At 46.0% G+C, this 123,034-nt stretch overlaps 1 protein-coding gene across 3 annotated transcripts; it reads left to right on the top strand.

Annotated features, from left to right (window-relative positions):
• The first annotated feature begins 19,120 nt into the window (after window positions 1-19,120).
• On the top strand, window positions 19,121-120,169 carry LOC135391198 (Krueppel-like factor 1). 3 transcript variants are annotated; one of them, XM_064621349.1, is made up of 4 exons: window positions 19,121-19,218; window positions 32,367-32,476; window positions 32,783-33,976; window positions 117,776-120,169. In XM_064621349.1, the coding sequence occupies exons 3-4, from the start codon at window positions 33,851-33,853 to the stop codon at window positions 118,904-118,906; spliced, it is 1,257 nt and encodes a 418-aa protein (XP_064477419.1). In that variant the 5' UTR covers window positions 19,121-19,218; window positions 32,367-32,476; window positions 32,783-33,850; the 3' UTR covers window positions 118,907-120,169. The 3 variants fall into 3 exon arrangements, 2 of the variants coding, with proteins under 2 accessions (XP_064477419.1, XP_064477420.1); XM_064621350.1 differs by lacking the exons at window positions 19,121-19,218; window positions 32,367-32,476; window positions 32,783-33,976 and adding an exon at window positions 46,637-46,751; XR_010421889.1 differs by lacking the exons at window positions 19,121-19,218; window positions 32,367-32,476; window positions 32,783-33,976 and adding an exon at window positions 67,618-67,727 and having other exon boundaries at window positions 117,776-117,864.
• Window positions 120,170-123,034: the final 2,865 nt, after the last annotated feature.

Here is a 123,034-nt window from a genome sequence, read left to right as displayed (position 1 = left end):
GACGTCCCCACCGTCGTGGCCCACCAGCTCACACTGGAGGATCTCGCCTCAACATACAGACTAAGTCGCCATATAGTCGCCTATACACTGATGGCTCAGTAACACATGATAGATCGAGCGTGGCTTTCTACATCCTGGATGAAGACCTGGGTGGGGCATGGTTTTAAACTCCCCTATGCAGTGTCCTCGACAGAAACCGAGCTGTTCGGTATCCTGTCAGCACTGGAGCATATTATCGGATCAGGGCACGAAACGTGGGTCATTCTTACCGACAGCAAGGCATCATTCGATATATTGTCGTCATCCCGCCGCAGCATAATAAGCGATTTGCACACCATGACGCTTCAGAAATTCAATCAACTTTTAGCCAATGGTACAACATCACGTTTCAATGGGTCCCTAGCCACATAGGCCTGTATGGAAATACCCGAGCAAACTCAGTAGCGAGACGCGCTGGGTCTGATGTCACTTCGGCCCTCGCACCTCTGCACCTCAGTATTGTCAGCAGCACCTTCACCCTCCGTTGCCGTGTGCTCCAGATTGGCAGTAACGAGTTCTCGTTGGGCGCTCTCCTTGGCCCCTTCCTGCACCCCAACCCCAACCACTGGGCTGTCACTGCCGCTCTCAGGACTCGTTTACAGCATGTGTCGTTGTTCTACAGTGTCTCTTTTCTTCTTTCTTTCCTTCTCTTTCTTTTCCGTTTTTTCTTTTTCAATTTTTTTGAATAGCAAGCCGGCTCTTTGCCTGGCTAACCTTTCCTTTCTTTTTTTCTTAATAAACATATACCCCCCCCCCATTTTGCTATGCAAATGAACCAGAACCAAGCGCATCAAAAGCCCAGCAAGGACACGACCTTCTACATTGATGGCTTATCTGGTCAGCAAAGGTGATTTATCTGGCCAACAGATCAGTGCCAACTCCAATCCATCAGTCCAAAGTACGTGGCTCGCCGTCGTGGAATGGGCGTTGTGCTTTTATGCTTTTACCTCATCTGTGCTCCTTTGCCTAGAATAGCTGTAGGAACTAAATCGTTTTGGGACAGAGGCGTCAGGCCTCTGCTCCGACACACCTTTCAGGAATACTCCACCATTTGAAGGAGCCTTGTAAGAGAACAAGGGACGGAGGAGGGTACGTCGTGAAGTCAGCCATCCCCCTGGCAGGACGGATCACGTGAGCGGAGACTTCCGTCAGCGCAGGGAGAGCCGCTGGCGCGACGTGAGCGGATTTCGTCTGAGGCTGCTTTCTCTGAGCGTTTTTGAATTTGATTACGCAGTGACGAGCACAGCGAAGATAGTTTGCATTGTGACACCTGATGGACAGCTTGACGAATGGAACAAGGGACTAGAGTCATATTAAATGCCCCTTCATTACTTCTTCAAGGATATACAGTGTTTTCCTTATCATTGCAGTTTTTTTTTATATATAAAAAAGCTATGTGAACAGCATAGATGTCGTTTTTCTGCCAAATGCGGCGTCGTAGAGAACATTGAGCACGTCCTAACCGAATGTGAGCTCTACGAAACGGAGAGGCGGCAACTCTGTGCTGAGTTGATTACTGCTGGCCGACAGACGTTCAACCTGGCTGCAATTCTTGGCCCATATCAGAGCCACGTGCAACACCGTCGATGTCTTCTGATGTTCTTGGAGTTCTTCTTGTCTACGGGTTTGCTCCAGACGCTGTAGAGTTCTACTCTCAGGGATGGGCAGTATTTAAATACATTATTTAAAATACGTATTTAAATACAGGCAAGAAAATTATTTATATCTATGTTGCAGATTAAGTACGCAGCAGGTAAGGAAAAGCCGAGGGCACGTCCACACTCTATCTCGTGATGGCTTGGAATGTTCCGAGCTTCACGCTCGTCATAAGCCAAACTTTATTTTCCTCTGGACCGCAGACAAGAGAGACGAAGACGTACAGGTTTAACGCGCGAATAATAATTCATATTAACACACTCCCACTCGCGTTAAATACGTAGTTCTTACTGTATGCTTAAACCACATCTATTCGCACAAAACAAGTTCTTCCCTCTTGGGACTGGTTTCGTTAGCCCATCTGCAATCATGTCCTGTGTTGGTAAATATTCCACAACAAAATCTCCGTTCTCAACCTGGTTCCTAATGTACAGGTATTTGAGGTTGATATGTTTAGACCGTTGGTGTTGGACCGGATTTTCAATCATCTTGATTGCCGACTGATTGTCACATCTCATGGTCATAGCCCCAGCACGGTAACTTTCGAAACCAAGTTCCTCCAAAAAGGTCTTTAGCCACTTTCCTTCTTTCATGGCTTCAGTTAGAGCGACATATTCTGCCTCGCTGGTGGAAAGCGCTACCGTTGGTTGTTTCACTGACTTCCAGCTAATCGCTCCTTTGGACATTGTGAAAACATAAGCACTTCTTGATCTTCCTGAGTTACCGTCGTTCCAGCTCGCATCTGAATATCCGATGATAGGTTCTTGACAAGCAGTGTATGTGATTGCAGCATCTTGCGTACCTTGTAAATAACGTAAGACTCGTTTAGCCATCTTCCAGTGCTGTATCGTGAAATCTTTGTTAAACTGGCTTAAGTAATTTACAGCAAATGCAATATCAGGACGAGTTCCTTGCACGAGGTACATAAGACTGCCTATGCGGCTCTGGTAGGGTAGATTATCTCGACTTATGGTCTCTTCTTCTCGTGAAACTTCATTTCCGTTGACATGACCATGCTCCATTGGCGTCGAAACTGACTTACAGTTGTCCATGTTGAAACGTTTAAGAATGTCTCCAAGATATTTCTTCTGGCTGATAGAAATACTTCGACCTTCCTTCTCTTGGCTTACTTCTATTCCTAGGATATACTTTGGCTCTCCAGGGTCCTTCAACTCAACTTTCTTCCCAAGAGCGTCGATTGCGTTCTTCAGTGCTCGTTGACTGGTTCCCAACATCAACATATCGTCAACGTAAACTCCTAGAATTACTTTGTCATTTCCGGTTTTAAGTACGAACACACACCTGTCAGTCTCTAGACGTCTGTATCCTTGTTCTTGTAGAATAGCATCGAGTGTTCTGTACCACGTCCTTCCAGACTGCTTCAGGCCATATATCGCTTTGTTTAGCTTGCATACGTGTTCTTCCTTTCTACAGAAACCTGGTGGCTGCTCCATATAGACTTCCTCTTCTAGTTTCCCGTGAAGGTATGCCGTCTTCTACGATTAGGATTGACGGTCATCTATTTTATGCTTGCCGTAGCAGAGCTGATACCTGGGCCCATAACCTTTGTTGCAGATTAAGTACGCAGCAGGTAAGGAAAAGCCGAGGGCATGTCCACACTCTATCTCGTGATGGCTTGGAATGTTCCGAGCTTCACGCTCGTCATAAGCCAAACTTTATTTTCCTCTGGACACGTAAAAGCGCAGACAAGAAAGACGAAGACGTACAGGTTTAACGCGCGAATAATAATTCATATTAACAATCTAAATACCGTTTTAGGCGTATTTATATTTAAAATACACTTAAATACACATATCTCATCCTGCCGTGTTTAAAAGTAGGACCGAAGGTCGCGTCCCTTTCAGGGACCATCGCAATCCCCTCAAGACAGTGGTTTTCGGGCGCGACGTTGTTAGCCTCTAGCTTCGAGCGTAGTTCAGCTCTACCAAATTTGCGGCGCTGTCGAACACTATGATGTCATTTGTTTACAAACAGGGAGAGGTCTATTCGGTACGTTTCTGCAAAAGCGAGACAGCAGAATGGGAGACGATCCTCGTTGTTAGCCATTTTATCATTTAGAAATCCTGAAATATGCCCGTGCCATGAAATACCCATCGCCGAATTTCGCTATGCAAATGAGCCGAAACCAGAACCGCGCGCCTCAGGAGCGAATGGCTTTTGACGACGGAGGCCAATCTGGGCCGCAATGCGGTTGATCTGGCGAAGCAGATGAGCACCGACTCCAATCATATCTCCATCTCTCCATCACTCCAAAGCACGTGGCACTTTGACGTGGAATGAGCACTGCCTTCCCTGCACTCCCAGATCGGCGTGTTTTTGGTATCTGCTCATTTGCGTAGCAAAATTCGGCGATGGATATTTTAACGCACGTTTCAGGATTTTAAAAGATGGAATGGATTTTATTTAAGGGTTTGTCCCATTCTGCTATCTCGCTTTTGCCTGAAATATTCCCCAGTGAAAGGTTAATTAATGAAACTGGGCCGAAACATTAAATTATCGAGCGTAGTTTCCGAAGTACGTTGAGACGAAAGCAGTCCATACTGGCAGCGATTCTGAGGTTGCGCGATTTCTTCTCGGAAACACTCTGCTAGAGGCCAGAAACAAGAGGGGCACACACGGACAAGGTCTCAACGAGGAACACGATCCCCACGCGGGACATCGAATTTTTCCCAAAGTGAGCAGAGAAGGAGGAGGAAAAGTGTACTACAGCAAAAGCGCTATTCTACGTTAAAATCAACCATGCGCAGAGCGGCGGGATCTTGGAGGTCTCTGCACTGCTCGCCATCCGGTCTGCTGCCGTGACGTAAGAAGCCCAGCGTGACGTAGCAGCAGCAGCAGCAGCAGCATAGCGACCAGCCATGAGCTCACATTTTCCACTGATCCGTCTGCACACATTCGTCTGCTATGACCACAGCGACAGCGCACGACAAACCTAGAAGCAAAGCCTGTTCGCTTAGACAACGTGAAGTTTAAGAGTCTGCCAATCACAACAGTGCTCCGGCGGCCGTATAGCTATGGAGACGGGCCGCCATCAGCCGCGTGGGAAGCCACTGGCAGCCACAGAAAGCCTGTGTTTGAAATGGTCTGCGGCGACTGTCTGAAGCAGACGACATCCTGACTGATATGTCCACGTTCCGTTCCGAATATCACAGTTTTACTCCTCGTTCGCCGCGAATATCTGAATAACGCCGAAAATCCGACGCGAATTAATGAAGTGGTTTCTGTGTAATTTGATCTAGTGCATAGCAAGACCGGACGCCGAATTTTGACAGTATGTCGAGGTTCCCTTTCTGGAAATCGGAGACAACGTCACAGGGACAAGCCCTATCAGGGAGACGCACCAGCGGGCTGACGTCTACAAGTCGAGCGAAGAGTCTGTGAGCGGAATGTCTGTGACCATGTCTTGGAATGTCACTTCTGGGTTAGCGCCGGATGTGTGCACAGCCAGGAACGTAGCGCCGTTCGTGCGCCCTGCCTACGTCATTATGATGTTATCATCGCTGGGACTTCCTTAGCAGCAAAAGCAGTGCGAATCTTTAAAACTCTTCTATTTAATACCTAAGCTGTTTTCGGAAGAGAAAATTTTGGTCAGGTGGACCGCGGAGCGACGCCAAACATCACCGCATCGGTCTCATACACATGTTTCCGGATGCGATAGTCCCTGAAAGCAGGCTTTGCTTGATCTCGGTTGCGCTGGCACGACGCACTCCCATCGTTTACCTCGCTCTTTCTCTTACGGGATCCCGTGTTGCGTCTAGAAGGTGTACAGATCACGCACCTCTTTCGTGTGTTACTGGTCATTCAGGTCACTAGTGGTGGATCATTGTTTCCGTGCAAGAACGCATGTTGTTTGTCATGCCGTCCATCCACAGTTGTAGAAACGCTGCATGCTGTTAGTTTTGGGCGTTTTTCGACAGCATCGCTTGCCGCTGAGGAAAGCCCGGCGTACTGCCACTCGAAAAACGCCTCATGCGGTTGGCCCTTGCCAGCGTGCGGCAGTATCTTATATGTTATCTCTCAGAAGCACCTGTGTGTGAGACTTTTCACTGGTAATAAAAGTGTTTATCATGTCATGTGGAGTTTATTTCCTTGAGAGAGTACGGAAATGTTCGCATGGGACGCCGTTGTGAAACACTGAATGCGGTTAGCATTGGGCGCTTTTCGACAGCGTCGCTTTAGCTTGCCGCTGAGAAAAGCTCGGCGTTTTGCCGCTCGAAAAACGCTGCATGCGGTTGGGCCTTGACGGCGTGCGGCAGTATCTTGTATGTTATCTCTCAAAAGCACCTGTGTGAGAGACTTTTTCACTTGTAATAAAAGTGTTTATCATGTCATGTGGAGTTTATTTCCTTGAGAGAGTACGGAAATGTTCGCATGGGACGCCGTTGTGAAACACTGAATGCGGTTAGCATTGGGCGTTTTTCGACAGCGTCGCTTTAGCTTGCCGCTGAGAAAAGCTCGGCGTTTTGCCGCTCGAAAAACGCTGCATGCGGTTGGGCCTTGACGGCGTGCCGCAGTATCTTATATGTTATCTCTCAGAAGCACCTGTGTGTGAGACTTTTCACTGGTAATAAAAGTGTTTATCATGTCATGTGGAGTTTATTTCATTGAGAGAGTACGGAAATGTTCGCATGGGACGCCGTTGTGAAACATTTAATGCGGTTAGCTTTGGGCGTTTTTCGACAGCGTCGCTTTAGCTTGCCGCTGAGAAAAGCTCGTCGTTTTGCCGCTCGAAAAACGCTGCATGCGGTTGGGCCTTGACGGCGTGCGGCAGTATCTTGTATGTTATCTCTCAAAAGCACCTGTGTGAGAGACTTTTTCACTTGTAATAAAAGTGTTTATCATGTCATGTGGAGTTTATTTCCTTGAGTGAGTACGGAAATGTTCGCATGGGACGCCGTTGTGAAACACTGAATGCGGTTAGCATTGGGCGTTTTTCGACAGCGTCGCTTTAGCTTGCCGCTGAGAAAAGCTCGGCGTTTTGCCGCACGAAAAACGCTGCATGCGGTTGGGCCTTGACGGCGTGCGGCAGTATCTTGTATGTTATCTCTCAAAAGCACCTGCGTGTGAGACTTTTTCACTTGTAATAAAAGTGTTTATCAGGTCATGTGGAGTTTATTTCCTTGAAACAGTACAGAAGCGTTCGCATAGGACGCCGTCCATTCACAGCTGTAGAAACGCCGCATGCTGTTAGCTTTGGGCGTTTTTCGACAGCATCGCTTGCCGCTGAGGGAAGCTCGGCGTTCTGCCACTCGAAAAACGCCTCATGCGGTTGGGCCATGCAGGACCAAAACCGGTCTTGGACGACGAGTTCGCGCGGTGTCCCCGCTGGTCCACACTCCTGTCGTCCCCACCAGCGCCATCTATTGAACACGCATATAACCTCCTCCGGCGCACTCAAGGTATGAGGTCATTGGCGACGCAGCGCATGCGCATACGCGGTTGTGGAGAAGGTCCATTCGTTCCTTTCTGCCCTGCAAGGGAAAAGTTAGTTTCCATGACAGCCCAGTTCAACAGTCAAGGTTCATTCACAGAGGCGAACCGAAGATGGACCGAAAAACGAAATAAGCCATTATTTTATTCATTATATCAACCATTAGCCGCGGCTCGCGCGTCGTCCAACACTACAGCCTCTTCTTCTTGAATCTTCATTTATTTTCCAAATAAAACAAATGCCATAGAAACAATGTAAAAAAACACTTTGATGGAGACATTCTCATAGCGGCGGACCAGACATTTTTAAGTAGGTCTTAGCATTTGATAGCATTACATTTATTAAGTTACACAGAATTGAAAGCTACTATAGTATTTTTGTTGAAAAAGTCATAGTACAAAAAGTGGACTCACTTCGGACAGTGTATCGGGAATTTTTGTTCACAGGGCTCTCGTAAACCTCGCCAAATTTCTATACGAAACAGGTACAGGCGTGTTCCTCTCGAGTTTGTCTCGGGAATGACATACTTTTGAACGCCTGAAGCGATCCAATGATTTCTGGCGAATGAAAGTTCGTCAAATTTTCAATACGTGGGAGTCAATGGGAGATACAACAAAATCGCTTCTCTCGGCACGCACGGCCGCGATATCTGGGCCAAAATGACGTCATTCCCTACAGTAATAGTCTAGGAATTGATTGCAATCAACAAATTCGTCAAATTTACTGCAGGTTTTGATATCCCTGCGTATGACGGAGATAGGCTTGCTATTCCAAAAAAAGGAAAAAGGGGAAGAAAAGGAAAAGAAAACGAAGAAAATGAGAAGGAAAAGAAGACAAGGAAATATAAGGGAAAAGAAAAGAAAAGAAGAATTTGATACGGTCCCTCACAATCCACTCCTTCCAATCCGAGACATGGCAAAAAATGGAGGGAGGTATGGCATGGCCCAACAGTAACAACTCCCCATAGAACCCATAGTTTGAAATAGTTCACACATCACCGGGCACAATGCAAATGAAATTGACTGGACCAATAAAAATGCGACGTTATGCATTCCAACCCGCCAATCAGGGGCCTTCCTGTTTGTCTCGCCTTTCGGCGAGTCCTGGCTACCATCGACGTCTACTGGTTTTCCGCCTGACGCCCAGTTATTTGCATTCTGAAATAACTAAAGCAACTTTTGGGTTAAAAAGTCATTTCATACATGGTATTGATTCAAATATCTATGTATACCAAGCCCACTGCGTTGCGCTTGCTATACCACACTGTAACCAAGCCCCAAGTTGCAAGACGAACACGCTATCTCACTCGTAATAACGAGCGAGTTTCATGAGTGCATACTGCTTCGTGATGAGTGCTATCCTATTTCGCTGCTTGTGGAAAGCGCGTCAAAGCCTAGGAACACAAAATGAACGGTGAATGCGATGAGGAGCGTGACGACGGTGAGTGGCATGATGTCGAAAACACCTTAGGCGAATACCTGTGTTCGTTTTATGGCTGTGCATGTTGAACATATGCCTCTAGATGTGTATCATATAATATATTTTTGTTTTGTATTTCCAAAATATGGAAGGAATTCACTGGAACCTCAAGAAGCTAGTGAATAATGTTTCCCTGGTGGGGGCATCTCTATCCTTGGATTCAAATCGTTCGCGGGAACCTACTTCGCAAGTTTCGCAACGAAGCTTATAGATGGCGTTACGAGGATCATCAAACTTCCTGGGCATGGTAAACTGTCAACGGACTGGACTTGACACTTGGTGACTGGCACTAGAAGGCAATGCGTTTGGCGTAATCCTTCAGAAGACCACATGGTTATCAGCATTCTTATTGGATGCCGCAAACGATGCTCTTGGGAAAACGATAAACCGCAACACAGCAACAGCAACCAACGTAACCATTGTAGATATGAAACGCATTGCAATGCCCTCAATCTGTACCCCCAGGAACAGTTTGCTTCAGAACAGTTCAGAACTGTTCGAGCTCAAATTTAACAGCTTCAAAGAGATCACTCAACTTTTTCTCAGGTGCCTTTATCAGACGTATCACCGCCCCACAAATCAGTGATTTATCTCCCCCCCCCCCAATGTTTGGCGACACCCCCTAACATTTTTCCCTCTGGAGCCCCTACAGGCGTGCCAGTGTTATTTCAGCCTTGTCAGCAGTGCTACATAAAGCTGTGACAACGTAATTGTAATAATGACCCCTACCCCAATATTTGCAAAAACCCCACCGTGTTTGCAATTCTGGATATAATAAATTAACGATGATGAATGGGGAAATTTGCCACTTGAGGTGTGGCCTACTACCCCAAGGCACAATGGACGGGATGAACCACTGCCAGAAATGACCAAAAGATCGCATTTGCATGGAATTTTATCAAGGTGGGGGTTGGCGTTAAAAGGCTTCTCGGGTATTTTTCTTTTTTTACGGGGTGGACTAGCGTGAGAATATAAAACTCATCGGGTGACAAGTCATGTGCTATATTTATTTTCCAACCCAATCTAACAATTTCGCCATCCGTATACAGATGGCGGAAGAGTTCAATCGGTGTTCGATAACTGGTTATGTAATTCACAAGCACTCTTCCTATTTTTATCCTCATTTGGAACTCTTTGTCCTGTGACGTACTTTCAAGATCCCTTTGCTGGTGTCATCTTTTGGAAGCCTGCCCTAGCTGAATGTGCTGTGACAGCTCGTCCGAAGGCACACTGGGCAGGTATGTATATGACGACCGTTCACTCCTATGCCGACGTCCTCTGAGGTAAGTGAGGTCACGTGCTCATAAGAGCCAAATAGAACTCGAGCTCCTTTCTACGTCATCACTCGCAGCGTCGCGACGTGCTCAGCAGTAATGGCGAGTATTCGAAGTTACAAGTACTCAAGTACTATTGTAAGAACACTTCTGGGTTCATGTACTTTACTTCAAGTACCTTTCAAACTATGAACTTTATACGAAGTAGTTTTTTTCGAGAACCTTCCCGTGAAGTACTAAGTTCCCAACTTGACATTCTCTCCTGACTTGGGTCTTTTTTCTTTCTGAAATTATACATTTTTGAATACTATTCTCAGAGAACAGTCAGAGATTGGTATTCTCTTATTCTCAGAGATTAGCACCAGAACATTGCGCTCTGAGCAGATGGATCACTCGGGATATAACTATTTTACACTAGCACAGCACATCTGATTACGTTTGTGCATGTCAGTAGAGATTACGACATTTTCTTGAGTTCATATTCACAAGTAATCAGTTACCTAGCAGGGCTTCACAACTAGCACTTGCCATAAAGACCTAACATATCAAAGCTCGAACCTGCTTGACACTCTGTGACAACTTCTGTGACACTCTGTGTTCGCGCGGTCTCTGACATTATGAACCAGTGAGTGTTTCTCGGTGCCTAACGTCTCCCCCTTCCCTTTCCCCCTTTTTCCTTTATGCCTTCTTCTGCCTCTTTCCTGTTTGTTTGTTTTTGTTTGTTCATTTTTCTGGCTCTATATAGTGTTCCACCCACAAACGCGTTTTGGAGTAGCCAGTCCTGACTGGGTCGGGACTAGCCTCTCCATATTTTCATTTCATATCCAACCCAATCCAATATCAAAGCATAATTACTTTCTCATTTTTCGCAACAACCAAACGGTGCAGCGCTGACATAAACTAAATCTTCATTGTACTTGATGCGTTCTTTAAATTACTCTGCCTGTGATGATTTGTACTTTACTCTAAGTGTATTTGCAATGTAGCGCTTTGTATTGTATTTATAGTACCAATGACGTAGGGTGCTTTGTGCTTTGCTTTAAAGGGGCACTAAAGTGCAACAATTTCCCGTCGCGGAATGAAATATGCCGTTACGTCGACACTAACACAAAAGGAACGGGGGCCTTTTGTTCGTCGTTCGTGATTTATGATCGATAGAAAAAAAAAGCTATTATACTCTTTCCTTCTTCCTCTCCTTCTCAAGAAGGCGCCGACGATGCCGAGCGCGCTCCCATTGGTCTCCTCAAGCGATTCGTCCAATCATCGCGGGTGCTCGTTTGAGGAGACCAATCAGAAGGCCCCTCCGCATTGTCTGGCTTCTTGAGAAGGAAGGGGAGAGGGAAAGCGCAAATTGCAGTTTCTTTGGTTCATAAATCACGAACAAAGCAACGGGTGAATCTCGTTCCTTTTGTATTGGTATCAATGTAACGGTACCTTTCATCACACGAGGAGAAATTTTATATTTAGTGGGCTCAGCCCGATTTCGCTCTCCACATCTCGTAGACGGATAGTCCCTTTTATTAATTACCTTTGCGTGAAGTGCGATGCGCATACAATTAATTAGCTATTAATTATGAAAGCGTCACAATCCATTGAAAGGTATGGCGTACTTCACCTCAAGTTGCCCCAGGGCGCATATTACCCCCTCCCCTGTCCGCCACTCCTTCCTGCTGTCCTCGCACCACCTGTCCACGTTTATACGCCGCTCATAGCCACAGTTGCTTCGCGGCGCTAACACGGAATTTAAAAAAAACTTTGCCCCAAGTTATGCCGGAAATCGATGTTAAAAAACGAAAACATTTATTTTCGTCGGTGTGAAGCTGCAAATGAAGCTTTACCGCAACAACAACAACATATATATTGTGATGATGAAGTGGGGAGGCTTTACCGCAAACTAGTTGATAGACCCGTAGAAAATGGGCACCGGAAGTACCGAAACTTACGGGACTGTGACGTCACGCAAGCAGCTCCGCCAATGAGTCTGTGAGGTCCCTCAGGAATAAGCCGAAGGAGAGGTCACGTGCTAATGAGGACCAATAAGAATGCTCAAAGCTGTCACTCCTCTGGCATCACAGCTTGAACGCGAGAAGCGTCTTGAAAACTGTCCATCTCGCGAACTACGGGACGTAGGATCCGCTTCTTTCATTTTTATTTTTTCTTTCAATACTCTGCTTTGAAGTACATTGACTGGCGTTTTTGAGTAGAGGACGGTAGGAAGGATTAGGAGACAGATGGGTACTATGTGTCCTGCCCCCCCCCCCCCAACTCCAGCCCAGTATTTCACTAGCACATCTCTCAGTTGCACTTACGGAGACTGCTGCCCTGGCGAGCAGTTGGTACAAGTGTACAACCAGTAGTCCTATACTCGCTACCTGTAGTAGTCCTATATCAGATTACTACGCGCGCCTTACCTGTAACTCGTTCCTTGCTCTCCAACCAGCTCCCTAGCAATTTTATTATATTTTTGTAGCATGCCTTAACAAACAATGACCACTGTGCGCTTTGCATACAAATTTCTTTTGAATATGTATGTTACGAGCGTCAAGATATAGTATGCACTCGACGCAACATGCAACAACTGTGCCAGTCAGTTACACAGTGCCAGTCCTTCCAGACTGTAAGGTCAGCTGAATGGTTAGAGAACTGCATATATTTTATGCGCCCATACTTTCAACAGGGATAGCATAAAGGAACAGCACGGAAATTTAACACGGTGTCCTTGTGCGCGTATACTACTTCCGCTAAACTTATGCTAACCAAACACATAAGTAACATACACAACTCGGCCCTAGCTGTCACCGGCGTTAGTTACGTGGAGATACATCCGTTGTATAAAAACGAGGCCCAGCTAGTACCCTGCTAGATCGCTTTCAAGCAGAGCCGCAGTCAACGTGAACGGAATATTCATGTTTAATCAGATAGGTGTTGCTGGGGCTTTGTAGCTGGCTTAGCCACGTAGCTATTAGGGTCGGCTCCAAGAAGCGCGGTAAGATTGTCCCCGGAAATTTGCATCTGACTCTCCGATTTTTTTCCTTCTATTTCGCTTGAAACGAATTATCCCTCTAGTCCGTAGGGGTGCCAGTTGCGATCCGGAGCGGATGATTTCACTGATGGATTCCAAGATATCCGTTGAATCCTAGCTGTATCGTGCGAGTGATCAAACTATGCGAAGGGAGATGGTATTCAGAACGTTCTCATACCGTGCTGAGTGATACAGTGATTTGTATTGAGACCTTGGGCGGCATCGGAGAATCTGTCAACGGCTATACGTAAAACGTTCGCTCCAAGTGAAAGTGCTCCAAGAGCACGGATAACACAATTGATGCAGCTACCTTACAAAAAAAAAAAAAAAAAATGAAGGTAAAGAAAAGAAAAAGAAAGAGAGAGACGGAAAAGAGAAAGAAAGAACAGAATGAAAACACAGTCTGCGTCAGACTTTGTACCTGGACCTTTGAGCTCTGCGCCCCGATCTTCAACTTCTCGTTATCCGCGTAACGCGCGTTAAATGCATCACACTGGCCCATGATTCGCCACGAGCTGTTGCGCGAGCCTATCAAAACGGCTTTGGAGCGCGCGAGCTTTAAATATAACGATAACGATCGCTATGTGAAAGTTGAAGATCGGGGGCCCTGCTGGTAGGTTTCGTACTACACGTCTACACCACAAAGACACGACGTGGAGAAGCCATAACGTTCTCGCGTGGTGTACATTGCGCTTGAGCTCTGCGATCGCTGTTCGGTTCAAACCGATCGGAATTTGGAGAGAGGATTTATGCAGCAACAAAGCGACAACAGTAACTTCATTTTTGTGACAATGAGCAGCAGGGTGTTTCACCGCCACAGGCAATACTGTACTCCATTGGTCGCTGTATCTTGGTGACGACATGGTGGTGAGTATACAGTGAGAACTCAAGTCCTCACTTCTCCAGAAAGGGAAGCAGCTTTTTTTTAGGGTGTGGACGAGATGGGGGTTCCTTTACATGTATCCCGATCGGCGATTATAGAATGTCCCGGAGGGTCGGACGTGCACGGAAGCTTCTCAAGCCGTGGCTTCTCTCCAAGAGAGGTTGCTGACACAACTGCTGGCTTGTGCCATGGCGCGCGGTAGTTGCGGCGCTCGCGCGTCGTCATCGTCTGCGGGCCGCCAGATCACTGCGCCCTCGGACGCGGAGCGGTGCATGCGGTTGAGGTTCGCGTCGCTACCTCGAGGTAGAGAATGAGGACGGCACGTAGATGAGGTACACAAATGGGCAATGGGCATACAGCACGGCACGGCACGGCTGGGCACACCGTATGGTATCGCAGAGTGCATGCTGCAACGTCAGTATGGGATGTACAAGTGTTCCGCGTGCGCTGCGGATTCCAGTGAAGAAGTGCGGACTCCACGGAGAGGGCGTACCGCAACCGGTACGTGAGTGGTCAGCTCGAAGTGTTGTCGCCAGGAAAGTCCCATGGCGGCTGGTGTGGGTAGACTAGGTATCACCGTGAAGCAGCCCACATCCATTGTCATCATCTATCTTGTTGTTGTTGTTGGATATGACCGTGTACTAAGCAGTTTTGACGTAGCGAAAGCGCGCTCCAGCTGATTTAAAGACAACGTAAATGGGGTCCAGAAAGGGTGTTAGTATGGGCAACGGAGAATGATATGTCCGAGATTTTCCAAGTGACCAGTGTTATGCAGCCAAATGTGCTAAGGACGGCAGAAAGATGCAGTAAACCTGCTTCTGTATGTTAAGAAGAAAAAAAAAATCTCGTTATAAGGGGCACCTTATCCCGCCGCCTCAGTGAAGGTATCTGCACTCCTGAGGAGCCACGGCTTGCATGACTAGGGTGAACACAGCATTCGCTCTGAGAGGAGGGATTAGACTGCGAGTGACTGGGGGGAGGTGGGTACGAATCCTCCCACCGGCTGCGCTATCTGATGTTGTCCCTGAGTGTTCCTGCAGACTTTCCATGGTATGACTGGTATTTTTTCTGACAGAATTTACATGTTCACTTGCATGAACATTGCTTGCTGCAGGCAACGTTTTCTTTTTCTGAGAATCATGGGAAATATGTTACTTCGCATAAACATAGGTACATTCGCTAGCGGCGTCACTACAGGTGTCGCACGAAACACATGTCACATGTTATTCACATAGGGAAATACCAGACGCTGCCAATTAACCGAACGCCGTAAGCTGCGTGCAGCAGGAGTTCGTTCTTGACAAGTTCAAGTCTCGAAGTTGACGCTATACGGGCTTGGTGTCGCTATACGCATGTTCAATATTGGTTTCAATGACGATTGAAGACTCCCCTAGTGACAGGGGTATGAGTGTACCAACTCTTCAAAATTCAGTTCCCCTTTCCGCGGCGATAGACGACGTCCAAGTATATACAGACGGCAGAAAAAGCTGCCACGGGATGGCACTTCGCTCGCACGCGAGGCGCAACTTAGGCAACAAAACAACCCTTTTGTCGGAGAAGTTAAACAGAGCGATCCACTCAAGATCCGCATGCACGGAGAATGGGTGACACAGTGCCAAGATTAAAGGCATCACGTGTCGGCAATGGACGCGTGGCTTCATAGTCTGATTAGAACGTGACAGATGCGCTCTGGTGGCCCACTGGGGCACGGGGACGCTGTTTTAGCTGCCACGATCAGGGACATTTGTATCGGCGGAAGCACAACAGATATCACGTCCATGCGCGCATGTCACTGTCTCGGCCGGGTGAACGATCACGTAAACATGGCACTGACGAAGGAAGCGACATGCACTAAATGGAATCCTGTCCATTGCGTGGCACCGCTTGGATATATAGAATGAACGTGTAACATCGTGCGATGTTGGTATATCATGTCATTGGACTAATCAAGGCGGAACACTTAACGTATGGGCAGGGGGTAGAATTTGTCTCTCTGTTGGTAGGAAGTCACTGAAGAGGTTAGCCAGCTTTTCAGTCACTTCCTACCTTCTTCATTCATTGTTCTTAGGCACTTGAGGCTTTGTGTGTTTCGTCCAGAGTTCGAGGTAACTCGTTAGTGTAACTAAGTTCCTTTTTTGGTAACTTGTAACTTAACTCGGTACTTTTGCGGCGTGTTAAGTTTCAGAGGAACTCGTTTCTTTTTCAGGTAATTTTACCAAAGTAACTTAAGCTAAGTTCCAAGTTACTTTTAATTCGCTTTTCACTTGCATCCACATATTTTCTTGCTTTCTGTCCGGTTCTTTGATGGCATTTTATGCCATAAAACGTGATATTCAATCAATGACAGTATTCTATTCAGGAAGTAAGAACCGCTGCCATTGAAATGAAGCTAAACCATTGTGCGCCCACAGGGGTAAGACGCAAAGCGTTCGAATTGTTGGACATAAACGAAAACGATGTAAGCGTGTTTCATTCATCCGCAGGCAACTGAAGGTCTAACTGAACTGCTAACGCGCGCTGCACCTGTGCAGTGCTATTTTGTGTCCCAAGTAGCTTGGAAGTAACTCGCTCTTTTTTTTAAGTAACTCCGTAACTGCGAGTTACATCACAGGCTGAAGAACTTGGTTATGAACTTAGTTACATTTTTCACACGGTAACTTAACTCGTAACGAGTTCTTTTTGACGGGTAACTTCTCGATCTATGCTTTCTTCCGTGTTCCAGCCTCAGAATATCAATTTCCATCTCTGCAGGTGTTCGCCTCAGGTGTCCGGCAGTTGCAGTATGGCCGTGTTTACGCAGCATGCTTTGGTTGATTGTTGCACCAAGGCATAGGTGGGCATTTTCCTGCGGCCTCACTCATCCTCACCTCACGAAGCACAGACTTCATTGGCCTCACTCACCCCCACCACATTTTCCTCACCAGTAACCAAACCTCAGTCGCCCTCACCCTCACTTCCATTTTAAATTTTGCCCTCACAAACCTCACCTCCGGGCATCGGGATCCCGAGAGGCCTCACCATCCTCATCCTCACATGCCTTCACCTCATGAGGCTATTCACAACCCTTATGGTCTCACGTATCTTCACCTCATGAGGGTCCTCATTCTCACGTTTCCTCACCTCATGAGGGACAATGCCTCACGACTGTCCCCGTGAGGAACGTTCAGCGTGGTCTGGCCTCACTCACCCTCACCTCATCGTCGTGAGGTGAGGGTGAGGCGTCTTCATGAGGGTCCTCATGAGTGAGGACGCCCAGCTATGCACCAAGGGCATGGTAAAGACCGGGGATGTGATGGGTTCGAAAGCTAACCAGCGACTGTGTTGCCTTAAGTTTTCAGTGCGTCTTCGTGTTGGTACAACTATAGTCTCCCCTGCAATGGGTTCGGGACGCAGAGCCCCTTCCTTCAGTTTTGCACTCTTTCCCGCTGTGATCTCCCAATCTGTCTACGGCCGTCCTCACGTCCAGAGTCGTCTGCGTGCTCTTAGCACGGAATAAAACCGAAATCTCTTCAGCGGTCGCAGTTGGTGTGAGGGAAATGTAACTGAGCATGTGTGAATAATGTCGCGGCAGACACAACGCAGAAGACACGGCCGGCCGTTATGTCTTTTCTCTCCTTGTTTGCTGTGAGTCGCTATACCCTTTCCTTTTCACCCAACCATCTGCGTTGATGCTTGAGATGCTGTCTTAACACACCTTGCCAGCATGGCCCTTCAAGATAACAAGAACGAAGGGAATGGGGTACCATCATGGGCGGATCCAGAATTTTTCTGAGGTAGGGGTCCAACATTGGGCAGCATGGTACATGCACTATAGCTTGTGTCGGTTGAAACACTATGTGACTACGACAGGGGATGGTGTCAGGACATCTGGACCGCCTCTAGGTCAGCGCATGGGTACCATAGGGGAGATCTAGAAAGTTAAAAGTGTGCCATTTCTGACATTTCGTCTCCATCAACGACTGTGTCACGTTGTCTTCATTTTCTGCCAATACAGTATTTGCAGAAACGTCACATATTTTTTGCTCCCTTGTAACCGACCCTGGTACACTAAATCCTCTGCTCCTGTTTTCCCATTTGTCGACAGGGGGTGCAAGCGACTTTTCCACATAATCCGACAAGCTGGACACATACTGCATCGCTATCACCCTTCTTTGTTTAAAGACATCCGACAGCCAAGCTCAGTCGAGGCCATACACGCTCTGTGACATTTCGAGATGACCTAACATGATACGACTGATAACAAAAGAAAGGTGAACTCTTAAACCCTTTCTTTTCATCGACCACCATTCAAACGTACACTACATAAACCACTAATAGCATTTCCGGCCCTTGACTTTACAACCGTCACAGACCATATCCTTCAAAAACCCTTAACCTTTTTTGAAGAAAAAAAAAGAAAGAAAAGAAATCACGCAGGCTCCAAAGGACCCTTGATCAACGAACGTCATCTCTTATTTCCTTTGAGCGGCGGATATTTTTATGTCACGCCGCAGAGCGCACAGCAACGGTCCATGGAGATGTTTCCGAAAAGCAGCTTTTTCACACAATGGCTCCAAGGCAGGAGCATCCTGCGCATTCTGTCAGCCGCTGCTGGTTGGCTAGCGAAGCGTGGGCCGCGAAGCACATCAAAAATCCGTGCCGTCGCCGGCGAGTTCCGATGCCGAAGCCGTTTTATCGCGAACAGCGGGACAAAGATTTCATAACAATTGCAGTCCCTCATGCAACCGACTTCGAGTCAGAGTTGGGGAAATTATCTTTTATTTTGTGATGCGTTACCATTAATCATTACACAGAAAGGTAGAACATACAGCGAACCAGTGGGGAAATGTGAGGGGAAGGGCCTCAGCACGAGGACCGCCGATATTTCGAACAGGCGTTGGAAATATGCGCTGTTGAATACCAAAATATACTGTTCGAAATATTGGCGGCTCCCGTCCTGATGCTCTTCCCTTAATAAACGATAGTGAGTAACAACATTACTCATTAGTTCTTCACGCTTAATAACAACAACAACAACAACAAATACAATGATGAAGATGAATGGGGAATTACTCGTGCCAATTGGCATGGTGTTACCCAAATGGCAACGCACACTAAATGCCTGCTCTTCTTCTTCCAGTGTGTGTACTGTCCTGTTGTCTACGGATAATATTGCCAACTTAAATGTGTCCCACCAGAGCGCTTCTCTTGACACGTGGATGCTGCAAACTGCCACAACACTACCACAACCGGATTTGTCGGGAAACTTTGCGTCTGCGCTATCTCGAGCAGTGACTCACTGCCACACCAGACCGCTATCGCCGTCGATGCCTCTGGAGCCCATACATACGCGAATTCATCAGTGTGCGATCGACTATTGGCATGGTGGTACCCAAATGGCAACGCACACTAAATGTCTGTCTTCTTCTTCCAGGTGAGAAAGAAATGCTATGGTATTGTTTGTAACAAATGTCAAATTATCATAGTGGTACCACCATGCCTAAATCCATATGCTTATAGTGTATGTGTATGTTTTGACCTCTGCGCCCTGCGTTTGCTCTCCTCTGGGGACGTGCAATCAAATCCGGGACCTAAATAACGAGGTATCCTTAAGTGAGGCAGTATGTTTATTTTGTATGAAAAACTGTGTTACCGCTGCATCTATTACCTGCCATGATTGTACGAATTGCTACCATATTAGCAAATGCTCTGGCGTCTCAGAAGCCGTAGCTGCTAGGAAATCGTTTGATAAAAACATGTGGCCTTGCTCTACCTATGTAAACGCGAAGCTAAGGTCTAAACAACCTGTTAACAAAGAGCAAGATGATGGTCTGTCTGCCATACAAAGTCATCTCTACTGTTACCACAACATCTTGCCTATTTACCAGACATAAAAACAAACGTTGACAAGCTGCTCCCCATGGTGGATACTATACATGGCACTGAGGCAGCTATGGAAATGTTATCGGCAAAATATGATGAGCTATTGCAACGTATGGCCAAGCAGGATGTAGATATCAAAGAGTTAAAGGCGCGTGTAAACGCTATTGAAGTAAAAAGTGCAAGCACAGATGATATGCAGCGTAAATTATATAACTTAGAGCAATATGGTCCTCTAAATAATCTTGAACTACATGGTATCGCGGTCACGGATCAGGAGGAACTTTATGAGAGGGTCAACCTTGTAGCCAGTGTCCTACAGGTCGCGCCACTCAACAGAGAAAACACTCAAGCAATTCACCGGCTACCAAGTAGAGCTGAGAAAACCCCAAAGGTTATTGCCAGATTTCTAAATCGTAATGACAGGGTTCTATATGGCTTATAACTCGTAACAAGCTAAAAAAAATGATGCAACCAAGGTAATCTACATTCATGATAACTTGACAGAAACTAATAGCCGATTACATTGGCTAGCACGCGCCAAAGCTCGTGAAATGTCCTACGCCTTCGTCTGGACAAAGCATGGTATAACTTTTGTTCGTAAGGCGCAAGGATGTAACGCCATCAGGATTGAGACTGTAGGAGACTTGAACAAGATGGTCTAGCGCAACTTCTTGTGTTTCTGTTTTCTTTTTTTTAATATGACCTTGATGTATCAAGAACCAGTACTGCCACGTGACCTGTATAGTATTGTAAAAAGTTCGGGATTAAACATCTTGCACGCCAATCTACAGTCTGCTGCCAACAAAATGGAGAGGCTTGAAAGTTTCCTTCAACAGTGCAAGCATTGTTTTAGTGTGCTCATGTTCACAGAAACTTGGTGCTGTAATGATTTTGACGTGATTAGATTGCCCGGGTACCAAACGTACTTCCTAAACCGGACATCAAAAAGGGGCGGCGGTGTATCAATTCTACTAAGAGATAAGTCGTGTGAAATTTTGAAAGAATACACTGTCTGTACCGCTAATTACGAAATGCTTACTGTGATGTCAGGATGTGAAGTGTACTCTGTATTATACCGTCCTCCCACTAGAAAACACTTCGTCCTTTTTCCTTTTTTTGGAAGGCTTTTTTTCGTACATCACTGATAACAATTTTACTTTGTTCTTTGGTGGTGACATAAATATTGACATGTCTGGTCGCTCAGCCCTACAGGCCACACTGAAACAGCTTCTTGAGGCCAATGGCTTTTTTAATTTTATTGAGGCTCCGACCCGTATCACGCCAACTAGCTGTACTTCAATCGATGTTATTATATCAAATTACTCCTCTTCAGACGCGACTAGTGGTACACTTAGCACTGAGCTCAGTGATCATTTGCCAATCTTTTTTAGCTGTCATTCCCGTGGAAGTAGATCTAATTTGACCTTCAAACAACAAGTTATAAATGAAGCCAATCTGCGGAAGTTTGGGGAAAGAGTACGTACCACAGATTGGAACCATGCTTTGCAGTGCCAAAACGTAGATGCAGCCTATGATATTTTCTTTAACACGATACATGACATCTGTAGGGAATGTTTCCCTTTTGTACACAACGTGAGACCTAGGTCAGCCAGGAAACCATGGATAACGCGGAACATCCTAAAATCTATGCGAAAGCGTGATAGGCTATTTAGGAAATTTCTGAAGCATAGAAATCCTGATTGTTTTAAGGCTTTCAAGGAATTGCGTAATCGTGTCAACGTGATGCTAAAAAAAGCCAAACAAAACTACTGCGTGAACAATTTCTTATCGTGTAAAGGGAATGCGTCAGCTATCTGGCGTAACATAAACAAGCTTGTTAATTACAGAAAACCCAATCAACAACGTAGACGGTGTTAGCTATCAAGGAACGGACATGGCAAACGCTTTTAATGAATACTTAGTCCATTCATCTGATCAGGATAGCTGTGCACACGACATTCATTTGGCTTGTGAGAATCTAACTCATTGTTCCTCTCCCAAACTGATGAGGTTGAAGTTGATCATAGTTTTATGCGGCTTAAGAACAGTAAAGTGTTGGATGTCTACGACATGCAAATTGGACCCTTTAAAACGATAATGGACGCTATCACACCTTGTCTAGTGCATAACTTCAATTTATGTTTGCTAACAGGATCCTTTCCTGAGGGCATGCAGTGCGCCAAGGTCCTCATGGTACATAAAAGTGGTGACGTGACCAGCCGTTCTAATTACCGACCAATATCAATATTACCTGTCTTTTCAAAGGGTTTTGAACATGTAATACACAAGAGGCTCGTGGCTTACTTTGAAAAATATAGCTTGCTGTCTGAACGCCAATTCGGCTTTCGGAAGAATAGCTCCACTGAACTCGCTCTCTTAACGCAGAAAGAAATCATCCTGAAAAACATTCAGAATCAGCTACTAACCTTAGGGGTGTTAATTGACTTTACCAAGGCCTTTGACTCGATTTCCCACGCTGTACTTCTGCAAAAACTCGCTGGCTACGGCGTTCGTGGTATCGCACTCTCGTTGTTCGCTTCCTATCTGTCTTTTCGTCATCAGAAGGTCGTTGTCAATGGCTATTCCTCCAGCCTTAGCAAAATTAAAAGTGGTGTGCCGCAAGGAAGTCTTCTGGGGCCACTCCTTTTTTCGATTTACATAAATGATATTGTCTCTATAACTAAGGAGGCTGACTTTATCATTTATGCTGATGACTCCAGTCTTCTTTTCTCCGGCTCCCACCCTGACACACTAATTGCAGTCGCTAACCATGTACTTCAAAAAATCAAGTCATGGGCCGATGTAAATCGCTTGAGAATTAATGCCAATAAGACCAAAGCCATTTTCTTTTCTGCTAAAAATAAACCTGTGACATCCACAATTAATCTATTGCTCAGTAACTCAGTCATTAGCATTGTTGATAGTGTTATAATTCTTGGGTGACCTTTACCTCGAACCTTTCTTGGTCGTTGCACATAGGTCATGTACACACCAATGCATCTCGTGCTTTTTGCTTTTTATTCAAATATCGCAGTTATATATGTCAAGGGCAACTGTCATGATGCTTTACTATGCACTTATATATGCACACTTCAATTATTGCTTTTTGGTATGGGGTACCACAACAAGTACGAATCTGGATAGGTTATTTAGTCTGCAAAAAAGATTCATAGGAATTCCGGACCGCCTCCCTTATTGCCACACAACAACTGGACGTTTCGAAAGCAACGGTTTGGTTCCCATTCACAATCTGTATTAGTACAGACTTCTGTTATTGTATATTCTAAATTGGCTGTAAGGAAATCACTGGTTGGTGTCTTATCAGTGTTCGATCTCACAGAGCTTTCACGTCACTATGCTTCCCGCGCTCATCAGCAGTGGAACATTCCCCGTTGTAGGACGAATTACGGGGAACAGCGGGTCAGTCATCGCTTGCCGCAGTTATTAAATGAATGCTCTTTCAATCCTTTAAATGTGTCCCGTACATGCATTCGTGATTTCTGTAGTTAATTGTTTTGACCAGTAGTTATCAATGATCAATAGCAGGGGTAAAGGTGTCAAGAATACGTTTTTTTTTTATGCGTACTTTTGTGTGGTGTAGAACTAACTTTATTTTGGTTTCTGTAGCTATGTTGATGTTTTATACTGACTTACATTTGTCTCTTTTTTTTGACCGGCTTATATGTTATTCAGTGATGCGAGTTTCCTTCGAATGTTGCATTGTATCACCATTGCCAATTGTATGTCGCTGGGAGCTGTAAGTCCCTCAAGTCACTATAGTGACTTTTTTTCACAGCTTCCACCACAATTTTTTTTGTGGAAATAAATTCACATTACATTACAATACTTTTATCAAGTAATGACATTACTTCGGCATTACATTTTCTCGGAAGTCTTTAAGTGCTAGGTGGTGTTACTAAGGCCAATTGCACCGTAGGAGTTGGTGTTCGAAGACTCCACTACTACTCTACCCTCCTTGGTGACATGGTCGGTGACAAAGATGTCTTGGGAAAACCAGCTTGGGGATTTTTTTTTCTTGCATGCATCAGGCACAGTTCCTAATTGCAGGGTTTAGTAAGTAATGGGTAATGTCATTACTCATTATTCATCAACATTATCGATACGCAATGGATTACTCCCCATCTCTGCTTCGAAGCTCCTTCATCAAATAGGGAAATTGGTGTCTCCTGACCGTTCGGAGTGCGGCGCTGCCAAGAACACAGAATATATTCTTATGGCACGTGTACGTGCTGCACTCTGTCGCTCGGAGTCTCCTCCTGTCCTCGCTCGCAGCAGTAGATTGTTGTCCCTTTAGTACTTTGATGGTTTTGGCCGCTTGGTCCTCACACCATAGACGGAGTGCTGTGGATGCCCTGTGATAACATTTCTTCAAGATATTGGGGCACACAATGTATATCGACTATTCCGGGGTTCTGTGCCTCTTGAGTTGTTTCTTCCTCGGGCGACTTTTTGTCAATCTTTAGCAGACAGTTCTTCTTCAGTGTCTATTTACATGTTGCTACACTTATTTCTTATTCTGTTTGTTTGTTTGTAAGGAAAAAAAAAAGAAGAAATTGAACACGTCTCCCGACTTGTTCTGTTACCCCGAACATAAATTCTCATCCCCCACCCCCAAAAGCTACTTCTCAGATGCTCTACTCGCAAGTTCGCTATTCACTATTCACATGTTCGCTATTCAGAAGTCCACTACTCACATGTTCACTAGAAGTCCACAATTATCCACTCTTCACAATTATCCCAAGATCATGCACAGAGAATCGTAGAATGTTGTATCCATCCCACAGCTCTGAACAAATTTCACAAGTGCCGCCGAGGCAGCATCCCTCGTGTTCGGTGCCGAAAGTCCCAACACCTTCACTATATCGAAGACCCTGCTGTATAGTCGAGCAAGTGTAACTTTCAGTGTATAGCTCTTTGAGACGCATATCTAGTGCAGTGCATTATAATATGCTCACAATCCTCCACCGTTGCACAAACCGAACAATTCGATGAGTCGGCTCTTCCAACTTTATGAAGCAAATGACTGCCATAAGGCACATTCAAGCGACACCGGTGTAAAAACGTCTGAACAAGAGCGGTAACGTAGACGGAACACAGAACTTCAGCTCCGGATCTATACGATGTAGCAGCGACGAATCAAAAATCAACGAATGCAATTGTACCCATCGCCGTCTGCACATTTCCTGCGACAATGACCCTAATGAAGATGTAACATCTGACTTTGAGTATATCACCTGATGCAGTGTTGAAGATAGGTGTGCTATGTCTGCTAGTTCGTCTGCTGCTTGATTCCCTCCTATACCCACATGTCCAGGAATCCACTGCAGAGCTACTTTCTGGCCGGCGACTCTACTTTGTTGTATTCATGGAGTATTTGGCGAACTGTTGGTGTCATACAGAAAGCATGGCTTGGGGTCCCGCTTTTGAATCGCGGGTATACCACCCACTCGGCAGGTGACTGTTGTGCTACTACGTACTGCATTGCCAGCTGGATGGCTACCAATTCTGCTGTTGTTGAAGTTGCTTTCTAATTCTTTTTGCTTCATAACCTATGACTAGCGTGCAGCTCGCTGCTACATAAGTTATACGGAGTGGCCGCCATTGGCTCCTACATCTCCATCCAATACAATACAACAACTGGAGAGAAAAGAGATCTCTTTCTCGCGCTGTTCGGGATTCAAATTCATGCATGGCATCAGAGGGGGGATGGGGCATCAAGGTCGAAGCGGCAGGAACCATGCTCTGTCGTACTTATGAGTGGAATGGATCACGTGGTGTTTTTTTGAGAAAAGGTTTTTCCCAATAGTCGGCATTCAAACTTAGTGTATAGAGTGCGCGATTAGAGCGCACGGTGCCTGATCCAGGGCCCACCAAGGACAAGGTTTATTTAACCAAAAGCTGCTAAGCTCTTGTTCGTCCGCCGTTACCGCCATCCACTGAAACAATTCAGTGTTACCAATCAGACCTTCTGTTCTCTATAGATCGAGTTCACCTTGAATATACTGAAATGCCAGACAGCTATAGTACTTGTAATAAACATGTGGATCTCGATGGACCTTTAATTATTGCTCAGAGTGCTTAAAACAGTCAACAGTTTCGTTCTTTCCATATGTCTCTTGCCATTTCACTAGGTAACTCTTGCACGCGCTTATTCGATGACTTTTTTCCTTGATGGCACTCAAAGATAACACCACCGCTCTCGTTGTCCCTTGTACACCAGTCTTACTTTTTTTTAGTCTATCCTTTCTTAGTCTTCAGTTTTTATCTTATTGTCATGACGGATATCTGCACTCCTATCTCGCGTTTCGAAACATGTCTCGCATGTTTTTGGCTTCCGACCTACAGCAGTTCACCTTGACGAGCAACTTGGATATAAAACGCTCTGAACCGGGAAAGGGGAAGTCCCATACACGTAATTTATCATGCGCTTCAATTCCCTTTTCAAGATCCCACTCAACCCGGATCAACGTAACGGCCAAAAAGTGCGCAACGTCGAAGCTTCTGGATGTCCTTAGCTTCGTGGAACACATAAAGGAGATCATGATCAAGGAACACACACAGAAAGCACATTGTACTACACGCCGAAGCTAACGGTGCAAGAAAATGACACGCAATCTCCGGATCACAATGGACACAGTAACGACCGCGAACATCAACGCCTCATAGGTCCACATGCGCCGGGAACATACTCTCGCGTGACAACGCCAGATTATGTTCCCGTGCATGCGAACAATTTGTGGGTGATTTGCGCGACGCCGGACACGAGCGCCAATGCAGGTATGCGGACATAGATTAGGCCTTCTGGCAAACGGAAAGGGTAGCATAATTGAAGCGTGCGTCTGTTACGTCTTGTGATGGAATGTTGCTCTTCTGTACGCAGGGAAATAAGCTAAATCTAGCCGAAACGAGGAAATGTTCAGTTTTCTGTACCTATCATTTTTGGATTAGTATTAGCACGCTATTAGTATTGAGGGACCATGGTATTAGCTTTTGACCAGCGGCATGATGACCGAGCAGGTTAAGGTTGGTAAGTCGTTGGTGGTAGCCAAGGTGGGTGGTGGTGGGTTCGAATCCTACCACCGGCTGTGCTGTCTGAGGTTTTCCCTTAGTTTTCCGAAGACTTTCCAGAGGAATGTTGGCACAGTTCACCCTGAAGTCTGCCCAGGACGCGTACTAACCCCCCTCCCCCACGCCTTCCCGCTGTCCTCTCTCCATCAGTCCACATCTGTACGCCGCTCATAGCCACAGTTGCTTCGCGGCGCTAACACGGAATTTAAAAAATATTTCTGTCTGCGCATATTTGTATCCCTTCCCTTTATATCCTTCCCTCTCCTTTTCAGGAAGCGCGACAATGCGGAGAGACCTCCGATTGGTCTCCTCATACGATCTCCCGCGATGATTCGACAGATGGTTTGCGGAGACCAATGAGAACCCGCTACGCGTTGTCGCCCTTCTTCAGAAGGAAAGAGGATGCATAAATGGCGGTTTCGTTCGCGCATAACTCATGAACGACGCAATGGCCGGATGACTTCCCCCTCCCTTTGTGTTGATGTCAAGATAACGGCATCTTTCATTCTGCGATGAGACATTTTTGCACTTTAGCGCTTCCACACCTGAATGTACAGGGTTGCAGGTTCGAACACGACCGAGGCATGGTAAAAGCTGCTTGTGCAGCTGTCACACTGGCAGTCTTCAGTAATCATTGAAACAAATGGGCATTGAAGATGCGCATAGCGCCGCTAAGCGTGGAACGTGTCAACCTGACAGGGCGCATTGAATCCAATGCTCTATGAGAAGTTGACACGCTACACGGTAGGTGGCGCTATACGCACCTTCAACGGTCATTGGTGTCTATGACCACTGAAGCCTGCCCGTGTGACGGTAGTGGACAGATCGTCGTCTTCGAGGGACGTGCACTACGTGTATAATACATACGTGCCGAAACTGAACATAACAGAAAACCGCAAAACAAAAACAAAAAAAAGAAGAAATCGTATTTTTTCGCGGAACCGGAACTGAACCGATCCAAAATATTTTTTCTCGCGTTGAACCGAACCGGGACCGAACCGGGACTGAACCGACAAAAATTTAGGCGGTTCCCGGTTCGCGAAACGGTTCAGGCGTAATGTTCGTTGTGAGAGATCCGAACTACGATTTACACAGCGTATTGAGCCGCGTTGCCAAACAAATTCGAAACCGAAACTGAACAAAACAAAACTGCAACCCAAGTGCGCGAGGTATTTCCTTCTTGCAGCTATTGCGTCCATTCAGTTGTGTTAGTTGTGAGGTAGCCGGCTCTTGTAGTGAGTGCCTATTCCTCCATTTTTTTCTTTTCTTATCAACTCAACTCAACTTAAGTTTTGAGATCCGGCGGTGCTTGATTTCACCAGCTGAACTAACACGAATCATTCATCGGGTGCTTCACTTGACACTTCCGGAATATATGTGGTCAGAAAGCACAAGAAGCATCACAGGTTGTGTTTTATTTTAAATTTTTCTCTTCCTTTTGTCAGTTGTTGGCTTCCTTACGTGATTGTTGTCGTCCAGCAACCCCAAGTTTTAATTTTTGGGCTGGGAAAATAACGAATAGTCCCTGAGAAGGTTGTAATAGGGTGTATCCGATGGGTGAACATAAAGAGTACAGTATGCCACCGTAATGTTGCATTTGAAATGCAGATCTGCAACACGCAGTGCTGCTGTGAACCATGCTGCGTCGGCAACAACAACAAAAATACGTTTATGTTATTTCCACCTCGTATTTTTTCAGACTTACCTTTTCTACACCCTCATTCACAAACTGCCCTCTACTGTCTACGCAGCGCCTCTTCCTGCCTCCAACGAGATCCTCCCTCTTCACTGAGTCACACCCACAACCTTACAAAACAGGCCAATTAAGCAAGAAGCCTCCGTATAATTATGGATGCGCAACAGCAGCAGAGAAACCTCAGATTGCACATAGACTTTCGTCTCAGTAACTTCCGTTCTAGTGTACGTTCATTGCTTTCTAAACAACGATAGGTAAACAAGAAAGGAGGACTCCGGGAGCTCGGACCTGAGAAAAATCCTTCACCTTTACACAGATTGGCGGGGAACTGTAGGACTTCGCAATGTTAAGATAGCTATATTCCAGTGTACAGCTCGCATCAGACTTAGCTTGAACGCCATTCCGGCCTTCGCACCCTGGTGGTGCTTAGTAGAAATAACGGCGGAGGGTGTTCAAGTTAACATTAACGCGAGCCGGCCGTACAAACAAGCCCGTACTGAAATATATGCTCTGATTGTTCGATGTAGATATTGCTACTCAACAGAAAGGGATGGGGGGGGGGGGGCTCCCTTTCCTTCTTTATTGTCTAGTTTTATTTTTATTTTTGTATTTTTTTGCGCTTTGAGTAATTACTCTTCGACTGCTCCTGCATGTAAACTTACGTGCGTAATAATGACGGACACAGCACCCGAACTTCGCTATGGGTTCGGACGAGAGCGTTCGAACTGTTGCGCACTTATTGTTCAAGGAACAGTTTAACATCAAGAACAACTCGTCCCTCTCTGACCAATCAGTCGCGTACCCACGCGCTATGCCCACCCTCGCAGTCCGACACTTGATTGGACCATCAATCTTGTTGCACCGAAGCCAACATCAAATTACCAGTCCTCTATTTCTCGTCCGGTGTCCCCGGGCCATATCAATAACCTTGTACACCGTCTTGTGGCTTACGACGCAATGCCGAATGCGGACACCCGCATAATGAAAGTTTCGATTTCGGAATTTCTTTTCCGATATTTAACGCTAATCTCTTTTGGCTCGCTGCCAACGTGTTCTTCAGATAATTACGTTAGCAAAAATACCAACCCTTCTTGCCAGGGCCGTCAGCTCTAGAGGTTATTACATGCTTGTCGCGAGATTCTACGGTTTGCTTCGGGGCATGATTTTCTCAGCTGATGCTGATTATCCAAATGTGAGGAGCTAACAACAAAAGAGTGCGGATGCTTGCACGATGAACAAAAGAAAAACAAAAACGAGATGAAAATACATGCTAATAATTAAATAATAACAGATGATGATACTGCATGAATGTTCTGAGCCCTGTGACACAATCATCAAACGGCTATTCTGCATGAGGGAAGATGTAATCTTCCAAACCGATAGTAGATGCCACTTATCATACTAAATAAATCACGTATGATAACGGTTTTATTGCAGGTATGGATCATTGCTGGTGCGGAATAGTTGTTTGCTGGTTTAACATATACTTGCGGTGTAAATCTCCACCAATTTATTAGATGACACTAATTTTGTTATCGAAGGAGGTCCGTTGCTGGGGTGCATTTGGCTATGCACGAAAATATTCTGTTTTGTCTCCAGATTGAACAATTGCGCTTCAGTGCAAACGTGTACATACGTTCCAGCGTATCACATATGTTTTGCAATGCGCAAACTTTGGTATCGTTTGTGTTTTCTACATGTGTACATAAAGTTTCTTCACCTGTAGATATTCGGGTTCCAAAATTGGGCCGTTTTCTACCCAGTAATTCAACGTGTCTTCTGCATGCATTTATGCATTCGAGTATTAACATATCACAGTAAGGAGTGTTCTGGTCAACATCGTATCAAGCCACAATCATATCAGACCCTAATTATACATCATAAAGGAACGCAATTGTATTACTATGCTACAATACACCTTACCTAACAACCTGAAGAAGAGAAGAACAGTCTCTGTTCAAAATATCGGCGGCTTTCGTCCTGAGGCATTTCCGTTAGCCTGACCTAACAACCTAGCAACCTAACAACCTTACCTAACCGAACCGAACCTAACAATCTGAACAACAGAAGAACAGGCTCTGTTCAAAATATCGGTGGCCTTCGTCCTGAGGCACGTCCCTTGTCATAACATAACGACCTAGATTGTTACCTAACCTAACCCAACCTAACCTAACAACCTCAAGAAGAGAACAGTCTCTGTTGAAAATATCGGTGGCCCTCGTCCAGAGGCACTTCTCTTAACATAACTTAACAACCTGGATTGTCATCTAACCTAATCTAACATTAAAATCGCATAAACAACGTACCAAATATACGCGGATAACAATACAGTAAGGCCACAACGACAAGAGCGTAGCCACCCATGGTTGCCAGGAATGATTATTGTATAAACAGACGGCTTAGGCAAATCGTATTCGCCACGGGAAAACCTGCATGCATAACTATCTCTGCGCTGGAGCATGCATGTAGATGTGTGTCCACAAACAGACATATAGTCCAACCACGATCTAACCGAATTTGCATAATCCGAATGATATGACATAACAATATCGGAACAGATAGGCACACTTCCGCTCTGGACGCTGCCATCTTTTTTTCCCTTTTTGGTGTTGCTTTGAATAGGCTTAGCGGCATATATCAAAGAGCAGAACGCGGAGCAGTGTATAAAAATGAGCAAATGAGTCTTGGCATGCGCAGGATTATATCCACTTACCGGTTATTCACTGCCTACTGTTCAGACGTGACGGCAGGGGTACACAAAAACGTCAAAACGCATATAGAAACGTAGGAGAGCAATGGCGACGTCAAAACGACAGACATTTTGTAAGCAATCGTAACTCTTTGGCACCATATCAAGGATGCAGCCAAGCTGAAAATCGGTTTCAAGAAATCCATTTCCAGTTGTGTTGTATGTCCAAAATTACTTGGTCCCTCCATGGTGAAATCTAGCCCATCAACACTCTGCCCTGAAAGCACTTCTAAAGTTTTCGGACACTGTAGACCTCCGGACCTCACTGTGAGGGGACTCAGATATCCCATTTCACCACATTGCCGCCAGCAATGGAGCAGGGTATCGCCCCTGGCGATGAAACTCCCCACACATCAACAATTAAATAAAGTTGTTGTTGTTGTTGTAGATTCGTTCGGAATTCGGTCAAACAGACTCAGTCTCATCTATAGAAAGGGTTCCTACGTCGCATCGTGATAGCCTCCTCTTCAGACCATATACGTAGAGTGCCAGAGGACACCGAGCACGTACTGTTCCGCTGCGAGCCATGTACACATCGAGTCTTGAAGTGCTACGGACTGCTTTGGACAGATATGCCGACGGACCTCTTGACATCAAGAAAGCACCCGGTGACTGGTGAGCCGTCTAACGGCCAAGCTGTACGTGTTCCACTCTCTGGCTTCCTTGCTCAGGAACCGTCCTCGGTAGCTCAGTCGGTAACGTGCTGGCTTGCTGAGCTCCAGATCGCGGGTTCGATCCCGGCCCAGGACGGTAGCAATGTGAGGGAGGTGAACATTGCTTCCAGCACCGTGTATCCGAGATTTCCGGCGCACGTTGAAAGAACCCCAGGTGGTCCAAATTATCCGCAGTCCTACCCTACGGCACGTGCAACATGTCTCCACACTGCACAGACAAACCTTACGTATAACATCACAGTACACATTACTTGCTAAGGACTCTCGTCAAAGACGTCGTTCTAAGAGTCTATAAGCGAAACCCGCCACTGTATGCATACTAAAGTAGCCTTATTTGATGTGTTACCAACTTATGATGTAGGTGTCCTTGATGCACGGCAAGTATAAGACAGCTGATTAGTTTGTGCCAGGATGTTACCAGGACGGCTTCAGAAGTCAGTCATTTGCAGTGCGAGGATTTCTTTTTTTTATCACACATTGCTGGCGTGCAGCTCTAACAGAGAAGACTGAGATGACGTCTCTTCGCAGCATGCGTTCATTCAGGTTCGTTCAACCCGTCCGTTCAACGTGTGGTACAGCACGCAGGACAGTACTCTACACTGTAAGAAAAATTTCCGTAATTTTAGTGTCCATATACTGCTATAACTCTGCTGCCGACATATGTGCAGTATCCTATATGCTGCACAAAATCCATTTGGTCTGCACGCTCCACAGTTACGGACTGGGCTTTCGCAGTTTAATATCCCTTTAATGTAAGTGATTCTCTTTTCGCTTATGGGAGCTGTGCAGTGTACACCCCAAACAAATTTTCTGCAATAACTATACTGTACGGCACATATGGCGGCAGCACAGTTTGCAGTCACTTTTGTGTAAAATTACAGATTCTTTTTTTTTTTTTTTTTTACAGTGCACCATCTCGATCATAAGCTTCGCATAATGCACATCAGTGAGTCTCCCACCGCACCCATGGATCTTTTGTACCACCAGCGTCGTGCAGTCCAGCCTCATACTAATCCCCAGAGCGCAATCAGACGTCCATATGAACAAGCAAGAATATGGATGGATCGGACGTGACAATGAACTGACAACGTAACAGCAGACATATCTAAACTTCTCAGGAGCAACAAAAGGAAAAGACGGAAGAAGGCCACATATCGACTCCAGACAAAGCGACGACATTCCCAGGAATCCTGAAGGCCATCCCGTGATCGAACAGAAGCCCCCAAAGAGCGACAGACCCATCAGCAGATCTGGAACTGATCCAGGTACGCCTAACCCACTTTAATCGCCTCCAGAACTCAGCTCTGCCACTGTGGCCTGTTCTAATCAGAAAACAAGAAGTCCCCCTTCTTCACGAAGTGGTTGTCCTTCGACTCTCAACTCTACACCCTGGCGGTCGCTAATAACAGTAATGTTTATGGCAATCACCGTCATTTACGGAAAAGGGGGGTAGGTACATTTGACTTCCGCCCAGCCTTCAATGTGGGTCGGACAGCGGCACCAACACCTCCCACTCAGAACCGATTGGGCTGATTGATCTCAACCTAACGGTCTCCCTGGCGAGAGTGGAGGATCTATCTCCCTCCGTCCTCCCCCCTTGTGCGAGGCATACTTGCCGAGGACCTCCCCTCCTGGAACGACGGAAGAAAAACGGTACACGACCAACTTTCCTCGACGTCCTCAAAATTCTGCTCGGTCAGCTGGAGGAATCGAAGCCCGTCCGTCCGTTCTAGTTTGCGTTTTCACCGCGTGGCGGCGTGAGCATCGGTGGCGCTCTTCTCACCTGTCCCGCTCTGAGGGACCACGAGTAATAGGGGCAGTGGGATCGTGCGAAGGGGACTCTACGGCGCCTCTTGTACATGTGTGCTTCTGGCACGGTGTGTGGTGCGAGCTTATGGATGTGATCGGAGCTCCAGGGTTGTGATTGGAACGGTGGATTGCCTCTGCAGCGTCATCGCCGTTGTGCTTCCTGGTGATGCTAGTGGTGGTGCCGCGTTCGATGTTGGACGGAACTGATCCGGCGTGGACTGAAGGGGGATCGGCGCTGGGACATGGAACAGGAGACGGACCGCGCGCGGCGGATATGGCTGACTTTCAAGATGTGAGTACGCTGTTTTGTGGATTACCTCATGGGATTGTCTGCAGTGGTTGGTGCTTGACAATTACCGCGATGATGGCGCGGTAGTTTATGCTTGCGCTCGTTGTAGAAGCGACAGCCTCGCTGACTAGCATTGCCGCCACGGTATTTACATTAGACATAACTCAACTGTTACTTCAGAACCTTTTCAGGTCCCCGCGATCGTTGAACACTTTGCTTCGATCGACAAAACACTTTAACCGCCTAGTGCTGCGATGACTGCACTTGCTGCTCCCGCTGCATTCTGTGCATTATAGTTCGAGCTTCTTACAAGTGACAAGCGCCGACAGAAGATTCGGTGTGTGTGTTCTTCGTAACTTTCCGGGAATGTGAGGAATGTCCCTACGCAAACATCAAACAGAAATACGGAAGAAAAGCAGGACCCAGAGCAGTATATACAGTTGGTTGTATCGCAGGTAGTGCTCCCAAGTTGAGAGGAGAGAACATTTCTAGTCACTTTACCTTAGATCATCCAGATGGATGCTAAGGAACTTTACGCGCATACGTAGCATTAAGTAGCATCGGTTTGTAACTTTCTCTACCAATCGGCGTCGTTTTGATCACGCATATAACTGGGCATACGTGTGCCGTGGTGGACACTGAGCGGTAAGTTTCATATACAGGTGTCTTCATCTGTGTTCGCTATTGCATCCAATCAATTCAAATCGTATTACATGCAGCCCTTTGTGAATAGGAATTCATTGAAAGACGTACCGTGGCGTATTCATCGAACGCGACGGGGCTAACCGAAACGTTATCTTAACATCGCATTTTGTCGGAATTGTCAGGGCCCGATTTCAAGCCAGGTTTCTGTAGTTAGCTAAGCAACACAAAATTTTGGGCCCATATTGGCTGAATATCGGCAATACCGGTCCAGTACGAGGCCAATATTGAACCAGTATTGCCGGTATCCGGCCAATATTGGACCAAGATGTTCTGCTCCTTGAGTAAATTTGGGTACTCAATGATAATAATACAAAACGGAAGGACTCCATAAATAAAGAGCGTGCTCGTACTTACGCTCATGCTATAGAGAACATATGATTGGTGTGACATACATGCATGTCCATTCTCCATACATTTTGTTGCAAGGTTTCGGATGACGAAAAAGTCGCTTTGTCACTACCGTATACTTTAAAGCTAACGGCTGCATTCTTTAGTATTGCGTATCGGTGACTCATTGTAATGCATATCTGTCAGCGAACGGCACTGTAAATGCTGCTCTTTCACCGTCGCGATGGCGCATTGTCTCCGTAGTGAAGAACTGTCATTTTCATTCAAGCCGTGCCTCTGAGTGTTAAGCGACTGCGGGACTCGCTTTCCTTTTCATTTTTGCTCAAACGGACCGAATTGGGTTATTCGTCTCGGATGCCTTGAAAGTCTTCAATACATTGGAGGCGCGAGTATATATAGGGATGTGCCAATCGAATCCTCGAATACTAGGCAAGGATTCGAGATTCGGGAATCCGAATCCCAGTGCCAAAAAACGGCGAATCGATTCTTTCGAATCCACCAACCACGTTTGTTTGTTTCTTTTTCAAATTGGTGCCTCCGGAATCCGCCGAAAGCCTCATTGACCGACGGGTGTTTTCTTGTTTGTTTGTTTACATTGCTCTAGACTCAAAGAGTTCAGGCATGAACTGTTACATTACAAGTTTAAAAGTAACATGGTTTTGTTTTTGATTGTTCCTTAGTTTTATGGAAATAATTCAGACTCGAGAACTGTATTTCTTGTAGTCGTTTAACAACATGTTAAATAAATTACGTTTAAGAAGAACTATATACGGGTATATTTTCTCCTGAAACTGCACTATTATTTAATTTGTTTTTCATTAAACGAATGTATCATATTCAGCTTCAAAACACTTTTCAGTAGAAGTTTTTTTCTGACTTTTTAAACTCTTTTTAAAGAAAGGATTCGAAAGATTCGTGGATTCGCAGAACCTTCCTCAGATTTGGATTTGGATTCGGATTCAGAAAATACTGGATTCGTCCCATCTCTAGTATATACAGTATTGATCGCGTTGACATATTCGCTCTGTGTGAACAATAGGTGGGGGGTAGCAAATAGCAAATGTATATATGCTGTCCGCAACATTGAGTGTTCATTTTAGAGTGTTAAGTGAGCATTCGATACACTGTTCATTTTCTACTTCCTCACATATTGAAATTAGTTGTATTTCACGTACCTGCACGCCTTCGCGCACATTTTGTGCATCACATGCGACTCAGAAACCATAGACGTTTTATACGGATATCCATAAAGCCATAACCGTGCTGTAATTCGAATCAGATGCGTCGCACGTATTCCGCATGTCTATAGTTTCACGTTCAACCTCAACATACGCGCCACGAATTTAATACAACGCATATCAGGTTCCAATCCGTCGTTGACCCTACACGATATACACGTATACATGTCGCCTATTAAAGCACAATCTACGGTTGACAGCACTACATATTTTACGTCGCGTATACAGGAGACTTGTACATTCCGAAACATGGCTTCGCCCTTAAAAATAATCTCGTATCCTCATCAGCGGACGATGGCATCGACCATGTGGACAAATGTCCGTCGTTAGCCGTGTGTCATGTCTGCATGTAGGCTCCACTGATGCATGGAAGTGATCTCATTATAGTCGCCATTTTGTTCGCATAGTATGAGCAACATACTAATTCCTTAGAGCTTAGATGCACTAAATTGGAAACCGAAGAAGGCCTGGCGGTCCAGTACAAAGGCAGGTTTAGCGACGAGGCTTCTACTGCGGGTTTTGTAGGAAACCTCTATTGGCAGTGACTGTGTAGTCGCAGGTGCATGTAGCTGCTCAGTCGAAGCACGCCAAGAGTCCATATAGGGTTTTGATAGGGTGATAAACATGACGACCTTATTATTTGGATGACATATGATGCTGATGATTTTTGATTTGACACCTCTCTTTATCGTATCATTGTCGTATCACTTCGCATCGATTCCTTTCATGTCGATAGAGTGCTTAGGAACTGTACTAAAACTCTGTACTGTAATTAATGCCTCACACTGCTCTTAGACAAAGGGTATTTCATTCTTCGATGTTGTTGGGTGTGAAAAGTGTTCCGAATTTTCGTTCACCATTCGTCATTTATTCTTCTTATTCTTGCAGTGTTACATAGCGTAGGATTATTGTCGGACATCTCGCTTCGTTTAAAGTGCCATACTTTGAATACCACACCGTACAAGAATCCTTCAGTTGCTCATCTTAATTTTCGAACCGCCATTATAAGAAGTCGCACATATGAGCTCTACATGAACTTTGACAGCGTGCCGAGAAGATTTCAACTCAGGCGTGTTCATATTTGAATAATTTTGTCCTTCAATATTCTTAATCTCCCTATTCTTGCCGTTATTTTCACACAATCTTCCTTCCAGTATTTTCTCCGACTTTGTTTAATCTCTCCCCGCTGCTTCGGGCGAACGACACGACTTTTCAAGCAGACGCTCTCATGTTGTCGCACGCACTTGTCACTGCTCACTGGAGCACATATTTACGAAATGTGTTACGAACTCGCGTTCGTCCCAGTTGCATAATTTATAAGGAGGAAAATGTGAAACCGAACAGAGAGAAACATATGCAAGAAACATGTACACGAGACACATAGGCTGAAGAAGAACACGTCTCTGTTCGAAATATCTTCGACTCTGGTCTGAGGCTCGTTAATATATGGAACATATGCGTCGTATGTTTGTTGGTGTAACCAAGCGAGTTATACAGTTTAACGCAATAAGCGTTTCCGTGTGTGTGTGTGTGTCTGGAGAATGTGGAAGGTCAACGCGTGTCGTTCGGTTCTGTCGTAAGCTGCGTAACGGCTGGAAGAGCGCGCTGTTTTCTTTTGTGCAAGGATGTATATAGTACAAGGGCGCATCGAGCGGGTGTTTAGCATGTTAATTGCTTCGGCCGTTGTTCGGGCTTTTCAAGCTTGTCTTCCGAGCGAGCGCTCGCTTTAAAATGAATTGGCTGTGGTCGCGGCGAACGGCAGCCGCTTTACATTGTGTCCGGAGCCGAGAAAAGGAAAACGTTTCGCCGTGCAGGTATATATACGGCGGGTGACAGGGCAGATGAGAAATGGGTGCACTGCGAGCGTTCGCGCAGCTTATACAGATGCGAGGAATGTCGAGGTGAACAGCAGGACAGTTGAGAAGGACGTACACTCCGAAGGACAAGCACGCACAATTATATCCTGATTTGTGCAAAGCGCGGGGCGTGCGCCTATACTTGTGGCAATTAGCGTAACTATATACGTAAGTGTCACAAAAGGGAGTTAGTATGCCTCTCGTTTGCAGCCAACAATGCCATTTGACTAGCGATGTAAAGAGAACGATGTCATCCTTGGACGATGGTTGGCTAGGATGGTTGTCGTTTTGTGCGGGACGAAGGCGCTGTTTTAAGAGTGTGGGATGTCTAGTACCAGGTTCACCAACGGCAGTCACATTTTTGCAATGACCGGGACAACTTGTTCACAGTTTTTTTTTTTTGCTGCTCTGTGGAAGAGCAATACGATTGATATGAAAACTCTGACGCCACTGACTCCGATGAAACACACAAGTATAAAAGGAAACGAACACCAGGCACCAGGATTTTCGCGCAACCACACTCTTAAAAATGAACTTCCCCGCATAGCACGCTCCTAGCCAACCACCATTCGAATGATATCGTTATCTGCCCTGATTTGTTGAAAACGGGAGGCGTACGCCTTTTTTGTCACACTTATGCTGTTCGTAATTGTCACAAAAAAAGAAAGGCGTACGCCTCCCGTTTTCAACAAATCAGGGCAGATAACGATATCATTCGAACTGATGGTTGGATAGGAGCATGCTATGAGGTGAAGCTCATTTTTAAGAGTGCAGGCATATACGTTGAACCCTTCCTTTCTTTTATTTATCCTAAGGTGTCTACGACCAGAAGAAGCCTCACAGGTAGTGCACCAAATAGCGCACCCTGAAACCAGAACCTCACCGCATGACACACTCCCTATAGTCAACCCCGAATGACATCATTACGTCCCCTGATTTGTTGATAACGTGACGCGTACGCCTTTTCGTGCCACTTGTGCAGTTACGTTAAATGTCACAAAATGGCGTATGCCCCGGGATTATCACAAATCAGAAGCGATAACGGTATATAATTCGGTTGACCTTTAACGTGCTATGTGGCTTTGAAGTTCCTAAGCGTGGCCCACTACGGCAACTACCGCCGTGCACCATCTAGCGACTCTGAGTCGTCCCAACCCTCGTACAATGATCTCTGCTTTCTTCTCCCACAACGTTCCATAATCTTCATCCTGTTATCCTCCTTCCCCTATGCTATGTCCTTCGCGTAAGAGGGTCGTCCCAAACACAAGCGCCCTGTGTATAGTGCACACTATATACGGTGGACATCGTCGTTAAAATTCATGGGCTGCTCCATGATCAATCGCGGACTTCTCGACACTGTGGAAGTTGTTCCAGGAGCCAACGTATCATGGGAGGGATCCGATTGACAAGTGAGGACGCCCTGAACGATCGGTGTATACGAAACATGCCTTCCTGTCCCCGGGGCATGGATACAGGACCTGCTTTCTTTTTTTTTCTTTTTTTTTCTAGGCGAATTACTAATCGCCACTGGCAATATCCTTATCGAATATTGATAAAGCTAGGCGGTCGGATGGGGTTTGCAGGCACCTGGGGGATGGTTGGGAAGCAGAGTCATGGTGTTTCGACGATTGGGCAAGCAGGTGTCCCATTTCGTTGTGCGTAGCGCTATATCGTAATATGGAGGTAAATAATGCATTCCGCGGGCTATGTGTTGCAATGTGAGCTCGACGATGTGAGAAATTTGTTGAGCTCAACGATTTCTGTAGAGCATAGTTTTGAGAGAGGAGGACTTACTCGTTGTCCGACATCTTCATCCAGGTTAGATATACAAAGTGATCCTGAAACGACAGGAAAGGGATGAAGTGTTGATCTGGGTAGCTACGAGTGTTTATAGACTACTGTTTGCAAGTATAAGTGCTCTTGGCTAGAAATAGCAAATACCGGAACATCACTCGTTGTGCGCCTTTGTAGAGAGAGAGAGAGAGAGAGGGGGGGGATACATGATCAGGATGATATGGGGATGCCTTTGTAGAGAACTGTAGGTTGCACTGCAATTTTCGTTACGCGTTCAGCATTTCGCTCTTTTTTCATTTCGTTCTTGCACTAGTCATCGTCGTCACCATCATAATCATCATAATCATCATCATCATCATCATCATCATCATCAACAACAACAACAACAACAATATTTCACTCCGTGAACCAACACGAATACAGCCGTCGATTCGTCGCTTTCGGACATTTTATAATATCCATAATATGTCTGCGCTTAGCGTTTTTCCAACAGCCACAGGCTTACTTGGACGAACCATAAGCCTTTGCCCTGCTACATTCGTGTACGTGTCATGCTAACTCATCAAATCATATCAACCTTCATAAACTGGGGTATAGGATCTCGGAGCAGCCCTAAGCGGAGGAGCACACCATTTCATCATCATTCATCATTTAATATTTGCGTTCTTGTTGTTGTCTCCACCTTTACACCCTACAAGATCATACTTCCCACAACTGTTCTCATGCGTTCCACATTTCTAACGGACAATGGGACTGAGGCAGGGGAGGAGTGGGACGAAAAGTATTACCGGGAAAATAAATATCAGACCCGCGTCTCACACGACTGCTTCCCGGGTGGTTATACAATGTCGGACGGCCCACTCCTCTCAGACCTTAGCGACCCACCAGGAGCTTCCCCATATGGCCAGCCCGACCCTAGGCACAGGCCAGGCTTCATGGCGGACAACGCTCCTCCCTTTTTGGATGGCGTCACTTCCGAAGGTGTGTGTGTGTTCTTCCAGAGTGTGGCACGATGAAAAAGTTCACCTCGTGTCGCAAAAGGCCGTCTGGAACACCTGAACGCGCCCTTTAAAAACCCCTCCAGCGAGGAAAAAGACCGGCGTCTTAATCGACTCGCCGATAATCTACTTCTTCCGCGAATTCACGCTGACTTGCCGGTATCGATGCGAAAGAAAAAAAGTGTTCGACGAAAGCGCCCACGTTGTATAGGGCGGTGATAATTGTAGGAGTGAGTACAGTATCGTACAACTCATTTATAAGCGCAATTTCCTTTTGACTAGATAATTGAGGCAAAGCGCTGAAGTGTCCACTGCTCATAATGGTATACGGCGCAGAAGGGGGTTGAATAGAGTTTGTTCTGCGATTTTCTACGGCATCGATTAAGGCTCCGTATCGTAATGCGGCGCGGCCGTGTTTGCTCTATGGCGTCCGATCGTTAGTGAGCACGAGGAGTATGGCCTGTATGTGTACATAGAGCATGCATAGTTCTGACAGGAAAAGAAGATGAAAGCACGTTAAATCTACCGGTGATCAATGTGAGCAGGTTATATGGCAATCGAGAACGGGTTTGTAATAGTTTATGTTCGGGGTGGGACGTTCGAAGCCTTCCAGGGTGAGAAGGGGATGTTCAGTTTGAATGCCTCCAAGTAATATACTATGTCTTTCAAGTACGCCGGTGCAATCAGGGAGCGGGCTAGGCAAACTGAACGGATAATTACTTGCACGACAATACCTTCGACAAAGTTATGCAATGAGTGTGTATGCTTATTACTTGATATACGGCACAGGTTGAGCACAGTTGGCTTTTTTTTTTTTCTGTTCTAATAAATCTCGTGTGGTATCACAGCAAGTATCACAGCAAGCAACCGTACACTGTTAAAACAGAACTTCACCACATTCACCACCGCGTGCTATGCGGTGAAGCTCTGTTTGTAGAGTGTAGCCCACCACCATTCCGAACGGCGTCACCCTGTCGCCTGACCTGCTGAAAATGGGAAGAGGTGCTCATCTTGGGGATTTATGCATGTCCAAATGGGCACGTCCTGTCGTCACTGAGTTGATGAGAGCGGGTCGCACGCCTTTCTGTGTCAATTAATGCATGCCCAAATTGGCAGAAAAAGGCGTACGTTTCCTATGTTCACCAAATGAGGAAAAAGAACGATATCATCCCGCTCACTCTACAAGCAGAACTTCACCGCATAGCACGCTGTGCGCCAACCATTGCCACGAATGATCATCGCTCTTGGATGGTCTGGCAGACCTTTCCTTTTAATAAATGTATATCCCCCCCTCTCTTTCTCTCTCTCTCTCTCCGAATCAGAAGCGACAACCCTATAGGATCGTGTCACTGTTTTCTGTCGACATTTCTCGCGGGAACTCTAAAAACTGAACTTCATCGCATAGCACGCTCTGCGCCAACCATTGCCACGAATGATAGGCTTATTGCTTCTGACTCGAAGAGAGAGAGGGGCGGGGGGCGTACGCCTCCCTCCCTCTTCGAATCAGAAGCTATAACCCTATCATTCGTGGCAATGGTTAGCGCAGAGCGTGCTATGCGGTGAAGTTCAATTTTTAGAGTGAGAGGCGAAATAATGCACCGCCATCTATACCCCAAATGTTTCCATTAGCTTCTACGTGAAATCCATTTGTTTCCGGTAAGATTCGCTAAAATCTCACAAACATTCGTACCCCGTCGTAACAACCCAACACGGTATCTCCTTCAGAGAGAGAGAGAGAGAGAGACTCAAGAAATCGTAACCGTCTCACGGCAACGCCGCCTCGCGTTGCACTGCCACTTAGTTGCTATACAGTGCACCCAATTTGCACCTCCGGAAGGCACATATACGTGGAAGTGAGCACGAAAACCCCAGATCACGCACGTTTTTCATCGAGGAAAACGAAGGGTAAAGCATAGTATGCAAAGGGGAAAAAAAGTAATAAACAAAGAAACGCAGGGACCTCAAAGGAGAGAATATACGTGCGGCACCTTCCATGCGGCCTTCCACGTCACTAAAGTGCAGGTAGAAATGGAAGAGGGTAGAAGGGGGCAGACACCATTCTCATTATCTATCCAATATGAATAACGAGCTGATTGTTCCGATCGCGCGGTTCGCGGAACGGAGAAATATATATAAGAAATATATATAATGTACAAGTACGAACCGGGCATGACCGCAGAACTGTGTTTGCCTTTACAGAAGAGCCTTTCGCACCGCGTTTCTTCTTATCGCGGACGTCATCGGATATTTTCTTGATGCTTGTGTGCTTTGTATTGGTCGTCTCGATGGTGTCGTGACGCGCATGCGTGCACGTCATTATGGCTTGCGAGGGATTAGGGTACATGCGTGTACGGTAATGGTGATGATCATGTATGGTGATAACGGGGGAGGATGCTGAATGGAAGGGGTCGGAAATTTTTCGACGGAGTGGGGGGGGGGAGCAGTAGAAGTTGGCAAGGTTGCAGACGTGGAATTTGAGCGTATATACAGACAGTGCAGCCGTTGTAGAGCGATCTGTCGCTGTTGTGGTGCGTGTCCTCAGCATGAAAAAAAAAAAAAGAAAAGAAAGTATACGTAGCCTGAGGAGTAGTGACTGTACAGGTACAGTCAGCCTGCAGGAGGTAGACGTGATAATACGATGCACCGAAAACCGGAGATAATATAGTAGACAATGCAGTAATCTTAAGTAGATGTACTAATCATGTATCATAGTGCACAGTACTACGTGTATAATGTGGAAGACGTGCGTCCGCGTAAGCTTACGTAAGTTTTAGACGCTGCAGAATTAGGATAAAGGACACAGCAAACATTATTAGCAGTATTTGTGGTGTCGAGCTGCTTCACCTACATGCATGCGTACCATCGTTTTGACACGTTGATCTGGAGCTTTTTGCTTGCTAGAGATGATCTTCGTGCTCGCATGCATGCGGCCGATACGGCGTCAACCGTATACAGTTGAGATGACGTCGGACAGCCGCAGACATATTATTTGATATTGGAATTGGAATTGGAAATGAAAGCAAAAAATATGGAGATGTTAGTCCCTACCCAGTCAGGACTGGCTACTCCAAAACACGTTTGTGGGAAGAATTATTTGGCTTCCTTGCCGTATACACTGAAAGCGCGCATATCCTGGTACACCTGCTTCGATCGTTCGGAGCGGTGCAGCTAGGCGATCACTCACCAAATCCCAGTGTTTATGACCCTCAGCGCCAATCTGAGACAGGGCCATTTATATAAGGATTAGGTCTGTCTCCTCATCGACACCTGTTCGCTCGATATATACCAGCGATGCATCGTATCAGCGAACGCTTAATCCAAATCTTTTACACAGTAATCAATGGTACTGGCGGATAAGGCGAGTAGAGTCACCAAGGGGAGGGCGGGGGAACCTGTATTTATGTACCAAGATAGTTTTCTATGACATTCGATGGTGCAAGCAATCGCCACACTTTAGAACATGCCGCTAAAGTTGGATGCAGGATGTGAACGCCAGGCGTGACATTTTCAGCCATCTTGTGCTGTGCATTATGCCCCTGTGACGTTCAGAGCAAGTATACTTCTTGTGCAAGGCTGCTGTAGCACCAAACGTTGAGAATTCGCGAGACAACGGCGATCATAAGCAACGCCCACTGCTATGGTCGGTCCGTGGGTTGATTTTGTCCGCCTTAGATTTCCGTAACTCGCGTTGAAATCTCGGCACCATACATGGTTTCTCGTAGGTGAAGACGTGTCCATGCAACCTTTACCACGTCACAAAGCTGTTGGCATTTTCTGTAGGGTTCCAAAGAAACCTTTGAATCAGTAGGCGAACACATTACCTATACAACGAGGCCGGACATCCCAAGAAAATCAGAGGAGTCTAAACGAATTAAGCAAGCCACGCTATTAGAGTTCGGAGAAATTCCTCCACGATCGATCCACATAGAAGCACCGCTTGTAACGATAGCTGAAAGCAGGCAAGCAGGCACACTATTCGGATTCGTTCAGAAAGAACCCAACTGGTCAGCAGGTGGTGATGGCAGGTACAGGTGACCCGGGTTCGAATCCGGGCGCCGGCCGTGCTGCCTGGGTGTTTTCCCTGGGTTTTATGTCGGCACAGTTCAATGTGAAGTCTGCCCAGGACGCACAATCTCCCCCCCCCCCCAGTGATAGTCGTGACGATGCTCGCCGGAGCGTGGCCGACAAGGCAAGCAGGTCCATCACCACCAGGGGGCTGATGGAGGTGCACGTGGAACTGATGGACACTCACAGATATGTATGAGTAATGATGGGTGGACCTAATGGAGGTCATGCTAGATTCAATCTATCTCTAATGCTACCAACCCCTGCTGGTTTGTGGTACTGCTAACCAACCTCTAGTTCCGCACGGGAGCTGGAGCAGCTGATTTCACACTCGTGGAGTCACAATCTTCATATTATTTTTAACTCAAATCATAATCCAATCAATTATATCTCTCACCTCACACCACGTCCAGGGATATCTGGAAAGTGCTAGGTGATAGATGTCTCCATGAGGTGGTGCTGTACTCAACTATCCATCTACCGTTCAACGTTATGTTGTGAGCTGATCTTCAATACCATGAGGATTGTCTCCGTTCACACTAGCCAATGTTTTATTATTCCCGTCCGGTATGGCATGACCGCAATGACAATTCCCACCAAAGCCTATACATACATGTACTACGTTCAGCATGACAACAAAGGAAGACAGGTGGAAATCGGTCCCGTCCTTCCGCTAAATTAATATCGGTCCGCTTTCACTGCGTCCCGTTGATTGTCTGACCCACACGAATCGACCGGGAGAAACCTAGTCAAATATTCTCATCCGATCAGAAAGAGACACGACACACCATCTAACCTGTCACAGAACCTCTTGCCCACACACACACACGTGTAGTCTTGATTGATGAGATGACACTGAGATAACAATGCCTCTCTGTCAGAGTTCCCTCTATCTCGATGGATATTGTCATTCGTCATATTCGCAACCTTTCTGTCGTTCGTTTATATCGCTTGCTCATTTTGTTATTGCGTGAGATGTTCGCTGGACAATGTTTATTTGATATGAAGTCGACAGTGTGGATTGGATTGTTTTGGCTATGTATTGCGCTGTGTGTCGGTACACTGTTGTGTACATATCGAGCGCTAGATTGGAAAGTGTTCACTATAGCGGTTCGGAAAACATCCTAAAACATCCGAGCGTGCTGTTCTTTCGAGGAGGCGCACATGATGAATTGTGCCTCCAAATGTTTCCGCTTTCAATCAATCAGTTACTAAAATTGCTGGAGTTCGATTCGAATGTTAAGCTCGGACGTTTTCTATCGCTCTTGCAGTTTCAGATTCGCAGTCTGGACGCGCATGCGCAGTGTAACGAAGTCGTTCGAATCGACCTTCGACAGTTACAACACTTCGGCGCTAGCTGAGACGATACATACCTACATAGTGTCCCAGTTGGTCTGGTCTCTTTCAAAAGGAAAGAGCTTACGAAACCGGTATGCGTCATGCAAATGAGCTTCTTTTGCTTTTTCAACCCTTTCTGTCCGTGAAGCTGCGTTTTTTTTTTTCGTTGGCATAGCTCAGCTCCCCCCCCCCCCTTTTTTTTTTTCGGCGCCTTGAAGGTAAGTGAGTGAGACCTTCTCAATAGTTACCAGCGTCTTTGGGGCGAAAGCGAGACGAAGAAAAGAAAACGTGGAACGACATTGCCCAGTACGCGCGCGTGGTGTTAACGTTTAATGGTGCAGGTCACGTTAAGCCTCTCCGAAAGGCAATGCACGATATCAGACGTGCGAGCTCCACGGATGAGGGTCCAACGCAGGGTAACGAAGAGGAGACATGGGTATGTCCATTCAATAAATTTTGATCTAATGTAAGAAAGGAACAGTCGTGGGTAGTCTCAGGATCGGTCTGGTGATCCTAACTGATAAGGGCGTCGGGCAGTCCAGACAGAAGGATTACACCATGAAAGGATCTACCAGGCTCAGAGGTGGTATGAAACCTCGCTCGATGTTACGTCGATGGATGTTATATGGCGAAGATGTGATGGTGGATAAAGAGGTCCATTTGCATTGATTTGAACGTGCGTTTCAATTGGAATGGCCAAGGCTCCCCTGACGTCAGAGTCCATGCGTTCCGAGTTCTAAAACAAAGAGGGCAATAGAAGCGTAGAAAGTTGGAAACACGAATCTCGAATTTCACCCCGCTGTTACCACCGCGAACATGCCTCCGCAAGTGAGAGAGGTCACGTGCTTATGAGACCCAATCGGAACGGCCGAGGCTCCCCTCTACTCACGTTTTTTTTTTTTTTCGCCGACACTCTTGCGTGCATTAAAATGCCTACACGAGGGTAATCACAACCCATATTAGCAAAATGGTAGATTATAGGTTGACTTGGATGAATAATAATAATAATAATAATAATAAAAAGATACAGAGTTTCTCGAGACCCCTAAAGCTGACCGCCCAGCGACCGTTTGGGTTGGGGATGTTAGTGAAGGGACGAAAATGGCGGAAAGATGGCAACGCAAGGAAATAAAAAGAGAGTGTACAGAGTAGTTGAGAAACGTGAGTGTGACTTTCCTAATAAGGGGGTCCTGCACCTGTTCCAATTTCTTTCACTAAATACCGCCAAGCCTCGAAGCATGGTCGTTCGGTAACTCTTTTCAATATATAGTCTTTCGAAAAAAGGAAGGCAAAGCCGCCCTTCTTCAGAGTACGTGCTGTCCGTCTTGGCTGAAAGCATATTTCACACAGTGCAGTCACGTCAAATTCGCATTCAACTTTTTTTTTTTTTCAAATGCAGCTCGGGGACCCACCTGGTTCAAGTTCGCATGCACCAGCACCACAGATTCTCATGATATACATATATACATGAGTGCAGCATATATATCCAAGCAGTCGGAAGCTGGTGGGATATAATAACTCAAAGTAATATGCATCCCTTCCGAGTATTAAGGGCCATTAAAACGATCCCATGTAACAGGATAGGACGTCGAAGCGAGTCCAAATTTCACATTATGCAACCATCATTACTCCTTGGGTCCCGTTTAGTAATTACCGCCTTAGCGATATGAAGTACTGCCTTTCCTTCTCATGGTTTTCTTGTTTGTTAGTTCTCGTACGTCCAACACTGCTCTTCTATACGTTAAGAAGTGACGTAAGCTAAATAAAATACAGCAGTCACTTTCCTGCACTGCCCAGTATGCCTGAAGGGGTGGATGTGCCCAGCACGTGCCTTCTTGGAACGAGCGTGCAGCTACAGCGGCCTACGAAACCCGGTATGGGGCTATGCTGGTCTTGCTTAATTGTGGGAATATGGCGTTGACGGAAGGCACGCCGACGAGTGAGAAGTACACGCGTGTAATGAACGTAAAATGTGATCGTGGGATTTCGTGAACAGGTTCATTCAGTTGGAAAGATTAAAGGTTCTTGGGCACCTTGAGGCGTGTGTTGCATCCGTCTGTTTGTGCTTTCCAGCCTCAGAACTCTTACTGCTGTCCATTATTTCCGTCACATTTGTCAGGTTCATTCTGCGTTGTGCACCTTTTGCTGTTACGTTCTCGGCTCCTGTGTGAATTTCCGGTAGTCCGTCGTCTGTACGTGAAGGCATGCGTCGTCAGATCTTAGTAACAGAGTTTACCAACACATTAATACGCGACATGTTGCACAAATCTTTAGCGCACATGGGGAAGGAGGATTTCACCCTCGTTTCCCTCTCCCAAATGCACTACCGATCTCGGGAGGAGGGAGTGATTTGAACCCCCGGCTACGTCACTGCGCCTCGTCCCCAGCAAATCTGATAAGCAAAGCAAGGAAATAGAGTATCATTCTGAATGCTAGATTGCTTTGAGCGTGTTGTGCGGTGTATTCGAAGAGGACGAAGAAGTTATGAATAGAGTAGAGTAGTTATGTTAGTTATGTAGATTACTGTTTCTGCGGGACAGGTGGAGCGAGTAAGCAGCAACGTCAGCGCCCCAAAATATGCAACGCGCTGTAGTTTAGCAGACGACATATGGCACTTTCGAATACATGGTCTCGAGTTGTTCGCACTTGGCAAGATGCACCGCTTTTTCTGTGAAGTTCCTACAGGTTTTGTAGTTTTCCTTGGCGCCATACCGCTTGAAACACCACGCAGAACCCGCTAATGAAACTACCGCTGATGATCCGTGGCCGCTTGGGCCCGAAATGGCGCTGTGCAAACTTTGCTGCAACAGCTCTATAGAGCAAGAAGGACGCATATTTTTACTTCCTTCCCGGACCTTTTAACTGAACACAAGTGCGGGAATCTTTACTGAGGCCGCCAGACGATCGCAGACGACAGCGGTTTGCAGACGACAATATCGCGATGCGCGCCCCCAAGCGAGCGTGACATGAAACTCGCTCTCTGCATGGATGAAAGGAAAGCAATCCAAATACGCTTCCTATTTGTAATTAGTGTACGAAATTAGTGAACTGTATCATTTTAGCGATGGATTGGAATTATCTCAAACGTATATGCATGCTTCAATTATCAAGTAAAAGGACTGCAACACAGGAGATGACGTCATTGGTCACATCTTTCCTCCTTTCCATTACCAGTGCGTATCATCAATGAGTGCTCACGCATGAACACTCAACGTAAAAGACAAAGCGACAACATCATTTAGATTACCAAAGTGCGGTTTCCAAGTTGTGACCACCTACGATCTATAATCACGCTTCGCCTTTTACGTATGTACGGTCCCGTTGTTTGTACCCTTGAGTGTACTAGCCAGCTCATAATTACTGCACGTTCTCCCACTGCCTTCGGGTGCAGCACGGTATTCCAAAGGACATCTGCACTTCTTGAGACACAGCGAAGGTTACATCTCTATAGCCCGCTCTAACTATATCGGCTCATTCCTCTTCAATCTCACCGGCAATCATGCGTATCCGATGGCTATCTCTCTCTCTATCCGTGAATGTATTTGGCTCTACCTAGATAATGATCGCCATGTGGATGCTTACTTCATACAATGCTTGCGCGAGCGTCGAAATAATACTTTGTAGACAATGCGATTGTTGTTGAGGGTGTAATTGAGACGTGCGGGGGGGGGGGGGGGGGAGGAACGCAAAGAAGAAAACAAAATATAACCGGGTAAAACCAATTAGATAGAGTCGCCAGGAAGGCAGGATCCATCCAGCTGAGCTGTAGGTTTGCAGGCAGTGTGTGCAATCTGATTTATTCTGAGCAGGAAGTGTGACTGCATGTATATCAAGGACCCGTGAAGAAGAAGAAGAGAGAGAGAGAGAAAAAAAAACGGAGGTGATGCAGAATTCTTGGTTCTGCTGTGTAGTTTGGGTTCTTATTCTGCCAGTAATCGATAAGATTAAATATTAGAGAGATAAATTCCAATTTGTAATCAGTCCCATAAATCAGGGACTAACTGTATGCGGAATGTACGAACAATAATACGTAACATTTTTGCACCTTTTAGTGTGTAAGCGAGGTGCTTTTTTTGTTGTTGTTGTAACTAAACATAATTTCTTATTATACATGCACAACTGAAAGCTGTAGGAAAAGTGTAGAAAAAGGTGCTTGGAAAACACCCATCTGAAACAGTGTTTTAAAAAGAAGACATCACTGAGACGGGTGTTCTTGAAGACAGCCTTCTGTATGGCGTGAAATTCACACCATAAAGGATGTGTGCCATATGACAGAAAGACCTAGCAAATACTGTTTAAGAGGCAGCAACGTACAATTCACCATTTTTGTCCCCTTTCCTCGAATTTTCACGCCCTTTTAAGACAGAGACAACAAAATATACCTATCGTAGTGTTGAAAAAAAGAAAAAAGAAAAACGACAGGCCCATTGCCATTTCTGCAACCCATTCGCGAGGCTTACTATGCAGATTAACTTTTAACACCTTTCTGAGACAAGGACGCTCCAGATCTGCATAAAGTCGCACACAGCATTAAAATGTAAAACATTCCTGGGGGCTGATTTTTCTGTCCTGCACACGCCGTGGGACGGCGCTGTGGGCGTCCCGGCGTGCGTCGCTAATTCGCGGATAATTATACGCGTAGGAGCTTCACCGTCAAGAGAGCGACGTGTTTTGAGCATGAGTCGCCAGTATAGCGTGAGGTGTTGTGAGCTGTCCCTGTCACCCGAACGTCAAGATTGTGATGTCCAGGCTTCCTTAATGAACGGGAGTCTATCTTTTGAGATGCCGTACACGTCAAGGGGATTTCCTACATGAATTGCCCCCGTTGCGCAGACGTCTTCAAGGAGTTGCTATGGTGCTTGGCGGTAAACGACAAAGTGTCAAGAAAAAGGATAGGCAAATATCCGCCCTTGCTTACAGTACCGAAGCGACCCATAGGTTCGCGGCGTTTGATGGCTTGTTGGTACAAGGGGTTCGTTTACGGTGTATCCGTACTTCTGTCGTTTCACTTCGCTTATATCTAGGTATGCCCGCTCTCAGAGTTGTGCCTAACTCGTTACAAGTAACTCGTTACCTGGTAACGGTTACTTTTTTTGGTAACGAAGTAACGATTCAGTTACTTTTTAAAAAATAGTAATAGTAACGGAATCAGTTACAAAAATGGGTAACTCGTTACTGACGTTACTCGTTCCTTTTCTTGAGCACGGGGAGCACATTTCGGCATTCCGTGTGGTGCAATGCCTGCAGATTTGACCTGCGTGACGTGTGACTCAGAGTATTATTGCAGTCCCTCACTGTGTGCTGTTGTCCTTTCTCTTGTTTCCGTAATCTCCGACAATCAGTCCTTCCCAAGAATGGCCACCAATTGTGCTATGGCTACAAAAAAACGCGTTTCGACTTTTCTTATCTTTGCTAAGCTTCTGAGCGCTCTAAATTATGACGCAGCCCCTCGTCTGTTTTGGGGAACCGTTGGTGATCTGGGGCGCGAAAACCAGTGTTGTTTCTTGTGTTTTCGTAATCTCCGATCACCCCCACTTCGGAAACAAGGGAGAAGGTTCAGGCAAACTGATATAGATTCATGGTAACGGGCCGAGAGACACGGAACACGAAGGACGGACGGACGGACGGACATTACATCACATCACATCACATCACGAAGGACGGACGACAAATTTCGAGTATCAGCTTCTCCTGAAGTGCAATTCCTCATTACTAAAGAGTTGAAGGCAAATGACGGCGTGTTTGTTGGCTCCTTTAACTATGCTGCGGTAACGTAAAAGTAACTCGTTACCTGTGAGTAACGAGAACTCGTTACTTTTGTATGTTGGTAACGAGTAACGTATTTAGTTACTTTTTTCTGAAGTAACGGGTAACGGTATTTAGTTACTTTTTTTCGGTAACGGGCACAAGTCTGCCCGCTCTCTTGTAAAGTGAGTGGGTCCACGATACCACGTGGATTATGTGAAGAGTACGGAACAAAGCGGGACCATAGATAGGTTAGCGCCATGACGTGTCAGCTAACTTCTCGGGACATTCCCTACCAAAAACAGTCAGTTACTGATGCTTCAGATGGTCATCATCCGAACATGAAATTCACAGAAAGAAAATATTGACAACGCTTCAAGGTGACGGGACAGTATTTCTTGACGAAGTTTGTCCCACCCTTACGTATACTATCTTCTCCACAAGAAGCATCAACGCAACGTTGCCTGCCTGCGTACTGCTGATGAGGCCCAAGAAGGCCGAAACAGCTGTCCAGTACTGGCACGGCGATGTTTGAGTTACAGACAGACAGGACCAGGGTACTTTAATAATGCCCAAATGCTGTGGCCTTTTCGAATACATGCAACAACACGGCTTAGTGGTGGTGTTGGTGTCCGCTCATTTCAAAGTCATGTAAAAGACGGTGGGATCGAATCCAGCCGCCGGCTCGTGCTGTCTCAGGTTTTCCCTCCCACTCCATCCTGCTATCCCTAGCCCACCTATACAGTCTAAGAAGATTTGCAATTTTAATCCGTTTGTGGACGCATTGTCACCGCCATTTGTCCTCTTCGGGACTAAATGTATGGAAAGCTCACGGACTCTTTGAAGTGATGGAGGAGGAAACTTCAGGCTCAGGGGACTAACGAGGGGAGTAACTGTCTGCAATCTTGCTAGAAGCTCTAATTATTCCCCAGTTCGCTCATTTCTTCTTAGAGTGTGTCCACATCTGTACACCTACCATGGCTACGGTTACCTGGGTGGGGGGGTGGGGGGGGGGCTAACTCGCAAAAAACAAAAACAAAAAGAAACACAATAACAACAGCACTGTGAACGGACTAACAAACACCTTAAAGTCTCTTATTCGCCCCTTCCGAAGATCGGACATCATGGTCGGTTTTACGTCCTGTCGTACCCACTCTCCCGACCTGGACACCACAAACCGACTGCACAAGTAAGCGAGCGGGGAGCCGCACATGGGGACGGCAAGAACACCTTTATCTAAACCGTCGTCCTTCAGGGAGCGAAGATTTAAGGAGGGCCCCCATCAAGAAAGCGGGCAATCTCAACCGTCTCGAAACGAACCTGTCAGTCTGGACGACTCCCCCCCCCCAGGATCCATAGAAGTAGAAGAGAGAAGAAGAAAAAAAAAGCAATAAGCATCACAGTAGAGCCTCATCAACAACAGAAAATAAAATACACTGCGTGATAAAAGAAATGCGCGCGAGGAGGCGCTCTGGGAGGATGTTCCCTCCAAGGTCGTCGGTGTAAAAGAAGTTGATCGTAACGCATATTCAATCCGACAACGAAAAAGAAGAAGCTGAAATGGCCATTCTGCACATTTTTTTAAGGTTGCCGGCGGTGTCCGCTGTGTGGATGAGTAAAAAGCTCAGCGTGATGCTTTGTGCAGACGCGGTTCGCTGTCTCGCGGGATTGTGAAAATGTGAGATATACAGCGGATGTAAATTCATGGAGTGCGAGCGGGTGTCAGCTTACACATCAGTCATGGCATGTCTTTATTTTTTTTCCCCTCTTTCTCATTCTCTCTCAAGAGTAGACGAAGCCGTGTTCAACTACGCTATGTAGAACACACTATGGTGAGCTATACCATACTCACACTTATAGGCGAAAGAAGAAAAGAAAGCAATGGTGTGTGAAGCACTTTGTCAAATGAACATATCTAATTTTGTGAAGCGATTGTGCCCGATTAGTAACATATGGTTCAACCACTAGAGACTTGGTGTGAATCAGAACTTTGCTACGTGAGGCTAAAGTTGATGTACTGCTTGCGACACACTTGTCTAAATCGATAGCTAGCGGTTTATCCTGCCTGAAATCTCCAGGTGTTGCAAGATTGTTCCTCCCGACAAAGGGTGGCTTCGCGTGGGCGTCTTTTTGCCAGATTCTAAGCAATTGTGTTCTCTTGGTTAAAACCACGACCATGAATATAACGACCATGTCATAATCGGCAACCCCTATGTGAAGCCCGTCCGCACGGTCCGCTAGGGGCGCTACTCATCGGCCCGCGAGATCTACATCATGACTGGACGATGGAAATTTGAATTTTGAACGCGCAGAAGTGGACGTACGACTACGTAGCAGACGACAGCAACAGCTCCCATGAAAACTCGTAGAATGATGATGACAATCAACTTCAGAATGAAACTTCTTCCGTGGGACATCCAACGCTTGTACAAAAATCCTAAGATAAGCTGAAGTATATTGTAGAAGTTGAGGAAGCAATAACCGGGCCGATGAGTAGCGCCACCGCTAGCTTCCAAATGCGGCGCTGGGAAGGGGTGCCTATATGACATGGTCGTTATAATCTAGTCGGTCGTGGTTAAAACATGGCGATCGCGCTCTCGTATCGCCAGGAACTCGCCAGCTAGCACTTTTTTCGCCCGGTCTCGATACACCAGCGTTGCTCATCTATATCCGGTGTCGTCACATCCGCATTGCGAGGGTCCGCACGGAGAAGTTAACGTGTGCTAGCAGACGACAGAACCGAAACACGAGCGACCGCGATGCCCCTAGTTTGATTCAAGCGCCTAAAACTGCTATCTTCTGCGCACCCCAGGTTCGGGAGGCAGCTGTCGCAAGACCTGGCGCGGGCGCCAACCTAGCAATGCCCGAGCGCTGGGCCATGTTGACACATTTTGACCACCCGAATTCGCCATAATAGACTGCCCACCCTCAATAATAATTAGAGATAGAACGAATCCAGAATTTTCCGAATTCGAATCCAAGGAACGTTCTGAGAATCCACGAATCTTACGAATCTCTAATCTTTCGAATCCTTTCTTTAAAAAGAGTTAAAAAACAACAACAACCTCTACTGAAAAAGTGTTTTGAAGCAGAATATGATACATTTGTTTGATGAAAAACAAGTTAAATAAGAGTTCAGTTCCGGGAGAAAATTTCTTAAACGTAATTTATTTAACAGATTGTTAATCGGCTACAAGAAATACATAAATTCTCGAGTCTGAATTATTTCCATAAAACTAAAGCAACCATCAAAAGCAAAACCACATTACTTTTAAACTTGTAATGTAACAGTTCCTGCCTGTCAGTCCAGAGCAACGTAAACAACCAAACAAGAAAACACCCGTCGGTCAATGAGGCTTTCAGCGGATTCCGGAGGCACCAATTTGAAAAAGAAACAAACAAACGTGGTTAGTGGATTCAAAAGATTCGATCCCCCGTTTTGGGCACTGAGATTCGGCTTCTCGAATCTCGAATCCTTGCCTACACTCTTAAAAATGAACTTCACCACATAGCACGCTCCTAACCAACCATCATCCCGAATGACAACGTTCTCGCCCCTGATTTGTTGAAAACGGGAGGCGGAGCCTATTTTGTGCCATTATGCACGGCACAAAATAGGCTCCGCCTCCCGTTTTCAACAAATCAGGCGCGAGAACGTTGTCATTCGGGGTGATGGTTGGCTAGGAGCGTGCTATGTGGTGAAGTCCATTTTTTAGAGTGTAGGATTCCTGGATTCGAGGATTCGCGGATTTGGTTGGCACATCCCCAATAATAATGGTACAGCACCTTGTGGGGCTGCCAAGGCAATATACGCGGGCTGCTGTACAGTTGAATAAAGATTTCAGACGAGTGTGTCGAAAGCAGTACCTGCTTCATACTCACAAATTAGACATTTATCCCGCCCAATACGCTTCTCACATGCAAACCATATAGGCAGACACAACACTAGCTGAGCATAGTTAACAGCCAATATACGCTCGTACAAACAAAGAACACAATTTTTTTTTCTTAGAAACTGGTAACTAGGGTATACTGTTCAATACGTTCTTAAACACCTTCATTTCATATTTATTGGGGTAAAAGGATGTCTCCAGACTTCGTCGCGTCCGGTTGAGATCGCCAACAACTGCGTAATTGTAAAATCAGAATTCAGGCTACACACTGCGATAGAGAACATGTTTCGTTTTAATCGTTCCCTCACGAGAATAACGTGCCACTCTCCAATGCCTCGATGTAATCTTTAATTACACCGCACCATTACGGCCTAATTTTCTTACACTCCTTGTATGAGGTCATCCATTACGGCTGCCGCTGGGCCATACAAGATGTGACAGAGCATGAATGCCATTAGGAGCAGAACACTTCCTCGTGGGGGTGCACACACGCAACGCACACGTGTTGTAACGCGTGCCACTATCACAGGGGACAAAGGCATCGTACACCGCGACGCAATTAATCAATTAAGAGCTACACAATGCTCCGGGAGAAATGAGCTGTCTCTCTCTCTCTCTCTTTCCGTTCAATGATGAATGGCATCATATTTGTTCTTCGCGGAAGTGTGAGACCGGAAGTTAATTGATTTCTGATCCCGTATTGGGTCGAGGAGCTGTGTTCCAAAAGCAGATTGAGAGAAGCAGAAGGCGATACTATCTGTCTTTCACGTGGATATATCAGACGAAGCGCAGTTGTATTTAGGCCAGTGAATGAATGTTATATAGCGCGATGTCCACAGAAAGAGTTCGAGTATGCGACACAGTGATCAACACGGTTACAATTTGAAAGTGTTACCGCCAGGGCGATGAATATCGCATCGTCGTCTGCTTCGACTGCGCGGCTACAGTATCGTCTGCTTCAACTGCGCGACCAGTGTCGTCTGCAATATGCGAGCCATGTATATATAGTGCACGACACTTTTTTCGGTTGCCATTGCAAAGTGGATTGACGCTCTGCTAGACTAACCATTCCTTCAAAATGTGTCGTCTGGCAAACTGTACCGGGTTCCAGCAACACTCGGTACACCCCGTACGCATCTTCCTACAAACTTCCGACCGCTTAATACGAAGCGGGGTTACCCGCCTCAACAACGAGACGATGTGTGAGAACGCCATTAAGCGATACACCTGTGTCGCACAAAGTAGATCGATGCAATCACTTGGGCAAACAGCACGTTCCGGAGCGTGAATGAAAGACAAAACGCGGAACGACATGTTTTCGTTTTTAATAACTGTCCGTGTCCCCTTAGCGCGTCCCACTAGTGATCGTTATGCGTTTACATTTTAATAACGTCGCGATGTCGCAATCTTGCGTGGTCTCAAAAAACGAGGTCAGTGTTGCAGCTTCGTGTCTTCATTGGCTGCCACTAACGAGTTTGTTATGCAAAAGAGCGAGCGCAGATTATTCGTTCCCGCTCGTCGGATATCGATTCTTCGACGAGAGATATAGTAGTTTGTGAAGTGCTTGTTTCAACTTTCATTTAAAGCTTAGGTGTGCGTTGGCGGCGTTTGACGCTTTCACTTGCGTGATCACGTAACATTTGGAGCGATCACTGATTCCAGCATCGCAGTATTCGGTTTTGTTAGCTCAAGCTTTATCGCTTTACAGCCATGGCGACTTTGTAGCCGGCAGTACCAGAGGGGCTTCCTCTGTAATCGCGTGAATGGTTTCTTTGTATTAGTCCATCCAACTTAGATAAATAAATCAAGAATTACGTCCAAGCTTTCCCGTACTATCAGTGTCAAGAGAAACGTGACAACTCTCTGCCATTTCGGAAAGGAAGAACTTTTATGCAGACGACGACGGCAACGACGACGATAAAGCAGATGGCAAGTCTGTGTCTGCTGAAGCACGTCTCGAAAAGCTGGGAAAGTTGGGTGGAGGAACGTCCAGTGTTCCTCCTGCATGAACACGAAGGAAGAGCGTGAGGACAATAAAGTTGTTCGTGGTTACTGAGTTATATACACTTGAGGAAAATGACACGGCAAAGAAGCCGAGTTTCGAGCATCGAGACAACTTTTTAAGTGACCAGAGACACCATGCAGCGCAACCTGAAACACAACGACATATATAAAAAGAAAAAAAAAGATTTGTAATGGCAGGTACTATACGACAAAACATTAAAAAATGTAATAATAATAAGAGAATAATAACGACCGCACATTGAAACCCTCAGATCCACCACAGCGACAATCAACTCTTCACCTATATTCACGCTTCGACAAAATGGAAGCCTAGGGGAAGCACGCAAACGATGTTTTCCCTATAACCATACAACGCATATAAAAAGGACGTGGCCAGCCAATTCTCACTCCAACTTCCTCGTACACAAGGCTCTCAAATATAGAATTCGGCAGGCAGGCAGGCACGCGGACTCGGCCGAATACAACCACGCGAATGCAACAGGCACACACTCAAAAGTAACCGCGATACCGTAGCATTATATATCTGCACCGGGGCCGCTGATTGAGGAAGTTGTCAGATACGCCTTCGGAGGAGCCTTTCATAAATATCGCCCGATAAGCATCGATTTGCGCTTGCAGGTGGTTTCGTCTATTATGAAGAGACGGACACATAGGAAGGTAGGTAGGTTCGTTGGTTTGCTGCAACAGTGTGATGCCGCAGCGAGAAGAAGAACCCAACTCCCACTTTTGATGAAAGGGCGAGATAATGGCAGGATTAAGAAGATGCCGGGACTTGATAGATATGCATAATTTGCTCCGATTGTTCGCGGATGGCCGGTTATTGAGGGCCGTGACGTTCACATTCCTTTTTGCGAACGTGCGTTCTTCCTTTTCTTTTGTGACGGCCGTTTTCTCAGAGACGTTGGGTATCCACACACACATAAGGGCTATTGAGTCTGTCGTCGTGTCAGGAAGTGTTTCTGGTATTTTTTTTTTTTTTTGTAGCAAACGTTTCTTTCTGACTTTTTAAAGAATGAATTGGCCCTAAAGGTATTGAGGGCTACAGTGAATGAAGGCACAATGCTCGCTTTCAGACCAGAAATGGGAAGACATTCCAATATCTCATGCCTTTCGTTGGCTGCCGTGTCCGTATATGCATGCCCGCATCACACACCTTACTACTATTCGAATAGAAGCAGAAGTCCCCATCACCGTAGTAGTAGTTCTGAAAGTCACCGCCACGCGACGGAATTCGTGCTAGTGTCGACTGTTTGTCATCACGTGCCTTGTTAACCGAAATCGCAGCACTATTCAGCAGATGAACGGCTGTAGCCAACGCCCCCTAGCGCAAACAAAGCCTCCAATGACGTGACGTTTTCATTAAGGATCCGCCAATCATGACGTGCTTTTGGCGGCCGTAGCTATACGAAAAGGAGCCGTCGTCAGCCGCCTGAGCAGGCTGTATGCGTCCTGGGCCGACTTCAGGGGGAACTGTGCCGACATTCGTCTGGAAAGTCTTCGGAAAACCCAGGGAAAACCTCAGACAGCACAGCCGGTGACAGGATTCGAACCCATGTCACCTCCCAGTCCCCGCGTGGTGCTGGTTGAAATCGTCTGCAGCGGCTGCTTGGTGCAGACGACATTACGACCATATGTGTCTACGTGGCGAAGTAGTGACAAGGTGCATTATGCCGACTTTCTCTATCTAGGGCGTTTCCGTAGCTACGATGTGTCACTTGCTGTCCCCAGCAGGCGCTAAATAACATTTCTAGCTACCGCCATAGTGCCTCACCGTCATTCCTGCTCTCACACAGATGAGTGGCGCATGTCCAGGTCTGTGGCAGCAAATTGTGGCCCGCCTTCCACCGCCATAAACTAGAAGGCATACTACATGATGGGGTAACCCTTACATCGACGAAATCAATTAAAGCTCCAAACTAGAAACCAATTTACATTAATTATAAGCTGTCCAGAAGCCGACAGCTGACATCAGTCCGAAACGCACTCGTCCCGTCGCATTATACTTTTTACAAATGGATTATCGGCCATGTTATGAGCGCTCCATGACCTTTCCCACCAAAAAACATACAACCTCCATCAACAGCAGCTTTTCCCTTCCTGCTTTAACGCATCATTTCCACACTTTCACCCTCCGTATCTTTCACACACACATACACATTTCATACGCCATGCACGTTCCTCGTAATGACTTGTACCAACTACGTTACGGCTCGTGCACAAACATATATATACATAAAAAACTTGATATCCCCCACGTCGCTACCACCGTCCAAGACCATATCATGCACGGAAAAACTCCAATACACGAGCTCCCACGGCTATACAGCCACCAGCAAGCAACTACTCATTCACGCCTTTTGAGCTGAGCTCACGACATACAGCCGTTTACTTGCCGGCTCATTTGTCTCATTACCATTTAATGCCTGCCTACCTACTGTGTACGGCCAACTTATATATTGTCTTACGGTGCGTTACGCAAAGGACGCAAACAAACACAAGAAATGCACGATTCGGCCGCCAGAGTGGAGCCACGATCGTTTGTGTGGTGAGCACGCGGACTCGTGACGCGGATTGCCGCTTCACGCACGTGCATTCGGCTCGAAATGGAAAGAAAAGGCGGACACGGCTACTGTGGTACCCGGGAACGGGGTGCCGCTACCGGAATTTGAGTTTGCGTTGCGCGCGCTCGTTTGGGATAAGTTGTAGTAGGAGCTAAATATACGGGGTGTCCCAGCTATATATGGAAGAAAGTTTTCGAAAAAGAGAGAGAGAGATAGTGCGCGCTATGAGGATGAAACCGACTGAATATTGTGGTATACTTGTGTATCTGAGTCGCCAGTATTCTTTTTTTGTGAGTGTGTGCGTGTGTTGCACCTGATTAAATAATTCGATGATACTATAGAAATATATTGGTTCAAAGGTGTCAATTGAAAAGTGCCATGGAAAACAACCGGCCGAGGTGTTTTGTAACAAGATACGCTTTGTGATAGGCATGTATGAATATTCGAATTTCTCGAATGTAAATTAGAATTTTGAATTCGAATCGACCTTTCTTTCAAACCGAGTATATTTAAATGGTTCCGAAGCTGCACAAGAGAGGGCGTAACAAACAAAGATAAATCCAGGGACTTTAAGATAAACACACATAAATAAATACACAAACGTATAAACAAACAAACATAACAAATAAACAAAGTGAGCTCTTTATGTTCTGATCCGTATGAATACATCCTGTATACATGCTGTGTACATGCTGTGTACATGTTTATATCCGTACATGTGGTACATGTGTGCCCGGTCCGGTTTATTTATTATTTACTTACAAGATACTGCAGGCTCTCAAGGGCCCAAGCAGGAGGGCAAGTACAGGTACGGAATAGCCATGTATGGTAACATGGTACGAAGTTGGCAAGTTATTATTAGACATCACAATGACATGTGATCTTCTGTCGATCACAGTGACACTTCATTTCAACATACAAGGTACGAGTTGAATATACCTTCAGAATCAAACCTGTGTGATAGTATAGTTTGTTCCAGTCAGCTATGGTCCTGCGGAAATAAGAGGAATTTAGGCTATTTGTTGTATAGCAAATTAGGAGACAGTGCATAGGTGCCAGCTTTGACGGTTTAGCCTACTGGCTGACGGTTTGACGGTTATATACAGCTAGTCGCTTCGTATTTGAATGGGTTTTATAATGTATTTGCTTCTTATTTTAATTGACTATGTATCTATTCGGTGCAGTTTTAGAATATTCATATGGCCACTTTGTGAGTATTTTTGCCTTTTCGGCCTGAAAAAGGAAATCTCCTGAAATACAAAAAGAAAAAGGACGTATTTTTGTCACGTCGTACTTTTTTTTTTTTTTTGTATTTCCCTAACGTTTTAGCGTACCTCATAGGAAACACCTCGACCAGGTGCTTCTCATGGCAGTTGCAACTTCCCCATTGAGGCGTCAGCCTTTAAACCGTCATTTTTAAAATTAGCTAATTGAACTTATCTCATTCATAAAAAAAAAAAGCGCAATGATAGCGTGCTGGTGACTAGGATACACGGCTACTTACAACATTCAGTTGGATTCATTCGCCTCCTGGGCTGACGCCTTTGGAAACTGTCTGTGTCTTTGGAGAATGTCTGAGGAAAATGTCCACAGAGCACACCCACGACTCGAACCTGGTCACTCCGTGGTCAGGGCATAGAAGGCGGCCATCCTAACCATTCTGAGCAGCTAGCGGAAGTAGGAATACCGAGTGCGAGAGACAGACGTTAACCATTCAGTGCGTAGTGCACATTGCTGCCGATCTGTGACCATCTATATTTCTTCCTTTTCGCAGTCACGGTCCGCGGTTCTCCATAGAAATATGTCACACTTGCCTGACCCTTCTCACTTTTGTACGCTCACGTACGACCATGTTTGCACGCGTTTCTTGTGCGGCTTTTAGTGTGCTGCGGTTAATCTTGCGGTGGCCTTGTCAGCTTTATCAGTCTGCTTTGCAAAAAGAGAAATCAGTGTTTCATCTGCTGTTTTTTTTTTTTTTTTTGAAAAAGTATCGCGTGTTTCAATGGTACGGAAAATTACTCTAAGGTAGCGCCCGCGAGGATCCCTGTGCCTGCATGAAAATGGTCCATTGGACCATTTTCCTGAGATGTGGCGCCCTCTCGAATGTCGTCTGCTACTGGCTGGAAACAAAGGCACGTGAGGGTGCGCCACAGTTCCGTTTTCGTGTCTTCCGTTCCAGCGTCCGGAGTGTGTTGGCTTTTTGAGTATCCATCTTAGGTTTCGAGCCCAGTTTCTAGTGCTTGTGTCTGTACGAAGTTCGAGTGTTCGTTTGATGTATGCAGCATGACCGCCGTACCAAGTCCAATGAGCTATGCGCCACTGTTTTGAAGGAGGAGGAGAAGATTCTTGCGCTTCTTGAGCGCAGTGCAGCCATTCTGCAGTAAAGCTGTTCGTTGTCGTCCCTGGGTCGTTTCCCTGTAGACATTTTTGATGCCGAAACCCGGGAAGCGTAGCCTCCTCATCGACGGAAGGATTCCAGGAACGGGAAAATGGTGGTAGCGTTAGCGTAGTAATAGTTCCGGCTGTTTTCAGCCGGAACGAGACGAGAGCCGCGCATGCGCTGTGCGGTCTGAGGGAAATGGTCCGTTCCCTTTCAGCACGACGAAACAGTCCGAATCTTCAAGAGCAAATAATGCAGACGACAGGAAATCCAATGACTTGTTTCGCATTCCAGGAACGTATATAGCCAGCACATTTAATACCCCCGCTGGAATAGCGTTTTATACCATCGTCACCTAATCTATAGACAAGGCCCGATTGCTAGTTGTCGTGACGTAGCCAATAGGAGTCCGCCAATTACAGCCATGCTTCTGCGGCCATACAAACGTCAGCATCCACTCGTAGCCACGGACATGATCATGTGTCTGAAATCGTCTTTGAAGGTGCATGCATGGACCACGAAGTGAAAAAAGAAAGCGTCGCCTTCGGAAGTTTTATTCTTCAACCTAGATGGCGCTGGTTTTACCCCACTTTAGCGTCTACCAAATGGGCAGAAAAGAAACAGCTAGCGCGCGCCATGCTTTGCAAACGACGTCAAGAAGCGTGTGGCGTCTGTGAGACTTTCGCACCGGTTGACGAACGTGACGATGACAATATCCTTTCGAATTTCGTTTTGACAGGGACGCCGTTATGTGTATGTCTCCTCTGACGAAGGCTCCATTTCCAGGTCCTTCAAACCGCAAAAAACCCGTTGTTTAATCGTCAAAACGAATCGGAACCATGCATCGTCGTCATCCTATATGTAGCAGCTTGCTGTCTTGACTGGTTCTAAATGAATACGGGCAGCCTCTGACGGCGAAATCTGCACTTTCCCTTTCGAAATTACGACCTACGTTGCCGATCACCCCACGCTTCCAATGTCACCTTGATAGTGAGCCTTGAGAAGGACGCGTGCCGGAAAGTGGCGAGCAACCACACACCACTCGCAGTGGTTAAAGAAAGAAAGTGCAAGGTACAGGATACGCGCTAACAAAATACGAAAAGAGTTTCCCCCTCTTTATTGTGTCTTGTCCTTGGTGCCATTTCTGTAACGGCCAATCAGTCAAATCAGTGACGGAAGCCCCTACCCCCCTTTTGACCCGCAGCGCTCCTGTTCTCTGCTTTCTTTTTTAAATGACCTGTCCGCGTACTTGATTTCCGTGACTGCCTTGTTTGAGATACCGCGTGACTTGAGCTGAGAATGCCACCACTCAACAGAGTCCGCCATTGGAGCGGGCCATTGTGTGTTTTCGCATATGTGATCATCACTGTTAATACAGTGTCTGGTCCTGCATGGATGCAGCGTTTGTTAACGCGCATGAAGGCAAGGTTGCGCCATGTACAATTATTGTACATAGCAGATAGTTGTAGAACGTGACAGAGCAAATGAGTACAGGTACAAGCGCAGGTACAGAATGGGAAGGACTATATGCACTGCGCGAGACAATTGACAGCAGCCTAACACACGACGCGCAAGACCACCAATAGACTTCACCCACGAACGTTGAGGAGATTCGTCAGTGGTGTCCTCAGTGTCTTCGTTTAGTGCTTCTGCCACGCGCTACAGTCCTCTAACGTCGCTCGTGCTGCTGCCATAGCTACTGAGGACGCCACCGAATAATTTGTATTGACAACTGTAGGATGGGACAAGCGTAAGCTTGCCCGCATCACGCTTCAAAAATAATAGACCTTGTATCACCAACTGAAGAATTTCCTCAACCTTCGTGCAACAAGCCGGTCCAGATATGTCACGCGGAGGACGGTGTATACTTCATACTCGCTGCCTATGTAGTTGACCAATGTGCCACAGGTTGCATGAATTCGCGGTGTGCGGGTCCGGCACTGTTCGTGCACTCCGCCGTCTCCTTTGCGACACCCACCGTCCTTCGGTATGCACCAGGGGACTCGTCCAACTGCTGCACTGAAGCACAAAAATCTCTCTTCTTCCGTTCCCTCTCAATAATCAACCACTTGAAGTCTCCCTCCTGTAACGGTAGACAGTGTTGAGAATAAAAATTTCTCTCTATCTCTTCTTCAACACGGCTCCCTCGATTTCCCATCTCCAGCCGCGATACCTCATCGTGGATCACTCAGGTGGTCTGTCCCTTGGTCCGGTAGCACATACACCACCCCAACAGCTCCATAGACTTCTCTCATCTCACCAGGATGAAACGACAGCACCGAAGCGGGAAGCTAAATATCCCCGCAACATCGCCGCATAGTCTGAAACTGGATATTTTACTTAGGGGTACAAGAGACAAATTGCTGGATCGATTACGCGACGACACCATAGCTATATCTCAACGCCTGCGAAATATACCCGCATGAACACGGACACTCGCTTGGGGGAAGAAGCACGGAAATTACGACGAGAAAAATTGGTGGCTAAAGTGGTGGCGGTGGCAGGGCTTGAATAGCGAATTTCACCAGGACAACTAATGGCACAATCGAGGCTATGTTCCACAAAAGTAACTTGCACAAGGGCAAAGTGCGCTAATGGGTTTTGATGACTGTACGTCTGTCATGGGCCTGTATCCATTTGTCCTCAGTGACCAGCAGTGCGGCCTCATAGCCCAATGTAAGCAATAACACCTGACGTTATATGGCAAACCATCGGCAGAATGCTGCAATACACAGCAGGTGAACACTCGCAGCGGAAGGCTGAAGGGTTGGTATCATCAATTTCCACCGGGACCCTTGTGTTTGGAAGTGTACTGATTCATACTGCAAAGCGAAGACAGCTTAAGAAACATGAGGATGACGTTCAAGGAATACGCTAAGGCAGCGGTTCTAAACTTATGCTATTTGAGGGAACCCATGATCGTGCCAACAAGGCTTCAAGGAACCTACGACACTGCGGTAACTGTGTTTAGAGGTGCGTGACGCGAACTAGATGTCGTACAGGTAGCAAAGTTTTGTTCTCTATTGTCTCAAGATGTCGTCTGATGTTTGCCGGATTCATTCAACTGTTTCACAATACTTCAACGGAGACTTCAATTCGTTGTGGGTTGTCACCGCATGCTTGTAAAGCCTAAATCCATGTATGGGTAGGAGAGTAGCTCTGAAGCTTGTCCCAAATAGCTCTGACTTTTTTAGTGATTGTAATGCTTTCGAAACATAAGAGAAAAAGCAAATGCGTGGTGCGGAGAAATTGGCGCGCAGGCGATGACGCAAATCAAACACCCCGCAGCTGGTCTTCGCTGAGCTCTTGCTGAAACCTTTGGGTGTATCGCTGACGGACGTCCCTCCGCCTTGCTGCCCCCTCTTCTGTCCCTCAGTGAAGGTTGAGGATGTCTTTCAACCCGGCACCAGTTTCGCCGACCGCAACAAGCTTGAGGTCCTCCTCGCTCGCCACATCGACTGCTTCCCCGAACACCTGGTGACAGCAACTGACGCGTCCGTCTCTGGTCAGCGCGCCGGCGTGGGCCTCGTTTTTCCCCGTCTCGATGGTCACTTCCCAATCCGCCTCCCTGACTACACCCCAGTCTTTGAGAGCGAATTCCTCGCTATAGTCCTGGCTCTCCGGATGGTCCCTGCCTGTTCTTGCAAGACGCTGCTCCTATCAGACTCCCTATCAGTCATCACGTCTCTGGCGAACCCGTCCAACCCACTGCTGCAGTTGCTTGCGTCCCTTATTCCGCCCCATATCTCTGAAATCGTGCTCACGTGGATCCCCGGACACAGGGGCATCACGCTCAATGAAGCAGCTGACAGCCTGGCGAAGATCTCTCTAACTGGACCCATCATCGATATCTTGCCACCGCTTCCCCAAATCATTAAATCCAGGTACCGGAGGTTCTTGGAATTTCCTGCGCGCCGTTCACTTCCCCCCAGATACGACCACCCGTCATCTCCATGGCAGCCCGACTGCTGCCCCTCGCGCCACATAGAGGTATTCTTAACGCGCGTCCAGTGCGTAGCCCTCCCCCTAAACTTCTACCTGCATCGGGCTGGCATCCACGATTCGCCATTGTGCTCACACTGTGTACTGGACGAAACAGTGGAACACTTCCTTCTCCACTGTCGCCTCAACGATCGTCTTTGTCAGAACTACCTGGTTCGCCCTCTGACAAGGCAAGGCGCTCTCTTCTGCCTAGGGTCTGTTCTATCGTTTGGGGTTTCGCATGCGGGGAGGTGGATTTGGGCTGTAGCATCTAGTGTGGCTGCCATCATGACTCTTAGTCAGCGCTTTTGAGCTGCGAAAGTATCTTCGCCACGCCTTTCCTCTTGCGTTGTGCTTCACGGCTCTTTCCCTCGAATCCTACACCTAGCGTTGGTCCAACACACCTCAACCTCCTTAGTAGGGCTAGTTAGTTGCTAATAGCTATAGCTAGTTGTTAGGAAACCCCACGGTGGTGGTGGTGGTGAAAGGGCTCGCTGTTGTCGGCCTCACAGAGGTGGGCAACGTCACGACTGACGCCCTTGGGGAATGTGCGTCCTGGGCCGACTTCTAAGGGAACTGTGCCGACATATGTCTGAAAGCGTCTGAGGAAAACCCAGGAAACCCCACGCCTACGCTCTCCATCTGTTCCTGGCCAATGGCCCTTAGTGGATAACGGCCACTGCTCCGAGGACGAAGAAGAAGAAATTGGCGGGTTCAGTCGCGCGCTATGGAATACGAATCTGAACGCTCGAACTGACAAATGCTAAGGTTCCAGCAAAACAGCCCTGCGGCTTGAACCCTGGAGGAACGCTATTCGACCAGCATCGGTACGTGCTGCTTTCTGCATCATATATGATGGTGCATAGAACGGATTAGAAAGGAAAAGAGATACGGAGGGTCCCCAGCGCCTAGCACCGCTTGGATACCCACGGTATTTGCATTCTGAAGAAACCGATTTCCGTCCCTGATTGCAAGGAATAACGGTATTATGTTTCGTATTTGTTTCACGTACAAGATATTTCTGCTTAAATGGGGAAGAACTACATCAATGTGCTTTCTAGTGAATGCGTAGCCTTAAGAATATCCGTGGTGGTGGTGATTGGGCTCGCCGTTGTCGGCCTTACAGAGGTGGACCGGCTAACGCCCGTAGGGAATATGCGTCCTGGGCCGACTTCTAAGGGATCTATGCCTACATATATCTGAAAGCGTCTGAGGAAAACCCAGGAAAAAGCCCAGGCAGCACAGCGGGAACCGGGATTCGAACCCGGATACCTCGCAGAGTCGACATGACATGAGCAGCACGCTAACGTCTGAGCCACGCGAGCTGGTCATGCTCTGCCAAATATCCGCACTGGCTTCCAAACCGAAATGTTATGAGTAGGGATGGGCCAACCGAATCCTCGATTCCTCGAATCCTAGGCAGGGATTCGAGATTCGGGAATCCGAATCCCAATGCCCAAAGCAGCGAATCGAATCTTTCGAATCCACCAACCACGTTCGTTTGTTTATTTTTAAAATTGGTGCCTCCGAACCCCACCGAAAGCCTGATTGGCAGGCGGGCCCCGGCGCGCACCAAAACCACATCATAAACTGCGACAAGTTTAAAAGTAACACGGTTTTGCTTTTGATTGTTTCTTAGTTTTATGGAAAGAATTGAGACTCGAGAGTTTATGTATTTCCTGTAGTCGATGAACAACGCGTTAAATAAATTACATTTAAGAACAAGTATATATGAGTATGTTTTCTCCTGAAAGTGAACCGTTATTTAACTTGTTTTTCATTAAACAAACATATCAAATTCTGCCTCAACACACTTTTCAACAGGAGTGTTTCTTTCCCTGGCTTTTCAAACTCTCTTATAAGAAAGGATTCGAAAGGATCGTAAGATTCGTGGATTCGCTGAACCTTCTCTTGATTAGGATTCGGGAAATTCTCGATTTGTCCCACCTCTAGTTATGAGCGTGGGCACTATTAGCTTTAATTTGCGATCGTTATAGTACGGCTTACTTCTCGCGGTGTCCGACGGCTTTCTTGACAGTGAAATTGTCGTGGTTCTGCTAGCTTTCATACGTTCATTTCGTGGGAAGGGGGAGGAGGTTAAACCTCCTCTGTCGATAGTCCCGTCACAGTGTAATTCCTTGTGCTGCTGCCCTGCTTGGTACGACACTTAATCTCATCTCGATCGAGCCTACATATTCACATGACGGAAAAATATACGCTTATGAACGAGAATTTTTGTCGGGCCATTTTCTTTCCTCGTCCCACTCCTAATTCGCATTCAGATCGTATACAACTACTTCACGTTAAACTCTGCTTTTCACCTGCACATCCTTCATATTCAAATTCCTTACGTAACGCAGAAAATAATCCACCTCCAATCAGCCCGAAAACCCACTAGCGTCCGAAGCAGAATAAATCGAATGTACGAATCAGTCATGCTTCCCACAACCAATTAAGAGCACACAAAGCGACGGGCAAGCCACCGTGCTCGCACGTAATCCAGCGTGCAGCTTCATCAATCATCGCGTCGGAGCGGTATGGTACGACTGAAAATCGTAACAACGCATATTCGAAATTCAAATCGCGGTCACACAAACAATAAAGCGCATAAAAGAAGGAGCCTTCGGCGTGCATTCCGAGAGGAAGGCTAAGCCTAATTTCCACCCATGTGGAATATACTATGGCGCGGAGGACATTAATGGGCACACTGAGGAACACCATCGGCGGAGCGTTAGACGAGAGCCGTTCTCTCCTCAGGGCGAGGCCGATGAAAAATGTTTCGAGGGCTTCAGCGCGTTCGTTTCGCATCGTTCAGGAAGTAGGTTAGCGATCGCTTTCTCTGCTGTGTGTGTAGGTTCTTGTGTGGAGTCGGCATTCTCATTAAGAGGCTCTTCGCGCATTACAGAAAGAATGGTCATTCGCGAATCATTAATAATTATTTTTTTAAGAAAGAGAAATCGACCGAGCCTTTTCTTTGTGTTCAGGCTCGCGGCTGTTTATCTTATGTTAATTAGAAAATAGTTCGAGGAAATGTGCGTCTGTGACTTCCAGCACTTCGTACGACCTCGTGTGTCAAGCTGTTTGCGAACAACGGAAGTGGCATAAGCATAGCTGCTGGTTGTGTGGGCTACGGTAGGAGTTTTTCGGTTGATGGTCTCGTGCTATAGGCATACACTCTTAAAAAAAAAAAAAAGTGGTCAGTGTTATATATTTTAGGGTGGTAATGGCTTGAATCATGATTAAAAGCGTTAAAACCCCAGTGCCGGGGAGCTAAAAGGACAGACACAAACACGTGCACTGTGTTTGTCCCAAATGTTAGTCCCAAATGTTTGTTTGGGCTTGTCCCAAATCTTAGTCCACAAATGTGCGAAGTTTAATCCTTTTGGCAGTGTGCTACTGTTCAACCCTTGACGTGGTTCCAAGCTTTACCGGCTTGGGTGTCAACTCTACACCCTTCAAGTGTACAAATGGATTGTCCGAGGGTTGTATAGCGTTTGAGCTGTGACCAGTGTGACTTCCTCGACATATGCTGATAGAGTATGTTTTGGTGCTGTCTTATTTATTTTGTTTTGTCTGTTTGTTTGTTTTACGTTTTTCGCGTGATGCATGCATACGAAATTCATGTTTTTTTCTTTTTTGCAAATTTCGATCTACATAGCTGTCGTATCTTCTCATGGAAATGTTGGTTTACAGGTTATCACGGATCATAAAACGATAAATCAGGAAGTTACCTTTATCGATACATCACCAATGGAAGGACGCAAACAAAAATTAATCGCGCTTACAAACATGCAAACTTCGCGGGCAAGCAATTTTCTCTGACACAGAAACTGTTTATTATGAACCGAACACTTATCTCCCCAAAAACCTCCGAAGGGGGGAAAAGGGTTATGAGCCAGGAATTACTCACACAGTTTCACCTCGTGGCAATCTCCCAAGATTCTAACAACAAACGTTTCCATTTGTTCCTTTCTGTACGCAAAACAGAGGTATATATCACTGAAAATAGGCTAACAGCCACTACGCTCCCGAAGGTGACCCGCTTGTCTCTGCGCTCTTTCACTTCTGTAGCGCTTGCGATGTTCCCTACTTTTATTTTCCAATCCAAGCCAATATGGTTCCTAAGTTCTATGTCGTTCCGTCATGGTAAATAGAGCTCGCAAACTACACGCGGGCACACTACGTGCTTACATAGTAAAGGCTCATTACTCGTCTTTTATCGTCTCTATCTTTGCCTATTATTATTATTTTTTTCATCAACATCCACACCGTGTCAGCGAAAATCAGCGAGCAAATGCAACCGCATTGAAGTTGGGTCACACTAATTACGCTTAAGTCTTCCTCCGAAAACGAATACGGTACGATCACTACCAGTTCAGGTTATATACTCCACACTTTCAAGTCGGGGTACCACAGAAAAAAACATAATCGAGGTATGAGAATTATTCGTCAGAATCCTCTCTCGCTGTAGCCTGCAAACATGCGCATCACGCATGACAGATTCTAACGCGTCTCTGAGGTAAGACTTCTGCCGGTAATACGCCGTCTTCATCGGACATGGTATATCATGCAGTGAGTAGCGTAGCACTCAACCGTTCACGTCCGCGCAGCTTCCACGTGAAGACGAATACGAACTTTCGAAATACACGGTTTGCAGCGGGGAGAAAACGATGTGTGCAATGAATCGTTCTGGTGTGCTTTCCAAGTGGAGAGAATTCATTGTTGCGATGCGTGCATGTTGCGGTATTCTACAGCAGTAGTGTTGTGATTAATGTGAACGTTCGTTAACCTCTATAGCACCCTGGTGAATGATATGTTTCCTGTAAGTGTCTGAACCTCCGTAGTCGAGACAGTTGCTTGGTATGCCCTGTGGTGAAGGAGTATATCTACAGTTCTGTTCAGGAAGGCCTGGTGTAACATCGACATCCGCTCCACAGTTAGTGTTCGGTTCAATTTAGTTCAATAATTCAATCGTGCTGCTAGTCAGATAGTGCAGTTGAAGACGACGCAGTCTCCGAAACGTTGACTCCCGTAGCTGCAGCTTTTTGTAATACATTTTTCCACTAGTATATACACCTTTAACCGGCTTCGCAGGTTCTTTCGTTACATATCGTATACGGCACTTCGGAACGTGGTCATCTATGTTAGCCTCCTTCTGCTACACCATACAGAAGTAAATATATCATATATAGAACAACAGAAAGTAAACGCATATAACGTGACAAACTATCGAAAGTCCATGATGAATCGGAGCTTATGTGCTTGGGGACGTACTTCTCTCAACCTCTGGAGGCGCGAAACATCATAATTCATACATTTCGTTTGATTACGACACGGGCTCACTAAAGAGACATGAAGGTCTTCACGAATTTTCATGATTACAATATGAGTGATTGAGATGCCGTCCCATGGTGTACGCGCTGCACGTTTCACTTGTGCAACGAGCGGAAGCCACAAGAAACAAATAAATTTTTGAGCAGGACGATAAGCCGTCGGCAGCGATTACAGAATACAATATTTAACATTCCAGCGACGCTTAGGCTGGTCTCAGCGGTGAGCTACTGTTCCAAGCACGTACCTCCTTCAGGGGAAGAGTTGGTTATCGCATTGATAATGGTCCGACCCGACGGTCTCAAAAATGGGTGAACGACTGGAAAACCCGTAAAGATGGCCGCTGTGAATGAGATCGGGATATCGTGAAGTTTCAAATCGATGTACGTGCCCGACCTACAGATGATACGATCGACGACGGCTTTCCCACCGCCTTATGGCTGCTTTCACACACTGATGAAGGTCTGGTGTTGAGAAATTTAATGCGTCGTTCCCGTACAATGCCGAGCAACGCGCGTCGATCGTAATAGCAGTGATCGCAATATAGTGAGTTCTAAATAAGAGTCAGTTAAGAATGGGCTTCATACGCAAGAGAGAAACTGCGCCGTAAGTTTCTCTCTTGCGCCATGAAGCACATTCTTAACTCATTCTTATTCCGAACTCACAATATTGCGATCACTGTTATAACGATCGACGCGCATTGCTCGGGATTCTACGGAAAAGACGCATCAATTTCTCAACAAAAGTTTCTCTTCAAAAAATATCACCAAACAAAATCACTTTATACATCGCATACGTATAAAAACATAAAACAAAAATACCAGGAAAGCACAGCAAGGCTCAGCCGCCAACCAGAATCGTCTGCGTTCTGTCTTTTTGATTAAGCCACACTCTCCAGCCTTATAGGTATTAAAAGAGTGTCTGCACTCCTTTTTGCGACTTTTTAAAGAAATAAATAAGAGGCGTCACATGCGCCCGCCAAAAACAAATCACAGACGTCTTTAGATTTGTGCACAGAGTTGACCTGTATACAAGTTGACCTATCTCGAATATGCGGAGAGCAATACACGTAGCATTCTTGTTACGTATAGCCACCGGGAGCGCCAATTTACAGCGAAACAGACTTCATGCGAACGCGTACAATCATCATCATCATCATCCTTACGCAACTCGATCAGAGAAAAGAAAATGTAACAAAGACGCTCCCCCCACCCGCACGCAGTACATGCATGATCGGAATACATAATGCCACACCGTAGTCTACAGCCGTATTCATTTCTGATACAACTTTCTGCATAGCGCTTCCCTTTCATTTTTTAATCATCTCCGACGCCATACATCATGCTCACGCCTATTGTTCGCCGGATGGCACACCCACCTTGTGCCATCAACGTCAGTACACGCTTGGACGCGCAGAGAAACTGCTTATCTCGGTACATCACTCTTTTTTGCCATGTCCGGAAGAAAAATAAGAGTAATGGAAGAATTGGCTATCTCGCATGAGACCTGTCGGTTGCACGCAGGGAGGTATACGCGTATTGGAGGCTCTTCTTGGTAATGTCCAGTCCGGAAAGGATTAATGATCCAGAACAGCGCTATCGGGAGAATTGGGGTGGGCAGGTACGCAAAGGGTATCTTAGTGGTGCAAAGCGTTGTTGAAGGGGCATACAGGTCGACACCCCCCCAACTTACGAAAGAACTCTTCCACCAAGAAAACCTTTACCTGACCTAACCGAACCTCGATAATAACTTCGTTCCACAACCCCCTGTGCACCCCCTACGCCCTACACTTTAAAGATAGAGCTTCATCACCTGCTCGTTGGTGGTAGCCAAAGTCGTGCTGAAGACTGGGAGGTGGTGGGTTCGAATCCTGCCATCGGCTGTGCTGTCTGAGGGTTTCCCCTGGGTTTTCCGAAGACTTTTTCCAGACGAATGTCGGCACATGTTCCCCCTGAAGTCGGCCCAGGACGCATACTGACCCCACTGTCCCCCGCTCCTTCCTGCTGTCCTCTCTCCATCTGTCCACATCTGTACTCCGCTCAGAGCCACAGTTGCTTCGCGGCGCCAGCAGGGAATAAAAAAATATAGCACGTTGCTAGTTAACCATCATCCCGTGAGATAACGTTCTCTCCCTTGATTTCATGAAAACGGTGGGCGTACGCCCCCTGTTTTCAGCAAATCAGGGGAATGAACGATGTCACCGGGATGGTGGTAACTAGAAGCGTGCTATGTGGTGAAGTTCACTTTTAAGAGTCCGCAGGAGCCTCTTGTCTATTTCACCCCACGTCATATAGTCACAATTTATATCTTCTTATTGTTGTTGTATATTTCAGATTCAGGCACGTATCGGTAACAATTCATTAAGCTGCTATGACGTAACTGTAATAAAGACACCACCTACCCCGCTGGCTTGCGATCCTGGATAAAACTGCTGCAGGCTGCGATGTAGCTATTCACACCTTTTTTCTGTAAGACTATCGTTAACCTATTCGTTATCAGGATTACCCTGCCTGTACAGTGCACTAGACGGAACAAACGTGTAAGCAAATAATAAGAAAAGCACACAATTCCGCGCGCGCGCTATATAGACTCAAAATAGCTCGTCGTGAAATGTCTGGCACGCTCTGCAACTGGATTGCTGTTCCCCCATTTCTTTCTCGAGCACCACTTTTTGTGCTGAGCAAACGTATCTCTCCGTCCCACTTTATCGCTGGTCTGTCAAGATGGAGGGCGACCGAAATTTATCGATTACGACCGAGCGATTTCTTTATTCTCGTTTTTGTTCTTGTGCGCACCGCTTCGTTTGCGGGCGTAAGGAAGAGGAAGCGGTTTCTGTTGCAAGCAGTTGCAAGCAAACCGTAGGTATAGGAGTGTTGAAACAGAAGCCCAGAAGGGGCGCAGAGGAACGGGACTTCCGAACCGCCTGCGGGCGCAAGTTCTCGTCACCTGGTAGTGCAGATAAGAAACTCCCTGTACGCATTGGTATGCATGAGGGAATTCAATGGACTAAAAACCGAAGCGCAAACGACATTGTGGGACATCTCATATAGGTATTGCATGGATGTCCAGATATTCAGGACATCCGCAACCTTGTAGGGATGTCCCAAGGATATTGATTGTTTATATTCTTATTGTTTATATTTCTGAAACTTTTATAGCGGATGATAGATGCTGAAATGTACGAAAAATGCAACGAGATATGCTGTAACGTTTTTTTTTTTTTTTAATTGTACGAAGTACCATTTTGTTTTAAGATAAAATGCATAACAGTACATGGAGGGACATTTCTGTTTTGAAAGATGTATTTGGTACAAAATTTCATTTCACAGCTAGCCTTTTCCAATTCTTTGTGCAAGCCTTAATAAAATACAGAAACCGACACTGAAGATAAAACATACAGCCGATAAAGCATACAGACGTCGCAGGGATGTTCATAGTAAGTTATGATTTTGGAACGTCTGCGCCGTATTTGGGAACATAAAGCTTCAGTGTCGGTTTCTGTATTTTGTTTTGTGATCTACGGGACTTGACTCCCCTTTTCGTATACGCTTCTGCAATCCTTAATATTAAAAATATTTGCCCAGTATTATATAAATAATATTTGTCCAATATATCATGCACACGAATGTCCATAGGTGACATTTTACCCTGATGCTACCCAACAGACAGATAGCAATTCACTGATGTAACGCAGAATTCACCGATAAAACATAGACGTCGCAGGGATGTGCATAGGACGTTATGATTTTGGACCATCTGTGCCGTATTTGGGATCATATCATGGATGACCCCTGGACGTGAGGATAACATTGCGATACTCGCGACGTTCCCGACCTATTTTGGACATCGCTGGGAGATTAGTGGTTCGCTGGGAAGCGTGGTGGATCTTGTCTTCGGTGTGTTACTTGGTACTTCCAGAAAAATGCAGTGCTATGGTTCTTACTATATAATCTTAAAAGTGGAGTGCGACTTGGCTTTCTACTACTACTACTACTACTACTACTATAGTGGAGTGCGACAACACAGTTCAATGAGGCGTGCTCAAACTCTTAACCAGCTGTCTATGTTGTGATATTATGTTTTGGGTATAGGAGGTCCACCAGCAAGTTAGAGACACTTCGTTTTGTGCCGTGGTGTAAATTTACGGACGGATGTGTATGTATATTTATTTACACATTACAATTGACGTTTTAATGGACACAATGAAAAGGACTCCTCCAGCTACCTTGTATTTTACTGTACTGCGTACTGTACAGCATGCCGCTAGAACTATTGGGGTTCTTGTTTTCAGCGATTATATGTCTCGAAGTATTACGAGGTAGTGCGAATATAGCCGACAAAGATATGTTATCTTGTTATCCCATGACGTTATAAAACATTCTAAACTTGTATCACAGTAGTTTCGTTTTGCGCTTATTTCTGCCATGTCTCGGGAGCACTCAACCAGTAGAATCGCCAAAAATAAGCAACCCTAATTATAGCGCTTATTTGTTTCCTATATTATTTGCTATGATGATAATCTTGGGTGCTCTTTAGCATGCAAATCATATTGCGTGTTCGCGTGACAATGACAGTGGACACAAATAACACCTGCACGTGAATTACGCATGCGGAGTTATAGGCGGGCAGGATCGAATGCTTCACAACGCGTCAAGCGCTATCACAGTGTAAATATTACTTATGTTCTCTTCTAAAAAGGAGGGGGGGGGGAAGGAGGGAAAGGTTAACCTGCGCTACGGCGGCTTCCGTTATAACGAAAACTGGGAATAGAACGACGTCCATATTTTTCCCAACCGGTGTTTTATTTTATTTTTTTCAAGGTATTGGTATTTTATCGACCTGTGCATTGGTATAAACATCGATAGGTTTTATACGAATCTTTCTCTCGATCGATGAATAATTGGTACTACATCAATAAAGATATAAATAAAATATCGCTACATATCGATACCTGACCCAACCAACCTCTATCGATACAGCGTTTAAGATATTTTAAGGTATCGATAGTTATCGACATTCGGAATTCCGACGAGTATTTCTCTCGATTATCGACAAATAATCGACATACACGGACAACGATATAAATAAAATATCGTTAAAAGTGAAATACCGATATCTCACTCGACGTTTATCGACGCACTGTTTGAGATATCGAGAGTCATTGATTCGTAATTCCGACATTCTTTCACCTCTACTAACAACCACCTTATAATAATTACATTAACCCTCCAGTTCACCGCAAATATCCGGCCAAGTCTCGCTCGTTCTCGCTCGGTCTAGGCAGGCAGAACGTGCGTCCAGGGCCGACTTCGGGAACTCCGCCGACGATTTCAATAATTTGGCACGCAATAACGTCCGAGGGAAACCCAGACAAAACCACCGCGCAGCACAGAAAAAATAGGCAGCATAGACGACGCAGAGATTCGAACCGCAGAGTCTCAGACTCTCGTCCCGCACTACAGTACAAAAATTTCTCCTCGTGGGATGAATGATACTGTTACCTTGACAACGACACAAAAGGAAAGGATTCCCTCTCCTTCCCCCGTTCAAGAAGTGCGACAACGCGAAGCGGTCTCTCATTGGTTTCCTCAAACGATCTGTCGGTATCATTGGACAAATCGTTTGAGGAGACCAACGACAGCACGCTCCGCATTGTCGGCCTTCTTGAGAAGGAGAGAGAGGGAGAGAGCGCGTAAATTGCGTTTTTTCTATCGATCATGAATCACGAACGACGCAAGGACCAAACGACTTCCGGCTCCCTTTGTGTTGATGTCAAGGTAACGACATATTTCATTGCGCGAGGAGAAATTTTTGAACTTTAGTGCCCCTTTTATAACAAAACCATTGCACCAAAGAATACCGTCATCACTCCTGATATGTGGAAAGTGCAGGGCGTACGCCTTTGCGTGACACTTAACATAAATATACACAAGGGTCCCAACGAGGCACACACCTACCGTCCTCAACTAATCAGGCGAGGGAACGATGCTAGGGTAGCGTGTCTCTGTCTCTGTTTGTGTCTCTTTACTCCGTGCCAAAACCGTTGTCGCCTTCAAGTAGTTTGTAGCAACCGGCCCTTTTAGTTCTATTGACATATGCCAGGATGATGGGCGGATCTCAGCTTATTATGCCGTGAAGTTCTATTTCCTCGCAACCTTGTTGCTTTCTTTTCCGGAAACGGGCCTCGGGCCCCAAAGGCTCCTCTAACATTATCACCCATCCACAGTGCACTCATTCATCCTGTACTTATGCCTCACCTCCAACTCTTCACCAACACTCTTCACCCTCCATCCCTTACACTCCTTCCTGCTGTCCTCTTGTCCGCGTCTGCGCGGCGCTTATAGCTACAGTTGCTTCGCGGCGCTAACACGTAATTTCTTAAGGCAGCAGTGTTCAAGTGAAACCAAGTGTTGAAAATGCCGTGGATTCGCCTCTTTTGGACGCTTTGCATTTTGCATAATATGGTCAAAAGCGATGTGGCCGTCCTGTTTTAAAGAAGTCGGGGGACCGGTAGAGATAATGATGTGGTAAAGCAAAAACCGAGCCAGGGGACCGAACGGTATGGCGGTTACCATGGGCTGTCTGTTATCTTTCTATCTCGCTTTCTAACCCCTCTCTGTCTCCCTCTCTCCCTTTCTAGTTTTATACTTGCAGATTGCTGCCATCAGCCTTCGTAAACTCTCTATATATCTGTGGTTATCAAAACGGCCCGCGATATGCGTGATTATCGCTTCAGCGTTGCTCCTGCTTTTGACCCCTTATCACTAAAAGATGCGAACTCGTTCACGTCTGATCTCCTGGATAGAGAGAGCAAACGGAAAGTAGAATTTTCTTGCGGCGAAAGCCATCCATTTCCTTCATAACATGTGCCACGATATGCAGACGAGATAGGCCAGACGCGGTAATTAATTTTCCTAACTTCCCGGTGCGGAGGCGCTTAATCAGATAATGCGGTACGTTTTATCGGGCCTGACGTTCACCTTTAAAGTGCCGGGAGACATGTGGAGGATGTCAGGTGACCGGTACGGAAGCCCATGCGTGCCCCAACCAGGGAACAACCTCGCTACGGGATGCAAGGAGAAGACGGTGGAACAGGCAACAATTCTGTGTGCATGTGCTTCGGTAATTGATGACGCTTATTCGTGAACCAGTAGGACGTCCGTGGAAAAAGCTGTATCGCAGATGTTACACGCGTCTGTGTAACTTTGTGAGTAAATGAAAGTTCTCTGTGTCCTTCTGTCAGGTTTTTCTACCATAAGGTGCTTTAACATTGTAAGAAGCATATATGCAATTTTGAAGCTTACCTCTGGGCGCCCTGTTCGTCAGTGTCCTTGGTTTGCGGTTTGAAAAAGTCGGTATGCCAAGGGCTGTATTCCTGCGGTAATTACATTCCGACTTCACATCGTACAATAATAAATTCCGTAAATACATTGAAATATATTGGACCCGTTATATACTACCTAATGAGTCCTATTTGTCTTTCTTTATTTAATCAATGTGCCGTCCACTGCGTATCGTACAACTGTAAGACACATGTACAGTACAGACAAAGTACAGTATAAATAATCACCATTTTAATATTCAGCTGATAAGTTTATAAGTAAATTTAAAAACAAGTATGAAGAACTTGAATTCGGCACCCGACCAGTTCTGCATCTAAATATTAAATAAAAAGTCTGCAGTAACCTAATCAGCCGTTGAAGATCACACTTTCAAGTGCAGTCCTTCCAAGTCGTCCGAAGTGTCCACCTGGAAACATTAGCAACGTCGAAATTTTCGAAGGCTTTACTTGTTCCATGACGAAATCCATGACGAAAACCCTCTAGACTAGGGAACTAGACAGGACGCACACATACACAGGTTTCAAACACAGCTAAAGTTTTAATACAGAAACAAGCAATATATATAGAGAGAGACGGAAGGGCCACTGCGGAAAGGCAGCGACATTCCCAAAGAAAAGGACCAAAGGTCAAAGAAGTCTTGCTGACACAATTCCCACGCTTTCGAATGGAAATAGTTTCGTTCTAAGGCCTTTATTTCATCATTATTGTTTCACCTGTTTTGCCATGTTCGCCTATTCCTCATTCCCAGCACATTACATCAGTCACCGCTTGGATAATCCTCATAAATGTGTGCCACATTCGCAACAGATTTTTCTTTTCTTTCATTCGATGAGCCATCACTTTATAGAATATATATGTACCTTCATCAATTACATCAAATTCTGATCCTTCACAATTTAAATTCACTACTCCTACCTCCCTGTCCCCCTCTCCTTCCTGGTGTCCTCTCTCCATCTGTTCACGTCTGTACGCTGCTTATAGCCACAGTTGCTTCGCAGCGCTAAACGAAATTTTGAAAAAAAAAAAGTTGGGGAGAACGTAAAGTGTAAGTTGGAATGACATAAACGCGGCAAGATTCAGGAGCGTCGAGATTCAGATCACAGTTTTTTCGTTTTTTGTTTGCTTCATTATCGCTCATTACAGCATGCAGCTAAAGCGCCCGCACATTTCCTTCTTATTTTCTCAAATGCCAGTTCATAATCGCACGTGTACGGTGTACTGCATACGCCACGACTAAAACCACAACGTAAACACAATTAAACTACATCAAAAACAAACGTCCCTGTAAAGTTGTTCTCGCGCTCCATGACCCGTAAACAAGCACGTAAAGTTCGCACGCTTCATTAGTAAAACATGAGGCCGTCCGATGCGAATAGCGGCGAAAGCGCGCGCGACAACAAACGGGTATTCGATATTTACTGCCGCCGTTATTGTCACCCCCACGCGCTGTTTTGTGCAGCCGTGGTTCTGTTGACTCGACAGCTGACCGCATGATTGTCGTACGAAACAATAGTTCCGTTGTCATGACAACCGTGCATGAAAGCAAGAACATGCCAGAGTGTTCGCACACTTCGAACAAAGGATAATCGATGCGTCTTCAGTCACGTTTCCTCCCCCATAGTTTTTCTTTTTTTTTTCTTTCTCTGCGCTTCCTTTGGCTTTGACTTCTTGGCTTTGGCTTCGGATACTTCACCTTTTACCCCGTGACCGTACCTGTAAGGTCGCTTGCATAAGTCACGGATTCTAGCTATCTCTCAGTTCTACTTTCAAACATGAGAGAACTGATGTTCTCAGGCTGGAACAACATAGAAGGGGTTTCAGGTTATACGTCAGGTTAAGGAATAGCCTTTATCGTAACCAATTTTTTGTGCCCCTTAGTAAGTCTCTATTTCAGCACCATCGTGATTCGACGGATTCAGATTGTTGGCATTCACGGCTCTAGCTCTAGCAACAAAAAGGCCACCTTTCGGACACTAATATACTTTGGAGTAATGCGAATATCGATGCGAATATCAAACAGAGATCGAATATCGAACAGAAAATGTTGCGGAAAGGGCGTAATACACAGAAACAGTTTTGCAGTTTTGAAGTTGCAAAAGATGCATTTGAAGGAGTACCAAGCCTACAGCAAACAGTAATAACGGAACAAAAGTTGGATAAACAAAACAACAAAGACAAACCTGCGAGAGATGCGCACCACATTTTCATTAGTGACGGCTATTGGAAATGCCGGGGCGGGGGGGGGGGGGGGCGTTGTTGGTGCAGTCCGAACTGTGCTTATACCAAGGAAGAAGATTCTGCCGGCTGGGAAAATTGGAGAAGTATCTCAACTGTATCTTAAATATTTTTGAAGTATATGGTACTCTATTTTAAATACTTTTGTTTACAAGTATTTTAAGCCGTATTTTCATTGCAATCAGCTCTCAGTATTTGGTGTCTTATTTGAAATACTTTTGTGCGGTACGTTGTACATGTCTGCGCTGTACCGGATATACGGGAGTATGCGGGGAAGATGTTCTTGCATCCTGGCACTCATCGCAAATAATCGCCAATTACGCGAAGAAGAAACGCAACTGCGAGTAAATAAAATGTCTCGAAACCGTACGCTCCCTCGCGTGAGTAATTCGATGCACGAATAAAACCGACGCGAGAGCGACCGCAAACCCCACAGACGCATTCCATAAGGAATATTTGTGGCGGAGCCCACCGGAAAAGCCCATTCCAGCGATGTTCTGCTCGAGTTAGTCCGGTAATAGCCTCAGCGTGCGGTCTGTATGGGGCCAAGATAAGGAATGGCCAGTGTGCCTCGAAAGTCTACGATGAAAAGGTACTTGCGTCACTCCTTGTGGTACATACCTTGCAGAAGAAGCAAAATAGCCTCGCATCGGTGACCGCGGAAGATCGGTGGAAAAAATTGAAAAGTTCTGTCAGTTTGGTTGTAGAAAAGGACGTTCTCGTCGTCGTGGGAGGGCTTATTGTTATTAGGCTTATGCTTATATGCTGTGCTTATTATGAATTGGTAATAGACTTATTGTTAGGGTGATAGTAGAGTCATTAGAGAGTTTATCAGTTACAGTTATACGTAATAGTTTATAGGTGATAGTTATTAGAGCAGGAAACAAAGATACCGGTGCTTTAAAGGTATAAATGCTGCAGACAAAGAGTTTATGTTGGCGGAGTAACACTTTAATGCTTGTAAACACAAAGGTTATACACGTTTCGTTAAAACCACAAACAGTTTGTACTAACAAAACTACCATGCCTGCCGACATATAACCAAAAACGTTCTAGAATGACCACGCAGCACGTGAACAGAAGAGAAATATAATAAAAATAAAAAGAATAAAACAGAAAGAAGCCCACATCGTCGTCATTCTCCATTTCCACTCTTGTCATTTTTCGTAACAGGGCGCGGGGCGACGTCTGCTGGAAAATAATTCCGAATTCGTCAAGCAACACTGATATATGGTCTTGCTCCTGACGTCTACGTAGCCGACACGTAGCTGGCTACTTCTTTTCTTTCTTTCTTTCTTTTTTTTTTGTGTGTGTGGTTTCAGATTCAGTGTTATCCGCGTGCAATATAGTTTCGCAGCCGTACTTGACGAGCAGTGCGAAGTTAGTGGGAACTTCGACACAGTGTTGCCCGTTGAGTACCGAGGGTTTATGCTATCGATTCGATAAATTTTCTTGGATTGGAGATTGGATTAGATTGGACGTTTCCTCGTTACGATACCTCTAAAGCGACTGTTCGGATTCACAATCGAAACAACCAGTCATCCGTGTTAAATATTTCAGTTAACCTCACAACCAAGTATTTCAAACTGAATTTTCTAGCCAGCGCATTCCTCGTACGCCGCGACGTTATTGCGAGGAACTTCCAGTATTTGTTCTGCTAAGCAATCAAGACACGCATCAGAGACTATAAGCTTGCTCACTGCGGTTTATCGTGTCTCAAAACATCCCTCAATCACCATTACGCCCCCATGACGTACGCCAAGGTGTAATTCAACGTAATTTAATGTAATTCACTGTAAAAAACAAGATTTTAGCTTTCTAAAAATTATGCTCTGCTAGATGAAATTTTGCATATGTCATCTGTCCGCAGCCCTAAACTGTCCCTTTAAAATACGAACAGCGTTCTTGTACAAGAAGTTTGTCAAATGAGTAATTTAGGTATCAGACCTTCACTGTACTTTATAGCACAGTGTTTGAGAATGCGTATTCAGTACACAGCAATTAAGTCGTATAGATAGTCGATAGTCAATATAGACAGTCGATACATTCGGGTAAGATTCAATACATAACGTCGAATTTTATTTCATTTACGGTTGGAGCGTTGTTCTTGACCGATTCTTGATCGACTGACACTTGATCGACTGAATGGAAAAAGTAAAAATGTGGACATGTGGAGTGTGTGATGCTCTTGCTCCTTACGAAATAAAGGATTGTTATCTCGACACACACGATAACTAACATAGCATATCCGTGCTCTGGTTCAAGTGCAACAGTGCCCCCGTATCTCCTTAGATGCATCAACAATATCGCACATTAGCACGCCAAGAAACTTCGTACAGTATCGTTCTGTCCGTAAGATTCATGCGCCCAAAGCGGGAAGCGGAAGGCGAGGTACAAGTGTTTCCGGTTCGTTCGAGCTTTTTCCTACAGGCCGAAGGGGAAATCCAATTACCCACATTCAATCTACATCAGCCATTGTAGATACGCTATTTTTACGGATCGCTCTGCAAATACCTTTTTTGTCTCGCGTGCTTCGCGATTTGTCAGAGCAGTCAGACGGAACAAAGTTTGCTCTCGTATACGCCTGACCCACGACTGCACAAACGGAGAAGTTACGTTAAATGGGCATGGTCATTGTCGTATCAAAGCAGTTACCTGTAGTGAACAAACTGGAACACCGTGGAACTTTACGGGTTTTGTGTTCAGTAAGTCCGCTTAACAGTAATTGCACATTTACAGATGTAGGCTGCACCTTACCTTACATCTCAACTGGCGAACATTGAGGACGTCCTAACAGAATGTGTGCTTTACGAAACGGAGAAGCGGCAACTCTGTGCTCAGTTGAGTACTGCTTGCAGGCAGACATTCAACCTGGCTGCAGTTATTGGCCCATGTCAGAGCAACGTGCAACACTGTCCTTCTAATGTTCTTAGAGTTCCTCGTGTCCACCGGTTCCTGACGCTGTAGTGGTGGAGGACAGCTCAGTTGTTGTGCTTGTACATAACTTTAACTTCATTCTCATATCTCACATCTAATGTTCCGCGTGTAATGAGGTAATGTACTGCTCTCCAGCGGTGAATCACCGCATGTCACAGTCGGGGTTCATTCGTTGCTGTTACGTCTCAACCTACTCCAATTTGCGCTTTACAGGGGTTATTAAGTATGTCGGTTCCAAATGGCAAATTTTCGGTATGTGTACTGGAGTTAGGCAACATGTACCTGAACAACAACAACGATGACGACGACGACAATTTAAAATGTCAGACTGGGCCTGTTGGCACTGCATCGTAGTTAAAGCGCTAGACGACAGACAGACGACGACAACACACAGATAGTGCACTATCGACAACGTTTATTTCATTGACAACAGACCCCCCCTCCCCCGTCCCATGAACTCCCTTTCCCTTTCAGACAATCCAATCGAGGCGTTGCTGACGCACCTACCCCCTCCTTCCCCAATTAGAGTGTCGTTGTTTCCTGTCAATAAGCGTCGTTGATAGTGCGCTATTTATGTATTGTCGTCGTTTGTCCGAATTTTAGTGCTGTTAATACAACGACGACAACTTTATTCTAACGATAATGAATGAGGTGTTTTATCGCTAGAGGGGATACTCTATAACCCACAGGAAGCGGTAATTTTGTGAAGTTGTAATGCATGTATTGGGGGACTGGGAGAAGAATGCAAAGAAATATAACAAAGAAACGAGCAACATATATGACAAGGCACATCAAGATGAACGGTCTTCTTGTTCATTTCTTGTTCTTGTTGTTTTCTTGTTCCCTTTCTGGCCACTTCCCAAACTCCGGCATATATTGGTCCACGTCAGGTCAGTTCCTGAGTTCTCTACAGCAGCCAGACCTTCCTCGCTGCTGTGCTGTTGCAATCGCAAATTCCAACTCGAACGCGACATTCCAGGTTAAGACGAGGTACTGCTCGCATTGCACCACAAAAGGACAGCCGTATACTGTTGCGTGCGCAGTCGTATCGACAAAAAAACAGTCCGAATCGTACAACAAACGAGGATCGTGCGAAAGACCTTCTAGGGTGGATTTTCGCAACCTGGAAAACCTTCGTTTTCCCTGCACGACTTTACATGTGCGATCACGAAAAATCTCGCAAGCAAGAAATGCTCCCGCGTCACGAACGAGAACGCCGCATATTTCTTCTCTTCGTTTTTGACGAGAAAATTTCACTTTTTTTTCCTCCCATCTCTCGTGATGCGTGGCTCCCGCATAAATATACGTATCAATTCGTCGCCGCTATCAGTGCAAGGGGGCCGTTTCTACTGTTCCCTAATCAGCTGTTGCGGGGCATGAAAACAAAGCTCACTGCGGTGTGTAATTCGCTTATGAAAAATGCGGACTTCGCATGTCAGAGCGTCGAACTGGAGCACGTACGAAGGGTGGGATGTCAACGAGATTGGCATCGATGGTTTACGAGGGAAAATTGATGGGTACGGGAGAAAAGCAGCGATGCTAATCTACCGTTTTTTTGGCGAGTAGATTTTTTGGAAAATGTGGGACATCAGGTCGGGAAAAATGCGCACGTGCGGGGTACTGGGTACAGGTGGTATTCGTACAGCTCTAATTTATGTTCCTCTGCGAGGAACGTGTTCAGTTAGTTGGAAGTTAACAGCGCTGCTCGGTATCGTAACAGCTCCTGTTCCGGAATTGGTAAACAAAGAGCTAAGGGGAGTCACCGGGGATGATCGTGGTAGTGTTATCAACATTATGCTTTTTTTTTCTTATTGTGTCCAGACAGCCGTTTCCTGATATATACAAGTATCATTATCAGATTCATACGAACAGACATGTTTACATATTCGGATTGGCAACAACAACAACTTTATTTTGATATTGGCATTAATTGTGTTGTGCGTTTGCCGTCCAATACTACTCACATTTTCTTTCCATGTGTCTCAATTTGCATAGTGTGCTCAATCTTATAATAATCATTCATATACTCATTCTTATTTTCTTCCTATTAGCGTAGGGGTATTGGGTACCCTAGGGGTGTAGGGGGTACCCCGTCGCCACATACGTACATACCCATTTTCTGTCTTCTTCCCATCAACATCGTCATGATCATCATAATCGTCATCATGAAATTAAAAGTGCTAAAACTAGACGAAGAGGCGAGAACATCTCTTGAGAAGTTCTCGCCTCTCCGTCTGGTTTTATCGCTTTTGATTTCATGATGTCGCACCAACAGAACCAATTCATCATCATCACTAACGACTCGACTACGCTTGGCTACATTATTGTACAGATTTCTTTGGCGCACTGTGGTGCCCACCTGGAATGACCCTACACTTAATGTCGGGGGAACGTGGGTACTTTATGATTCCATATACTATATGATCTCACCAGGAGATTTGCGGTTTCGTTTCCAGACTTCACGGACTTTTTTCCTTGCCCATTTTGGTTTTTTGCCCTCCCTCTCTCATTAATCACGTGACTACGCATATATGTAATACATAGATGTCATTCCCTCGGTTTTTGTGTACCTGATGAAATGCAGTCCAGTGCAAGAAAGCTTGTACACTAACAAACAGTAGTTTCATGCAGCGTGTTTTATCTTTTTGCCAACATTCAAAGGAAAAACACAAAGAAAGCACACCGAGAGCGCATTCATTACCGTCTGCAAAAAGATCACTTTCAGTATCTATACTTAAACGGGATCACGAAATTCCGGTAAAAAATCTCACGCGCCGCACATATGTCTGCTGCTCTGCAAGGTCACCAGTTGCCATTATATCTAAGCACCCGCCACAGTCGTTTTACTCAAGCGCCATACGTGCCTGCCTTCCACCAGCGTACTCTCTGACCACACTAAGAAAAAGAGCAGAAAACAAGACCGACTCGGCTCGCCGCCTTCAAAATCACCCTAATGACCACGTGGATGAACCCTATCCACAGGGGCGTCGGGGACGCTACTTCAATACACCATGCCATGGACCAGAAGAAGAGGAGGAGGTATAATCGCCCGTAAACAAGCTGGTTCGTCAACTTTCCTTTATTGTCTTTGCAGAGCTGCTTGACGCTCACGGTGCCATAATATATCATGCAGCCAGGGATTAATTCATCTAGATTTGCGCCAGATGTGACGGGGAAGCGTCATCATTAGGCAACCATGAACTTCGGTGCAGTCGTACGTGTGCGGCAGTGTCTGATCTGCCCGAATCGCATTAGAGAACTCGTTAGCTATTATAACGCATGGGTGAGATGTGAAACCGTCACGATATGGCGCGACGAGCGGATTATTGCGTGCGTGTTCGGCTCATGCTGGCAAGGTATCGGTGAGACGCGAGAATGGATGACTGTGGTGGGGACGGATCTCGGGCGTCATTTGGGGTGGCTGTAGATCTTCGTATAGAGGGATGGTCTACACAGATGACGTGCGACAGAGAGCTTGGGGGTTATTCGGCTTAGATTTATTGCCACCATAAGCAAGTGCGGACCTTGTACAAAGATGTGGGGAGGAAAGGTGGGAAAGAAAGGGGGAGAAAGGAAAGTAAGGCAGGGGGGGGGGGAAAGGAGTGAACGGGAGATTGCGTGGCAGAAAGAGGGAAACGTGGAAATAACCCTCAGCAGGCACTTTAAGTCGCCACACAACAAGAGGGGTCGGGGGGGAGAGACAATTTTACGAATTGGTGCTGACAACAGGGAGAAAAATTTCCCAATGTGCTCAAAGTGGAATATTGTACGGCATAAGGCTTAAGGCCTGTCTCATACGAACGTTTTTCTTGTCCGTGTTTAACGAAGGCAGAACGGACCCATTGGAACCTACGGGGCTCGATCGCCCACAACTTCTATTTTTGAAGCACCGTAAACATACCTTTTACCGTAAACCTAAAAAGCTGGTTAACAGTTTCCCACGTTGCGGGGCCGTTGCTGGGCCGTTTCCGGGCTCGGACCGGCCTCAGCCTAAGAATACTGCCCGTGCAGTGCTCTTACAGCTCATGGGCCATTGGGTTCATGAGTGAACTCTGCACATGTGTGTGTGGAATTGTACGAACAGACGAAATATTTTCCGGAACCACCAAATGGAACCTCCCCTCCTTGGGGAGCCCACGCTCTCTACGCGCCAATTTAAACGCACGACCTCGGGGCGACCTAATCATCAAAAGCGATCAATCTGTGGCAAACGCGTTGCTCTCGAGCCGCAAGTGAAACGCAACCTAATCTTTATCTCCCAGAGCCCCGCAGGCTAGTGACACTGTTCAAAAACTACTTAGCGAATTCCGGCCGAAAGAAAACAGCAAATTACGTAATTTAGGATTCAGCGCATGCAGTTATGAAAACAAAAAAAGAAAACAAACGCGAGTTAATTATTTCGAAACCAGCGTTGACGCTCTCTGTATACGTGTAACCTGCAGAGCAGAAAACATTCTTACGTTATAATAAGCAAAACCTTCGGAGAGAGAAGGCAACATCCCATTTTCACTCCTATTACCGCCTATCACGCTATCTTCTTGAGCAGTGACAAATGGGCTACGGCAACCGGCTGCAATTTCAATGTATAGAATAGCTTTTTTTGGACGGGACCAGGGTCATTACAAACACTTGTTGTTTGAGTGTGTGCAGATAAATATGGAGTAGAACGTGAACACAGATCGTTCCAGCGAAGACCTGCCTTCGAAAACTGTATTCTGTAGAGAAATAATGGTCTATCGTTTGGATTAACTGTCGTGTGGCGTTTGTACGTCCCTCTAATTGCTGCTTTTATTTCATTTTTATTATCATTATACTTTATATATATATATATATATATATAGTATAATTTTTTTTTGTGGCACTGTGCGGTTGCTGCGCTTAGGGATGATTAAGTACAGGAAGATATATGGTGGAGTTGCTTTGGGGATAGAAAGTCTATAGTTAAGCGTTCTTGTGTTTTGCCGCTCGGTGGAGGTACCTCCAAGGCCACGTCTAGAGATTGGGAAGTGGTTGGTTCGACTCCTATCGCCGGCTGTGCTGTGCGATCTGAAGGACGTACGGCAGTTGATGCGAAGTCAGCGAGTCCAAGAATCGGACCCAAACCGTTGCACTATATGTATATACGACGGCTCGTTCAAGAAGACACCGACACACATTAACTCAAACAGGCACTCTCATGTTCCCACGCCGACGAACTAACTTAGGCATTTGTGGATAGATCTCAGAGCTTGAACCAACAATGAGGGTGAACACAGAAATTTCGCAGACGAACTAACTTAGGCATTTTTGGATAGATCTCAGAGCTTGAACCAACAATGAGGGTGAACACAGAAATTTTCTATCTTCTATCTACTTGCGTGTGCTGTATAGAGTTCTTCCCTGGGCTTCCCAGTGGACACTCCAGAGGGATATGTCAGCACACTTTCTTTTGAACTTGGCCCAAGATGTCTACTAACCCCTCCTTCCCTGTTAACCTTCCTTCATGCTGGCCCTCTCCATCTGTCCACACGGAATGGAATGGGTATGATATGGAGGTGGTGGTTCTTCAGCTGTGGATCCTGTCGTCTACTTTAAGTGCTCAAAATTAAGAAGATCTGTCATGTCTCAACAGTTGCTTCGCGGTGCTGACACGAAATATTTCAAAATACGGCACACTCTCTTAGAACGAAGTCAACGGGACGGGAAGGATATTCTACGAGTATACAAGCGAGAATTCGATATAGGTGGGAGGGCCACAAATGCAGCTTCAAAGCCTCACAAGCGAAACGGTATTCAAACAAGCAAGCAAACTTAGGTTGCGAGCTCATTGGCTGCCTTTTAAGTTACATGGAAAGAGAGAGAGGGGCGTAGGCTGGGTTTGCCGTACGAACTTCCTCAGGCTCGCCATTCCCGCCTGGGGGGGGGGGGGGGTGATATGTTTAATGCTGATAGAAAAAAAAGAGGAAATTTAAGGTTAGCCATGATGTGGGCTTGCTATTCCCAAAAAGAAAACACAAACAAACAAAAAGAAGATAAAGCAGAGACACAAAAAATTGTGAAGAAATACAGAAAAGACAGCTCCTTCTCTAATCGTTGTGCAGACAGTCATATAGGAGGTATCAGAGAGTGTCCAAGAGTTAGATTGCCCAAAGAATCGTGTCAGCGCGGACGTGACATCAGCGTGCTGAGTAGGGCCAAGCAGCACCGAGAGGGAAAGCTCTCGGTAGCCTAGATGAGCGAGAGGGCGCCGGAGACTGGAACGGTGATCTTCGCGCCGCTGGCAGGCAAGGAGTATATGTTGCACGTCAGCTTCTTCATGACACGTGGGGCAAAGAGGTGATGGAAGTTGGCTCATCTTCAACAGGAGGAGTGGAGTTCGTGCTACGTTCAGCCGCAGCCAATGAAGCAATGACTCCTCGATGCGCGGGGTGTGGCCGGGCACAGCATGTGTCATTAGCGGGTCAATGGATTTAAGGAAGGCATTGGTGCATATTGCTTCTTGCTGAAAGAGCTGCGTGCAGTTGGCAATAAAGAGGCGGATTTTCAGCTGGCACATAGGGAGCGTAAGGGGAAGGACAGTTGGCTTCTCTGTGTCGTGAGCATGCCGAGCAAAAGCGTCAGCACGATCATTGCCAGAAAGTCCAACATGGCTCGGAATTCATTGGAATACCACACCGTGTCCCAGGGATACAAGTTCGGAGTGCAGGGCGATGATCGTGGTGTAGGTGTCACTGGTGGCTGCAGCACAGTAAGAGGTCAGCACATCCAGAGCCACTTTACTGTCGGTCAGAATCGTCCAGGCCCTGGGCGCCAACGAGGAGACGTGTCTCAAAGCGGCCAGTATTGCGAATCCCTCGGTCTCGGCAGATGACATAAGAGGAAGTTTGAATCCGTGCTCAATTCTATCCTCTGGGATGCAAAAGGCAGCAGACGATATAACTAGAGAGACTGAAGCATCAATGTATACTTCGGTTCGATGCCGGTGGGTGGCTGTGGATGTGGTGCAAGGTCACTCGGCAGGCCACAACTGTTGCCATAGCATTCTTTTTCCAAAGACCCGGAATGGACGTTTTACAGTGGGGTAGTGAAGCGTCCACACAGTGCCGCATAAGAGGTCCGGGCCGAAGCTGAGGGGATGTTGCCCCGCAAACGAAGAATAGCCAGCTGGCACTTCGAATAATCGGATTCGGATCGCTTATATTTCAATCAAGACAGCGAGGGGCTTCGAATAAATTGGTATTAAAAAAAAACGTGATTTCGTTCTAACGAGGGGTTACCGCACTACGTTTTAGCGCCTTACAAGTAAAAGCCCTTTAATTGAGTAACGAAGAGTATACAATAATTTGTAGTTCTCCCTAAAATGCCAGGTGTTCAAGAGTTGTGGGCTTACCCTTGGAGATCTTGTACTACCAAAGATGCTTCCCAGAAGCACTTTAAACAGTCGGTCCGTGAGAATAGCATGGCAAAAGCAACCGCGCGCCCTCCAACGTCTGCTTTTGTTAAGGTGTCCAGGACACTTTGTGCTGCGACCATACGAAAGCTTGATTTATGCACAAACACTGCGCCAGTGCTGCGTTCAGCTGCCTCGTCTGTGTCCGATATCAGATGTAGTAACGTGTTGGTGGCACTCCGGCCAGTAGCACTGCAGACTTTCAGAAGCCTGTCATGGTGTCTGTCATGGTCTATCTCTCCTTCCGAACACCAATAAATTATTGGATGTCCTATAGGCGTTCGGCCAGCTAAGACACAGAAAGACACTAAGACACAAAGATATCAGCCTTCATGCCTCGAACTTCGGTCTTCCAGGCTTGGGGATCGATATCATCATTAATGCTCTCCACGTCAGTGGAAGGTGATCCATGCCTCGTTTATGTGGTCTAGAAGCTTGTATAGGGCTGAATCCGGAAGGATGCGAACTGCTCGGTTCGTGATACCATCGCTCCCTGGAGTCCTTTTCGGTTTAAGACTTCCAACGGCGAACATCGATCCTTACATGCTAAAATCGTTGTCAAGAAGCTGAACTTGAGTCGGTTGTGGGTGCTGGTGGAGGGTTGGAGGGGAACACGTTTGTGGAACAGTGTATCCATATTTCACTTTCATCCAATCCAATTCAGGAATACTGTTCCTTCTTTGCGAGCCCAACAAATGGTCTCGCACATCCCAGCCTACCCATCTGGAAAGCCTCCCACGGAAGTCACGTACACATTCGCTTTCAAGCGACGCCGTGTTCGGCTCTATCACTTTATTTTCCCCCGCTCACACCTGACGACCGACAAAGCTGCACAATTTACAAGGTTCCCGCGACTGCCTCTTGACAAGAAAGGTGGCAGCAATATTTAAAGCCCTGTTCAGCTTATCTCCATGGCTGAGACGCATTAGTAGATTGCGGTAGAAAAAAAATAAATAAATAAAAGAAGACCACCAGAGAGAAAAGCAGAACTTGTAAGAACACAACCTTACAGTCCATTACATTGAAGTGAAGTTGCCTTTAGGATATAGAGCCGACCAGTTCAGAGGTATTGCCGCACACGCATGCGTTGACAGAATACTAAAGCGATTCCTGATTGGAAACGTTAATGATACAAGCGCAATAAGGTAACTGCCTTAATTCGATGAACTTATTTATCATCCAACGAAGCGGTCAGGATATTTAGAAAAAAGAAGGATCGTACCTGACGTCCCGCCGGAGGCGCCCACCTTTCAATATGGCCGTCCCATCGCCATATCTCACACCAGGGCGGCGTCGATTGCTAATCAGAATCCGTATATGGTGCGCGTTGATTGGACCCTTGCTCAATTTAGGGGACATTTACCCTGCTTGTATTTCGCTCATAAGCCTAATGTTTGTCATAGTGCCTGATGTGTGGGCTAATAGGATCGAGCATGTGATGGTTCATTAAAGGAGGGACGACGTGGGCTTGTGTGCTCTGGAGCCAAATGGTTACTGCTAGAGCGGGGTGATGCTATCGCAGTTATACACCGTGGTTGGAGCTACTATAAGTCGCGTAAGGTGCGATCTTTTTAGTTTTTTAATTTTTTTATTGAGGAATGGAAGTGATGTGTACCGCGAATGAACCGCAACTGGTATGCTAGTTTACGTTTGTCTTCTAAGAGTACAGCACTGCACTTTGTGATCTTTAACATAATGTAGGGCACAGGCACATCCTATAGACCTGAAGCTACCGAACAACAGCCTGCGTGATGCGCGAGTTTCTACGCAGCGGTTACACGCACAAATTTTGTTCTCCGGTTCAAACGTCCTATACTCCGAGACAACTTAAGAGCTACAGTCACAGAGGTATACCTCCGCCAGCGGAGAATGTAGCCCGCATGTTGAGTGTGCGGCATGGGAGAAGGTTAATAAGGAACGGAACCCAAGAGACACGGGACAAGTAGGCAAACATGAAGAAGTTCTCAAACACACTAAAGGGTTTACTAATGCGAGGCTTCCGGAAGGCTTAGGAAGCCCCGTATTATTAAACCCTTTGCTGTGTTTGAGAACTTCTTCGTGTTTGTCTACTTGCCCCGTGTCTCTATATTCTGCGACCTCTCCCTTTTGTCGATGGGAGAAGGTGGCTGACGCAGGGATGATGGGGTGACCGATTCGCTTGTTCTTGTTAACGGCAATATTCTACGTGGTCGCTTGAAAAGCATGCAATTTGTGCCCTAATTAAGTAATTATATGGTCCGATTATTATATATGCCGATTCCAAGTGTTTTCGCAACAGCAAGCAACAATTTGAAGCGCGCGGGCGCACCACGTCTTGAAACGGAGGCTCCATGCGTTCGCCTCAGGCAAGGAGTTGACCTGCAGCAGTTGGCTTGTCCTGAACCATACTTTCTATCTTAATCGCGGACTTTTTTGCGTGTAAAATGACGCGTAAGAAAGAAAGGCTTCAGCCGCAACATAGGTGCGTTAATTTAAAGCGGCCGCTTCTGAAAGTGTCGTGCGGGTGCATGCGTTTTCCCCTGGTCGTTCTCATCTGTTCAACTCACTCTTCCATGGCCTCCGGACTTCCTTTCCTTTCGCTTCTTTTTATTGCCTCTAATTTCTATTCTCATTTTCTTTTCATTAGATAATCTAGTGCAGGAGTGCTGAGGTAGCCACTCCAACTCTGCCCGCGGCTTAGTCCCTATCTGTTTTTCTTGTGATGATGATGCCATCCCAGCTCAGCCGCTCTCATGACGCGCCTACCAGCGCCCGGACCACGTCACCGAACGAAAGTTTCCCTGCAACATATGTATATTCATTTGGCGTATCACGTAAAGCAACGCGTGATATCTGCCTTGTGCATCTAGTCTTGTCAACGTGAGATGAATGAATACGCCAATCTTAAAGTTGATCAAGAAAAACAGAACAGACATTGAAAAACGGTCCAAGAGTCAACCTGACAGGGGTTATGCCGCATCCTGCGTTTCTAATTCAGAAATTCGTATCGCCTGATTTGCATGCAGGTTTGCATAATCTGAAAATGTTTGCCATTTATACTCCGATCGTGTCCAATACAATTATCGATGTCCACGTACCACCCGTCCTTGCCAAAGGAAGGATAGCATTGCTGGTTGTCGCAGCCGTCTCTGTTGGGTCAGCCTTCAGGCAGGTGTTTGACGCTGTGCACAGTCGGCGGTTCAAGAAACTAATCTTTCTCTTCAGTAATGCGCGGCGTTTTTCAGTGCCTTTATCGTATTTTCGGATGGAAACATGTATGGGAGCCGTGACCAGGATGCTAGTTTCTGGAAATCAAAGTTTGCTAATCTTGCCGGTTATACTAGTATATTGTACCATATTACATGCTTCGTACGTCACTAACTTAGCCTTACACGATGTTATGCGATAAGAATCCTCGCTGCCGAAGTACAGTGCATTTTTTTTTGCTTTATTCTCTCGTATCCAACGTACGTATGGCGAAATCGAGTATTCGATGTGCGATGCGTCGTGGCTCGTACGGCGTATCGAAGGGAGAAAGACAAGCAGGAAGGATAGAGATATGCGGCAAAAAAGAAAGAGAGAGAGAGAGACGTACGTGCGACCAGCTGCTCCGTGACGCTTGGTTCGCAGGAAAGATAAGCTTATTCTTCGCTATTGCTTTTCAGATTTCTAGTTCTTGATACCAACAATACGTCTCATTATCTGAATAGCAACCGAAAGATTTTGAGGCTGTTATTTGATCACAAATTACTTTTATATAATACACGGTTAAATTCAACGAAAACTGCAATAGCATTTAGTGTGTAACGCTCCGAGCGCAGGGAATCGTACTTTATTATTACGAACTCCGGATAAAACGAACAAATACAACGATCAGGTTCGTTATATGTGGTATCGACTGTAGAGAATGGCATTTTCCCTCCTGCTTTAAGTGTCCTGCAAAACAGCTGCGTCATACTCAACCTTTTTTGTTGATTTTTTGCACCTCACCGTAACTTTCGAAACTATAATGATCGTATCGTACAGCAATTAAACGACAATAATTTGCAATTGACAATTTCATTTCAACGACTTTTCTACGATTTTTTTTCTATTCATTTTCCTTCTATATGTTAACATGCGACTTCAAGCGCTATGGGGTAGCCAGCATCAAAGTTTGTAATAACTGCATCTTTATGTATACCTTCTACTTCCATTTCCAATGGAACGACCCTACGGTCGCCATAGCAACAGCAGCAAATCGGCGCAACCAGCGACACTTCAACCAGGGGGAGCACCCTCTCCTCTACGATCTAAATTCACACACAAAAAAAAGGAGGTTCAACTTCCTGTCCCCGTACCACACGTGTCTACAGGAACACTACGACGATCGCCGACGACGAGGTGGACACATATCATCTCCCCTCACCACAGCATCTGAAACGACTTCGATCCCTACGGGCAAACATTACGGGTGAACAACAAAGAAGCACAAGATAGCTCGAGGCGGAACTGTGACAGCGTACAATAATTGGCGGACTGTAGCGATTACGTCGTCTTGGCATGAGCCGTCCTTGGCGTAATTACCGTAATCGTCTCCACTTGCACCTGTGCCATGCAAGCGAGGGGAGCAGGATCAAAAGGTCTCCATGGTCTCTGTTGCTTTCGTTTCGGAAACGCGTCTAAACTTGGGTTCGCGAAAGTTACGTACGTGTTCGGTTCTGTTGGATGCCGTGTTGATCCTCTACGACACTTGGCGCCGCTATTTTGTGCGTCGGACAACCGCATATTACGAACTCGGCGGCGTGAATTGCTCGCTCGCACAGAGCTTTGAGGCTGTCATCATCGTATTATGCGAAGAAGGCTTCGAGAAACGAAGACATTTTTGCGAGGCGCTCATATAGCTGAGGGGGGTGGGGGGTCTAATATGCGTAATAGTAGGCTTGCCTTTGGGGTGTGCAAGCTTAAAGAAAGTTGAGAGGGTTGGCAACACTTTCGGTTCGAGGCGAAGAGGAGGATCGGCTATAGGGTCTGGCTGCCACCTGTGACTTCTGTGAAGTTACGGTAAATAATATACCTCGTGCAAGTAAATTGTTATATATTCAGTGCACCATTAACTATAATGGACTGTCTTTCTTCTGCTGTGCCATGCGTATCTTTCATAGCTTCTCGCAATTCAGGCAAAGGAAACACTCACAGAAAAACAAAAACAAAAAAGTACGTGAAGGCAATTAGATCAACTTGTGATACACTGGGCGTCATGGGCGAAGGGAACACACTGCTTATCATAGCACAGTATGCGCCTTTAGACTATGCATGGATATGTCACCGCTAGAATCACTGATGATCCCAGAAATCGACCTCTGGGATCGTACCGACCTTCCGGCGAGGGGGTGGGGTGGGGGGTATGCATTTATAGGTATGTGTGTATATGTTTTTGTAGCCGAACTGTACTAGGCAGTCCCAGAAATTTGATGCGAGTGTATAGGGCAATTCCTGAGTGGAACCGCCTAACTTGCAAGCATATATGGACGGCAGAGGTAGCACGCCGGAGTCGCTGCTTTTGTCAGCACTTTGCAAATGCCGTCACTAAGGCTCCAAGTATATACGCCGCTCATAGCCACAGTTGCTTCGCGGCGAAATCACGGAATTAAAGAAAAAAAATCAAAGGCTCTGTCCGTTAGACGCAGCTACTTCACCGGCTCCGAATGAATGTCCTATCCGCGAATGCGTTTCCGCGTAAGACCGGTGCTGCAGCCTGCGCTCAGCCTGTGGCGTTCACATCACTTTGTAATAGAGTGGTGGAGCTGTGAGATTGAGTAGACGAGTGACCTGCCTGTGTGACAGAACACCATCGCTTTCGTACCAGCTGGTATAGGTGCTGCGAGGAGCCCTGTAGAGAGCCTATAACAGACCTTTGAAGTCGTAAAACTGTAGAGGGACAGGCCTGCAATCCATTGGGAGATAGCGAAGCGATCTTCAATATAGCGTTGCATAGTTATCGCTCCAGTGAGGCACAATGCCTTTCGTTTTCGTTTCTACCATACCACTGCTCGTCACCTGCAGACTGGAAAGTTGTTCGGGTATACACACTGTTCTGTGTATATATTCTGACATTCCGCATGAACGTTTGTCCAATTTCTCCCCGGCGAGGGCCCCCAGTGATTTCAGAATACAGCTGAACGTACGTGTTGTGATCATCAAGTAGAACTATACCCATGGAGGTACAGTCTCCTTTACACTAACGGATTTTCAGTCTTACATACCGGATAACAACGCTATCAAGGGGAGATTGCTGAAGGAACGAGCGCTAGGCGTCCAGGCTGCAGCATGGCTCACAAAGTTCGCTAAGAGCGCCTGGAATTTCTCAGCACGCGTAAGGGTCAGTTTACCTGGTGCTGATGAATAACCTAATCCTATTCTCCTGTTAGCTGCTGAGTACCCCCACGAAGCTGTCGCCGATGGAGAGTCTGTTAAGAATATTTCATCAACATAACTATCTAATTACACAAGTAACAGTCCAAATTACACTTTGCTTTGACAGCCTTGCTGCCGGCACACTTTGAAACACACTTTGGAACAGCGACCCCAATGTCGCGGGTTCCAGGACCGATGACACACGAGCGATTTGGTTGCCTAGTATACAAACCCCTTGTATGTACATTTCCGTTGGGGACATATAGGGTGAGGCATCAGTGCAGGCTAAAGAGTAGTCCGGCAGCGAACGTTACTACTATGTCTCAAACCCTGAGATTGGGCAGCACGGATGTAATGACAGAAGTCGTAACAGAAAAATGAGACAGAGAATAACAAACACAAAGTACGCAAAGTGACGCAAAGTACAGGTCGGTTTCGCATTTCCTCTAAGGAAACTCTCCTATACTCCTCTGCATGTTATCCCCACAGTGCTACAAAGGAGCTCTAGGGGGATTTATAAACGGCTAGAATGACCCCTCACACCCGCAGCTACGAGGGCTACCATTTTCGAAACCGCACTCCGGATGTATCAGTCAAGTCGGCCTAATTGCGTGACAAATGCACGAATGACTAGTTTTACGACGCGTGTTGACACAAGGAAGATCCAGCGATGCGAAGACAGTAAATTAACACCTCAGGCCAGAAGCCGACATTTCGAGCGTGGACGCTTCTGCAGGAACCGGTAGAACAACAGACATACGTTCGAAATATCGGCTTCTGACCAGAAGCCCCTCTCTTAACATAATTTTTATTATAATGTTTGGGCTTCAGCTGAAGCACCTCGAATAGAACACCAGATGGATCAGAGATGTGCTGCGCAGGAGCATTCAGACCTCCACGAGGTAATAGTCCGTTGCATATCACCTCGGTATGGCATAAGGACGACCCCTCTTGCCCTCCTACCCTCCCAGCCTCCCAGTTCCTGCATCTCCAGTATAGTGACCAACAGTGGCATATGGCTGACATTGAGGGAACAAACGGTTCAACAGCCACCTTCACCGCTCTCCAGAACCCGCACGTCCGTGTGCATATATTGATGTTATTTATTCCCTCCCTGGGGCAACAGGAGATAAGAAAAAAAGGTGCAAATAAGTGCACCTATGTTCGGAATCACTGTTATCGCGACTCGTCCACCATCATAACGCCTATAACAAGCCGTTCTCCTTCCGAATAGGACCTGGCTATTACGGAGCAGACTGCCATCAAGTCCAGGGCCATTCGTGCAAATCATCTTTCTTGCTTTTTTTTTTTTTTTTTCGGTTGGAGGTGTTAAACATCCCACTTGAAACTCTTCGTCCGCGCTGCCTGTTTGGCGAAGGTCTATTCGTGACGGAATGCGTGCGAGTAAAAAGAGTAATAATGGCTGCAGAAGGACAAGTCGATATAGAATAGGCGATAGAAGATTGCAGAGTGGCCTGAACGGTGATTGTTGTCAATGCCGATGTCGCAGCGAATGCCAAATGCTGACATTTATTTTTGTGTGCCGTAATAATAAGATCGGAAGACTGCTATCTAGGAAAGGGGAAGTCCATGAGTCTATTTCTTGTTGACAGCACCAGGGCTTCGGGTGAAAATAACGATATATAGAGAGATAACCACAAGCTGTTTCTCTCTTTTTTTCCTACACAGGGTGATCAGTAAGCAGGGGATAAATAAAATAGTAAAAATACGATGGTGATTTCGAACGATCTTGAACATGTACTGTAAATGATTCGCAACAAGTACTGACAGGCTGAAAAAAAAAAAAAGGTGACGGGTAGTCCGAGTTCTGTAGTGTTCCGAGAGTTGATCTTGCTCTTCGATACTTGTCTCGACGGTTCCTTGCACTTCTCCTTGCTTTTCTTCCTCTCGTCAGTCTTCTCTATATTCACGTGCTTTGATTGATTCCGTTTCGCTGTTCGATAAAGAACGGGGGGGGGGGGGGGGGCTGATTCCGAAATATTTTGCTTTACAGCTTGTCTCATGATGTTCCCTGTGTCCTCGCATTCACAGGACCGGCCGACCTTCTGTTGTTAACTTGTGCTGCTCCTTTTTGCTAGCAGCAAACAAACCATGAATGCAGAGTAGAAGGTCATATATATTTCGTGATTAGCCTCTGTGCATATAAATATATATATATATATAATGAGGGGAAAAAGCCATTAAAGAAACAAGTAAATGACACTAGACGTGTTTGAAATTCAAAATTACAGATTAAGATGGTTTCTATGGCTGCAGGCAGAGAAACAGATACTCATGGAACTCATGTCCTGTGGTGCTGTAGCATCGTTCCATGAGTATATATATACATATATTTTACAGCGACAGCTGTTAAGGGTCTCAGTTTCGTGAAGATCTTGTCCCATATGTCGCGTCGCCGAAACACAGAAGAGAAGAAGCGCTTGAAGAAGCGCTATCTTGCCAAGATACATGCGTTCCTGGCTTAAACTTTCACCAGTGGACGAACCTATCCTGTCACCCTTGCCGGTGACTTCAACGTGGACAGCAAGCGCAACGGTGTCTTCCTCCAGTGGATGCGAGAATTTCTCAATTTCTACCTCGTGGCATCTACCCAAGAATCCACCTGCAGAAATGGGGGTTGCCTCGACTACGTCTTTCTGAGGGACGTGCCTTATGGTATATTCACTTGTACTGTCTCCACATACAGTGACCATGAGAGACACACCTTACTGTTCTTTAACCCTTCAGTCCTATGGCTGTCGTTGATTTGATGAAACTTGTATCATATCTGCCAGTGTTTTTTTTTTTTTTTTCGTATTCTCGCTGTCCTTGATATGCTCTGAGCCTCTGGAAGAGCTACATCCTCAACATATCTCCAAGCAACCGGATCCACCTGTGATCCCATCGAAACGTCTGGGACGTCTAACACACTCGAAAACCAGTAATTCTTCTCCATCTCCAGACGTATACGCACTTTCGTGTGTGTGTACACTTGGAGACATTTATACCAGGCGCAGCTCATCTTGTGGAGCAGTTCTATAGTGCGAAAGAAGGCCATTCGCGAAAGAAGCAATTCAGTGAGGAAAGTCAAACGAAGAAGCGGGACGGACGGAGGAGCTGTCACACTCCACTTTTCTCTGTCGGAATCTATAAAGCGCGAGCATGAACCGGGCTCCCATTTGAAAGTCAATTAGGAACATTAGGCGCCTCCCCAGGGTATGTACACTTGGGCGAGGAAGTCTCTGCAGTCTTATTTTAGATCAGGGAACTGTAGAAAGTATACAAGCATCCGTCTGCCACGTGGCAGAATCAAGCTGGTTGCCGAGTGCACCTGCGCTTGCAGAAAAGATCGGAGAAGCTGTTGCGGCGCGGAGCATCAAGTACTCTCTTGTATTTCCTCTCGCAGTTCCATTGTCGCTGTCGTGCCGTTTTATTGTTTGTGTCTGATTGTGCCACGGTGTGCAGATGATGTCCCAAGAGATGGCTAAGTTTACAGAGATGTTCTAAACTAAGTACGGAACACTATACGAACGGAAGAAAATACCGAAGGTTTTCTTTGGTAAAGAAAATAATAAATGAACGAAACGCCTGTTGGACACGTGCGGAATGCTATATTGTCTATATATTTTCCGAACATTCAGTCGACATTTTGAAAGCACTTGCTTACTGCTCTGGCTGTGTACGATCGCCATATTCTTTCAGTTTTCCACCTAAGTCAGTATATACTGGCAGACTAATGACGGTTTCAATATTCCAGACAGGGCCGGTGCTAGGGGCGTGCGGGGCCTGTGCATACTTGATATTTTAAAAAAAAGTAATCCCTGGTTGAGGGCTACGTGCGCGGGGCCTATGCAAGCGCGGGGCCTAAGGCGGTTGCCTTACTCGCCCCCGGCCCTGATTCCGCCGGCCCTGATTCAAGGTACATTCCCTTGGGAGAATACTTGGCAAATATGCCCAATAATGAGCCAGGATTGGGACAACCTTAAAAAGGTTGGGCTAGTATACACGACATTTAGCCAATATTGGGACAGTCTTGGGAATGATGGGCCAACGCCCCAAACATTTAGGGAATATCGGGAGAATCTTGGCAAATACTGGCCCAACATTGGACTTACCAATATCCTACAATATATTGGGCCAAAATATTGTACTGCTTGGGTAGAGAGGTTTAGCAAGCACGTACTGTACCAGCGAACTTAGCAGGAGAATAAAATGAGTATTTAAAGAGATTGAAACATGTATTTTACTGAAAAACAAGCTTTCGGACGGAGTCCGTCCTTCATCAGGTGCGATACATTGAACACTTGGTAGAGATATTTATACTAATGTACATCAGAGAAAGGGGACAAAGAAGGTGGTGAGGAGGAAATACAAATTCTTATTAGAGAGGACAGAGGGCGCGAAAAAGAAAATACAAAAGAAAGCGATGTACAGTGGGAGCGTTACCGGAGACAAAAACCGTTGAGAGATCTCAGGCGAGCGAACATGGTAAAGAAGACCGCTGGAAGCGGTCTGCTTTACCATGTTCGCTCACCTGAGATCTCTCAACGGTTTTTGTCTCCGGTACCGCTCCTATACTGTACATCGCTTTCTTCATTCGCTTACCAAGTGTTCAATGTATCGCACCTGATGAAGGTCGGACTGCGTCCGAAAGCTTGTTTTTCAGTAAAATACATGTTTCAATCTCTTTAAATATTTTATACACTTGTGAGTGCAAGACTTCTCCCATTTTTTGCCCGTTAGTTAGCAGGAGAACAACATTTCCTTCTCCTCCGGTTCTCCTTGCTGGAAAGAGCCCATGAAAATTTCTTTCTTACCGGAACTGTACGCTGGATCTACCGGTCTGATGCGTTTCCAACTAAGCATTGCGGTGCCTCATGCATATACCAGTAAACCAGCACTTCCCAGCTTGTGATTTACTCACCTGCCCAGACACACAATTACCCACGTTACCACGTTCAGAACTGGTTTTCCATTAAACTATACACTTGCGAGCAAAACCATGTCTAATTTTATAGCAGTCAACCAGACATGCACTCTTAACATACCTCCCTCGTTAAGACCCACTACCAGATCACTGAGCACTCAAGTAATCCCACGTTAACTATCAGGCGGTGTAATTACGCGCACTTCCATCAAGAGAGAAGCCGCTGCGCGCTGAGCCATGCTATCCACCTGTTGTATCTGTAGCAATATCACTGTCACGTTAGACACAGAAGCACAGTCTCCAAGGGCTCCATTGTGTCCAAGCAGTTTTACCAGAAAGGGGCACGACGGTATATTGCTCGACGGCACTATACGACTTCGCGACGGGTACCTCGGGTATTGTTCGCGTTCCGATTCTTGGGTGCTTATCGCCTTCAAATTATACCTATCGGGAATGAGGAGACAGATTGCTTGGAAATGGAGCAACTCTTACTTCGGTGCCCTGCACGGTGTCCTATGCGTGTATAGGGAATGTATACAGTATTGGTAGCGGTGGCGTAATTTTGTCGATTGGACGCACTATACGGGTAACCTTGGGTGAGTTTGTCGAAGGGGTCGAATGCGTGAGAAAATGCTCGATAGTATGAATGGAGCAGTGGGAAAAAGTATGAATGGATGAGTGCTTCGTATACTTGTGGGGACAGAAAAATAAAGAAATAATCGTGCGACTTGATTACCTGTTGTTACGCAGAGCGCGAACTGATACATGGTCTACAGCTTTTCGTGCAGAGAAAAGTTAGTATGTCTATAACCTGACTCTAACAATATCTGGGACCTCCCTCGACTACGAACCTTGGCGTGCCCCGTTTGCGTATAAGTCTTAATTACAAATACCTATAGTAATATATAACCAGCCTGAATAGAGTAGTATATACTATATACGCGGGTGCTCTAACATATTTTGATTTTTTCGAACGGTATAGAATAAGAAAAATAATACGGATCATTCTCACTATAGGCCGTGCGGCAGCGCAATTTCGATCTAAGAAGGGCAGCGGAACGTAAAACAAAAATACAAAAATAGTGAGTTTTGGTACACCGTACGTTGTCGCCTTTGTGTACGTAAGGGATAGCGTTGGTGGTACTGCGCACGCACAAGACACAAGCAGAGCTTTGCGCAATGCGCAGAACCACCACGCTATCCCTTACGTACGCAAAGGCGATAGCGTACGATGTACTAAAACTCTCTAATAGCAGTCCCAGGCAGCACACCAGTATTGGTCCAATACTGGCCCCATATGGGCTGCCAATATTGGTCCAACATGAAAAGTGCAGCCGGACCAATATTGGCTGGCTATATTGGCAAGCCCAGATTGCCCATATCGCGCCAATTTTTTTGTGATAACGCCAACGATGAATCTGGATAATAATAAAGCATTATCCGGTATAATATCCAGTAATAACGGTAATGATATTTTTTTTTATTTTTCTGTACGTGGCATCACGTTAAGAAAAAACAACACTGCCTCGTCCCAAAAACAAAGAACAGATGCCTGTCTTGCTCAACGCAGCGAAGCACTTTCGTGACGGTGACGGACATACGCCTCAGTAACTCACACTGCCTGCAGTAACTTGAAAGCACCTATCATTACAGACCTATCAAGCATTGTGTTTTTTACTTCCGCCGCTTCCGTTGTCATTATAGAAAACAGCGACATTTTAGCCCGAATGAAACATCCGATCCGAGTACAGCGCATGGACGCGTGATTTCGCTCTCAGTTGATTCGACCGATTGGCATCGCGAGGCAAGATGGCGGCTGTTTGCATCAAGTAGAAAGTTGAGTTGTTGAGTCGCAGTGTATGTTACGGTGGGATTGCCAGATATCTTGACTGTTTCGAACAATGTGTATCATCTGCGGGAAGTTGTGGGATGTAACGACGTATTGAGTTGGGTATTTCACACGCTTCAACGTTCAATTGCTGTGTTGATTGGGCAGTTTTGGCACAAGTGCCAATACGGGTACGTCCCATTTTCTGCATTTTCAGTCAATATGGGGTGCACACGGGCAATATGGGGCCCATATTGCCGACATTTTCCCCATATTGGGTTGAAACTTAGCAATATGGCAATATGGGCAACTTGGCCCATATTGCCAAGTTTGATCCAATATGGGGGAAATCCTGGCAAAACGGGTCCCATATTGGACCGGTATCGCCAATGCACAGCCAATATGGGTCCAATATTTTGTGCTTCCTGGGTAAGGTCAAGACGATTGTACGAGGTGCAGATAAAACACTAATTGTGCGTTACCATTTTCAGCATTACTCTGTAGAACATCGATGTTCGGAATCTAATCTTATAAAATGATAGGACTGTTTCCCGGTTCTGGAAACCACACACATCGATGTAATCGAAAGATCACTTGGCCGCTGGTGCCAATTCGGAGATATTTTTCTAAAATGTTATTTATTTCACATCATGCGTACCAAAATACCGCAAATTGTATTTAAAATACAGTATTTTAAATACAATACTCCAAATACGTACAAGTCTGCTCCGTCTATAGCAATATCCGTCTATAATGCCTCAACGAAGCACTCCCCTCTTTTAGCAGTTGTTCTAACGATGTTAAGAGTGTAACGATCCTTAAAGTATTCTCAAAGTGTTATTGGTGATAGCAGACTGTTAGTAACGTGGATTGCGAAGTGCCCTATCCCCGCACCCAATCGACGGATAAGATACTGGGTCACGCACGTAGCCATTGGTTCCAGTCGGCGCGGTAGCTTCATGGTGGCGCTATCAATGATCTATGCTAGCACTGGAGTACTTTTAGTACGTCGTACGCTATCGCCTTTGAGTACATAAGGGAAGACATTGGTGGTTCTGCGATCAACGCGAAGCTCTCTTTATGTTTGGCGCGTGCGCAGGACCACCGGCGTACGCAAGGCGATAGCGTATCAAGGCGATAGCGTACGACGCACCTGAAACTTTCTTCTCTCTTTTGTTAGATCCTGTCGGTACCCCACGTTTTCATGTTCACCAACGGTTCACTTTGTATTACACCACGACTGCCGCGGCCTTAATCTCGACCCTATATACCAGGAGGAAGAAGCGTTTTTTTTTTCTTTAAAAAGGAAAATGTATGACCGATGGCTACTACTGATCCTATCGGCGCCCTTGTCCTGTAAGAGCCTACACAAAAAGACGTGATGCGCCTACTGCTGCGCGCCTTATGTAATAAATTATATTCCTACTCCAGCGCAGACAGCCGAAGAATTTATTGTATACATCGGCAGCGCACAGGCTCTGTCTGCTGATAAAGAAAGATGAAATTAACGAGAAAGAAAAAAGTTTGTCGGGGATAGTTCGTTTAATTGGACTTCGCAAGCACCCGTACTGGGCTACACGCTGCCTACTTATGCGTTTCTTCTTTAGTTTTCTTTTTTCTTTTTTATCGTTCTTGTATAGTTTATGTAGCGCGACAAATCGTCGAGACGACGCAAGAAAGCGGCTTGAACAGCCCGACCTTTTATATGTATATTGTTAGGTCGGAAATTAAGCGAGGCTGGAGAACTTGTGCGACGTTTTTAAGTGTACGATGATTTGCCGCAGAATGACCGCGCGAGGATACCAGATAAAGATGACGATAACGATGACGATTATTACTATTCATTCCCCTTCATCATTTATGTTGTTGGGCAACGTGATTTCTTCTTCGTCCATCTTTCCCTCCTCTTCTTTTTCTTATTTTCTTAATTTTTTTTTGTAGTTGTTGTTCAGCTTGCTGTGTGCAGGAGAGAAAATGCCTGCAAAACTGTTTGGTGGGCTTTAAGTTGTAGCGTGCAACGCGCGCCTTCTGAATCTCTCACGCACTATTGTTACATATTATTATTATTATACACTATTATTACATGCGCCAAGCCTCGCTGCTGTTTAACACGGGCATCAAACAAACAAAAACACAACAAAAAAGATAATCCAGCTTGCTGTTATTAGTCCACCTGTTGCCATATCGATATCTAATCCTTCGATGCTTCCATATTGACAGACCTCCATTGGGATCAGTGAGGCATTTGATCGATCGGAGCTCTATCGACGGTACCCCGTGCACTGTTCCCTCTTCATATTTATCCGAAAAGCCGCGGTTTATGCACGTCAGTTCAATTACACAATAACACACCTCTTGGTGAGATCATCCAAAGCACAGACACACCAAACCGAAGCAAAACAGTCAACGCATACTTTGGCATTCGAACGCCGCTACGTAAATGGTGCACGAGTCCAAAAATGGCGACATTCTGCAGACAACGATGTCGCAGCGCACCGCAATTATCCTGAATCGTTTAATCTCCACGCGGCAATTATTTGCCTCCACTTCACCTTTAAAGCCCTTCCCACGCCTCGTGCATGTATGCATCCCTGAAGGAAGGTCACGTATTACTAGTTTTCAACCCGAGCAACAAGAGTAGCGTCATTAAGTGCCGATAGGACGCAGTCATTGAAGAGCTAACTCGCGAGCAGAATCGACCATGCTCCATTTAGTGATAACGTTAGTTTCGCCCTGCTGGTCATTATTCCTATTAATGGTTCTACATAGGGTGTAGTTAAGTAACGTTGGCTCGCAAAGCTTCCTGAATACTTGAACGGCGCGAAGCAATAACCGATTTATTGGAATGTCTAAGTCTGCAGCTCTAGAAGGTTGTCCGGACGTTGAGCTTGTCTATTCACCGTCGAACACTCTTAAATATGATGGTGGTGGTGGTGGTGGTGGTGGTGAAAGGGCTTGCCGTTGTCGGCCTCACAGAGGTGGGCAACGTCACGACTGACGCCCTGGGGGAATGTGCGTCCTGGGCCGACTTCTAAGGGAACTGTGCCGGCATACACTCTTAAAAATGAACTTCACCGCATAGCACGCTCCTAGCCAACCATCATCCCGAATGATATCGTTATCTGCCCTGATTTGTTGAAAACGGGAGGCGTACGCCTTTTTTGTTACACTTATGCTATTCATAATTGTCACAAAAAAGGCGTACTCCTCCCGTTTTCAACAAATCAGGGGAGAGAACGATGTCGTTCGGGATGATGGTTGACAAGTTGCGTGCTATGTGGTGCAGTTCATATTTCCTGGGTTTTCCTCAGACGCTTTCAGACATACACTCTTAGAAATGAACTTCACTGCATAGGACGCTCCTAGCCAACCATCATCTCGAATGATATCGTTATCTGCCATGATTTGTTGAAAACGGGAGGAGTACGCCTTTTTGTGACACTTATGCAGAAATGTTAATTGTCCCAAAAAGGCGTACGCCTCGCGCTTTCCACAAATCAAGAGCGATGGAGGTATCACTCTGGAGAATGGTTGGCCTTCGGCGTGCTATGTGGTGAAGCTTTTGTTTTAAGAGTGAAGTTATTCCATTGATTCAGCCACAGAATTCGAGAACAACACTCTAAACGGAAAAATGAAGCAGTAATTTTTGTTCTTGAGCAGCAAATGTATTGCCACAGCTATGCTATTAGTCACGTTACCAATAGTTCAACTATGACAATGTGTGCTGTTCAGAATATTTTGTTAACATCATTATCAATCACACAAGTAACTGCCCAAATATTACACTTTCCTTTGCACTAACACAGCGTAAATGTTCTACACTCTTAAAAATGATCTTCACCGCATGGCACGCTCCTAGCCAACCATCATCTCGTTATCTGCCCTGATTTGTTGAAAATGGGAGGCGTACGCCTTTCTGTGACAATTATGAACAACGAGATGATGGTTGGCTAGAAGCGTGCTATGCGGTGAAGTTAATATCTAAGAGTGTACGTGCAAACTATCGTTACAAGTATGTCAAACTGCTGAAAATCTGTACAATCCACCATTCGTATTTACACATAAAAATTCGACTGAAAAATTGGTGCAATGTGCGCTTAATCCCTCTCGGCATAAAATGCGCGCATGTTTTCGCGAAGTTTAGGAATTATTCGGAGTGTCGGGGAATAAATTTCACGGTCAATGATCTAACATTGGGAGTAACTGCATGAGGAGTAGAAGTGGGAGTAATTGGGGTGTATTTTATTGATCAAGTATAATTGCAATCTAGCGAACTCGAACCTGTAATCTATTCCTTTTTTCTTACAAGAACGTTAATATCTTGCGTGTGTAGGAAGTTTCGCGATACGATTATATTAGATAATAGAAAATTAATGATTAATTGTACAGTACTCTTCTCACCTCGAGATGCTTATGAACCACCTGCTTACTACCTCTCTGGGGTTTCGGAGCAGACAACTGAATTACTAGTGGCAGAAGTGCAAGGGTGCAGGCGAGCTGTTAAATTGTAAAACGACGATAAAACCTGAGACACGGAACAGAAAACGACAACACGACACGTTCTCAAACATTGAATTACTACTTTCTGACGTTCTCGTCATTGGCGCCTGCACAAACAGAGGAGTAAAAACTCATTGCTCAACAGCCATTGTAACGCTTCGCGTTGTTTATTTTTTTATTTTTTCTCTCTTCTGCTCACAGGTCTTGTATTTGATCGCATATGACGTGAACGAAGAAAATAAGCTTTCAGAAGATAATGCAGAGGTCGCTACAGTCGGCAGTTACTTTCAATTTCAACCCCAAGCAGCACAACATCTGGGACCCAATATTGGCTTGATGTCGCCGATATTGGGCCAATAGTTGGCCAGTATTGCCAGCATCGAGCCAATATTGGGCCAAAACGTTGTACTGCTTGGGACGTCGAAATTGTCTAAAGGCGCCGCAAAGCAGGGTTTACGTTGATGGTGAAGTTTAACAGCTTGTTGCATGCAAACATGCGACAGAGCGCTCTGATTGGCTAGCAGAATTGCAATAAAAGAGCTCGCATCGACATCTGGCGACAAATAATCCCCAATTGGTCAAGCAACAGCGAGAACGTTACCAACACGGAGTATGTAGTTACGGAGCTGCTCCTGATGGCAATTAGCCACGCAGCCGACTTGTTTTTCGTTTTAGACTCAGTGCTATGTGCATGCGATATAGTTTTGCTGCCGTACATGACGGGCATTACGCAATTCGTGTCAACTTTCCATTTTAATGTTCTAAAAAAAAAAAGAAACTGACTGCAGTTGGGAAGAACATTGTGACGGCACCAACTGATTGCTCAAACCATGGAAGATTTTCTTAGATTGCACGTCTCCTGCTTTGCGTTACCTTTAAATCATGACAACGTTAAAGTCTTGCGTTACGCTTGTTCATACGCTTGCCCAATCATCTTCGTTTTTTTCTTTCTGCCGTTCTTGCAACCCCATCGAAACGACCGCCACATTCCTTCTTCGCACAGCTATAGGACAGATTTCTTTTCTTTCTTTTTTTTCACTTTTTTTCCCCACTGGTAGCAACGCTGTGGAAAGAAAGAAAGATTATCGGCCTTTTTATGAATGCGGGACGACACTTTTGTCGGGAAGACGAACCAGCCAATCACGACGGTCGATTCACCTGAGGAATCAGATAGGGTTCGCTTGCAGCCGGTTGAGATGGAATTTGCAATCATTTGCACCGTTCCAATTACGCATACTTCAGAGGTGGCTTATCGAGGTTATCGTGCAGCCCTTATGTAAGTGGCATTATATGGGGCTGAGATAGGAAACCCACGCTTTTCGCAAACCTTCTGCTATAGTACAGGCTGTCTAGTCATGCGAGGAAAACCAACTCGGCTCTGTTGCGACCACCTAATATGCATAAAACGTAATGGCCATCTTGGCCTAACATTGCCTCAATATGCTAATACTGGTCGAATATTGGTCCACTAGTGGACAACACTGTCAATATCAAGTCAATATTGCGCAAAGACGTTGTGTTGCTTGGGTCGTGAGATGAAACTAGTGCTGCGTCGTCGAGCATATTGACACGGCTCCTACACTGTTAAAACAGAACTTCACCACATAGCACACTCCTAGCCAACCATCATTCCGAATTATATCAATCTGTGCATTGATTTCTTGAAAATGGGAGGAGGCGCCTATCTGCAGGGGACAGAATATCTTGTCCCAGATAGGCGCCTCCCCCCTGTTTTGAACAAATCATGACACAGAATGATATCATTCGGTATGATGGTTGGCTAGGAGTGTGCTATGTGGTGAAGTTCTGTTTTAACAGTGTACAGACATTCCCGCAATGAAGCCTTCGCATGTGGTGGCTGAACGTTGCCTTTGCAAGTGTGCCTTCAAACACCGTCTCGGCTCGACCTCGTCTTCCCTCTGCCCCATATGTGGAGTGCACGGCGATCTCCACCACATCATCCTGGCTTGTGGGCAGCATCACCAAGAGCGTATTCTCATGGAAACTCGTTTGCGACGTACCGACCAACCGCCGGCCGACCTTGCCAAGATTCTCGGACCGTGGTCGAACGCTACCCACCAGATGCAATGCGTTTCGTGTTCTTGCAGAGATCTTGCGCTCCACCGGGCTGGCGACAGATCTTTAAAAGTACATCATCATCTCCTCATTCGTTCAAGAGCGATGGGGCAGTGTACCGCCACAACGGCGGTGAATCGCCCACCTCATCATCGTCCAACGTATGTGCGTGTGTGTATGTGGGCTAGTAGACTAGACAAGACAAGAGCTTACTCACGAGTGACGAAATTGTTACACGCTAGGTATAGACGGAAAAAGGAAATCACACAGATAACATCTGATTGGTTGGCTCAGATACCTCGCGCTAACCAATCAGATGATTTTGGCCTTAGAAGCGGGTGGCGAAGTAGGGAATGTTCACCGTTCTTCGTTTCCACGTAAATAATAGGCAGTTTTAAAAGGGAGTACCCCAGTATTTTAGGACTCCGCTGATCTAAGTAGTAAGGAGTCGTCGCTGCGCATTGCGCGAAACACTATTTGGGTTCTGGGCATGCGCAGTGGCGACCCCTAACGTCTTTGGTGCCATTATTCTGAAACTGCCTAATGCGTTCCCACCTACAGTATATCTAAAGACGAGGACTTTGAGCACGTGTGTCTGAACCAGGTAAGGTTAGTAGTAGTCGTTGTTTCCAGTACCTTCAGTAGTTGTGCGTGGTTGAGTTCTTCATTACGAAGTTTCTTGGTCCCTGACGGAAACTGGAGTTAGTGAGCTTTATCTCATACATGCAGGTCGGTTGAATGAAAGGGAGTATCAAAGTGTATCCGAGATAAGTGACGCTATCCAAATACCAGTCTAGAGACCGCGACTTTTATGGCGCTGTTTAAAAATCGGTGAAGTTCAACTGAATAGAACAAACGCCAAAACTTGCAGTCCCGCTGGCTAACGTACCGTTTTCCCGTTCGTCTTTACAGCCTGTATTGGCTGGAATGTAAGCCCAACGGGCATAACACATACGTACACGTAAGGTTCAGATGACGTGACACCCTTCGAGTTTGTATCACAACTTGCTGGATTCCGTATTTATTTGCTCAGCCAAGCGTAAACAGTCTGCAGATGACGCCTCCTGATAAAGGGTGACGCCGTAAAATGATTTGTTTGTTTACCGATCGAAATCTCTCTTTTTTTTTTTACCTTTTCCCTGACGCGAGTACTATAACATGTTGATTTTATTCCGTGCGCGTGGTAGGAATTACGTTACTTTCCCTTTCCTGTACACATTTTGTTTATTGATGGCCGTTTCTTTCGTTCGCTTTCTTTTGATTAATACTTTTAGTGCTATTCGCCGGTCTTCGCCGGTCTCTCGACGGCGTTTGACACTGCAGCATGCATCTCATCGTCTTTTTTTTAAATTCAGTGCTTGCACCGCGAAGCAGCTATGCTATGAGTGGCGTACAGACGTGGACGGATGGAGAGAGGTCATCAGGAAGGAGACGTGGAGTTTAGCATGCGTCCTGGGCTGACTTCAGGGGGAACTGCGCCAACATATGTCTGAGCAACGTCTGCGGAAATTCTAAGAAAAACCCCAGACAGCACAGCCGGCACCGGGATTCGAACCCGGGTATCTCCCAGTCTCGACGTGACATGGCCAGCACGTTAACTACTCCGCCAAGCTAGCGTAGAGTATAGAGCTAGCTAATAATAGCTAGCCTACGTAAAGTCTAACCTAGGCTAGACCCAATGGAAAATGCCGAATATCGCAAAGGCACAAGAAGGAAAAAGCACGCATACCGAGAGAATTTAAATGTGAACGTGGGAAGCTCGCGTCAATTTCGCCCAATTTGCATTTCGGGTCAGAGAGAAAGAAAGGAAGTGTTCTTCTACTTCCTTTCCTTTGCCCATATTTGCGTTCGTCTAGCGTTATTATTCTCTTCCATTCCTACGCAAAACAAGAAGAATTACGGCACAGGATAAAGCGATGCGACGCGGGACAATATCTGGCGCGGGCCCCTGGCGTTTCGAAAGTACATTTTCCCTTCCTTCCAAAGGAGTGCACCCAAAGCTGTGTTCCGAGTCACGTTTCAGGCGATTAGCGTCTCGCAATATTTATAACCCCTTCTTCTCCGTTGGCAACAGCGCCCCTACGGGTAGGGGCTTAACTATTAGCCTTTCTTCGTCATAATTTATGCGTTTTAGTGAACAAGGTCCGGCGTGCATGTATTAATTACGAAACGCTCCTCCGTATCTTTAACCTGCATACAGTGTCATTTTGTCCATATAAGGCAGGGTGGCTGCTCTGGCTCCAAGTATGCATGCACGCCTAATTGGTCGTAAAACTTGTACATTTGTCTGTCGGCCATATCTTCTGCTGGTTAGAGCATTGACTGTCCATGTGGTTGTTTCTTGAAAAAATAAGAAAAAAATTGGGAAGAGGATACTTGAAAGAGCAATTCTGGAGATATTTGCAGTTCTTGCTTTGTACCAACAAAAGCTGTAACAGCCGTAATAGTGCACTACAGGTGCCATCCTTCTCACCCTCTTTCTCTCTCACACGAATTGTGCAGGTAACCATGTATAGATTGTGTGAGTGCAGCTTGCGCATACCCAGAGACGAACGTGGTATAATTGATGCTCCTGCTTTACCACAACATACGACGCGCTTAAAAATAACATGTTATTAGGAATACGGTTTACACTCTTAAGACTGATTGTCAATGTGAAAGACATATTTACGCTATCTATCTCTCCCTTTTATTTGAAACACCCCCGTCTCATCGCCAGCGCATGTATTGTTGGTTGCTGTTGTTATTTTTTCGCCAACATCAACATCGTATTTATGTGATCTCTGCTTTAATATTCATTTTTCTTTTCACTTCATATTTGCATGACTATGATTGCATTTATGTGAAAGACATGTAACTGTGGCAGGTGAAGCTATCAAAGCAAAACTCTGCACGCTTTTTATTACGATATACAAAAACCTTATTTCTCCATAATGAGTAAGCTTTCAAAATCACTTACCGAAGCACAATCTGTTCAGAACCGGTCTAAGTCTCGAATATTATTTCAAGATCCACTTCATTCATTAGAGATCGCAAGGATAGTTGATAATATTTCGCGGCTTTATGTCGCGAGACAGCTATGATCATGAGCGATCGCTCATGATCATAGCTGCCAGCAGGCCATAGCATAGCAGGCATAGTATTAATAGGTAGAGCACGCAGCACACCGAAATTGAATGTCCGTCGCGGAAGAGGGGGGGGGGGGGTATGTTTAATAGAAAGAGTAGCAAAAGAAAGAGAAGAGGAAATGTCAGCCAGGCAGATGTCGGCTTGCTATTTAAAAAAAAAGTAACACAAAATGAACATAAAAACGAAAAAGAAAAAGAAAATCATCAGTGCAGCACAGGCACGACATGTCGCAGCAAAACCCGGTCATAGGCGCGGACGCAAGGCCCGAATCTTGCAGGAGGCGGAGCAGGGCTTCGGTGACCGCCCACTGGGAAGACAGCATACGTACACTCTAAAAACAGAACTTAACCGCACGCTCTGCGCCAACCATTGCCACGAATGATGGCGTTATCGCTTCTGATTCGAGGAGAGATGGAGAGGCACGCCTTTTTGTGTCAATATAGACCTCTACCTGTTTGTAAACAAATGACGTCATAATGTTCGACAGCGCCACGAGTTTGGTAGAGTTGAACTACGTTCAAAGCTAGTGGCGAACAAGGTCGAGCCCGAAAGCCACGGTCTTGAGGGGATTACGACGGTCTCTGAAAAGGACGCGACCTTCGGTCCTACTTTTCTTTCAATACGAGGCAACGAACAATCGCCCATTCGTGGAACCCAGCTCTCCCCTTCCGATCTGTTTTGGTTTCGGTGTGTCTACCAACGTCATGATGACGTTTCTCTGGTAGAGGTTTATTATCATATATCCAAATTGACACAAAATGGCGTACGCCCCCCCCCCCTTTGTCTTCGAATCAGAAGCGATAACCCTATCGTTCGCTGTAATGGTTGGCGCAGAGCGTGCTATGCGGTGAAGTTCAGTTTTTAGAGTGCATAAGAAACTTGCACCCTGCCACCAAGATGGCGTCCTACACCGTTAAAACAGAACTTCGCCACATAGAACGCTCTTAGCCAACCGCCATACCGAATGATATCAATATGTGTCATGATTCGTTCAAAACAGGGGGAGGAGCCTATCTGGGACAAGCATAATGTGTCCCAGATTGTGTCCCAGACGTTGCCTGATTTTCTGCAACACGTTTTAGGAGCCTGCGTGCAAGAAAATCTGCGGCCAAGACATCCTTAAAGGCGATGCGAAGCGCCCGAGGGAAGCTCTTAATGCACATCCTAGACCCGTATTCAAACAAGTCGTGTATGCGTGGTGCTGAGTTTACAAGCGGTCGTAAAAACTATGAGCTTCACGCGGCTTAGTGTCAAATACTAACAAGTTCCTTGTACAGGATACGGGACCGGCAGCACAGTTGCGTAGAGACGGGGCAGAGTGAATAGGTCCTCGCATATATATTTTAATTATGCGTTGTTTTGTTATGCACAATATTGGTTTATTACATGACTTCTGATAAGATTTATAGGGCTCTAGCAAAGTGGCGCCTGTGTCTCGTCATAACTTCTAAATCAATTAAAACACCCCTTCGGGCTTGTTGGTGACATACTTTCATAAAAAGCGCTAAAAACAGGACAAACACAAGACACGCACAACATCGAGCGCTCGATGTTGTACGTGTCTTGTGTTTGTCCTGTTTTTAGCACTTTTACGTTATGAAATTCTAAATCCACTTGTGGACATAAAGCCCTTCCGGTTACTGCCACTGCATCTGTCAATCTATAGAAAGTTCATTTCCCTCCGGTGCGAAAGAACAGACAGAGAAAGTACAGAAGACGAAAGGGAGGGAATATAGCTCTCAAACTTCTTCTTTTAGTCGCGCTCATGGCATCGAACTCCCACAAACCGCACCTTGATGACTCGGTCGCAATAAAAATGTCGTCGGTCCCACCGCGCTTCCAGTTTTGGCATTCGTATCTATAGTTATCTACTCGTAAAAGAGCGCTAGCCACCCTTGCCAAACCTACACGTGCATGAGCCATTCCCCGATCAATCTTCACATCACGGGCAATCCGCTTGTCTATCCCTCCCCCCCTCCCCCCATCTCTTCAATCGCACCACCCTTTCAACAGGCGACCCACGCTTGACAATTATATCTCTATTCCCCTTATTTATATATCTATGCGCTATAGGCAAGCAAACCGATCCGATCCTTATAGGCACATTAATATCGGAGTCACTTCGCTCTTGCACGCCTTGGAGGTCTCGTCCTGCTAATGGTGTCCGCTCTAATTGAGACAGTTTTCCACTGGTAGAGACGTGAAGCAAAACGCTGGTGCAACGGCGAGAAGGAGCCGCGATATCGCTTCACTGCATCCGGAATATTAAACGAGGCACGGCTTGGGATTCAACGAGCCACCTGCGGAATATCAATGACAGTCTAGCAGGCACTGATGTCCACCGGAACTGAGAGAACGAAGCTGCGGTGGAAGACACACATTCGTGTGCTCCACTTTGAAGTCAATGCATCGCGCACGAAGATGCGTGTTGTTCAGATGGAAGGTTTTATTTTCATTGCGGAGCCGTGACAGTTTTCCTACGGAAGCCGTTCGAGGTCAAGAGAGCGCGCTGATCCCCGTAGTGAAGGGGGACCGACTGGACGTGTTCGCGTAGCACAAAGGAGGTAATGCTAATGAAATTGCGAGCGGCTTCTATTGGAGCAGCTTAAGATTTTGTGTAGCGATATTACGAAGAATGGGTAATGCAGTCGCGAATGTTACGAAGCAAGGTGAATACGAATCCGTGCGTGACATCTTAAGTGGCGACTGCAACCTGGTTGATCATATGCCGCTCTCCAATGTGTCGTCTCTTTTGTGTGTTCCAGGTGTGGCAGGACATCGAGAGCGTCCTGTTGGGCGACATCTCTCCGCGAGAGCACGGTTCGCACAAGCACTCTCCACCGTCCAGGACCTGTGGCCAACTCCCGCGAAGTCGAGGTCATCAACAGGAGGCGCCCGTCCGACCTCCGGTGGCGGGAGGTATCCTGGCGAGTGCACTGACATCACCGAAACCCAACACCCCAAGCATATCACATAACCAACAGTCACCTCCTGACCACTCGACCATGGGCCAACCGGCTTTTGTCACCCTCGATTTTGACCTGATGCTGAACTCCGACAGCGCTGCGCTCTACCCGGAGGAAACCTACGCCACAGAACCGGAACCCGCACAATCGACGTACGCCAACCCTGGGATGAACGCCACGACGACGACGACGACGACAGCGCCCACGTATCAGACGCCGTCCGTCAAACTGGAAGCACCTTGCTTCACGTACAATTCCACCTGGAACGGTTACCCGGGCGCCAACGCAGTACAAGTACCCCCCTCAAGTCAAATGTCGCCCCCCGCGTCGCCAGAGCACAGCCAGTTGGTTCAAAAGCTTCTAGATTCATCGTACAAGTTGCAGTCCTTACATCAGATGACAGCACCGACCTCCTACCAGCAACCATCGCCGCAAGCGTTAACACACACTCCTCCACACTTGCGAATGGTAACGCCACCGTCGTCGCCGAGGTTAGCGGACCTTCTAAACGCCGGAAGCAACCTGGTCAACCAACCTGCGCGTTTCTCGCCCATTCCGTCCGAAGTCCAGATGGGAAGCATGGGAGACCCTTTCTGTCGCTCGTCGCCAACGCTCAGCCCCAACAACAAGAAGTGCCGGCGGACGCTGGGCAGGAAGAAAGTGACCATTCACACTTGCTCACACCCGGGGTGCAGCAAGAGCTACACAAAGAGCTCTCATCTCAAGGCCCACCTGAGAACGCATACGGGTGAGAAGCCGTACCAGTGCAACTGGAAGGAGTGCGGATGGAAATTTGCACGTTCCGACGAACTCACGAGGCACTACCGGAAGCACACCGGGGACCGACCGTTTCAATGTCGACTGTGTGAACGAGCGTTTTCGCGTTCAGATCACCTGTCCTTGCACATGAAGAGGCATACTTCGGTGTGAGGCTCTTCTCCAAAGTGTCTATATAATTATTATTGACTATCATCGCGGGAGTGTTCGCAGACAGATCTCCAAACCGTGTTGTGAACTGTCCCGTTACAGGAACGCATAGGCCTTAATGGTTCTGTCATCATTCCAAACAAATAAACTGTTGGTGTGCGTCAGAACTCTGCGGAACTGGTACAAAAACAGTGCTTGCCTTTACAGATGATGCCTTGTTTTCTTTTGCTGTCGTTAGTGCTTTATCAAGATATGTGTGTGCCTTAGTCTTGTGCCGTCTAGCTCGTCTTTTCTGGCAGCAGGTTCGCTCTCGAATCCCAGTTGCCCCAGAACATAGCCATAAGCCACAGTACACCTACACAAATCTCGGTTAATTCCTTCGTGAGCAGTCGTTCCATGGCTGCACTGCCAGAGTGCGTCGCATTGGAAGACCCCATGGTACTAAAACTGGAAACGAAGTAAGGCAACGGCAATCCTTTGCTAGAGTAAGTATTTTCTAGCAGTATAAGAACGCCTGAAAGTGAAGATTTCCCACGGGAAACGTACTGACTAAGGCCTGTCTCACACGAACTTTTTTCTCCTCCCTGTTTTTAACGGAGGCAAAACTGACCCATTGGAACCTACGGGGCTCGGGGACGTGTGAAAGGGCCTAAAAGCACATTCCGAAACGTCTTCGTGGATATGTGACGACAGTTGGCACTGTCACGGTGCTTGACAGACAAAAATAACCCGTATGAGAAAGTGACAACTCTCGTCCTATCCCAGTCTTTCTGATCACGCCCCTCAGTGTGATGTCTGAAGGTACTTGTGCGTTCGTTCGTCTAGCCTATGCTATCTAAGCGTGTACATTTAACGCACCTGTTTTGTTTATATGGCTTTCTTGCAGGTCTCCGTTTCCAATGTTGCGCGTCCGTTTCATGTCGTTGATAGTTGTGTGTAATTATTGAGCTTTCTCATAGGAAAGGAAGCATATTTTGTTGCAGAGATGAGATATTTTATTGTGTAAAGCGTTCGACCTTTGTTCGATTATATTCTGCTCGCGATTTTAGTGTGTGCACGTGATCTGCTATAGTGCCTGTATACGAGATTACATGACAGAAGATGTTATACGAATTGATCAGTCAGCGCACATGATAGGCGCAAAATATTTAAGAATTTTTGTGGGAAAATCTTTCTTCAATGTGCAAGGTATATAGCTGTACAGTAACAAGATGTATGTGCAACGTGAAAGCTAAGATATATTTCGTATAAAGCTATCGAAGCATTGGTACAGTTCCTTCGTGAATTGTAGAGTAGAAATTTAGCTAGGGAACAACGCCTCCATATTTTCGTCCACATACAAGGTTCCAAAAACGTCCACACTTTGTCAGGTCTGTCTCCTGGCTTAAAAACGTTGGTGTACTTTCGAATGAGGACCATGCACGTTTCAGTGCCCGTGCAGGGTATCAATGCTTCTTTTAGACAACAATGGTCTTTGCTGTTTCACGAAGTATACTGAGAAAACAGAACCTTATCCTTAGGCCCTTCTCCGCTGTGGTGACTCTGGTTTCAAGCTGCAAAACTGGGGATAATATCCGAAGCGAACACGGCCGGTATATACAGCTAATCTCCTTAAATTTTCTCGCAAACAAGCCAAGCAGTGTAAAGACGTTGTCTTGGAGCGTTGCTTCTAAGAAAGATACGTTATGCCCGAAATTTAAGACAGGGCAAAGCCTTTTCCTCCAGGGTCCACAGATGCGCCTTATTTATGCCTTACTCAGGAGCGTACGTGAATACCTCTTCAGAGAGGTTGTTCGCGGAGAGACAAAATCTGAAATATGCAACGTACAGTGCGCTGCCCTTCCTGTATGGGAGGCGTCGCTCTGTTTAAAAATGAGCAATAATCATATCACACGACTGTCTAGTATCTTTCAGACACTGGGTTACATTTCAGCGGTAACTATAACGACCATGGCCGACCGATAATGTATGTGTAGTAACTGTTTCCGCGGATCAGTAGTAGAGGTAATTTTGTTGTAATCGCAGTAATGTTCACGTCGCCCTGCTAATTTCAAATAGGTCACTCATTACACCGTAACCACCCACCAAATAATAATCCGCACTTATACTGTTTATCGAATAATGTGTTTCAAATGCTACGTACTCTTTGGAACAGAACGCCACACCGTAACCCCGCTGAAATCATTGCACAGAAAGATACCATTATCATACACTCTTAAAAATGAACTTCACCGCATAGCACGCTCCTAGCCAACCATCATCTCGAATGATATCGTTATCTGCCCTGATTTGTTGAAAACTGGAGGCGTACGCCTTTTTGTGACAATTATGAACAGCATAAGTGTCACAAAAAAGGCGTACGCCTCCCGTTTTCAACAAATTAGGGCAGATAACGATATGATTTGAGATGATGGTTGGCTAGGAGCGTGCTATGCGGTGAAGTTCATTTTTAAGAGTGTACTTGACTTGTGGATACCGTGGGGCGTACGTCTTTTTATGACAATGAACATAACTGCATAAGTGTCACAAAAAGGCGTACGCCTCCCGTTTTCGACAAATCAGCAGGACGATGTCATTCGGGGTGTTGGTTGGCTATAGGAGCATGTAATCCAGTGAAGTGCCGTTCTCTGTCCACAATATTTTATTAAGATAATCACCTAATTCCTTTTTAAGAGCGTGCCAATCGACTCTTGAGCGGGTCTATTGGATTTCCTGATATGTTGCAAAACGAGAGCAGTACGCCTGCTTATGCAGTGAGGCTAATTGTCACAAAAAGGTGTACGCCACGGGCTTTCAATGAATCAAGAGGGATAATACTATCATTCTGTGCAGTGGTAGGCCTTCAGCGCGCTATGCGTGGATGTTCTGCTTTTATATAGTCGTGTTCAACTTAAGAAGGAAAAGAAATCTAGTCCGTCAACTACATACGCCGTTGGAAGAAGCAATAGCGCGCCAGGAGAAATACTGCAGCGCCACCATGCAGTAGGTGTGCGCACTTTCTGCCGCAGTGTAATGTCATGCGGCCTGTCTTAACAGCAAATACGGAAGCAGAGTGAACATGACGGATTACATGATCTGGCGCAAGGAGGGAGCGTGGCCTCTCTGTGCCCAGCAATCCTATCCGCGGCGCAGTAATATTATGAGTGCTGGTGGACTAGATTTCTTTTCCTTCTTAAGTTGAACACGACTACAGAGTGCAGCACTATTACGAGGTTCGAACTCGTTTCTCTTTGTATGGCTTTCTGGAAATTCTTTCGACAATGGATGTACATGCGAAGCTGAATGTACAACATGTATGCACGGATTACAAATGTAAGTGACCTATATACAAACACTGCACGGTCGAAAAAAAAAAAATCTGACGTTTTCACAATCATATTAAGAAACGAAGTGTCCTTGTGAGAATCCGCCCCTGATCTTGTCTACAAACCCCATCGTATATATTTTGTCTCTGTCAGCTACAGCACATTAAGTTATATATACATAAAAAAACGGGAGCCCACGCAAAACATGTCATGCGCCCTTACATATCACACACATAATGACTTTATCATTCCTGCCAACATCAGACTAGTCCGCCGCCAGTTCAAGTGGTGCACACACACACACACACATACACACCCAAGAAAACGCGTACAAAAAATTATTCTATATAAATATATGAATGTTCTGTTCCATTGTTGCTGGGCGGCGAGAAACGTCCATTTATGCACAGTGTGTTGGTTACGTGCATTGTGTGTACCGCGCGATTGCTCGCGCTTGTTATCATGTGTAGAAGATAGAGATGTAAAGATAACGCGACGTGATTGCAGAATAAATATTTGTTTCCTTTTTCGAAAGCCACATGGTTTATTCTTCATGAATCTACATGGATCCATGCACTCTTGGGAGCACGAGGCAGGGTCTGAATGGTACACATTGCCGCCTTTGCCGTCACATGTGGTCGGTGCGTTTCATGCATGGTTTATCACGGCAGTCAGCATAGAACAATAATATCGCATGTAACATTAATATTATGTGTAGAATTATATTCTTACAATACATGCACAACATGTGATAGTTACGCTCGCAGGGTATAAGGGGCGGGTGAGGTGATTTGCGAAGTGGGCGGACTTCACCGAGAACAATGTC

The sequence above is a fragment of the Ornithodoros turicata genome, chromosome 4 (assembly GCF_037126465.1).
Source record: "Ornithodoros turicata isolate Travis chromosome 4, ASM3712646v1, whole genome shotgun sequence".
NCBI classification, from domain to species: Eukaryota; Metazoa; Arthropoda; class Arachnida; order Ixodida; family Argasidae; genus Ornithodoros; species Ornithodoros turicata.
This window is presented reverse-complemented; position numbering and strand designations above follow the sequence as displayed.

Coding starts and splice junctions, on each gene's coding strand:
- LOC135391198 (XM_064621349.1), top strand. CDS start 33,851: ATGCTAGTGGTGGTGCCGCGTTCGATGTTGGACGGAACTGATCCGGCG. Junction 33,977..117,775: donor ATATGGCTGACTTTCAAGAT/GTGAGTACGCTG, acceptor TGTGTGTTCCAG/GTGTGGCAGGACATCGAGAG.